At 37.8% G+C, this 144,179-nt stretch overlaps 6 protein-coding genes across 6 annotated transcripts; 1 reads left to right on the forward strand and 5 right to left on the reverse strand.

Moving 5' to 3' along the window:
* The first annotated feature begins 9,144 nt into the window (after nucleotides 1–9,144).
* Nucleotides 9,145–11,828, forward strand: LOC143532318 (protein LIFEGUARD 2-like). Its single transcript, XM_077027403.1, has 4 exons — nucleotides 9,145–9,497; nucleotides 9,586–9,699; nucleotides 11,015–11,172; nucleotides 11,251–11,828. The coding sequence occupies exons 1-4, from the start codon at nucleotides 9,242–9,244 to the stop codon at nucleotides 11,455–11,457; spliced, it is 735 nt and encodes a 244-aa protein (XP_076883518.1). The 5' UTR covers nucleotides 9,145–9,241; the 3' UTR covers nucleotides 11,458–11,828.
* Nucleotides 11,829–12,886: 1,058 nt separating this feature from the next.
* On the reverse strand, nucleotides 12,887–19,975 carry LOC143532337 (VAN3-binding protein-like). The gene is made up of 6 exons (XM_077027417.1): nucleotides 19,561–19,975; nucleotides 18,383–18,502; nucleotides 13,939–14,368; nucleotides 13,636–13,854; nucleotides 13,428–13,535; nucleotides 12,887–13,351 (listed from the first exon to the last, which is right to left on the reverse strand). The coding sequence occupies exons 1-6, from the start codon at nucleotides 19,930–19,932 to the stop codon at nucleotides 13,137–13,139; spliced, it is 1,464 nt and encodes a 487-aa protein (XP_076883532.1). The 5' UTR covers nucleotides 19,933–19,975; the 3' UTR covers nucleotides 12,887–13,136.
* Nucleotides 19,976–53,790: 33,815 nt separating this feature from the next.
* LOC143532298 (uncharacterized) lies at nucleotides 53,791–54,249 on the reverse strand. The gene has a single exon (XM_077027386.1). It carries the CDS (start codon nucleotides 54,247–54,249, stop codon nucleotides 53,791–53,793), a length of 459 nt encoding a protein of 152 aa, XP_076883501.1.
* A 1,221-nt stretch (nucleotides 54,250–55,470) lies between these two features.
* On the reverse strand, nucleotides 55,471–70,828 carry LOC143532299 (PKS-NRPS hybrid synthetase cheA-like). Its single transcript, XM_077027387.1, has 3 exons — nucleotides 70,784–70,828; nucleotides 55,802–56,275; nucleotides 55,471–55,725 (listed from the first exon to the last, which is right to left on the reverse strand). Exons 1-3 carry the CDS (start codon nucleotides 70,826–70,828, stop codon nucleotides 55,471–55,473), a joined length of 774 nt encoding a protein of 257 aa, XP_076883502.1.
* A 164-nt stretch (nucleotides 70,829–70,992) lies between these two features.
* On the reverse strand, nucleotides 70,993–72,859 carry LOC143532300 (uncharacterized). The gene is made up of 2 exons (XM_077027388.1): nucleotides 72,584–72,859; nucleotides 70,993–71,964 (listed from the first exon to the last, which is right to left on the reverse strand). Exons 1-2 carry the CDS (start codon nucleotides 72,857–72,859, stop codon nucleotides 70,993–70,995), a joined length of 1,248 nt encoding a protein of 415 aa, XP_076883503.1.
* Nucleotides 72,860–73,388: 529 nt separating this feature from the next.
* Nucleotides 73,389–77,346, reverse strand: LOC143532319 (serine/threonine-protein kinase Nek2-like). Its single transcript, XM_077027404.1, has 14 exons — nucleotides 76,932–77,346; nucleotides 76,726–76,792; nucleotides 76,473–76,538; nucleotides 76,198–76,244; nucleotides 76,077–76,122; nucleotides 75,795–75,875; nucleotides 75,634–75,676; nucleotides 75,506–75,555; nucleotides 75,342–75,423; nucleotides 75,208–75,257; nucleotides 74,884–74,957; nucleotides 74,743–74,794; nucleotides 74,093–74,539; nucleotides 73,389–74,014 (listed from the first exon to the last, which is right to left on the reverse strand). Exons 1-14 carry the CDS (start codon nucleotides 77,015–77,017, stop codon nucleotides 73,505–73,507), a joined length of 1,701 nt encoding a protein of 566 aa, XP_076883519.1. The 5' UTR covers nucleotides 77,018–77,346; the 3' UTR covers nucleotides 73,389–73,504.
* Nucleotides 77,347–144,179: the final 66,833 nt, after the last annotated feature.

Below are 144,179 nucleotides of genomic sequence, written 5' to 3' on the forward strand. Positions count from 1 at the left end.
TTTTCAAGGAATTACAATGCTTGTATGGTTTATGAATGAACCAAATGTGTAAAAATCATATTTAAGCATAGATCGACAACAAAACTTACGCTTTCATTTCAGATTTATCCCAATAAACCCAAATGCCTTGCTATATCATCAAATGGTTAAAACATCAATTAACCGTTCGAACTAAATTGTCAATATAAAAGCAAGATTCAATCAAACTGATCACCAATTAGCATAAACTGAACATCAATTAGCCGTTAGAACCAGAAACCCTAGCTTCTAGGCCTAGCCGTTCAAACCCTGATATGATAGAAACAAGAATACAGAGAGAAGAGAGTAACGATCAATCAAGCATGTCATTCCCTTCTGTTAATTCTGTTTACAGATATTAACGACCTAACAACTCTATTACAGTAAAGTCCACAACTTCCTAACTAATACATTTCTAGTCCCTGATCTAGTTATCTATCTCATTATTACACTTTCAGTCCCTGAGGTATTATATCAGTAACAATACTCCCCTGTTTGACTAAAATCTTGACCTCAAGATTTGAATTGAGGAAACCGCAGTTGAAACTCCTCAAGATCTTCCCAAGTGGCTTCAGTTATTGGAAGATCTTGCCAATGTACTAACACTTGAACACCAGCTCGATTACCTTTCTTGAGTAATTTGCGATCCAAAATTGCTCGTGGTTGCACAATAAGGTCTGCAACTTGGGGTAAAGGGGCAACCGTGGTAGCAGGACCAGGGGCAGCTTTTAAGAGGGAAACATGAAATGTTGGATGGATCTGAGAAGCTGTTGGCAAATCTAAACGGTACGCCACTGACCCAATCTTTTCCAAAATCAAATAAGGGCCATAGTATTTGGGACCCAATTTATGATGATTGTGTGTTTTAAGAGTAGATTGTACATAGGCATGTAACTTGACATATACCCAATCACCCACATGAAATTGTCCTTCAGATCTGTTTCTGTCAGCCATCTGCTTCATGCGGTTCCTTGCCTTAGCCAAATTAGCCTTTAAAGTGACTAACTTGATTTCCCTAAGTTTAAACCATTCCTCCACAGATTGTAACTTGGTGTCATTAGGTATATAAGGCAGGTGTATAGGCGGAGGGATTCCATATAAAGCCTCAAATGGAGACATACCAATGGCAGAGTGAGCGGTGGTATTATGCCACCATTCAGCCAAGGTAAGCCAATTGGGCCACATCTTAGGGTCATCCATGACCATACATCTCAAATATGTCTCCAAACATCTGTTAAGCACCTCTGTCTGACCATCTGATTGAGGATGGTACGCGGAGGAGAAAGCCAGCTGCACTCCTTGTAATTTCATAAAGTCTTTCCAAAAATGACTTAGAAAAATAGGATCACGATCTGATACGATTGTAGTTGGACACCCATGAAGCTTAAATACATTATCAAAGACCAGTTGGGCAATTTGAGCTGCAGTATAAGGATGGGATAAAGCAAAAAAATGACCGTACTTGGTAAATCTGTCAACGATCACCAAGATAGCATCTTTTCCTTTAACTCTAGGCAACCCAGTAATGAAGTCCATTGAAAGATCCGTAAAAATGGAATCAGGGGTAGGCAGTGGTTGTAATAGCCCTGGACTAGCAATTCTTTCATATTTAGCTTTATGACAAGTGTGACACTTTTTTACCCACTGTTTCACATCTCTGTCACACTTTTTCCAGTAAAACAACTGTTTGAGTCTTTGTAAAGTGGGATAATAGCCAAAGTGAGGAATGACAAAAGTGCAGAATGTCATTCCTTAATTGTGGGTCATCTCCTACAGCTATTTTGTTTTTTCTTTTTAAAGTGTGCCCATTCCATTCTTGACTTCAGAAGTATGTTGCAGCTTATACAATAAAGCTTGTAACTTGGCATCGGTATGCCAACTTTGTTGAATCCTTGGACACAAGCAAGGATCAATGGAACTAAGGCCCATCTCAAACAAAGCTAAGCCTTCTACTCTAGACAACGCATCTGCAGCCTTATTATCAACCCCTTCTTTGTACAAAATCTCATAGTCATAGCCGAGAAGTTTAGCCAACCATTTCTGTTGTAGAGGAGTGTTAACTTTTTGTTCCAGTAGGTATTTCAAACTTCTCTGATCAGTCTTAATGATAAAATGTTTCATTATCAAATAATGGTGCCAAGTTTTGACAGCCATTAAAATTGCCAATAACTCTTTTTCATAGACTGACATAGCCTGTTGTTTGACTGAAATACCCTTACTTATAAAAGCCAAAGGGTGGCTATCTTGCATAAGCACAACACCCAATCCTTTAGATGAAGCATCTGTTTCGATAACAAAAACTTTAGAGAAGTCAGGTAAAGCTAGAACAGGGGCAGTAGTAAGAGCAATCTTCAATTGTTCAAATTGTGTGTACACATACATATACTCTTATATAACGCATAACGAACTTTAAGTAATAAGCGGTTAGGATCACACCACAATTGTACTTATTTCTTAAACAGTGATACAAAATAAGTATATGTAACCGCATATACTGGTCATGTACAACTAAAAGTGTTTATGTGACTTTGATAGTTCTCTAAAGGTGTATTATGAAGAACGCTCCATTACACACACGCACACACACACTAGAGAAGTGCCAGTGTGATGTGGTGAGGAGCTTCATGCCGAGCTCGGCTCGGTTAAAAATCGTGCCGGTTCGCTCAACTTAATATGCCTCAACTTTACAACTTATTTTATCATAAATGCTAAACATACAACTTGATATTACCAACTTGATATAATATAAGTTACACGTACAATTTATTAATTCTTGAAAGAGTGAACTGTGGTTTTCGTCCTTGTGATTTGTCCAAATCTGCGGTTTTAGTCAAATAGTTTTAAACTTGTGATTTTCGTCCACATGGTTTATTTTTACTTGCAATTAAACCCGAATTCACTAATCCCGTTAAGTCTGGTCGTTAAACCCATCATTGTGCCCTTCACGTGAGGGACAGTTTTGCCCCCCCCCCCCCCCCCAATTACACCCCAACCCCTCACGTGAGGGGGCTTGCGAATTAGGACTAATGTTTATTTGGGGAGAAAAGAACAAAACTGCACCTCACGTGAGGAGCACATTGATAAGTTTAACGACTAGACTTAACGAGATTAATGAATTTGGGTTTAATTGCAAGTGAAATGAAACTACGGGGACGAAAATCGCGAATATAAAACTATTGGACTAAAACCGTATATTTAAACAAACCACAAAGACGAAAACCGTAGTTTACTCTTCCTGAAATAATGAAAGTGAAGCCATTGGAACACCCCTAAAATATTCTTAAACATAAAAAATAGATACTGGAAACACAAACGAGCTTCTTCCATGCCTACTCCTATTTTTGTTTGTCATTTATACACGTTCAGAACTCAGCCAATTAATTCCTTCATGGCCTCATTCATTATTCAAAATGTCGGATCAATCCTTATTGAAAACCGATACTGAGTCAGGGGTATCCAACGATGGAGGAAAGTTTTAAAATTCCACAAATGAGAATTGAACCTATAACTTTTGATTTGCATAGACCACCGCATTTCCTTCACACCAAGGATTCATTTTGTAAATATATATTTCAACACAAATTTATATTTTAAAACAAAGAAATATAAAATATATATAATTTTTTTAACAATTATGGGTCTCTCAAGTGAACGTGTCTGGGCCGGTCGTCGTCTGTCGCCCTCCTCGACCTCCCTTTGGCCAGCTTTAGGAAACTCTAACGCAAAAGGGTGTGGGTGTGCCATATATATGGAAGTTTTTATTTGACCGGAAAAAAAGATAATTTTTAACTAAAATAAACATGTTATTTTGACAGGCAGACCAATTAAAATGGCTATTTTAATGTTTTTTAAGGTCTATAAAAGAAGTACGTTGAATTAGATAACTAATTTATATTATGAAACAAAGATATCACATAAGCTTAATTATGTATGGTACGAGAGAGGAATGCATCCAACAATAACATGTAGAAAAAAAACAGAAGAAGACGGTTATTATATAAGGTTTATATAAGTATAACTAGGGTTGTTTATTATTTGAATAGAGCTAGAAGATACAAAAATTAAAAATGGATTAATTTTTGAACCGGTTTAGGATTCGAAGTGAATTTCGTTAGCTTTAGAATCAAAATACTTAGACCACCAAAGAATAATATAAAAGTTAGGGCCAGGTGTTTTTTTTCCAATTGATGCAGCAGTAGCTTCATGACTTTTTTATGAGAGGTCGTGGGTTGAAGTCTCGTCTGGAGCATTTTGTTCCGGGATGAGCCATGAGGTTTTCCTTACGGGTTTCCTCTTACATGAGTGGGGCTGGTGGGCCGGATCATCATGTATGGTATTCATAAAAAAAGGTCGTGGTCCATTTACCAGAACGATTTTCGGTGTCCAGGCCTTAGAAAATAATGCGTAATTTCTTATTCTTTTCAAATATTTAATAATATACCGCATGTTCTAATTGGAAGTAAATTAACTTACATCATATCATAATTCATATGGTTGGCGAGCATGGATGGAAGGCGTGTTGATGATAAATCATCATACTTGTCATTTTATAAGAACTACTTGTATTTAACTATTTATTATTAGTTAACGTTACTTATTTTCTAATTTATATACAATTTATTTATTTAATAAGAATATGTTATACGTGTTTACACCTTTTCTCTCACCATTTGCATATCTTTATCTGTCGAGGTGTCATTAACTCATTATAATAGACAATTGACAAAGAAATTGCTACGATATATTTGGAAACAATAGTTTCATAGACATGTGTTTAGAAGTTGCATTGTGTGGTTACTGTCCTCAGACACTAGTTCTTTTAATTAATACAAAATAATACAGTGAAAAGTAGTCCGTTCATGCAATAAGTGTTGAATTTGATCGGTTTAGGAAATTTTTAAAACTGTAGTAAAATGTATGGTTTATGGTTAGAATCAAAACCAAATAGAACAAACCTAACTGGACCTTTAAGTTTTTAGAATACATACTTTCGTAGAAACTTTTGATGCGTTTATGCGATATTTGAATTTACTGATTACTAATTATTGAGAAAGTATTATCAACTTGGTAATTTTTTAAATCTTTACAATCTGTTAGTCAAAAATGTTGTGTGTTATAAGAATGTGATACATCATACATGTTTATTCAAATTTGACATTATAGAGTTGTTTGGAATAGATTTAAAAGTGTTTACTATGGACTAGTGTTCATTTTAAAACACATCTGAGCAAGCAATAGTTGTTTTTGTTGACCAGCTCTTTTATATATACTGTGTTTCAAAACTATGTTTTTCATTATTTATATATTTTAATCAGCCATTTGGATTTTTACTTGTTAACATAATCCACTTGCTATAGTTATATTTTTTGAAATACATGCTTATAGTTCTAATAATTCAATAAACATATATATATATATATATATATATATATATATATATATTTAATATTATGTTTTGTTAAAGTGTTGTTTAAATATTTTTGTTGTTTAATTGCATATTTTGTGAGCGCTAGCCGCTAGATCAAAAGTGTTCATGGGCTTGGAGGCTTGGAGCTTAATGAAGCGTTTGGACATGTAGCAGTTCTCAAGTAACAGTTTGGGCCTCTCAAGGTCTGGCCCATGAGATTCAATTATATGACACAAGACTCTGGATTTTCGGCTATCACGTATATAGTAACAGATTGTAAAGATTTAAAAAATTACCAAGTTGATAATACTTTCTCAATAATTAGCAATCAGTAAATTCAAATATCGCATAAACGCATCAAAAGTTTCTACGAAAGTATGTATTCTAAAAACTTAAAGGTCCAGTTAGGTTTGTTCTATTTGGTTTTGATTCTAACCATAAACCATACCTTTTACTACAGTTTTAAAAATTTCCTAAACCGATCAAATTCAACACTTATTGCATGAACGGACTACTATCTGATTTAAGAATGTTCAAAAGATTCATCATTTTGAGATTTGTAGATCGTGTGTTATGGTGTTTATCGCAATAACATTTGAACAAATCTAGTTTCTTGACAATGTCTACATATATTTATATTCATACATGTATTTTAATGGTTCAATAAGTTTAAACTATGAAACCAAATCAAAACCTGACCGTTCATACGGACTAAATTGGTATGAATTATGCAATAGTTTGGTATCCATCTAAACCATAACCATCGCTTTGATTCACACTTAGATTTAAAAACCATCATAGTAGTTTGTGAACACCCCCAGCTCATGCCCGGCCCCCTTTTTTGCACGACATAATGTCGTTGCCCCCTTTGTTATTATCTGATAATTCTATCAGCCTTTGTCTCTATGCTTTGCCATGTGACTTCCTTCAAAATGTTGATTTTTATATTGTTCTTTTTTGTCCTTTTATTACCACATGATATCAACGTTTATTTCTTTTATCATTACCTTTTTTTTCTTTTCTTGTTTCTAGATTTTAGTCATCTTGTTTCTAACTTTATGACTAATAAGAACCGTGAACGCCACACTCTTGTGGTGTGGTGGTAAAGCATTACAACAAGCAAAATTGACGGAAATTAAAAATCAGCTGTAAAAAGAATAAATAAATAAGAAATTTTAGAGGGAGACATGGCTGGCTCAATGAAAGAAGAATTGGGATCTTTGTGATCTCCAGTTCAATCATGAGGGCGTCCGAGTCTTATTACCAGTGAGTCTTTGGACGGGAGGGTTGGGCCAGCTGGCAGTGCCACAGTAACCTTTTGCCATTTGGGCATCCCGCACGGAATAAATATGCATTCTATGTTTGTTAACCGTTAAAAAAATATTAAGGAGAAGAAGAACCTTGAACCTTCTTGTCTCTTCCATTACGGTTTTCAAATATGAAGAGTGATTTTTAGAAGAACCTACTTAAATTAAAATAATAAATCATCTATTTCCATGTTAAAATGACTTGCCATTTGAACTATAACTAAGAGATTAACGGATAAAACCTACCTATTAATTGTTTAGCATTAATCGACTAATCGTTAATCAGTCTAAGTCCCTTACTCAAATTACTAGACGTGTAGCCGATTATTATGTTTGTAAGACATTACCTTCTCAAATGCAGACATCAACTTTGTTACCTTTCTCTTATAAACACACTTTTACCCCAAACATTACCATACTTGCCAATTGTCATTCCACATGCAAATGAGACAATGAGTGCATTGGAGACAGTCCTATATACCCATCTCATGTAGACTGTATGCATCTATTCTCATGTCACACGAGTAATACATTTTTTAAAACATTAAATATTGAGTTTTTCACACAAAAGTTACTATTTGTTTACATGTAAGGTTAAAGCATTAAAAATTGAGTTTTTTCACACAAAAGTGAATATTTGTTTACATGTAAGGTTTATACTTTTTTTCCCTTACCTAACACTTAATTGTCAATGATATCTATCAAAAGCAGTTTAGGTAATATATCAAAGAGTCCTACTTTAATATAAAAAAAATGAGGTATTGGATTAAAGTCCAACGCATGACAAAAACATAAATAATGAATAAGATGTTTCAAATAGAGGTTATTTAGTTTCTCATCTATGACGAGTTTTTCTTTTATATAAAGGTGTTCAAAGACACCCGCATACAAATTATTGGATATAGATTTAGATAATATTCGAATTATTTTTTAAATAATAAATAATAAATATTACTTCACTTGTCTCTCTTTAGAAAATAGAGAGAAAATAGAAATGGAAATGGAATTGTAGAGAAAGAGAATTGGTATGGAGAATGAGAATCGTTTCTCTTGTTTGGTACACGAGAAAATAAACAGAGAACTCTACCATACCCAACCCCACCTCCACCCAACCTGACACCACTTACCACCGCAGCCCCACCACCACAGCACCACCACCACAGCCCCACCACCACCACCAGCCCCACCACCACAGCCCCACACCACCACCACAGCCCTTTCTTCAACCACAGCCCACCACCACCGGCTGCCGCCACCAAACCCCCTTCTTCAACCACAGTACACAAGAAATTAAAAAGATTCAAATTTTTGGAACATAAGATATAGAAAAAGGAGGCCCAGATCTGTCATCACTGCTTCTTTGGAGATTTTGTGGTGGTGGTGGTTGTGGTGGCGATGATGATGATGATAATCAGAAGCCACCTGCAACCACCGCCGATTTCCACCACCACTGTCACCCACCTGCGACCACAATCACCCGATCATCTGAAAACCCTAACCTACCACGAACCACCACTTGAAACCCTAATCTCCGTTCACCCGTACCACCTGCAACCTACAACGGGTTACCATCTCTGTGTTCACCACTACGAACGGCGGAGACGGGGTGGTGGTTGCAGACTTGGAGACGAGGTGGCGGTTGCAGACTTGGAGACGAGGTGGCGGCCGGAGACGGGGTGGTGGTCGGAGCCGAGGTGGTGGCCGGAGACGAGGTGGTGACATGCTATGAGGAGGCTGCTGAGAAATGGATTTCTCTTTGTTTTAAAGAGAAATGGAATTCTCTAGTTTTAGAGAAATAGAAAGAGAAATAGAAATGAAAAGTGGAAAACAAACAAAAGAAATATTTCTAATTCCATTTCTCCCCAATCAAATCCCTCTACCAAACACCCCCTAAGTGTAATGGTTTAAAAAAACAAAATGTTTATGGTAGATTGAATGATTAATTTTTTTCCCTACCATAATGTCATTTGAAATTAGGTTCATCAATATTATTTATTAATGCTAGTTGTGTGTGTTTAAGGGTAAACTTATAAATTGACTAATAAATTTGAAAGTAGACATTTATAATGAGACAAATAAAAAAAGAAATATAAACACTTTTGATAGGACGGGGAAAGTATTTATAAATTCAAGATAATTTTCAGATATTTCACGTAACTTTTGGATATTTCGAATAACCGAAATGTTCGGATCCAAAACTCTGGATATTCGGTTCTAAACACTTCTTAGTCCTACCTCATTTACTGAAGCAAAGATGATCAGATGCGTAAATGACTCGTCACTTATCCAAATCGTAAAAAAAAAAAAAAAAAAAAAAAAAAAAAACTTAACAGTTAAGTAAATTAGATTAGATTTCAAGTTTCAACAAGGCTGCCTAGAAACTTCCAGCGTCAATATTTTCTAATACCACTCATCTTCTCGTCTTCATCCTTATATATATATCAAATTCAAAACCCTAACTACCCAATTTCCGATCAATTCACATATCACACGCATTCATTCATTCAATATGTGGAATCGAACCTTCTCGAAGTCTACCGACGTAGAATATGGCACAGCCGAACCACTGTACCCAACGATGCTGGAGTCACCGGATCTCCGGTGGTCATTCATCCGTAAGATCTACTCCATCGTCGCAATACAGTTACTCTGCACAGTCGCCGTCGGCGCCTTCGTTGTTTCATATCATCCCGTTGTCACTTTCCTGACTACTACTAGCGGTGGACTCGCTGTTTATATTCTAATCATCATCACTCCGTTTATTAGTATGTAACTGTTTTTGGGATTTTGTTTAATTGTTTGTTTTTATGAGGATTGTGTGGTTATGAGATTGATATCTGTTTTGTGGTGCAGCGCTTTGTCCGTTATCGTGTTATTATCAGCGGCATCCGGTTAATTACTTGTTGCTTGGGATTTTTACTATCTCCCTGGCGTTTGCTGTTGGTTTGACTTGTGCCTTTACTAGCGGTAAGTTGAAGATATTGTTGAATTCGTTTAGTATTATTAGTTTATGAATTAACTAAAAGTTTAATTGATTTATGTTTCATTTCGGTTACTTGCCGTATGATTGAGCAAAATCTGTTGGGTGATTCTGATGTTAGAGATTTTATATTTGCATTGTTATTGCTAACCTAAATTCCTATCTCAAATAGGGATGAACATTTTCTTTACCAAATACTGGTACCCACCCGGTGCCCATATTTGATTTATCATGTTTCCAATACGGGCACCGATCAGTTCGGTCAGTGCCAAATTGAAAAAATCAATACTGTACTTGGTATATGGTTTTAATCATTTTTGGTATCGGTATTTTTCGGTATGGTACTGGTAGGTATTGATCTCATGTTTAATCTCAAATCATATTTCAGCATTGAATTATCAGATTGATTATGACATATAGTGCTCTAGTGGTCATTTAATAACTTTGTTTAGACATGGGTTTCACACTTGACCAATGCTTAGAGTATAGACGATTGAGAAACATGAAATACATAGATGGTGATGCAATAAGACAAGTCCCAAGTTATTGATTGCATCATATTGTTGTAGTTGTAGAAGTTAATATGATGATATACTATCAAGTACCGATATTATTGCTTGCCTTTTCTTATTAGTGTATCTTGCCTTTTTGGGTGTAAGCTCATAGTTAATTAGTTATATGTGGTAGAGAGTTGATTAAACATTTAAATAGTGAAATTGGTTATTTATTCCTTCTATGGTCAGACATATATTTAGTAATGTAGATTGCATATGCAATTATGAACTTTGCAGCAGCCAGAAAGTTGTACATTTTCTTATTTGATTCTATTGGTGATACAATATCCGTCATGGTCTAAGAACCGTTTATTTATTTCTATATGAACTTAACAGTTTATAGGGAAGTGATCAATACTTGTAGCTATTATAGAGGATGCTGAAGGAGATACCACACAGTGCCTCATTCACTTTTAGGAAGGATACTTATAAGTTGTAGGGTTAAATGCAAAGCATCTAATTTGTAGTTTTTCAATATGTTTCTTCAAAGGTTATATGTCCCAAACTGGTTCAGGACCATTGTTTTGCAGATATGAGAGCCAACTTGCGGCATAAAACCTTATTCTGTAAAGGTTATATGTCCAAAACTGGTTCAATTCGAAGTTTTTAAATCGTTTATTAGCAATATTCAAACTCCATTGTCCCTTAGAAATTGGGGAGGATTAAGCTGTTGTTTTCTGCAGTTAGTGAACACTTCAAACACAAGTAATTTAGAAATTAATTGCTCAACCATGTGAAACAATTGCAGGAAAGGTCATTTTGGAAGCTGTTATACTAACAGCAGCGGTGGTTGTGAGTCTCACTTTATTCACATTTTGGGCTGCAAGACGAGGTTATGACTTCAATTTCTTGGGTCCCTTCTTGTTTGGTGCCATTATCGTTCTTCTCGTATTCTCACTCATTCAGGTCCGTCTATCATCCTCTTCAGATTTTTTGTCTATGGGTTGTGAACTTGTCATTAACTCTTCTTAAATATTATTGCAGATATTCTTTCCTCTGGGGAAGATTTCGGTGATGATATATGCTGGTCTATCTGCTATAATCTTTTGTGGCTACATCGTATACGACACCGATAACCTGATCAAACGATACACGTATGATGAGTACATCTGGGCTGCTGTGGCTCTCTATCTGGATATCATTAATCTTTTCCTTTCTTTGTTGAGTATATTGAGAGAGCTTGACAGATAGGTTGATGACTGCTGTGATTTGTCATACGTGCATTAAGTGTATTATTTCAAGAGAAATTGGTGTGAAAGCGTCGAATTTATTTTAGTAAAGATTGTTGTAAACATTCGGAGATGGCATATTCTTTTGTAAGCCATCTTATTCTGGACTCTAGTTTATTTAGTTTATTGAAACGTGGTAGTTGTGAATACGACTTTTGTTTGTTTGGGCCAAGTAGGTATAGGTTGATATCGTTCATTCGTTCGTACCAAATACAACCGAAAACATGCTAACGAGTGACTGCTTTTGAAGATCTTGTAAACATAACTACGGTAGAGTTAAAAGCAGATTGTAGTTCGACAAGAATGCTTTTAATGCCTGAAGTTAGATACACCATGGACCACATGTTGTCCTTTGTTAAATTTAAAGTGAATTGTGGCCTTGTGGGTGATAGTAGAGGTGCACAAATTGGGTTTTTTAAATACCCAAGTTCGGGTATAGAACCGGGTTCGGGTATGACCGGGTATTGGTAATAATCGGTTTGGGTTGGGTATTGTCTCTAAAAACCATACCCTATGCATCGAGTTTGGGCCGGGTATAGAACCAGGTATTCTAAAACCGGGTATTTGAATACCCTATTACCGGGTATTGAAACAGCCCTGTTTACGAGTTTTTTTCGGGGTTTTTTTTCCGGGTTTTTTTCGGGTATAGATTGGATTTTTTTTAAAGTTTGCACTTTTTAGGGGTATTTTTCGGGTATTTTTAAGGTATTTTTCGGGTATACATAGGGTATTTGAAATACCTGGTTTCGGGGATTGGAAAAACCCGGTTCCGGGTATGGAACCGGTTCGGGTTTTCGGGTATTATCGGGTTTTCGAAAACATGCTAACGAGTGACTGCGATTTTAGTCCAATAGTTTCATATTTGCGATTTTCGTCCCTGTGGTTTCATTTCACTCGCAATTAAACCCGATCCCACCAACCCCATTAAGTCTGGTCGTTAAACCCATCAGCGTGCACCTCATATAAGGGGCAGTTTTGTCATTTTAATCCCCAAATAAACCCTAGGCCTAATTCACAAGCCCCCTCACGTCAGGGGTGGGGTGTATTTGGGAAAGAAAAAAACAAAATTGCACCTCATGTGAGAGGGGCATGCTGATGGTTTTAATGCCTAGACTTAACGGGGGATCGGGGCTTAATTGCAAGTAACTGAAACCACATGGACAAAAATCGCAAATTTTAAACTATTGGACTAAAATCGCAGTTTTGAACAAACCACGGGGATGGAAACCATAGTTTACTTTTATTAATTTTTAATATCATTTTGTACAAAGTGATTTGCTATATCATTTTAAGTATTTTAACACAATTAAGCCCTTGACAATATATTGATGTTTTAGCTTATTGTCGGCTCCAAACCCGAATAAAGGAACACTAATAATTAATAACAATAAAATTTAAAAATCTTCACTTCGCTTTGGCTTTCCAAAATGGTTGAGCCGTTAACAAGAGACGTTTAAAAGGGTAATTAACTAATTATCCTCAAAACTATAAATACATGATGAAATGCAACAGTTACCAACCAATAAACAAACTAATATCATTAAGTTCATTACACAACCCCTATAACCATATAATTATCAACTCCCTAAACCCGCGATACAACTAAACCAAAACACCGTAGTCCTTTACAATACTTAAACCTTATGCTTTCCGACTAAGTTTCTTTTCGGCCACAATTGACAAAAGCCTCGAAACCCCTTGAGTCCACATATCATATTCTCTTTGGTTCCTACACTCAAATTCTACCAATCCACGAATAGCCGTCCTCAGCCCAAAGTACCGCCTCTGCTCACCGCCATCAAACAGGTGTCGCCCTGGCCATGCTGGCATGTTTTTGCAAACCTCCAAAACCACATCTGAAACATCCAATTTGTTGGACGATAACACACGTGATCGGTTAAACATTAAACTTTAATATTCAAAATCACTTACTTTTGTTCTTTTTAGTGATTGTAGAGCCAACATGTTTGCTTTTCATCTTTAGCATCACTTCACCCGACCGATGGATATAAACAGACACAATTTTCCAGTGAAGATCACCTACATTAAGTTCACAAACATGCTAAGTTTATACGTGTCTTCTATTATATGTTAGTAAAAGATGCTGAAAAAGTGAAGTTGAATATTAATAATTATTTACCATTGCGGGTGCGTTTTAGAAGCTCGCTCCCTCGAGCTAGAAGTTCTTGATTACAAATACCGAGAAAGTTTTCTTCGGGTAGAAGCTCCTCACAGTAACCACTGCTGCTAGTTACATGGTTTTTGTTTACTTTGATTCCTCTGTCAACTGGTATCACTGCCGCTATATTCCATACTTCTTTCAATGCTCTCGCCTTCAAAGTAGCCGCCCCACGTAAAGCTATATAACAAACACAAGTTAACACAATAATCTGTAATCTTTGTTTTTAATATTTGGGACAAAAATGAATAATGAATAGTTTACCAGTAGCAGCAGCTGCAGTGAGAGTGAGTATATCTCCATGGGACTTAACATTAACTGCAGAATTAACAGCAGCAACAAGGTGTTCACGTTCAGCTCCCATTGCTTCTGCAGCCTCGACACATTGAGCCGCCACCAATGTGGCTGCAGAGGCGACAGCCATGTCTGTTTTGGCTGCTTGCTCGTCTTTTCTGGATGCGGACGCGGCTGCAGTGGCGGCTGCAATGGTGGCAACAGCTGCAGCCACACCAGCAACAGAAACCGCAGCGTGGAGTTGGGCGTTGTGGGCTCTAGTCTCTTCTTTTTTCTTTTCTCTCCTGTCTTTTAACCACCGTCCTACGGTTTTCCCGGCAGGTGTGCTGCTGCCACCTGTCCCGTAACCACCGCGTGTATTGGCAAACAGGGGTTGTAGCGTGTTGTTTGCTCGAAGATACTGCAATACGTTGCAAACCAATTATCTTGCATTTAAACTGATACGTTACTTTAAACGGATTTAAACTGATACGTTACTTTAATTGGGCGTTTTATGACGTAGTTTTGGACTCCAAGTCACAAGTCGCCAAGTCGGTCATAGGTGGTTATGTTTTCTAATTGTATTGTAATTAACTAATTTAAGTATGGAATGTCTTGATTAGCAAGTTGGATTAGTCTATATAAACCGAGTCATTGTTAAGACATTATAGAGAAAGTGTGAGATGCAACTGAGTTAGGGTTCATCTAGACACACACACGAGATGTAACCGAGTTAGGATTCATCTAGATGCAACCAAGCTAGGGTTCATCAACAGTTAAACTAAGTTAGGGTTTAAGAGTTGTAATCAGTTTTTTAAATTATATTTTTGATTAATATAAACGAGAGTTATTCGTTTCGTTCATGTTTGTTTATCGATCAGGACTTGAAAATGTTGTTATAGTATAGATTTTAGTTAATAAAAAAGTTTTTTTTTAATCCCAAGCTTCCAACAGTAAGCTCCCAACGGTAATTTTTTAATTTTTGTGCCAATTCAAGCGTTTTATGTATAACGCTTAAAAAAAATCCCAAAACGCCGGGGGGGGGGGGGGGGTACCCCCCGGCGTTATAGCCTAAAACGCCGCGAATTTGGGTGGACAACGGATGGTTTATGTCCCTCGCCTGAATTAAATACGTGGCAAACGTAGTATGCTACCAAATTACCACACGTATAATTCAGGCATACACCATTACACTAGTTTCACAAAACAAAAAAGAAAAAAAAGTTACATTATTTTGTTTTTTGAATGACAAACATTACACTATTAAATTGACAACATGGGCAAGGTTAACGTACAAATTAAATTATCGTGCTAAACAAGAGAATCAAGTAGAGTAATTATATATACAAGTAGAGTAATTATGTAATTACATCATAGAGTAATTATCATAGAGTAATTACATAATTACTCTACTTGTAAATATAATTACTCTACTTGATTCTCACGTTTAGCACGTTAATTTCATTTGTATTTGATTCAAACCCTTAACAACATAATCTTCTTGATTTAATAAGCTGGAAGTACGAGATACACCTTTGTCATGTTTCGATATTTTAAATGTTGATATAACTTAAACCACACATGTTTGACCAGTTTAATGTGAAAAATAATGCAATGAATAATTAAATGAGATGGATATAGTAAGCACTCTGAGTGGAGAAACCATAGTGTCCGAAAACAGAGATAAAAGTGTGTATAAGAAAAATGGCCAGAGACTGACATTGGGTAAATAAAACAAGACACCATCCCCCCAAAAAATACAGGTAACAGTTATGAAAAAGAGTCTTTATTATGTAAAAGAATTTACCAAATCCAAAACAGTAGAATTGGTAAAAAGTGTACAGTAAATAGCAGTTTCCATTCTTTTGGAAGAAATTATATTGACAAAACAACCAAGTTTATGTGGTTGGTGGGTAAAAAAAGTGGGGTTAAAAGATAAAAGTTTATAGAAGTAAAAAATATTTTTTTTAAACGGACTTTCCAAAACCGGTTGTAATGTAAGATTAGAAGCTGGACCGGTTAAACGTGACTAAACAAGCAGGTTGTATTTATAATAATAATTCTATCATAAAAAACTTAAATAGTATATTGTTAAACTTTTTATTTAAAAAGTTATCGTTCAAAAAAAAAAGTTCTATAAAGTTATATCCTTACATAATTTAAATAAAAATAGTAATACAATAGTAACCTATTTTCATGATTTCCCCTATATATAACCAAACATACTATTCCAATATAAGAATTTATTCTGGCATAGAAGTATCCATTGTAGAATCAGGCACGTGAAGACATAATGTAGAAGGGTACTTGCAATATTATTATCATTACAAAAAAGAAATGAAAGGAAACACCAAAAACACTCTACAGTCCAAAACTTGACCCTTACAGTTGTCTAAACACTACTTATGTCTTTTCCTGACTTTATTAACCAAGATTCGCAGATCTTCTCTATTTCTATTTTCATTTAATTTTTCTCTTCTATTGTGCATCAAAAGAAGTTATGCTATTTCTTTCCATTAAAGTCACAAATAGCTAATTCCACGTACAAGTTTTCATGCATGGTTTACAAGTATTACTAGTTGTGAACTTTATATTTTAAAAAAGATTAAATTTATATCCACAATAGGGATTGAGCTTCTTTTACCATATACCGGTGACGTTCTGAATCAGTAACCTACCGGTATTCATTTTTCATGTTTTTGGCATAAGTATCCTTGGTTTTGGTATATCAATGATACTGGTGCCGATCGACAGTCGACTGGTACCAAACGGAAAAATTGATACAATACACGGTAAATGTTTTCACTCTTTTTGATATAATTATTTTCTTAATAACAGTACGGTATCGATCTCATCCCTAATATACCTAATATCAAAGTTTTACGCTAATGTTGTCGTTTTACTAGGTAGAAACTAGCTACTTGGTTTCTAGAGGTCATCAATCATATATTTAACAGTAAAATTCTTATATAAATATGTAACCCTAAACCATTCGACAAAAGTTAAGTTAGTATTTAGAGCATTCTAAGCCCGTTCTCCGTCTCCATTTCTGTAATTACATTAAAACTATTATTTCTCTTTTGTCAATTAAATAATATATTTTTATAATTTTATCGTTACGGTTTCACTATTTTCTACTCACAGCCAATTTTAACAAATATAAATATTAAAAAATAAATAGATGGTTATAAGGTTGTGATTAAATAAAGAATACATAAAATAAAATTTTATTATTGTAAAAACAGCCTCCATAAATCCCATATGTCGAGATAAAAGAAAGTTTAAGTCATTGCCGGCAATCGGAGGTTCCTATACTATACATTCACAGAGAGTGTGGGCGCTCACGTCACTATACGCCTCCACTCCAAAGGAGCCATCAGATCACAATTATTACCTCGTCTTCCATTTCACTCTTTAATCCAGTTTCTCTCTCTGCCACACGTCATAATATTATTGGTTCTTGGCTCTGCTGGAGCCTCCACTAGAGCCCCCACACCCCTTAGTCTTACTAATATTATTATTATTATTATTTTATAACTTAATCGTTGATTTCAGGTCAAAAAGCTTTAAAGCTAACCAGACAACTATTCCATTGAAAAAGAGTAAAGCTAACGATTAATTCACTTGTATAAATATTATTTCATACTAGTACACACTTCTTATTTGATGTGGATGAACATTTAAGTTCGGTATGATATTCACTACCCATTTTTTTTAAAAATGGATACGGGTACGGGTACGGGTACGGGTACGGATTCCATACAATTCAAAGATGAATATTATTTGGTAACGAGTGTGGGTAAGTATCCATACAAATACGACATTTTAACTTTTACAAAAATTCGGTACACTGCCGGCTTTGAGGGTGCGGGGAGGGCGACCGATCACCCCAGTAGTCCCGATTTAGTAACGAGTGTGTGTACCGTACCGATACAAATACGGTACTTTTTACAGAAAATCGGCACACTTCCGGCTTTGAGGGGGAAGGGGAGGGCGACCCATCACCTCGGTAGGCCCGAACTTTTGAGAAAAGTTATAATTATTTTCGAAAAAATATGTATTTCTAATGTTTAAACTCAAGTGTGGGCCGATTAAGACAACATAGTTTAGCTAAAGTGAGACATCGAGACTCTTCAAATTTAAAGAGTGTGGTAGCCTAATTACAAAAAAAATTGTTGATTTAAAATATATATATATATATATACTACCCAGCTTATTTAAGCCTATTTTTATAAAAAAAAATTAAACAATCAAAATAATAACCCAATAAATCTATTTAAAAAAGTAATTGTTTAAAAACAATAAAAAAATTCATTACCTTCGGTCTGAAAATTTTTAACGATTATTGAAGACGACTCTGATTCAGTATCGATAGTTTCGGTTGTTTTTAATTTTATTTTAGTGATATGAAGGAAAATAGGGAGGAATAATATACCTTAACGACGTCGTCGTAGTCATCGGAAGGTGAGATCGGAGGACTGTCGGTTTCTTCAGTAAGAGCATTTAATGGTCCACTACTGTGTGACAGCCTCCCTGATGCTAACGGCGATATATCCTGTCATCCATACAGACCCCATTCATTTAATTAGTGTTCCAACAACTCATTAATAAATTAATAATATCAAAACTACACATATCATTATCAACTATTCCAATATCTATCATAATTAAAGTTTGTAAATAATTACTAATTAATATCAATTATATACAGTAAAGTCTAAGCAAGCTGATCTTAAACACCTTTCTATATCCTAATAGTTCCAAATTTTTAGTTTAATGCTACAAGCTTGCTCATTAAAAATCATTACAAAGTCACAAACTACAAAAATTTGATGAAATTTTTTTTAACAGCATCTACCATACTCGTACTTGTAAGTTACACCAATAATATATCTCATGTCAAGACTTGAACCTTGGTCTAGTTAAGAGGCTCTACCAGGGCCAACCTGGCTCTACCAGGGCCAACCTTAGAGGGTGGCAGGGTAGTCAACGGCTACAGGCTGGACACCCCGCTATGTCAGAATTTTTTTTTAATAAAATCATATGTATTTTTATGAAAAAAAAGTATGTATAGTCAATGTTTCAAAACAATTACATAATCACTAGTTTGGTCTAATGGCTATGGTATCACATATAACCAAAATGTTGTGGGTTCTATCTTTATTTAAGACATTTTTAAGCGTATTATTATACAAAAGATTTTTAAACAACTCAAATCATAATTAAGGTAATTTAAAATTAAATTGTTTAAACTCAATAAAATATTTATTTTATCTAAGAACCAAAAAAAATTCGCCTTTAACCCAAAAAAAATTTCGCATTCTTGGAGCCGGCCCTGGGCTCTACACCCAGCCAAGGCTGGAATAACGTAATATTCCGATCTTGGCTGGGTTTTTTTTGTGAATTCCGTGGAAAATAACAAGTTATTTACCCGAAAGTATGATAATCAACAAAGTTAATCCATAATTTTCCTTGGTAAATCACAAAGCATAAACTATTAAACAAAAAAGTATGATAATAACAAATCTAATATTATAAAAAAAAATACCATCATACTAGCAACAATGCACTTTTATTCAATTCAAAATAACAATTTCCAGTACACAAACTCACCGACTGTGACATGATTCGTTCAAGCACCAGCTGCGAAGTAGCAGAGGACGCAAACGAGAACGTAGTTCCCGAAAGCAATCCAGAAGCAGCCGCAGCAGGCGGCTCCTCCACCGTGTCAACACCAGAGAATTTATAATTATCCGTCGGTGCAACGAAACTAATCTCACCGGTATCACAACCACCGAAATCAGATCTCGGAATACCCGGAGACAACGGAGAATGCAGCGTCTTTGAAACCTGAAGAGCGGCTGCACTCCATGACCTGGATAAAAACTCCATCGGCTTCCTTGGACTCTCCGGTAGCTGGAAACTGCCGCCACCGTGATTCTGTTGCTGTTGTTGTTGTTCTTGTTCTTGCCAGATTGCTTCCATATTTATTTATTTTAAAGCAAAGTTGGTGAAGGTGTTTTTGTTTTTTTTTTTGTTAGTATCTGATTTTGGGCGTTTTTTGCGCTCTTGGTGTTTTAATATTTTATAGACGCGTGTGGGGTTAAACGGGTCGGGTCGGGTGATTTGTTACCCGGTCAATGTTTTGTTCAAATAGTCTATGGTTCGTTTTCATTAGTTAGGCTGAGGGGTGTGGGGCGCTAACCTGGGCGCGAGAGCCCCTCCGCTCGCGCCCCCAGGCGCTAACCCCATACCATCGGGGCGCGAACGGGGCGCGAGCGCGAGCCCCCAGGCAGGCGTGAGTGTGGTCGCGGGAGAAGAGAGAGAAAGAGCCGTTGAGCTCGCGAGAAAGAGCCGTTGAGCTCCGAATTTTTAAAAAAAAAAAACCTTAAAACCTCTATATAATACCCCAAATTACTCCCATTTCAACCATATCAAAACACAATTTCACCTTACAAACTCTTATATAATATCCCAAACTCCTATATAATACCCAAAAATGTCTGGAAATTGGTACCCAAACCTAGATTCAGATTATATTGACGACGATTTATGGTCGTCACCAGACCAACCGATGTTTTATTCGGGGCCGCAAGAAACATCCGGCTTTCAACCATCCAACATACAACCGTCTCCTAACTTTGTTGTTCCAGAGACACAAGAATCACACGGTGATGCTACGGGAGCAAGAAGACGCGTCCACCGGAAAAAACAACTTGCAACGGACGGGCCGGGACTGGCTTCGACTCCGAGGACGAAACGGAAAACCACTCCGTGGTCATCGGATGAGAAGGAAGCCTTGTGTCGGGCTTGGATAGTCATTTCTGAGGATCGGCGTTGCGGTAATTGTTTTAACGTTTTTAAAAATGATTTTTAATAAAAAAGTTAACTGGAAATCTAATTTAATTATTCAGTTTGCAGCCGACTACCAAAAAAGCAAGGTTTTTTGGACAAAGGTTAGGGAGACGTTCTATACGCTCGTTGGGAGTACAGAGCGAAACGCCGATATGATTTCGGGTCGGTGGTCCGAAATCAGAAAATTTGTCGGCTTGTTTACTAATCTTTTCAACAGGAACGCCGGTCGTATGAGACCAAGTGGCAATGATGATTTTGCGGTTTACAATTTCACTGTCGAAGAGTGGAGGCAGGAGTGTTTGCAGAGGTATGGGACGGTGAAGACGTGGGACGATTTAAAGTTGTGGGAGAGGTTGAAAAGGTGTTCCAAGTGGGTTGAGCTTGTGGCGCCGGACCATGATGCAGAAGTAGGGCCGAAACGGACTAAAACTAGTTCGTCTGGAGCGTATAGCACTTCCGCCGGGTCGGATTGCCGCGTTGGATTCGACCTAAACATTGCGGGGGAGGAAACGTCTTCACCGCCTAGCCGAGGAGGTGGCCATTGGGAAGGGACGCCAAGGGGAAAAAACCGGCTGAGGGGGGAGCCGTAAACATCGTCGATCTTGTTGAATCCCTCAATAAATTCAACAAAACCATGGAGGTGGTCTCTAATGACAAAAAGGAAAAAAGTCGAATGAGAGATTTGGACTTCCTTACAAGAGACTTCAGTAACCTAAATCCGGTCGATCAAATGCTGATGGAAAAGCAAAAGGAACGTATCCGAAAAAGGTTGATCGAAGAAGACCAAGCCGAAAAATAAGAATAATGTTTTTTTAGTACTTTAATTTTTATTTTATTTTTAGATATTAATGTGTTTTTTTTTTAATGTGTGTTTTTTTTAATAATTTATGAGTTTTTTTAATAATACGTTTTTTGAATATATTTATAAAAAAATTAAAAAAAAATCCGCTGGAGCCCCTGCTGGAGCCCCTCCACACCAGGGCCAGGGGCTCCAGCGGGGGCTCCAACACCCCCCCTTATCCAGTTTCTCTCTCTGCCACACGTCACAATATTATTGGCTGGAGCCCCCACTCGCGCCCCCATTAGAGCCCCCCACACCCCTCAGCCTTAATGGGATGGTCCTCCCATTTTCAATGTGGTTTATGAAGTAAATACACGTGTAATTCCTTATGATTATTATTTATTTTGTTGCATTTTCTTTTTTTTTGTTAGGCTGGTCGCAATGGAACTTCGTTGGGTGATGTGGCGGGCGTCGTTGGACGTGGAACACCATAGGGGGGCTCCGTTGGACCAGGGGCGTGAAAGATTTGACTATTGATATGGCTGGCGCGGTTAAGGAAAGTTGGTGGGGCCCCTCACTTTCCTCTCTCAACCTCTCTCACATATCTCACGCACATACATATATGTGTGTGTGTGTGTGTGTGTGTGTGTGTGTGTGTGTGTGTGTGTATATAGGCTCCAATGGGCATTAAACTACAACGGGGAATTATTGGTTGGGACTTCGAAGGCCCCGGTAATTACGTGGTGTTGACGTGGCATTGGGGAGGGGTTTCGAAGCCCCTCACCATAGAGAATAGCCTTAGTGTTTATTTGACTTAAGTCACTTTAGAGTTTAGATACATCTTTCTTGTTAGTGACCGTATCAACTAAAATTTCACCCTAGCAAAACGTGACATGTCCAAGAGAGTAATTAAGAGATTACGTACAGAGTAGAGAGATCATCGGCTTCAAAAGCAAATATGAATATAAAAAAGCATATTGGAGTTATAAAGCGTTTCTCATAAAGCTAAACAACATAAACTAAAACAAAAAAAACAGTATTAAAAAGATGGCAATAACATATATAAATGATGTAAAACTATATATAACGATAGCTATATATTATGTTAACAACAATATTAAAGACAATATGATAAAGAAAAGGTTAATACGTGTTTTGTAGTCGAACAGTCGACCATGCTAATAAGAATATTCCCACAGTTACTGTAGGGGTATGGTACTAAAACCCGGTTCTACGACCCTAAATCTATTATGTTTGGCTTATTTCATTACATGGACTAATACGATGTTATTGGGCCGAGGGGGTTTTGTGGAGGTAACCCTAACTGGGCTAGGCCCATTAGGGTACCATGATGGTGGCCATGAGACTCTATATAAGGAGGTCTCCACCTCCTTATCATAGGGCATGCTCAGTAAGAGCCACCACCACTTTTTGTGTCTGTGAACAAGAAATCCTCAGGATATCTTAGCAGTCGCCTCCACACCCCCGAAACCATTGCAGGTCTCGACATTGCAGGTCGCCGGCGCAGCCGCAGAAGAAGAAGAAGATCAAGACGTGGTTCGTTCATCTCAAAAATCCGTGGAAACATCGTCATGGATCAGGTAAGATTCATTTCGTGCTTCGACATTGGCGCCATCCGTGGGACGGCAACGAACTGCCCTTCGATCTTCATCTCGACTGTCAAATCTCTCCCAAGAAAAACGCAGATCTGGAAGTTTACAGAAAAAGGCTTCAAAGCTTGTTCTATTTAAAGCTCAAAAAGATCCATAGATCTAAAAAGAGGCTTCCAGATCTGGGCAAGAAGGAAAATCCGTGATTCGAATGATCAGATCTCCGAATCTGTGAATCTGTGATTCAGGATCTCCGAATCTGTGATGGTTTTAAATCTGCTCCGAATCTTCAGATCTGTCCAGATCTGATTTACAGATCTAGGTCTAGATTACAGACCTGGATTTTAGGTCTAAAGTTGCAGATCTGACTCTTAAATTGCAGATCCAGAAGTTACTAGACTTCCGCCGCCATGTACGCACGCCCGGGGGTTCTCACTCCGCAGCCGTGCATGTGCCGCCGCGGAAACCACCATCTGGGTTCTGCGCAAGAGACCTCCGCCATGCACACGCACTTGCGAGTCACCACTCTATCGCCATGCATGCGCGCATCAGGCTACGCGCCAAAACTTCAAGGTTGGGAATCCTCCTAATATCCCATATGGCTACGCACCAAACTTCAAGGTTGGGAATCCTCCTAATATCCCATATGGCTACGCGCCAAGGTTGGGAATCCTCCTAATATCCTATATGGCTACGCGCCAAACTTCAAGGTTGGGAATCCTCCTAATATCCCATATGGCTACGCGCCAAACTTCAAGGTTGGGAATCCTCCTAATATCCCATATGGCTACGCGCCAAACTTCAAGGTTGGGAATCCTCCTAATATCCCATATGGCTACGCGCCAAACTTCAAGGTTGGGAATCCCCCTAATATCCCATATGGCTACGCGCCAAACTGCAAGGTTAGGAATCCTCATAAGATCCCATATGGCTACACGCCAAACTTAGGGGTTGGGAATCCTCATACCATATGTTCACGCATCACATATGCTCACGCATATTACACATGCTTACGCATCACATGCTTACGCATCACATGCTCGCACATGTCACAGTCTACACGCACGCGCACGTAACATCTGCGCGTGGCGCATAACACAAAACCAAAGTTTACGCGCACGTGCATGCAACATCTGCACGTGGCGCGTGACATAAAGTAGCCCGTAAGTCGCCTCACGCGCAGGCTTTATTATTCACAGCTCATAAGACGCCTCGCGCGCAAGCTGTTATTATTCTTACAGCCCGTAAGTCGCCTCACGTGTGACATCTGCCCCGATCCGACCCGACCCAGGTACCCGTTTCTCCGATCCGATCTCTTTCTTTTATGATTTAATATTTATACTTATATTTTACTTTTAATAATAATAATATATTTTCCTTCCCGCCTCTTTCTCTCTCTTTCTTTCCGCCGTCCCGTCCCTCTTCTTCTCTCTTTCCGCCTTCTTTTCCCTCTTGTCGCCGTCCCGCCCTTACGCCTTGTTTCCCTCTTTTTCTTCTAACTCTTTGCTTGTCCTTTGTTCCTTCCCGCCTAAGGTTGTCTGCGCAGCTCCACGCGCCAGACCCCTTACAAGGAATCCTGCGTGAAGACCACCTGTTTCAGCGATATGCGAGACGAACTCTTCTCGCAGCGCGCTAAGAATTGTAATTCTTCTCGCAACGCGCTAAGAACGGTAGTTCTTCCCGCGACGCGCTAAGGATTTGTAGTTCTTCTCGCAGCGCGCTAAGAATCGTAGTTCATCCCTCGACGCGCGAAGAATTATAGTTCTTCCCGCGGCGCGCTAGGAATTTTAGTTCCTCCCGCGGCGCGCTAAGAAATGTGATTCTTCCCTCGGCGCGCTTAGAAATGTAGTTCTTTCCGCGACGCGTTAAGGTTGGTTCTGTCTGCCTTCGCGCTCGCGCTCTCTTGACCTTCTGTGTCTGCCTTCGCTCTCGCGCGTGCGCTCGAGCCTTCTCGCGCTGAACCCTTTGAGTTTTCTTCTGTTTAATCTAGCCGTTTGCTTTTGTGTTGTTTTATCTTTTGTGCTGTTGACCTAATCTGCTTTATGTCTGAAAAGCCACTTTCGGCGCAGCATGCGCACCAACCCCATTGGTTGGCAGAAAAAGTGACTGACATTATCTTTTGAGATCTGCTTTTTCCATGCTTGACCAGTACCTTTTTCTGAACTGCCCATGCCTTTTTTTACTGTTCCCTGTCAGCTTTTTCTCTTTTTCCCTGCTGCCATATCTTTTGATATCTTTTGCTTTTGGAATCTTTTGCTTTTTGAGATCTTTTCCCCTTTTTCTAGGGATTGTGTTCCCTAGGGTTTCTCTATAAATAATAGTATTATTTTTCCTAATACTACACACACAAAACACTTAATCTCTCTTATTCTCTCTTGCTCCTTGCTCTCTCTGCCGTCCTCCTCTCTGCCTCCGTCTTCCTCCCTGTTCTGCCCTGCTTTTCCGGTAATATATATATATATATAATAATTTACTTATGCTAACTTATAATCAAGACGTAAAACAAATCATTAAAACAATAATCTTATTTATAGGTTAACTTGTGCTTGTTTAAAGTTGGTTCTTGCTTTATCTTACACCGCATCGTTTATCAAGTGAGTAATCTCGTACCTAATCCCTTTTTATTTTTACTGTTTTGGGATGTTCATGTGTTCATACAAACTTAGAGTCTTAAACTTGTTTATGAACTTTAGTCGCGCAGTATCCCATGTGTTGAGGACGTTTACTTGGCTGTTATTTGTATGTGTGTATCATTAACCACTTTGTTCGGCCTATTCCGCAGTTTTCATGGATCCATTAGATGAACACGGGAGACCTATCGTTTACGGTTTTCTTTGTTTACACTTGCACAGATGTTTTCTCGTTTTTGTGCTCAATTGGGAGCACGGATTGAACTATGAACTATGAGCTATGATCTATTTAGGCTTGATCACAATCTGATTGCACCCTTGTTAAACACCAGACATACACGTGTTGCGCGCAGATTTATTGTTATCTATGTATTGTATTAAACTTGATTTCTCACCAACACGCAAGTGTTTGACGTTTATTTTAACACATGTTCAGGTTTGCAGTAGCTGTTTTGGAGCTTGTGGACACGTAGGAAGTTTTCATTATTTTGGACCTAGATTAAAATGTATCAAGACAAGTTTTTGCTGTTCGAATATTATGATTTATAATACATTGATTTATGATGATTTATGTTATCTTGTTTACTTTGCGCATGCGCGAATGAATGTATTTATTAAATATTGACACCCAATAGTGTCACGAGTAATGAAACAATATGTGGCGCCCCGATGTATAATCCGCCTTTGGTCGGGGTGTTACAGATTGGTATCAGAGCTCGTTGACTTTAGGATAGGTGGTTAGACGTAACGGCCTAGAATACCTAAGAGTCCCTTCTCGCGCATGAGAGAAATCTCATGTTTGCGCGCTTATTGTTAATTACTCGTTATTTATGAATATGCTCGCGCTTGCGCAGTATATGATTTTATGTTTTATTTCACGATATTTCGATTTTTGCTGAATTTCGATTTTTATTGATTTTACTTACATATTCGTTTGTTGGATTTGAAAATCCGAAAAGTCATGGTGATACATGAATAGTTGATTTTCAGTTTCCATTTACGATTATGTTCTGAGGTTGGAGACTTGAAAAGTCATGGTGATACATGAATCGTCAATCCCCAATACTCGTTTGCTCGTATATTTTAAATTGGGAATTCGGAAAGTCATGGTGATACATGAATTGTCGATTCTTGATTCGAATTTGTTACCTTTATTAAGTCTGCATTTAGGGTCATTTATTTTACTTTAACTTTTGACAGTAACTGACTCCGCGAAACCAAGCTTTATAAGATTAAAACTTTGCGCTATAACCAAGATATTAACTAAAATTAAAACTTTTATAGAATGCCTCCACTATCAGCTCGCCATCTCAAGAAGAGAGAAGCCGCGTGCAGACGTTCGCAGCAACGTTCCCAGGAAATGGCCGCCGCAATAGCCCAAGCTTTGAGCCAAAACAATACCAACACCTCTGGTTACAACATTAAATCCTTTAACGCGGGTAACCCACCAAAGTTCACAGGTCTTGAAGGAGCCACCGTGATGCTCCAATGGCTTGAGAAAATAGAAAACACTTTCCTCCACACCCAATGCCCCTCAGACAGACGAACCCTATATGCTTCCAGTGTCCTGGAATCTAGAGCGCTTACATGGTGGAATGGAGTAGCTCATGCGCGTGGCGCAGAAGCTGCTTCTAGCATGCTCTGGGAGGAATTCAAGGAAATTCTGACGCGAGAATTCTGCCCTCCCAACGAAGTTAAGCGCCTGGAGGAAGAATTTTGGAACTTGAAGCAATACAGCGGTGAAGCGCGCGAGTACGCGACGCGCTTCCATGAACTAAGCCTGCTTGTCCCTCACCTTGTTACCCCTTCCCGCCTAGCCATAGAGAAATTCCTTGGGGGTCTCCCCATGGAAATTCAAGATTCTGTATGGGCTAGAAACCCAGCAACCCTCTCTGACGCCATCGAGTTGGCCGCTGTGCTCAGCGACAACCATGTCAGAGCAGGAACCCTGTTCCTGCGGGGAACTGAGAAAATCAAACCCACCAAGACTGCCCCTGAACCAACAGAAACCAAACCAGAACCCTCAAATCGTAACAACCTCAAGCGCAGGCGCAAAGCCTATGCGCTTACCAACCCGCCCATTGTCCAGCAACCCATCTACCAACCTCCAGTTTACGCGCCTAACCCACTGTCAGCCTACCCAACACCTCCTGTAGCCCACAACTATGCCTTAACCAATCCCGCACTCCCTGCCCCGCCACTTAAGAAACCTTACACAGGAAACCAACCCTTTTGCCCAACCTGTAGACTTCACCACCCAACCCAAACCCCGTGTCGACAATGTAACCGATGTGGCCGTGTTGGTCACTCTGCCGAATACTGTAGAGTCCCTCTCGCCAACCCAATTGCGCCAACACCACCAGTCTACCCGCAGAACCCACAACCAACCTACCAAAACCCACGACCCAGATCGTGCTATAACTGCGGTGATCCCAGTCATTTCCGGAACGCGTGCCCAAGGCTACAAGTTCAGATTACGCAAGCGAATCCGGTGAACCAGATTTCAAACCAAGTGACGCGTGGACGAGCTTTTAACATAACCGCGCACCAAGCGCAAGCGAATAATGACGTAGTTAATGGTACATTTTTACTTAACGGATTTTATGCTTATGTACTTTTTGATACTGGCGCCGATCGAAGTTTTATCTCTCGCGCGTTTGAGCAGAAGCTTGCGCGACCGCGCATCGATTTAAAAGAAAATTTTTCAGTTGAATTGGCTAATGGCGAAACTGTTTTAATAAACTCTGTGATCAAGGATTGTACGCTTAACCTTAACGAAAACGATTTTCTGATCGACCTCATCCCCATGCCTCTTGGAAGCTTTGATGTTATCATTGGTATGGACTGGCTCTCGAAGAATCGCGCTGAAGTTATTTGCGCCAAGAAGTTGATTCGCATTCCTCGAGAAAATGGTGATCTTTATATCTACGGCGAAAAACCCTCCAGTGGTCTTAAGCTTATGTCTTGCGCCGAAGCCCAAAGACTCATGCGGAAGAAGTGTATTGCATTTTTAGCCCATGTGGTCAAACCTGCTGAAGAAAAGAAGCTTCGCGATATCCCTGTTGTGCGTGATTTTCCTGAAGTTTTTCCTGATGATCTTCCTGGTATCCCTCCCGCTCGTGAAGTCGAGTTCCGTATTGATCTTGTCCCTGGTGCTTCCCCCGTAGCTAAATCTCCTTACCGTCTTGCGCCCGCTGAGATGCAAGAATTGGCAAGCCAACTTCAAGAGTTGACTGCTAAAGGATTCATTCGCCCTAGCTCTTCGCCCTGGGGTGCTCCGGTGTTGTTCGTTAAAAAGAAAGATGGTTCGTTTCGCATGTGTATCGATTACCGCGAGTTGAACAAACTCACCATTAAAAACCGGTATCCCTTACCGCTTATTGACGACCTCTTTGATCAACTCCAAGGTGCCTCTTGTTTTTCGAAGATTGATCTCCGCTCTGGCTATCACCAGTTGCGCATCCGCGATGAAGATGTTCCGAAGACTGCTTTTCGAACTCGTTATGGCCATTTTGAATTCTTGGTCATGTCCTTCGGTTTAACCAACGCACCCGCCGTTTTCATGGATCTAATGAATCGGGTGTGTAGGCCTTTCTTGGATAAATTCGTGATTGTGTTTATCGATGATGTTCTGGTGTATTCTAAGACCAAGGCCGAGCATGAGCAACATCTTCGGTTGGTGTTGCAAAAGCTTAGAGCTGAGCAACTCTATGCTAAGCTTTCCAAGTGTGAATTTTGGTCGGATGAAGTACAGTTTCTTGGCCATGTTGTTAACAAGATGGGTATTCATGTCGACCCATCCAAAATTGAAGCAATCAAGAACTGGATTACGCCATCCTCTCCTTCTGAGATCCGTTCCTTTCTGGGCTTAGCTGGTTACTACCGGCGATTTATTTCGAACTTCTCAAAGATCCCTTTGCCTTTAACAGCTCTAACGCACAAAGGTAAACCATATATTTGGGGCTCGAAGCAAGAAGAAGCCTTTCTGACGCTCAAGCGTTTGTTGTGTGAAGCTCCTGTTCTTGCGCTACCTGAGGGTAATGATGATTTTGTCGTGTACTGCGATGCCTCCAACCAAGGTCTCGGTTGTGTTCTTATGCAACGAGGCAAGGTTATCGCTTACGCATCAAGGCAACTCAAGGTTCATGAAAAGAATTATACAACTCACGACCTCGAACTTGGTGCAGTTGTTTTTGCCTTGAAAATCTGGAGACACTACCTTTATGGTACTAAGTGTATCCTCTACACTGACCATAAAAGCCTTCAGCATATCTTTGATCAGAAGGAACTCAACATGAGGCAACGCCGATGGAACGAACTCATCAGCGATTACGATTGTGAGATCCGGTATCATCCTGCTAATGTGGTAGCCGACGCGCTCAGCCGAAAACCCTGCCAGCTTAACTGTATCTTGCCGCGCACGCAGCTTCACTTCGCGCCGATCCAAAGCAACCTTGAATCGCGCATTCGTGACGCGCAGCGCGCATCCATCAGTAATGGTAATCTTCGCGCCGAGTTAGCGTGTGGCGCGGAAGCGCACTTTGTCCCTAATCTGAGTGGAATTCTCTGCTATCTTAATCGCATCTGGATTCCCTTTGATGAGAATCTTCGCGCTGATATCCTGAGTGAAGCGCACAAATCTCGGTATTCTATTCATCCTGGCGCTGATAAGATGTACAAGGATTTGCGCATTACTTATTGGTGGCCCGGTATGAAGAAGGATATCGCTGTGTTCGTAGCTAAATGTCTGACTTGTTCTAAAGTGAAAGCTGAACACCAACGCCCATCTGGTTTGCTCGAACAACCAGAAATTCCTATGTGGAAATGGGAATGTGTAGCGATGGACTTTATTACCAAGTTACCTTTGACAGCAAGCAAACATGATAGCATTTGGGTAATAGTGGATCGTTTGACTAAGTCTGCTCACTTCCTGCCCATTCGTGAAAACTACCGTGTTGAGCAACTCGCGCAGCTTTATGTCAAGGAAATTGTCTGCCGCCATGGTACTCCTTTGAGCATCATATCCGATCGCGATGGCCGTTTTATATCTCGCTTTTGGAAATCTCTCCAATCTGCGCTAGGAACTCGCTTGGACATGAGTACGGCATATCATCCTCAGACTGACGGTCAGTCTGAGCGAACTATTCAAACTCTTGAGGATATGCTCCGATCTTGTGTTCTTGATTTTGGAGGTAATTGGGATTCACACCTGCCTTTGATTGAGTTCTCTTATAATAACAGCTATCATTCCAGTATTGGTATGGCCCCATTTGAAGCACTTTACGGTCGTAAGTGCCGCTCCCCGATTTGTTGGAGCGAAGTGGGAGAAGCTCAAATCACAGGACCCGAACTTGTTCAAGAGACAACCGATAAAATCGCCAAGATCCGTGATCATCTGCTGACTGCCAGAAGCCGACAGAAGAGTTACGCAGATCGTAGGCGGAAGCCTCTCGAATTTCAAGTTGGTGATCTGTTCTCCTCAAAGTGTCGCCCTGGAAAGGTGTTGTCCGCTTTGGGAAGAAAGGTAAGCTTGCTCCTCGTTATGTTGGTCCATTCAAGATTCTCGCGCGTGTAGGAAAAGTTGCCTACAGACTAGACCTGCCGCCCGCGCTCAGTAATGTGCATCCAACGTTCCATGTATCCAATCTCAAGAAGTGTTTAGCTGACGAGAACCTTCACATTCCACTTGATGAAGTTCAAGTTGACGAATCCATGCATTTCGTTGAGAAGCCTGTTGAGATTATGGATCGCGAGGTTAAGCAAACCAAGCGCAGTCGTATCCCTATCGTGAAAGTTCGCTGGGAGTCCAAGCGCGGAGCCGAGTTTACATGGGAAAGGGAAGATCAAATGAAGATCAAGTACCCGCACCTGTTCTCTGCGCAACCTACTTCAAGATAAATTTCGGGACGAAATTTCTTAAAGTAGGGGAGACTGTGACATCTGCCCCGATCCGACCCGAACCAGGTACCCGTTTCTCCGATCCGATCTCTTTCTTTTATGATTTAATATTTATACTTATATTTTACTTTTAATAATAATAATATATTTTCCTTCCCGCCTCTTTCTCTCTCTTTCTTTCCGCCGTCCCGTCCCTCTTCTTCTCTCTTTCCGCCTTCTTTTCCCTCTTGTCGCCGTCCCGCCCTTACGCCTTGTTTCCCTCTTTTTCTTCTAACTCTTTGCTTGTCCTTTGTTCCTTCCCGCCTAAGGTTTTCTGCGCAGCTCCACGCGCCAGACCCCTTACAAGGAATCCTGCGTGAAGACCACCTGTTTCAGCGATACGCGAGACGAACTCTTCTCGCAGCGCGCTAAGAATTGTAATTCTTCTCGCAGCGCGCTAAGAACGGTAGTTCTTCCCGCGACGCGCTAAGGATTTGTAGTTCTTCTCGCAGCGCGCTAAGAATCGTAGTTCATCCCTCGACGCGCGAAGAATTATAGTTCTTCCCGCGGCGCGCTAGGAATTTTAGTTCCTCCCGCGGCGCGCTAAGAAATGTGATTCTTCCCGCGGCGCGCTTAGAAATGTAGTTCTTTCCGCGACGCGTTAAGGTTGGTTCTGTCTGCCTTCGCGCTCGCGCTCTCTTGACCTTCTGTGTCTGCCTTCGCTCTCGCGCGTGCGCTCGAGCCTTCTCGCGCTGAACCCTTTGAGTTTTCTTCTGTTTAATCTAGCCGTTTGCTTTTGTGTTGTCTTATCTTTTGTGCTGTTGACCTAATCTGCTTTATGTCTGAAAAGCCACTTTCGGCGCAGCATGCGCACCAACCCCATTGGTTGGCAGAAAAAGTGACTGACATTATCTTTTGAGATCTGCTTTTTCCATGCTTGACCAGTACCTTTTTCTGAACTGCCCATGCCTTTTTTTACTGTTCCCTGTCAGCTTTTTCTCTTTTTCCCTGCTGCCATATCTTTTGATATCTTTTGCTTTTGGAATCTTTTGCTTTTTGAGATCTTTTCCCCTTTTTCTAGGGATTGTGTTCCCTAGGGTTTCTCTATAAATAATAGTATTATTTTTCCTAACACTACACACACAAAACACTTAATCTCTCTTATTCTCTCTTGCTCCTTGCTCTCTCTGCCGTCCTCCTCTCTGCCTCCGTCTTCCTCCCTGTTCTGCCCTGCTTTTCCGGTAATATATATATATATATATAATAATTTACTTATGCTAACTTATAATCAAGACTTAAAACAAATCATTAAAACAATAATCTTATTTATAGGTTAACTTGTGCTTGTTTAAAGTTGGTTCTTGCTTTATCTTACACCGCATCGTTTATCAAGTGAGTAATCTCGTACCTAATCCCTTTTTATTTTTACTGTTTTGGGATGTTCATGTGTTCATACAAACTTAGAGTCTTAAACTTGTTTATGAACTTTAGTCGCGCAGTATCCCATGTGTTGAGGACGTTTACTTGGCTGTTATTTGTATGTGTGTATCATTAACAGCTTTGTTCGGCCTATTCCGCAGTTTTCATGGATCCATTAGATGAACACGGGAGACCTATCGTTTACGGTTTTCTTTGTTTACACTTGCACAGATGTTTTCTCGTTTTTGTGCTCAATTGGGAGCACGGATTGAACTATGAACTATGAGCTATGATCTATTTAGGCTTGATCACAATCTGATTGCACCCTTGTTAAACACCAGACATACACGTGTTGCGCGCAGATTTATTGTTATCTATGTATTGTATTAAACTTGATTTCTCACCAACACGCAAGTATTTGACGTTTATTTTAACACATGTTCAGGTTTGCAGTAGCTGTTTTGGAGCTTGTGGACACGTAGGAAGTTTTCATTATTTTGGACCTAGATTAAAATGTATCAAGACAAGTTTTTGCTGTTCGAATATTATGATTTATAATACATTGATTTATGATGATTTATGTTATCTTGTTTACTTTGCGCATGCGCGAATGAATGTATTTATTAAATATTGACACCCAATAGTGTCACGAGTAATGAAACAATATGTGGCGCCCCGATGTATAATCCGCCATTGGTCGGGGTGTTACATCACGCGCTGGCTTTATTATTCACAGCTCATAAGACGCCTCGCGCGCAAGCTGTTATTATTCTTACAGCCCGTAAGTCGCCTCACGCGCTGGCTTTATTATTCACACAGCTCATAAGACGCCTCGCGCGCAAGCTGTTATTATTCTTACGGCCCGTAAGTCGCCTCACGCGCAGGCCTTTATTATTCACAGCTCATAAGACACCTCGCGCGCAAGCTGTTATTATTCTTACAGCCGTAAGTCGCCTCACGCGCAGGCCTTTATTATTCACAGCTCATAAGACGCCTCGCGCGCAAGCTGTATTCTTACAGCCCGTAAGTCGCCTCACGCGCAGGCCTTTATTATTCACAGCTCATAAGACGCCTCGCGCGCAGGCATTATTATTCTCAAAGCTCGTAAGACGCCTCTCGCGCGCAGGCTTTATTATTCTTAGCTCGTAAGTCGCCACTCGCGCAGGCTCTATTATTATAGCTCGTAAGTCGCCTTGCGCGCCAGCTTCATTATTCTACAAGCTCGTAAGTAGCCTCGCGCGCCAGCTTCTTTATTCTACAAGCTCGTAAGTCGCCTCGCGCGCCAGCTTCTTTATTATTTTACAGCTTGTAAGTCGCCTTGCGCGCCAGCTTCATTATTCTACAAGCTCGTAAGTCGCCTCGCGCGCCAGCTTCTTTATTATTTTACAGCTTGTAAGCCGCCTCACGCGCCAGCTTCATTATTCTACAAGCTCGTAAGTCGCCTCGCGCGCCAGCTTCTTTATTATTACAGCTCGTAAGTCGCCTCGAACGCCAGCTTCTTTATTATTACAGCTCGTAAGTCGCCATGCGCGCAGGCTCTCATTATTCTACTGGCTCGTAAGTCGCCGCACGCGCCAATTTTATTACTTTCACAGCTCGTAAGTCGCCTCACGCGCCAGCTCAATTATTATTCTTATAGCTCATAAGACGCCTCTCGCGCGCAAGCTTTATTACTTTCACAGCTCGTAAGTCGCCTCACACGCCAGCTCAATTATTATTTTCAAAGCTTATAAGACGCCTCTCGCGCGCAAGCTTTATTACTTTCACAGCTCGTAAGTCGCCTCACGCGCCAGCTCAATTATTATTCTTATAGCTCATAAGACGCCTCTCGCGCGCAAGCTTTATTACTTTCCCAGCTCGTAAGTCGCCTCACGCGCCAGCTCAATTATTATTTCAAAGCTCATAAGACGCCTCTCGCGCGCAAGCTTTATTACTTTCACAGCTCGTAAGTCGCCTCACGCGCCAGCTCAATTATTATTCTCAAAGCTCATAAGACGCCTCTCGCGCGCAGGCTTTTATTATTCTAAGCTCGTAAGACGCCTCTCGCGCGCAGGCATTATTATTATTTTAGCTCGTAAGTCGCTTCTCGCGCCAGCTCCATTATTATTTTAGCTCGTATGTCGCTTCTCGCGCCAGCTCCATTATTATTATAACTCATAAGTCGCTTCTCGCGCCAGCTCCATTATTATTATAGCTCGTAAGTCGCCTCACGCGCGAGCTTCATTATTATTATAGCTTGTAAGTCGCCTCGCGCGCAGGATTTTATTACAACATGTCACCATCATGAAGAAAGCCTCTCAAAACTCAGACAATAAAGACAAGGCCAAAGAAAAGGAAAAAAAAACCGCCTCACACCTTATAAAGTCCAGCGCTCCACCTAGACGCTTGCGCGCCTAGGAGCAACACTGGACTTGGGGGGGCTTGTAGGGGTATGGTACTAAAACCCGGTTCTACGACCCTAAATCTATTATGTTTGGCTTATTTCATTACATGGACTAATACGATGTTATTGGGCCGAGGGGGTTTTGTGGAGGTAACCCTAACTGGGCTAGGCCCATTAGGGTACCATGATGGTGGCCATGAGACTCTATATAAGGAGGTCTCCACCTCCTTATCATAGGGCATGCTCAGTAAGAGCCACCACCACTTTTTGTGTCTGTGAACAAGAAATCCTCAGGATATCTTAGCAGTCGCCTCCACACCCCCGAAACCATTGCAGGTCTCGACATTGCAGGTCGCCGGCGCAGCCGCAGAAAAAGAAGAAGATCAAGACGTGGTTCGTTCATCTCGAAAATCCGTGGAAACATCGTCATGGATCAGGTAAGATTCATTTCGTGCTTCGACAGTTACCAATGTCAGACTAAGTTATCCGACGTAATCCATATATCTCAATTTGGTCGTTCAAAAAAGTCATTTGGGATAGCTTCAAAAACTAAACTTATCAGTGGTTGTGGCTTGGAGGAGGTGGTGCGGCGGTGGGGGTATAGGAGAGGTGAATCTCCGGCGATGTGGGTGGAGGAGAGGAGGATGGTGACGAAAATGAGGAAGGATGAGAGGGCTGATGTTCTTATTACAAGGATTATGGTTTCAAACTTTGAAGAGGTTAGAAGACTATAGTTCAGGTCATCTATGAAACAAACACACTGTAAACCTAAACATTTGTATGTGGTTTGCGCGGCACATGCAAAAGAAATTAAGAAGACATTTTCTGAAGAAACATACACCACCTAAAATATTATAAATGTCGATTTGATGATGTCTTGATCAAAGTAGAGCGACAAAAATAATGAAATAACAAATATATCTTCTTGCGTAAATAATTTGGTCGTTGTCTATATTTATTGGGTGCCTAAATCACCGTTTGTAAACTGTTTTTTTTTCTTTTTATATTTATACATTTTTCTATATGAATCTATTCTTTAAAAGACGATTTCTCTATATTTTATTTTACTCGAATAATGTTATAAATGTTTGCTATAAAACCTTTTCGTGTTTTATGTATTATTTGAGCAAAACATGAAATCTCATTTTGGTGTAAACGTATGATGGGTGTGAACGAAACAAGACAAGTCGCTTGTGAATTACTCGAGATTGGCTTGTTAAAATAATGAATCAATCTGATGTGTTTCCAACAATCTGGCGGTTTGACCACCACAAATAACGTTTTCTCTTGAACCCCACAAGGGGTCAATCCCTTAACCATGTCAAGGCGTTGCCTCAGACTCACTAAAGGGTGGTCAATTCTCCTTGGAATCCCTTGTAACATATGGAGGTTCCTCATAATCGAAGTACTCCTCACGGCCTCATGACATGTATAGACGTATATTGTGAACATTTTGTTTGGTCTACAAGTAGTCTTAGTTACCCGAATGACCTGATGACATTAAAATCACCAATATGATTGACTACTCAAAACTCTCCTAATTATAATTTTGGAGTTGTGGCTTTATTGCTTGGATAAACTTCATACTCTTCATGAGATTAACTAAACACATCCACAATTTAATTAAAATGATAAAATTAAGATATTTATAAATAGTGACATGCCGACTTTAGTTTTTGTTTCTACGAACAACAAAACGCTGACAACAACAATTTTCTTTAAATGATGAAAATTCAAGTCTTAAACTGTCTTTAGTGCGCCCGAAATAATGATGCGCATAATGACTTGGAATACATCCTTCTTTTCAAGCACATTGGAGGATATATAGGAGGAATCTGAATGAGAAGCCCTTCTACAGGGGCTCCTATTTCTTTGGGTTTTTGTCACCTTTTGAGTTTTATTATTTCTTTATTGTTAATTTCTTCAGCGGTGGTGGATACTGGATGGTATCTCACACTTCACAAGTATTCATACCAACTTTTTAAATATAAGCGTGTTTCAAGGATAAACCTTATGTTTATCATAAACTAATAATTTAATATCAAAAATCCAATAAATGTGTTTACCAAGTTTACTTATTGTTTCTATTAATTATTATTATTATTATTATTATTATTATTATTATTATTATTTAATTACATGTTAATTATAGTTTGGCAATTTAACTTAAAGAAAAAAAATAGATGATGTGAAAATATAGGGATTTGTAAGAATTTTTGTATGGTTAGAAACTTGAAGGTAAAATTGAGATATTTAAAGATTTTTAAGGATTTGTGAAGAGATGCCATGGTAGCTGACTAGGCATTTAAGGGCGTCTAAAGGGGCCCTTAGCATTGAAGATAATTTTGGGGGGTTTTAAGGATTTATAAGAATGTGATGTGGCAGCTGACTTGACACTAAGATCGTTTAAGGGCTTCCTTAGCATTGGAGATGGTCTTATGATCGACATTATAAATGTAGATTTGCTGTTTTAGAAAAATGTTGGTCTCAAAAAGTTAATAACTTACCGATTCTTATTCCTCTTCATATCTTAAAAGTTTCACATCTAACTACAATATTGGTAACAACATATCTTGTTAAATTCTTTTATTATGCATACTATGTAATTTTAATGTGCCACAGTTATTGGCATCGGTGATCATCTATCTTTGTCTTAATAAATGACATGGCCCTTTGACGAGCAATCGCTTTCCAAAAGAGTACTGTTGTCTTTTCAGTAGGTAATAATAATAAACTATAATAAATCTTAAATAGATACTCCATACAGCTTTTATCAAGGGTTTTTCTAACCACACGGCGGTGTGGTTAGAAAACCGCACAACACGCGACGGTAAGGACTAACCGTCATGGTGTGGTCAATCAATCAAATCAACTATCATCTCACCGTTTCAAATCATCATATTATTATCATTAATATTAATATTACTAATATTAACCTAAGTTGATAATTATAAGAATTTGATTTAAATATAAATTTGTTTTAATTATATGATTATGATTATACATAATTAAATAAGTGATTTTAGTCTATAATATAAGGTGTTGGCTATTTGTTTAAAAAAATATTAAATGAAATATACATCTTCATTTTGATTTGATTTTTGGTGTTTTGGAATCAAAGTTCTCCTCGTTTTCTTTTCTGTTTGAAAAATACATCTTCTTTGAAGTCAATTTTCATAAGTTTATTATGTAGTTAAACTAATATTATGATCATGTTTATGTTACTAGTTGGTTGGATTTTAATAATTGTAACCTTTCAATATTAGAAAGCATAAAAAACATATAACCATGTGATACAAAATATAAAAGTTCATAACAAGTTCCATAAACAAGTTCATAACATACAAAATATTAAAGTTTGATAGAATATAACAAAGTAGTGTAAATCAATATTTACACTACCGTGTCCCCGTCTTCGTCCCCGTTGATTGAGGCGCCGGTGCCGGCCCTTGATGTGCTAGCCTCGTGATCAAAGCGTGGGGGAGGTAATGTGTAATCCTCACCGCGCTGTCGGCTGGCCTCCCTCTCCAACATCCAATCCATTTGACGTTGCATCCGTAGCACCGCGTCCTCTACTCTCCGTAAGCGTGCATCCGTGGCGTGGTCTAAACGCACAGCTCGATAGGTGCGCGGTGCGTGCTGCGGCACCCGTGGCTGACATTAAAATGGTAATTAAACGTTAATATTTAGACGAAACAAATAAATGTAAACGAGTTATAAAAGTAACATGAACCTGCTCAGTTCCATCCGCCGCCTCATCCTCCCCCTCCCCTCTGTCGTCGTCCCCCGATTGCTCTTCATGGTTGTCTTCGACTTGCACCTCCGGGGCAATCAATGGTGGAGGCTCGACTAATGGCACCGGTATGTACGGTGGTTTGTTGAAGTCCGTAACGAGACGGTCAAATCTTCTCCCGTCGGGGTCCTTAAACTTGAGAACAATACGCATGCCCTGGGCGCTACCACGGGAGAGCTCGCGGGGGGATATTGTCGGGTTCGTAAGGGTAGCTAGCTGTGTGTGAAGTCCCAAATGATGCGCGATGCGCGTCACGTAGGGGCCACCGAGCAATGATCCTCGCCCCTGCCTGTGCGGGTATGTGGCGATGTAATAGGCGAAGCCATGGGCGAGGTTGCAATGGATCCCCGTCAGAAGGCACCGCAGATAAAACAAGTCTGAGAGTTTGCAGTGGTCAGCACCCATATGTCGACCTTGTACTAAAGAGGCTATCAGCCTGTGTAGGTACCTGCACAACGAAATATAATATAAGGTAAATATAATATAATGTAACGTAATGTAAAGTAACAACGGTTCACGTACCTGTACAACGGGTCAATGATGCAAGAGGTTTTATCTTGGCTGCCGAATGGGAAAGGCTTGCTCGCAATCGCGCGCCACCAAACGCGCAGATAATCGTCCGCGGACCTGCGGACGTTCGCGGTGTAGATCGGCTGCCGGACCTCCTCCTCGGTGTAAAAGCCGATCGCCACGGCGAACTCCTCTAATGAAAAGTACCGGTCGACCCCAAACATCTTGAATGAAACCTCCCACGCCCGACCCTCCGGGTTCTGATCTCTCATCTGCACCTCTGGCCTCCCCGCCTCCCGTGGCGTGAAATAAAATAAACAATTTGTTTTGAATATATTAAAGTAATGTGTAGGCGGTAAACAAAGTTAAAGTAAGAAGAAAAAAAACTGAAACGGAATGTTGAATAAACCTCTAGCGTAAGCTCCCGGTGTGCGGGGTATTTCATCGTAAACATCCTCATCCACGGCGTGTCGTTGCTGACATACTCTAACATCCTTTTGTCCGCGCCAACTGACTCCATAAAACTGAGGCTTAAAATGTTATTCAGCATAGGGTTCATCAATCGGAGCTGGAGGTACCGGTCGTGCTCGAGTGTCCCGAGAACAAACTGCGTGTGTTGGTAACCAGCCAACACATCGTCCCCTTCGATAGGTTTTGGCGGCTGTTCTCTCCGCCGCCTCCGTCGTGGCCCCTGCTCAGCCTCCTCCTCCTCAACGTGCTGGTAGATGATGTCTTCCTCTACGATGCCCATCAGTTTATCATATATATATTAAAAGCCACATTTTAGTTTTCTCAATAAATACAACTGTTGTTGGATATTTTAAACAAATAAGATTACGGTTTCAAATATTCAAACCGACCGTATAAAACCGTACCGGACGAAAGATTTAATCGTATATATTAACTGTTTAATATTTCATAATATATAGTATTTCTTTAAGTTTATTAAAAAAAGGTGCATTGTATAAACCCCATGAAATCAAACCGGAACCAAACCGTTAATAACGGTTCGGTTTGTTTCGGTTTTAAATCTCAACGGTTCGGTTATTAGTTTTGGATGATGCCAAACCGTTTGGGTTCGGTTTGACCCGAAAACCGTCAAAACCGGGCCTTGAACACCCCGAGTTGAGTCGTCTAACTAGGTCAACACAGTCATTATTATCAAACCTATATAACCTTATTATCAAACCCTTAAATAACCCGCTCAAGTAAACCTATATAACTTGATTATCAAACCCTAACCCGATTAAATACTCTAATATATACTAGAGTGAACCCATACAAACTTCAACATAATCATTTAACAAACTTCAACATAATCATTCTTACAAATTGTAATTTTAGTAAACAAAAAAATAATAATTGAACCAAAACATTAAAACATACCTTATTGGTGAAGACTCGAGTGAAGGAGAGATGGATAATAGGGATGGAAAGGAACGCTACGGACGGTTTTGCTGAAAGAGAGATGGCCGGCGGTGGATTGTGGCGGTGGTGGGGGGTTAGGGTTTGACCTGCAGTTGTGGTGGGGAAGGGAAGTTGTGTGATGTTTTTGTTTGTTATCGCTGGGTAAAAATAAATAACCTAAGTTGCTGGGTAAAAAAAAGGAAAAAACTGGAAATAAAAAAATGAGGCGCTGGAGATGAGAGTCGAACCCGAGTTTACTGGATTAAAAGGAGGAGTATTACCACCAGACCAGAATTCCAGATTGTATATGGGTTCACTCTCAAAATATATATGGGTTCACTGTCACATATATGAAACAAATTTTGAGATGAACTTCCTTTGTATATTAATTATAGAAACCGATTCTGTATGCACGTCGCCTTATGGCCTGTTGGTTAACACTTGAAGCTTTGTGGGTAGAGGTCACGGGTTCGACCCCTGTACGCCACGTTTTTGTTGGAAAGTTATGTTTTTATTTCCTTTAAGCCACAATTAATCATATTAATAATAATAATGACTAAATGTGAATTATTTCACTAAAACCCGACTTTGTAAATACCGTTAACCTAACAAAATATAAATAATAATAACTAAATATGAATTATTTCACTAAAACCCGACTCTGTAAATACCGTTTAACCCGACTAAATATGAATAATGAGTAAATATAATTATATTATGTTTTTATTAATTAAATTATTATATTTATAATAACCATAATAAATCCCATCCGGGCCGATTGCATGCATAGTGAACTCCATTCAACCCTGGAGCAGGGAACACCGCGCACTGACCACTTCAAACTGTCTACTACTTAATGAGGGTGTACCGTGGCTCTTAATGAATTCGGTGCCACCTCAAAAATACAACTATGAAGCGATCTCACATGGAATGCTACCATCGCAGAGCCATAAATAGTGGGGATAAAAACGCTATAATAACGATTATAAAGTGGTGGCATTCACTTTGTAGAAGAACAACAATAGTTGTGTTATTTCTGAACATAAGATAACCTGATTATGATGTTTTTGGAGCAGTGGTCGTTGTATCCGACTTGTTTATATGCTATTTTTAAGTGTTACCGCAACGTCATCATATCATTATCATCATCATCATCATCATATCCACATCAGCATATAATCATATTGTCATCATATCATCATCATCATCATCATAGCATCATCATCATCATAATATTAGTTTCATAATATCATCATCATCATGATATCATTATCATATTGTCAACATATCATCATCATCATCATCATATCATCATCATCATAACATCATCATCATCATATCATCATCATATCATCATCATCAGCATCATCATAATATTAGTTTCATATCATCATCATCATAATATCATCATCATATCATCAACATCATCATATCATCCACCACAATTGAGAATGACCGACATTATTTATGCAACCTTTGTCATTATACCCCACGTTAAAGTTTATACGCGACGATGACAATTGTACCACATTATTATTAAATGAACTGGTGGCCGTATACTGTTTAGATGCTATTGTGAAGTTTTTTACACCAAAGTCTATGACCTGTCTCATCAGTTTTAAAATTTTTAGTACTATTGTAATTATTATAATTTGTTAGTATGTAATTAGTCATTCTGAAGTAATTGTTTATTGTAACACACTTTTATTATATTTTGTAATTTAAATATTAGATGTTAGCACTCTGACCTGTCTAATTTGTTTAAAAAATGTTAGCAGTGTTGTTTTTATTATAATTTCTTAGACTATTTTCATTCACAAACCAACCAAACCACAATTTTTATTTATAAAAACTAATATCTCTCTTTTCCACTAATTTAATCCAACAAAACCAAACTTAATTAATTTTTATTAAATAAATATAAGTTATAAATATTTTTATTAATAATTGTTGTGTTTTTTAAAAAAAAGTGTTTATACTAGGTTAAAATAATTTCTTTATATAAAAATAAACAATATATATTTAATATAAAAATAATTTAAAAAAATATTTGTATTCCTTAGAACAATTAAACGAACAGTTTCATCATCAACATCATCATCATCCTACGCCACGGTAAACGCTTACCGGGGCGGTGAACACGCTCCTCTTGCAGAGGTTGACAGCCTTTTACAGCTTTATTGGATTTCGAGTAACCTTCTCAAGCAACGTTAAGGTCGAACCGCAACGTTTAGAAGACCATAGAAACCACTATATAAACACGCGTTATCTATAGGCTCCATACAACAAAAAATTGTCAATCCCCCACCCATACATCACCGTAATACTTTGGAAAATAATAACAATGGAGCCCGAAAATAGCATCTACACAGCCATGAAAATTTCGGTCTGAAATAAACAAGAAAATTGTGACTGTGTGAATGCTATTTTGGGAGTCCATTATTATTAGTATAGAAAACGGTCTCATCGGTCTACGATTTAAGTCCGCTCATCAATATATTACCCTGGAAACTAATAACGATGGAGCCCGAAAATAGCATCTACACAGCCACGATAAATTCGGTCTAAAATTAAGAAGATAATTGTGGCTGTGTGAATGCTATTTTGGAGTCCATTATTATTAATATAGAATACAGTCTCATCGGTCAATTTAACGTGGTTGGTCGAGCGGATATTGGTGGCTGTGTAGATGCTATTTGGAGTCTTTATTAAAATTAATATAAAACGAGGGGGATGAACGTGCCTAGAGGCCCCCCTTCATGAATCCCAACAGTCCCAAAAATCCCAAAAGGTTTAAGGGATTTTGGAATTCGGTCAGCTAGGAGTAATAACTGGTGTGCGTCATTACTATTAATCGATGAACAAAAGGGTGCAGGCGGATTTTGACAATTGAAGCAATTGTCGTTAATGTTCTTGTTGTGTAGATGCTATTTTAAAAATCTTTGGACTAGTTTGTAATTACTCGCTCGTTCGTTCTAATGTAATCGTAAATTGTGTAACACTATTATTACATTTCACATTTTAAAGATTAAATTATCATTGTATACTACGTAAAAGACAAAACGTTTGAAACAAGGACATATTCATCGCCATTTAATATTAGTATACTTTGTAATAATATATTTTATATCGAAAATGAGACGATATTATAGTACTGGCTTAACTTTTGAAATTCTAATATAAATGTTACATTTAAAAAGAGCAAATACACAACACCAAATATATGTTAAAATAAATATAAAACGAGGGGATGAACTAGAATTACAAAATAACACATACACGACAACTATCTGGCACAGTGATATCATCTTATCAAATAATATTAGGTCATAACATTGCAATCCGTACGTCGCTGCGTGTTTTATAAAAGAAATCACCCAAAATATATCCCACTTGTAAGATGGTAGCATTCCATGTGAGATCACTTCATGCTTGTATTTTTGAGGTGGCACCGAATTCATTAAAAGCCTCGGTCCATCTTTCTGAAGTAGTAGGTAGTTTGAGCTAGTCCGTGCGTTGTGTTCCCCGCTCTAAGGTAGAATGGAGTTTAATGTGCCTGTAATCGGCACTGATGGGATATATGAAGGTGGACTAATTAAGAGTTCCACCTTTCCACGGCTACCCCTACGACTACATGTCACCACAAAATAGCGTCTACACAACCACTATATGATTTTAAGCATATTGGCTTGAATAATTTAAACAAGGTCGATGATTTTTGAATAATTTGTAGGTCGAGAAGGAAATATCGTTGGTAAGAAACATTTTTGAGGGGGATATGGTAGACTAAAGTATTTGTGTAAATGGTTGATGGTAGTCGTTTTTATAGTCAAAAGTTAGGCGCAGCGTTAAGGGCTTTAGGGGACGGTAAGTGTTACCGACGATATCATTCTACGCCACGGTTGTGACTTAACGCAACGGTTGTCACCGACATTATTTTTGAAGGCTTTGCAGACTCTTTGCAGTCGTTACAGGCTTTTCAGGCTTTTTAGGCCTTATACGGCCCGGTCATGCCTAAACGCAATGGTAAGACCGACTTTAATTTTGCATGCTTTGCAGAGAGGTTGAATACACTTCTAATGACTTTGTAGATTTCCATGTTACCCATATACGCCGAGGTGAGAGCTTAAGGCAGAGGTTAACACCCCTAGAAACCATCTATAAAACATTTAATAAACTACATGCTAGGAGCAAAACTAGTCAATCCCATAAATCACCACACCTATACAACACGATTTAATTCCTTATCCTATACATAATGCCATGCCAAAATAATATTGAATATGGTTACGTTGGTCAATCTAACTCGGTTGGTCCACCGGATATTGGTGGCTGTGTAGATGCTATTTTGGAGCATTTCTTCAAAACCGGGAATGATGAACATGTTTATTGGTCATTAATAGCCCCGAGAGTGAGATCGAAGGGATGTTTAAAAACTGTCTCGGTCAACGAGGAGAGACGATTGGTGTGTACCACATTACTATTAAAGGAAAAAATCTGGTACGCCGATTTCGATATTGTAGCAGTGGTCGTTTTCTTCGACTTTGTGTAGATGCTGTTTTGAAGTTGTTAATTATCATTTAGTTAGTTACTGTAACACTTTTATTGTATTTTGTAATTTAAAGATTAAATTATGATTATAACTCATTACATGATGATCGGTTTCGCTTACATAACTGTAAGTTTAAATTATTAATAACATCCTACTAATATTACATTAAAAAAATTTCTAAAATTGCTGTTGGCATCTACGAAAGGTTCTTCTATCCTTTCGGGTGGTTCTTTAGAATGTCGTGTGGAAACCATTTATTTGAACACTAGTAGATGATGACGGCTGGCACGACCGAGGAGGAGAAGTATGATAGACAGCTCTCCTCCGTTTACCCGTGTGTCGGAACACAAGTGGCTGACGGTTGGCACGACCGAGGAGGAGAAGTATGATAGACAGGTCTCCTCCGTTGGTAGCATTTCTAGTTGAGATCTATGATAACCACAATTTGGCTGCTACATCGGGCCACGACAACCCTCACCACCACATGTTACTCCAAAATAGCGTCTACACGGCCAACATGTGGCTTTAATAGTAACCGACTTCATGAGTAAAACAGGAAGGTGTTGTTAACAATAAGGGGGTGCTGAGATAAATGTTGTATACAGGAAACATGGAGGGGGGTTTTATGATAAACATCGAGTAGGGTGTGTTTTTATGTTCAAGTTTTGTATTAGAAAAATAGTGAATCGGAGGGTGTGTTTGTAGACAAAAATGTTTAGTGTTTGAAAAAATGGTGAATCCTAGTGGGGCTTTTGTAGACAAAAATTTTGGTTCACAAAACGGCGCGTTAACACCATAATGGTCCGTATATATACACCGCGGTAATGCCTCAACGCAGAGTAAGACCGACTTTAATTTTGCATGCTTTGCAGAGAGGTTGAATACACTTCACACACTTTGTAGATTTCCATGTTACCCATATACGCCGAGGTGAGATCTTAACGTAGAGGTTAACACCCCTAGAAACCATCTATAAAACATTTAATAAACTAGAAGCTAGGTGCAAAACTAGTCAATCCCATACATCACCACACCCATACAACACGATTTAATTCCTTATCCTAGACATAATACCATGCCAAAAATAATACAGAATATGGTTTCGTTGCTCAATATAGCTCGGTTGGTCCAGCGGATATTGGTGGCTGTGTAGATGTTATTTTGGAGCCTTTCTTCAAACACGGACATGATGAACATGTTTATGGGTCATTGATAGCCCCAAGAGTGAGATCAAAGGGATGTTTAAAAAATATCTCGGTCAACGAGGAGCGACGATTGGTGTGTACCACATTACTCTTAGCAGTGGTCGTAACACTTTTATTGTATTTGTAATTTAAAGATTAAATTATGATTATAATACATTACATGATGATCGGTTTCGAATAAGTAAATGTAATTGATAGTCCTGAGAGTGAGATTAAAGGCATGTTGATAACATTATTGGTCAACGAGGATCGAGGATTGGTGTGTACCACATTACTATTAATTTAAAGATTAAATTATGATTAAATTTACTTGTTTACTGTAACACATTTTCATTTAGTTGTTTACTGTAACACCTTTATTATATTTTGTAATTTAAAGATTAAATTATAATTATAACACATTACATGATGATCGGTTTCGAATACATAACTGTAAGTTTAAATTATAAATAACACCCTACCAATATTACATTAAAAAATTTTCTAAAATTGTTGTTGACATCTACGAAAGGTTCTTCTATCCTTTCGGGTGGTTCTTTAGAATGTCGTGTGGAAACCGTCTATTAGAACACTAGTAGATGATGACGCCTGGCACGACCTAGGAGGAGAAGTATGACAGACATGTCTCCTCCGTTGACCCGTCTGTCGGAACACAAGTAGCTGACGGCAAACAAGACCGAAGAGGAGAAGTACGATAGACAGGTCTCCTTCGTTGGTAGCATTACTACTTGAGATCTACGATGACCTCAACTTGGCTGCTACATCTGGCCTCGACAACCCTCACCACCACATGTTATCACAAAATAGCGTCTACACGGCTAACATGTGGCTTTAATAGTAACCGACTTCATGAGTAAAACAGGAAGGTGTTGTTAACAATTTGGGGGTGCTGAGATAAATGTTGTATATAGGAAACATGGAGGAGGGTTTTATGATAAACATGGAGTAGGGTGTGTTGTATGTTCAAGTTTTGTGTTAGAAAAAATAGTGAATAGGAGGGTGTGTTTGTAGTGAAAAATGTTTAGTGTTTGAAAAAATGGTGAATCCTAGTGGGGTTTTGTAGACAAAAATTTTGGTTCACAAAACGGTGCGTTAACAGCATAATGCTACGTATATATGCGCTGTAAGTTTGAATTAAGGGCTTTAGGGGACGGTAAGTGTTACCGACGTTATCATTCAATGCCGCGGTTATGCGTTAACGCAGCGGTTGTCGCCGACATTATTTTTTCAGGCTTTGCAGACTCTTTACAGTTGTTAGAGGCTTTTCAGGCCATATACGCCGCGGTAATGCCTAACCTCAGCGGTAAGACCGACTTTAATTTTGCATGCTTTGCAGAGAGGTTGAATACACTTCACACACTTTGTAGATTTCCATGTTACCCATATACGCCGAGGTGAGATCTTAACGTAGAGGTTAACACCCCTAGAAACCATCTATAAAACATTTAATAAACTAGAAGCTAGGTGCAAAACTAGTCAATCCCATACATCACCACACCCATACAACACGATTTAATTCCTTATCCTAGACATAATACCATGCCAAAAATAATACAGAATATGGTTTCGTTGCTCAATATAGCTCGGTTGGTCCAGCGGATATTGGTGGCTGTGTAGATGTTATTTTGGAGCCTTTCTTCAAACACGGACATGATGAACATGTTTATGGGTCATTGATAGCCCCAAGAGTGAGATCAAAGGGATGTTTAAAAAATATCTCGGTCAACGAGGAGCGACGATTGGTGTGTACCACATTACTCTTAGCAGTGGTCGTAACACTTTTATTGTATTTGTAATTTAAAGATTAAATTATGATTATAATACATTACATGATGATCGGTTTCGAATAAGTAAATGTAATTGATAGTCCTGAGAGTGAGATTAAAGGCATGTTGATAACATTATTGGTCAACGAGGATCGAGGATTGGTGTGTACCACATTACTATTAATTTAAAGATTAAATTATGATTAAATTTACTTGTTTACTGTAACACATTTTCATTTAGTTGTTTACTGTAACACCTTTATTATATTTTGTAATTTAAAGATTAAATTATAATTATAACACATTACATGATGATCGGTTTCGAATACATAACTGTAAGTTTAAATTATAAATAACACCCTACCAATATTACATTAAAAAATTTTCTAAAATTGTTGTTGACATCTACGAAAGGTTCTTCTATCCTTTCGGGTGGTTCTTTAGAATGTCGTGTGGAAACCGTCTATTAGAACACTAGTAGATGATGACGCCTGGCACGACCTAGGAGGAGAAGTATGACAGACATGTCTCCTCCGTTGACCCGTCTGTCGGAACACAAGTAGCTGACGGCAAACAAGACCGAAGAGGAGAAGTACGATAGACAGGTCTCCTTCGTTGGTAGCATTACTACTTGAGATCTACGATGACCTCAACTTGGCTGCTACATCTGGCCTCGACAACCCTCACCACCACATGTTATCACAAAATAGCGTCTACACGGCTAACATGTGGCTTTAATAGTAACCGACTTCATGAGTAAAACAGGAAGGTGTTGTTAACAATTTGGGGGTGCTGAGATAAATGTTGTATATAGGAAACATGGAGGAGGGTTTTATGATAAACATGGAGTAGGGTGTGTTGTATGTTCAAGTTTTGTGTTAGAAAAAATAGTGAATCGGAGGGTGTGTTTGTAGTGAAAAATGTTTAGTGTTTGAAAAAATGGTGAATCCTAGTGGGGTTTTGTAGACAAAAATTTTGGTTCACAAAACGGTGCGTTAACAGCATAATGCTACGTATATATGCGCTGTAAGTTTGAATTAAGGGCTTTAGGGGACGGTAAGTGTTACCGACGTTATCATTCAATGCCGCGGTTATGCGTTAACGCAGCGGTTGTCGCCGACATTATTTTTTCAGGCTTTGCAGACTCTTTACAGTTGTTAGAGGCTTTTCAGGCCATATACGCCGCGGTAATGCCTAACCTCAGCGGTAAGACCGACTTTAATTTTGCATGCTTTGCAGAGAGGTTGAATACACTTCACACACTTTGTAGATTTCCATGTTACCCATATACGCCGAGGTGAGATCTTAACGCAGAGGTTAACACCCCTAGAAACCATCTATAAAACATTTAATAAACTACAAGCTAGGTGCAAAACAAGTCAATCTCATACATCGCCGCACCCATACAACACGATTTAATTCCTTATCCTAGACATAATACCATGCCAAAAATAATACAGAATATGGTTTCGTTGCTCAATATAACTCGGTTGGTCTAGCGGATATTGGTGGCTGTGTAGATGTTATTTTGGAGCCTTTCTTCAAACACGGAAATGATGAACATGTTTATTCGTCATTGATAGACCTGAGGGTGAGATTGAAGGCATGTTGATAACATTCTCGGTCAACGAGGATGTCACACCCTCAAAATCCACTAACGGAGTTTTACCGTCAAAGGGTGTGAACTGGCAGGATCGGAATCATCAGTTATAATCAAACCATAAAATAAAGTTTCAAAACCATGAAAACGTTTACGAGTAATTAAATGCGGAAGCGTAAAAACCTTTAATCAAAAGTTGCGTCACGCAGGACGACTTAAAACTAAAGATAACCGTTAAAAATAAGTTTGCAGGACAAAAGCGTTTTCAATCAATGCATGTTCCTAAACCGCGCGCCCGCCTCGGCTACCTGAGAATAACATACTAAAAGTGTCAACACAAGGTTGGTGAGTTCACAAGTTATATCAAATAAATCGTTTAGCGTTTGCGTTCAGCGTTTTACGTTAAGCGTTTTGCGTAACCACGTTACGGCGTTTTGCGTTAAGCGTTTTGCGTAACCACGTTACGGCGTTTTGCGTTAAGCGTTTTGCGTAACCACGTTACGGCGTTTTGCGTTAAGCGTTTTGCGTTACCAGATAGTGTTATGTCAAATTATATATCGATAGGTAGCTAGTCTATACAACAAGTATTACTAAGTGTTCGACACCGAAGCTGACTCGTTTAGTAAGTGCCTTGTCACCAGGTCCTCCAGACCATGGTACGTGTTAGCCAAAATTACACCCGCTCGACCTCCAGTCGAGTTTAGCGTTGGGTGGGGTTTGTCAAACCCAGTAGTACTACTCAACAGTGACTCGCTATTCAAAATATTAACCGGTTCGATGTGTAGGATTTCAAATGTTTCGTTTGCCACTTAGCCTTTACAAGTGATATATAATTTATAACAAAATCTTAAATGCGTTGTGGAGTATGTTATCTCCCCCAAGTGAAAAACGTTTGAAAACAGTTTAAAGAGGGGAAAGTGAAACTCACTGTTTGCGAAGAATTTCCCAAAATAAATCACCAAGATGCGCGTCACCGAAAAACTCTCTCTAACGTTCTAAAACAACAAAGAGATTTTTCTAAGTGTCGGAATATTATCGAGTCTCTAGACCCGGCACATAATACCTATGCACATAACATGTTTCGTGTTTCGTTTGTAAATCATGTGTGACTTTAACAAGTGTTTTTGTGACACATCACATTTGTAAGCAATCATATACGTATCATGTATTCATAACGTACGTTACTAGCAATTTTTCCCCGTAAGGGCATTTTGGTCAACAAATAACAATTAACTAGCCATTATTCCCCATAAGGGCATTTTGGTCAAATTATGACAATCAATTAGCAGTTATTCCCCGCAAGGGCATTTTAGTCAAAACACGTTAATTATTTTGCAATCATTCCCCTCAAGGGCAATTTGGTCAAAACACGATAATAAATTAGCAAGTATCATATTTCATGCATTTTCACAAAACTCAGCAGCTAGTTTCACCGAGACAGAAATCCTACTAGAAAGATTGTACTATTTCACCGATCATAGCATCTCAATTAATTCACCAAAAATCATCACAGAAGCACATATGTCTTAGGTTTCCAGAACATATTTTATTACATTTTTATTCCTCATAGTTTTCTCACAATCATCAAATCATTACAGCAAACTCATAACAGTCAGATTCATGCACAACAGAATGTTATTTGCAATTCCCGTTAAACGAAAAATCCAATAAATGCAAGACCACTTGGGTTAGGTTCCTAACTCAATGAGTCAACTTCTAGAAGTGGAACCAACCCAATTGGTCTCTTAGTTCATGAGATATAACATTTACAACATAACCTAACAGCAGGTCTAACAGCTCAGCTTTGCACAACGTTTTTGTAAAATCATAAAAGTTAACTTCTACTTGTCCAAAAATTACAAATTTATACTTTATGGAAACTAGACTCAACCTAGTTTACTGAAGTACCAATAATCTCAACCAATTTTCACGTTTACACTTCGTTACAGTCACTTAAACATCATATACACATTCTGTCCAGAAACTGTTTGCATCCAAACTCAATATATTAACAACCTATGAACTATCATGCATTCATATGACCCTCTAGACTCCATAAACACCATGCATGCACATCAATTACATATTACATACTTGATTAGGGTTTGTGTTTGAACTCAATTCAAAGACACAACAATTTACATGCAACAAGATTCAATCTAGTTATCAAATCATCATCAATCAACAACAATCATGTTAACTTCATACATACATGAAATCGGCTTATCTAGGGTTTTCAATTAACCCATTAAACATCAAAATCAAGCAACAAGAATGTAAAGGATGATCAATTATACCTTCCTAGCACCTAGTTCTTCAATCAAACACTTGATTTGATGTTGTATGTGTATGTAGAGTGGACGGCAGCCAAGGAGAGGGGTAAGGAGGGTTTGCAATCGGAACTTTGTGGGAAAGAAGAATAATAGTTAGGGTTAAGGTTAAGGATCTATTTATAAACACACAAGTTACACTCAAGTCCCTCCACTTCTAAGTATTACTTTTCTAGCCTAACTAACTTGTTTTCATCTTGAGTTAACGTTTATAACCATGTTATCACATAACACATAAGTCTAACACATAATTATCACATAATTACTGTTTTGACGTTTTTCGTTTATTTATCAATCGTTTGCGTCAACTCGTTTGCGTTTCGGTGCAAATCCCGAAAGACTACACATGTAGTAAGTGTTAAGCGTCATTTAAACCCTAGTTTAAATGTAATGAAGTGTGCGTTATAGATTTAGTGATCTTAAGTTTGAATTGACGGAGTTGAGTTAACGGAGTTAACCTGAAATTGACGATTGTCACAGAGGATGTTATAGATTGGTGTGTACGCCGATCTCGAAATTGGAGCAGTGGCCGTTTGTCTTCAAAATTGTGTATATGCTGTTTTGAAGTCGTTGTTAATTCTCATTTAGTTGTTTACTGTAACACTTTTATTATAGTTTTCAAATAAACTAGGTGTGAATGTTACAAGAATATTGCACCCGTCAAACATTATAAAACGGGTGCGAAGACTACTAATGGTGGACGTGTGGATGCTATTTTGGACAACTGTGTCATCGTGTTCGATTGTTCTTCATATTTAATGATATTCGATTAGTACATAAAATTACATATTTTTATGTTAACTTAATCGCACAGTGCGTATAATATGTGGTTGTGATACATCGATTTAAATATTCAATCAAGCGGTTAAATCAACTATAACACATTCGACTCGCCAACTTGACATGATTCTAATGTAGTCGTTTATATGATTTTCATACAAGGACCTCCAGCCGTAAGCCTCTTCTTTTGCAAATCTCGCCCAAGTATGAACCGGCAAAGGCACCGGGAAATCCCATTCAAGTTGTATATATAGTCAATGAGTATCTGTAACATTAGCAATGGCCAGTACCGGATGACCACGAAACAGATCTGGTCCCTCTCTCATCGGGAAAAAGGTCTGGCTGCTATGCGGCTCTATGATAAATCAGAACGCAATTAAATGCTTGGGCAACGACGTATCCATAGGCGGGTAACTGAAACCAACGGTTGCGGGGCGCATCTTGAACCGTTTCAAAAAAATCTAACCGGCTACGGGTCGTATCAAAAAACTCCGGGTGCTCCGTATTTAATCTTGTCCTCCACCAATCTTGGTTCCTATCCATCTCATTCTTCATGGCAACCCTAACCTCCCTCCAACTATTTTGACCCATTCGTAAACCCTCCGCAATTGCCCGAAAACCGCAGTTACCGTCAGGCTTTACGTCTATGATCCTTGAGATGTAAGGGTAACTCCAGCTTGGAACAAGACCCTTATACCGATTTACAGCTGCAACATCTTCCGGATAAACAACTAAAGGAAAACCTATGGCAGCTCCAGTCTCCTTTTTTTTATACGACCGTTTTGAAGGTTTAGGAGGGGGCATCTTAAGCTGTGAATGGGACTGCGACCGCGAACGCTCCACGAATGAGGGGGTTTGGTCTGTGTTCTGTGAGGACGAAGTGGGGTACGAGGAAGGGATATACGAGTTGTGCCTGGCGGCCTCAACCTTTTTTATTTGCTGGTTTAGGTTTGGGCGCCCGCGAGGGTCCTCCCGTTTCTCTGGATCTTTTTTATTTGAGTTGCCGGGAAGAACAGACCAAATCTTCGATAAAAGACTTTTTTTCTATTTTCGATCTTTACGTATCAAAACCGTCTGTTTAAGCTCTTCCATTTCTGCCTCGAAGTCTTCTTCTTCTACCTGTGGGACCACTGGATCGAAGTCAAGCTTCCTCCAGAACGGGTCTATCAATTTTAGTGGAATAGGTACCAAAGTATCAAGGTGACGCTCCACCTCACAAGCACACGGCAACCCCATAGACGTTCGCAACTGGTGTCGGCACGTATGTCCCGACTCGATCATCTTGTCAAGCTTTCCGTACTCCTTTTCTAGTAGTGTAAGAGCCTTAATTGACACTTTATAATGTAGCCTGTAAAAAACCTGAAGGTTATGGTCTCTCTTCAACGTAATCCGGGATTTTTCAAATGTTGCTCTGATTTCAATCTTCTGGGCTTCTATAAGCTCAAGGGTATAAGCCGCAAGTGTGTGGAGGGTGTTTTTGGCCCCGTTAAGGTGCCTTTTCAAGTTCGCGTGCTGACTCTCGACTCGGTTTGTTGTACTCTCGCCGAAGTTTAACCAATCGGCCATCCAGCAAGATACAAACTTTTCCTTGTATCGTAACAGCCAGCTATCATGGATATAGTCCCATACCTCTGAAAACGAAACAAAAATAAACTTATGAAATGTACTACTAGATTAACACTTATTGTATATTAATAATCAGAACGACTTACTTTCTTTCCCAATTTTGAATAACATTTCTTGCAACTTTAAGCAGTTATATTCGTATTCATCGAACGTGGGAGACTCACACAAGACCGTCCATAATAGAGCGAAATCTTCTTTTGCCTCGCTGTCATAGATACCCTTCCACTTTTTCTTTATATTCTCACGTATGTGCCACCGGCATAGGTTTCTGGTAGCCTTCGGGAATACTTGTTTACAAGAATTCATCAGGGCCGAGTCTCTGTCGGTAACTACGACGCGCGACTCAATAGAATCCTCGAGCATACCTTTCAGGTGCTCGAGGGCCCATGTGAAATCCGTCTAGAGTTCCCTAAGTAGAACCGCGTGCGCGATACAGAACGACTTCGACGTCGACGTCACGCCAATAAACTGAACAAACGGCCACTTGTACATGTTTGTGTTGTACGTGGTGTCAATCAGCAGCAAATGGGGGAACGCACCCCACATTTTATGCGACGCGTCATGACAAAAGAATACGTCCTCTACGCGGTTTTTGGCAGGATTCTCCCGTGTGTGATAAACGAACCCGTTATTAATCAGGAAGCTTTCAAATACCTGCAACCGGTTTTATTTGACGTTAATATATTTTTTTGAACATCCATTGCAACAAATCAAATTCAAAAACGTGAACCTGCATTGGGGTATCGCCAACTGTATTTTCTCTTCTCCAGCTCTCTATAAGATTGTGTATGTCCTTGTCAATAATGCAGGCTTCGGGAAACTGTCTGCGTAACAGTGGACCTCTTTTTGATGTCTTCAAGCCATCCGCGTGTAACCTCGCAACCATATCAACCATCTCGTCGGTCATTCTCCTTAGATACGCGTGACCCTCCTTAAAGACGAACGGGTCGTGGTTGTGCGTCTCGTTTACGACCTCAAGCTTCCAAAAATTACCAAGACAGTTATGCCTTCCTTTTAGCTTAAACGGACAACCCTTCTTTATACTGCCTGTACGCCTGATTGTGGCGGTGAGTTTTGGTTCGCCGCCGCGATTGCATCCAAGATCCACAGCTCTTGGCCTAGACCGCTGGACAACAACAACACACCCATGCTCCCGACCTCTTTTCTTCGCCCACTCCTCCAGCTCCTCACGGGAAGAAAATAACTGAAACAGTATTAACGTCAAATTTAAAACAAGTTCAAGCCAACTACGAATTACAAAATATTTTTAATAAAAAAAACAAATTGGCTCGTACGAAATCCGTTTTATATGACACCCTAGCCTCACGAATGTAATTATCACCATCGTCGTCAAAATTATGTCTGCCGTAATCTTCATCAACATTCTCGTGGGGGGTTTCAAGAATATGGTCTGGTTCTGGCTGTGACCGATATGCATCACCTACTGGTAATGGGTACGAACGTTGACTACATGAATACGACTCCTCGGTATTAAAATGGTACGAAGGCTGGGCAACGTAATGCGGGTCTCCGATAAATGGTATGACGGCTGACCGTAATCATGTTCAGGCTGTGACAAGTACGAACTGCTGCTAGGCGCCAAATACCAATCCGGTTGGTCGTGCACAAAATATTCCTAACAAAATATATTGTTAACAAATCTAATTTTAGAAATTAATGACGACGGGTAACCCAAATAAACATGTGACGATACCTGGTTCAAATTTGGTAACCCCCCGGTCATAATCTACAAACCCCGGCGGCGCAAGATTCAAATCCGGAATACTTGCCTCGTCGTTTGTCCTCGGCGGGCTCGGAAAATAACCGTCAAACATCCAAGACATTTTCTTGAGTTGGGAATTTGGACACTTTGTATGTAATGTATCCAAAATTTATGTTTGCATGCTAATGTATACCACCACAAATCTGGGAATCAACCTAAATAATTGAGGGGTGTAAACGCAACGTTAAGGTCTAAACGCGGCGTATTTGTGGACAACGACAGACTTCGCCAATCAAATCATCCGTCAACGTCGTCAAATCAGTCACGTCGAATAAACCGCCACAGTAAGGGCTAAACGCGGCGTCTGGTGGGGTGTGAGGTGTGGTTAGGAGGACCCTTTATCAATTAAATAAAGTACTAAGTGGTTATAAAAGTGTACTTAGGATAAAAGCAGGATATAGAAAATGAATTTTGAAGCAATCGGGATACGCGTTACCTGAAAAGAGAGAAGACTATAAATATATTCAAAATTGAAAAGGGTCAGGCTAAACGTACCCCCCTCCCTTGCTCCATACACCCCCCCCCCCCCCCCCTGAACTTTCATTTCCCCTTAACATTTGTAATTGACATGTTAGTCCCTCTTATTTTATTTTATAATACTCTTATAATATCAAATAAAAAAACTATTAAATTTTTATTTTTGTTTTACAGTTTTTATATATTTTTGTTATTGATTTTATTATTTTATTTCTTTAAGATCTTATCAAATGTTTGTTTATATTTTTTTACATGTATTAAAAAGTACTGTATGTTTTCTCTAGCTAGTTTTTTTTTTATTTTTTTTTATTTTTTTATAAAATGTATTCAAAACAATTTGATTTTATTTGTTAGGTTTGGATACATGAGATTAATATTATCTGAGAAAATAGTCAATTTTTTTTATCAAGTTGTATGTTATTTAACCTTTTTATTTATAAAATATAATAATATTTTTTTAAAAAAATGTAATCTATCTCTTAATTTAAATAAAACGCCTCCAAAAAGATTAAAACAGGTATAGAAAAAAAATATTTTTTTAAAACAAGAAAAACAACGATTTTCATATAAGAAAAAAATATTTTTCTAAGTAAGAAAAATATGTTTTTATTAAAGGCTCTTAAATATACATAAAAGGGTAAATAGAAAAAAAATTGTTAAATAAAAATAGAAAAAAATGATTTTATAAAAATAATAACGATAATAAAAGATAACAAAATGACAAAAGAAACAACAAAAATGTCTAAATTGTATTAATGTAAAACTTAAAGGAGGGGGTATGTTTAGTAAAAATGGATTGGAGGGGGGTACGTTTAGCAGCACCCAATTGAAAAGGATTTATTTGAGGAGAAATTCCTAATATAGACATTATTTTTGTCCCTCGAACTTTAGTCGGACTCCTTATTTGTTGGCCATTCAAAAAAAAAAAGAAAAGAAATAGGTGTTGTGTTGCTCTCTCTTCTTCATGTCGGATCTGAGCCAAAAGTTCGCCACTCTCTCTCCTCTCCATGTCTACCTCGCATTTTTGTCCGATGACTTCCATCCACATCCGCATTTCCTCTCTTCTCATCACGTCCTTTGCACCTGTCTTCCTCTCCTCTCTCTCTCTATATATATATATATATAAACGAATCGCTATTCAATTTGTGTATATATATACATACTTTAGGGAATAGGATATAATGCAAAATATAATAAAATTCTAACTTTTCTTTAAATTATATCTACAAACTCTTTCTTAACTTTAAATGTGAATGCTCTTGCTTTCTTTGACTTGCAAAATTCTGTTCATTAGTGATCCCTTTTTAAATTCTGTTCATTAGTTATCCCCTTTTATTTTTTATATATCATGGTGCCCCATTTGATTACCCTAATCTAAAGTGAAACATGTAAAACACCACATTTACCACAGGACAAATATTTCATTCAAATTCCCAAACAACAAAGTGGTCCCTTCACAAATGACGTAACCTAGTTTTTAGTGATAAAAGTTAACACACCAATTAAATACTTTTAATATAACCTTGTTTTTTTTAATAAAAAATGACTTTATAATGGATCGGTTAGACTATCAGGTGTGGGCATCGTTATGCCGTTGAAGAGCTGAGGTGGCGGGCGGTGCCGGCGACAAACACCGTCCCGGTGTTATTGATGCCGCCCATCGGCAAAACTCTGGGAGAAATTTCACCGAAGAAATCACCGCTCAAATCCTCTCCCTCCTTTTAATTTCTTAATTATTAGGAAAATTGGATCTTAATAATCCAAACTATTAACCATTGGCCAATAATAATCCCAAGTATCACTTTGACCAATAGCAATCTCAACTTTCAGTTTTGTTACCATTAACAATCCCAGTCAGAAAAAATAGTTAACCCGTTAAATTTTGAAGAAAATTACAGAATTGCCCTTTATATTTAAAAAAAAAAAACCTAAACCATCCACCGGCTACCATACTCTCTCTCTCTCTCCATCTCTTTCTTAAAACACACCCACAACCAACACATCCATTAAATCCGACCACCACCATTGGCAACCGGCCACCTCCGCCATAGCCCTCCCAACTTATTCTTCTTTTGACAACACTTAGAAACACTACCATTTTGGGAGTACGTCGATTCGTCACTGGCACCGGTTGTCGCGAACGCCCCAAAGTCTCATATCCACGAATTTGTCAGACGTAAATCCAATTCAATTAAGAGATCTCAGCAATAACTACAACCATTGACGTCACCTCGCTGCCGGAATTTGTCACCGACGGCGATTGGTACCGGCGAATAATCCGTTGACGCCAATTAGCGGACATTTAGTCGGATTCGGTAGAGCTGTCAGATTAAGCATTAACAAGAAACTATTTATGATGTTATGGTAAAAACCTTTAAATAGATAATAACCAGTTCATTCAATTTTGGGTGAATTAAATTCAACTAGTTGTAAGTAATTTGGTAGGGTCTGGACGAAAAAACGATTGGGACATAGAACGTCACGATTTTTATGCGGGTTCTGTGGTGAGGAGATGGTCGTATTCTGTGGGGTCACCGGAAGTGGTGGTGGTCAGTAGCGAGAGATGGCCGGTGGTTGATAAATGGTGGTGGTTGTGGTTACGTAGGAGATGAAGTGACCGGATAATTCTAATTTTTAACTTTATTAGTATAAGTGTATTTTAGTAATTTTCTTTATAAATAATATCCAACTAAGCTGAAAAATTCTAAATGAGTGTCATGTCATACGCCACGTCATAAAAATTAACGGGGTTAACTATTTTTTTTGACTGGGATTGTTAATGGTAACAAAACTGGAAGTTAGGATTACCATTGGTCAAAGAGATAGTTAGGATTATTATTGGCCAATGGTTGATAGTTTGGATTATTAAGATCCAATTTTTCTAATTATTATCATCAACCCCAAGTTCAATTGACACAAATTCATCTTCAGTTGCCACAAAAACTATTGAACCTCCGATGACCTAAGGAAATGAAAGACGGTGGATTCTGGCAACGTAATTGAGGAATTAAACTGAGATGAGAAATTCCGGTAACTATTCAAGTGATAGTGTAAGACAAGTGGTGGCGAACTGATGGTGGCGGTGAGGCTATGGGGAAGATGGTGAGTAGGTGACGGTGGATGGGTTTGGGGAAAACGTTTGATACATTGAGGGGGTGTTTGGGATTCCTTATTTTTACCTCCTTATAACTTATCAACTTTTGTAAGTTAAAATGGTGTTTGGGTAATGTAATTTTTTTAAGTGTTTAAAGAAGGAAAAATGAGTTTTGATAAGTTAGAAAAGTGTAACTGATCAAAAACTCATTATTTTAGTCAAAAGAAGGTGTAAATAAGGAATCCCAAACATGGCCTGAATATATTCAATATTATGTTCTTTTATCTATATTATATTTTTAAATTTGATACTTAAAATCTAATCTATTTTTTTTAAAAGAAATTAATAAGCATTATTTTTTATATAGTTTTTTCTTTTCTTTTCAAAGAGAATGTATTATGTTTATTTGATATTATAAATGTAATTTAATGTTTTTTTAGATTTAATAAATATTATGTTTTTATTTGATATTTTAAATGTAATATTTTGTTATATTTTTATCTAATATTTAAACATACAAATTTTTTATTTTATTTGAAAAATTAGAGAAGAGGTGAATGGTGTCCATTTCCATGATATTGTAAAAGAGAGTGAGGTGAATTATAGTATGATATGACGTTTATGTGGCACTGTAAAGTGAGAAGTGAAATGGCATGTACACCCTTTAGTCTTAACGAACTAGGTATAGTATTATTACATTGATTGACATGTTTTCAAAACGAGATTATACAAAATAAAATATAAATTAATTTTTTTATATGTATTGACAATAGTAAATAACATTATGGGAAATGAAGTACAAATCCAGTCAACCTCCTATCATGTTCGTTGATTCAATTAATTGACACCATAACCAACCGATCTAAATGAAAGTGATATACTCAACCAGATTTGTGGTGTATGCAATTCTTGATATAACTAGCCAGTCTAATCAGGTTTTAAGAATAATGCTAATAAGACTGTAACCGATAACAACTACTTTTTCAGACATTTAGACCACTAGATACTACTCTAAGAACAACACCAATAAGACTTCAGCCTATAACGACTAATTTGTTAGACATTACCACTATGATACTAACATTGCTTATAAGGCGAGTGCAATCATGTTCATTTGATAGGTTACTTATTCGACGTAATGGATCAACAACTTTGATCAAAACATTATACCTTATAGTGTTACATTCAATACGGTGTAAATGCTTATGAATACTAGTTTGGTAATGTGTATTTAATGTGGTGCAACACAATTTCTTATTTTAAGGACATGTGCATATCTTTTTGGTATTCTTAAGAACTAAATTTAAAAATGTCATATATTTGAAGATTTAGATTTAAAAACTATAGATCTGTTTTGTATGATGCAGTGAAATGAATAATGAAATAAAATTGACAGATGATTGATTGCCAAGAGTATCTCTTTATTTATTTTATAATTAATTTTAACTCCTGTATAAATTTAAGACAATTTCATAAAGAATTATTTATTTTTGTCGTCCTTTTCTTCTTTTTTCTCGTCTCTACACACATTAAAATTTCACAAACTTCCCACTTTAATTAGTGTGCCTTTTATACAACTATATATTGTACGTGGAAACTTGCTAGAACCTAACATAAAATTGGGACCTATGTTATAAATCTTAATAAATGCAAACTCAAAACTTTGTATCTAACACTCCGATGTCACACCACTAAGCTTATTTATGTAAAACATCTTTTAGTTATTTGTACTTCCAATCATGATTGAAAATTAATTAATATAATATTAATGATACATTTCTATTATCATCCATTTCATTGCAACATGCATTTAAGACCGGGTGCAATGAGTTCGCGCCCTGCTACACGTCACCGCCTCATTACTTAAAACGCCAGTGAACCCATTTTGTAACGTTGTCACACTCTTAGCCCCCCCCCCCCCATTAACCTTTAGGCGCCAAAAGGATAATGAGCGGGAGGGTTTCTTGTGGGGGCCATGACCTTTCCAACCAATCAAACTACCACACACAATTGTTATATAAAAATAAAAGACTAATTAGTAACTATGTTATTAAGTTAAATCATTACGCGTTTTTGACATAAAAGTTAATGAGAGCCCATTTTTATGTGACATTAATGATGTAATAAGTCGTTTTTCATTTTTTTCGCTAAACCATCGCACATAGACTAACTAAATAACTTACTTTAATAATAACAAAATAAGGGGGTGTTTGGAATTCCTTATTTTACATATTTATAACTTTTCATTAAGTTAATAAGTTACAACATCGTAATTATGAAATTTTTTCTCTCACAATATAAGCAATCCTAAATACCTTATTACTTTTCAAAAAGCTAATAAGTTATAAGTTGTTAAAATAAGTAATCCCAAACACCCCCTAAGTAAAAATATTTACACATGATTATAAATTGTACAAGTAGATTCATGTAGTGGGTACAACTTTCTAAAGCATGCATGACAATTGGTAGCACGTAATACATATTACTATTAAGCAGTGTTTTAAAAACCGGTTTAAACCGGATTTCGCACAACAAACCGGTATTTTGAGCCCGGTGTTTTTGGCCGGTTTTCTAGAACATCATACCGGCGGTTTTTTCTAAAATACCGGTTTTTTCCTGCAAACCGGTTTTATGTATGAGAAATTTTTGATATTTGTGGCCCATTATTTTCAAAATTACTTTTAACCCAACAATTAATATTTAAACGTGTAAGCTTTAGAACTATTGTTTTAAAATTGAGTGCATTTGTATTATTTTTTTTAATACGAATTAACTTTTAGATTATTTTTTGTTATAAAATAATATGCTTTTGGGTTATTTTTGGAGTTGAAACTGCATCTATAGGAAACTTTAAGGTAAATTATTCAACTGGTTGAACCTACCGGTATAACCCGGTTCAACCGGTTGTATATTTTTTAGCTCAATCTGATACTGGTAAAAACCGGTTTTTAAAATATTGCTATTAAGTTACCCTCCATGTCTGCAAAAACCGGTCCCATGAATTCGTACATGAAAACGATGCAACAACAAACAATAGGATCGTGATCTACAACGGAGAACAAGATTCCCACCGTGGCAGAGTATTGGCAACATCAGTGGCCGACCAGTCAATCGACATTCTTCAAATGATCTAAACATGTCTCGTTGCAAATGTTGTTTAACTTGTACGTACGATGAAAAATCCAAAACTAGCTAGAATAATATATGAACTGTTGAGGCGTGCCTGTGGGTGTGTATCGTCGTTTAGTTAAGTGAAGTTGGATCGGATGACAAAAAGGAACATTCAAACAGCTTTCACGCCTTTCTATAAGGCTGAGGGGTGTGGGGGGCGCGAGAGGGGGCGCGAGTGGGGGCGCCAGCCAATAATATTGTGACGTGTGGCAGAGAGAGAAACTTGATAAGATGGGTGTTGGTTGTGGTGCTCGTGCCCCGGGACATGGTGTGGAGGGGCGCGAGAGGGGGCGCGAGCGGTATTTTTTTTATTTTTTTATAAATGTTTTAAAAAAACGTATTATTAAAAAAACTCATAAATTATTTAAAAAAACACACATTAATTAAAAAAAACACATTAATATCTAAAAAAAAATTAAAGTACTAAAAAAAACATTATTCTTATTCTTCGGCTTGGTCTTCTTCGATCAACCTCTTTCGGATACGTTCCTTTTATTTTTCCATCAGCATTTGGTCGACCGGATTTAGGTTACTGAAGTCTCTTGTAAGGAATTCCAAATCTCTCATTCTTTTTTTTTTCCTTTTTGTCACTAGAGACCACCTCCATGGTTTTGTTGAATTTATTGAGGGATTCAACAAGATCGTTGATGTTTACGGCTTCCCCCTCAGCCGGTTTTTTGCCTCTGGCGTCCTTTCCCAATGGCCGCCTCCTCGGCGGTGAAGACGTTTCCTCCCCCGCAACGTTTAGGTCGAATCCAACCCGGCAATCCGACCCGGCGGAAGTGCTATACGCTCCAGACGAACTAATTTTAGTCCGTTTCGGCCCTACTTCCGCATCAAGGTCCGGCGCCACCAGCTCAACCCACTTAGAACACCTTCTCAACCTCTCCCACACCTTTACACCGTCCCACGTCTTCACCGTCCCATACCTCCGCAGGCACTCCTGCTTCCACTCTTCGACAGTGAAATTATAAACCGCCAAATCGTCACTGCCACTTGGTCTCATACGACCGGCGTTCCTGTTGAACAGATTAGTAAACAAGCCGACAAATTTTCTGATTTCGGTCCACCGACCCGAAATCATATCGGCGTTCCGCTCTGTACTCCCAACGAGCGAATATAACGTCTCCCTAACCTTTGTCCAAAAGACCTTGCTCTTTTGGTAGTCCGCTGCAAAATGCATAAATAAATTTGTAAGTCATTTAACTTTTTTATTTAACTTTTTTATTAAAAATCATTTTTAAAAACGTTAAAACAATTACCGCAACGCCGATCATCAGAAATGACTATCCAAGCCCGACACAGGGCTTCCTTCTCATATGATGACCACGGAGTGGTTTTCCGTTTCGTCCTTCCAGTCGAAGCCGAACCCGACCCGTCCGTTGCAACTTGTTTTTTCCGGTGGACGCGTCTTCTTTGTCCCGCAGCTTCACCTTCTGGTTCTTGTGTCTCCGGAACTACAAAGTTAGGAGACGGTTGTATGTTGGATGGTTGAAAGCCGGATGATTGTTGCGACCCCGAATAAAACATCGCTTGGTCCGGTGCCGACCATAAATCGTCGTAACTGTAATCTGAATCTAGGTTTGGGTACCAATTTCAAGCCATGTTTTTAAAAAAAGGTTTGGAAGATGGGGTGATTTTGGGTTTTGGGTGTGGTATGTGATATTGGTATGTGATATTGGTGTTGGTTTGGGTTTGATATAGGTTTAATAGAGAGAAAAAATTGTATGTTATATTGTTGTTGGTTTGTGTTTGATATAGGTTATATAGAGAAAAAAAAATTTTTTTTTTATAAAAAACGAGCCCAACGGCTCTATTCACGCAACCCAAGAACCCTTCACGCCGCTAGCCCATCCGCGCCTGCCTCTTTTTCCGCGCTCGCGCCCCTCTCGCGCCTCGGTGGTGTGGTGCTCGCGCCGCGGAAGGGCTTTCGCGCCCCTTCTCGCGCTCCGCACCCCTCAGCCTAATTAATAATAAAAGTGATCGGCGGTGGGCCTTCACTTCCGGCCATCCAAAGAAAAAAAAAGATAGATATCATATATATGCTTTATCAACTTTATTCCGTTTGTGAGATAGATATCAAGTGTTTGGTCAAATTGGTGCCTAAGTTTTTCTTTCAGTGGTGAAACATGTTCCTTTTAGTTTAGTAAAATATATGTTGAAAAATAGTATTAAAATTGAAGTTATGTTTTAAATAATGTTATTACTTGAATATCTAAATGTTTTTATTTTTTACATTAAAAGCTTAATTGATATTTCATAAAATGAAAAACCTGTATGTTTCAGGTGTGGACTGTTTCAACTGTTTAGTTGGGATGCCACAATGACTCGTGAAATAGTGTGTCAGTTTGATACTTAAAACGGTTTATGGTTAATTTTGGTAAATGATTAGTTAACTCTTCTAGTTGATTTCATATGGTTAAATCTTAGAAAATGTGTGATAATAATGATGTAGAGTTTTTTAACCCGTTATTTTTTAGACGAACAAATTCATTTTTTTTTCATTAGTGGACTTGAACACTCTCGAACACCCTGATACCATTCTTGATACCATTCTGTCAATCGACTTTGGTTTTAACTTGGATAAGCTTGGTTATTGTTGGAACTTGGAAGTTAATCATAACACCTAGTTTTTGAGGACACCTCCCAATTAATCTCCCGTCATGATGCAATAGTTGTGCATACCATGTTTGTAGCATATATATCTTTAAAGTAAACGTAGGTTTCTTTGATAGGCATGAATCGACTTAATTGCATATTAATTAAAACCCTTTTTCTTATTCACGACTAAAAGCAATCGCTATAAACATTATTAGTAATTGATTTTAGCTATAATATAAAATTCATCCTAGAAACAGAAAGAATAATAGGTTCACTTGATAATCAAATATGGAGGAAATCTCTACATATTTTGTTTCATTTTCATGAAACAAGATTGAATTGTGCTCATTTGTTCATTTAACAAACAACTACTTGCTTTAAACTTGCACATTGTGAGTTTGTGACGGGGATAGGTGGGAACTCACTCGGTTGGTATCAGTTCATTATGGTATTGCGGCTTGTACCATATTAAAAACTTGTGGGGTTGTTTATGTAACTTAATGAAACTTGAGGGTTATCATATTAAAAACTTGTGGTGTTATTGTGTAATTAATGAAACTTATGGGTTATCATATTAAAAGTTGCGTGGTTAATTATATAATTAAATGAAAGTTTAAGGGTACTATATGTATGTCGGGGTTAATTGTGTAATTAATTAATTTTGATTATTGTATTGGTGTTTATAGCTTCTTGTCATTTTAAAAACAAATTATGTCAACTTTCGTACATATTTTATGAAACCATCCACGCTCAAACATCCATAGGCAGTCTTACCATGCCACAACATGAATAGAAAAACGACGAACGCCATAATTTTGCCATCACAAAGTCCATCTTCAAGGGCCTCATCGAAGAAATGATAAATGTGAGTGGGGACGAGAGCGAGCGCGTTCGAATGTGAAGACGAAACATGCCCGTGAGCCCCTCATTGTTAAGATTATGGATTATTTTGACATGATGGCCGGTGTGCTGGCTATTAGTCATGTGACGGTGCTGGATAAGACATTCTGGTTGGTCATTGTGGTGGGCACTAGTGGCCACTCCAGTAAATCGAAATTTTGGAATGTATGGAGTTAAAGTATACAAGGATACGTGTAGTTGGTAGTTGAAATGTCTTAACAAGAACATAAAAACAAAACGAGGCCATGATAGTAATTTCCAAGTTTCTTCATTAAACTCATATATGTCAAAAAAAAAAACCCCTATATCTCAAAGAGAGTTTATTTCAATAGTTGGAAATTAGAATATAAGGGTGTGGGTATGAGACGCTTGGATGATGTGGCAAGGTTGTCGACGGGAAACACCGCCCCCACGTGGACGGTGTCAGGAAGCTAGGGAGGGAGAGTTCACGAGAGAAACCCAAACTCCCGCAGAAGCTGAAGCTGAAGCTGAAGCTGAAGCTAAGATACTGTGAGTGAGTGGGAAATAGAAGTTTGCAGACAAGTGGTGACATGACAAATCTAACTGGTGGGGAACAATGCCCCATTCCACCAGCTAATTAGTGGTGGGAGAGGGACAACTCCATGCACCCTAATATCTTCTTATAAAGTTGTTAATAGAGAAAATTCTTAAAATAGTTATTTTTTATCATGATTTTCCACAAATAGCCCAAGAGCAAACAAAATACCCTAACTAGCCAAAAAATTCCGCCGGATCCGCCTAAAACCCATTCTGATCCAACAGGATTTTAATGTGTCCGACGGAATTCTTCATTTTCTAACTCTCAAACTCTAAACCTCCATAACCAACATCCATCTCCATCTTTCTTCACAAAATCTAACAAATCAATAGTGCAAGTCGCTTAGTTTTTCGAAGAGAACACAACCAAAGTGTTCAATTACACTCTATAACTCAAAATAACCCCCCCCCCTCGAATTGAAAAATCTAGGGATAAAATTAAACAGTCGGATCCGACGAAAGAATGAATTGAACCATCGGATCTGACTGTCTTTTCCTCCGACAGTTCGTCCGACTAATCGAGTGGCCAAAACCTTTAAACGTCGGATCCGACTGAACATTAGGCAACATGGCGTGTCGTGATAGGCTACAAATTCCGTCAGATCAGGTATTGTTTTGGTCGGATTCAATCCAACGAAATAATGTGGCTACTTTGAGAATTAGTTTGGTTCTTGAGCTAGAATTGGAAAAGTTTGATCAAAAATGGCTATTTTAGGAATTAACCCTGATTTAAATTCTAATTATCATATATAAATAGTTCTAGTGGCTTATTAGTATTAAAACATTTTACAAAATAATTACATAAAATTCATGAAAATCGTATTTAAATTTAGTTTAGTTTTTTTTTTCTTCTAACAAAAGTACATAAAGAGTTTCCAATATTGAATTATTATTTTAATTAAAAACGTCAAACACAAAAAGAAAATGTATTTTCCCAAAACATAAGACATTTCACAATTAAAACATAAAACAAAACAAAATTTAAGAAAGAATGTGGGTAGGGCCCAGGAAAAGCATCCATACGGACCATACCACCGGGTTTATCGGTCCTGTATCCCATGTACCCCTCTAAAGATGCGAGTATGCAACTTCCACACCCTTCATTTTAAGACCATTGGTTTCAAACAAACAAAATATTGAACGGAAACCTTTTGAAGCTCAATATTATTAGAGAGTTGGTTTTTGGTTTTGTAAATCTCAATTTGGTAAAATCCAAGAAACTTGAATTACATATATCGGCCTATGAATTTTCCTTGTTATGCAGCCTATTAAACATTTAACTCGTTACAAACCCGAGGAAACCGAATCATGAAACCAGAACACCCATCTTGTGATAACCCTGGTTATCTTGTTTGAACCCAAACCCTAAGTTTCACCAACTTTGAATTCTGTTTAATTTCGACTGAAAAATATTCCAAACTGAGACTGAACTGATGAACACTCCTATTTGCAACTTCTTTGATATTCGGTAACAAGCCGATTAAACCAAAAACCAAAATACATACTCGGTTTTGGTTCGATTACAAATCATTTCATGTATTTTTGGTTCGATTAAAGAAATATTCACTAGTTACACATGCTGATGTCGAGATTGATATGCGATATTGTAAACAATTACTCTCAGTGAAACAGAATACGGTTCGGTTTGATTTTCGGTCTGACCGAAAAACTTAAACCAATGAACCCAAAACCCGTACCGATGAACGCCTCCGCATCAGGTCATCAGCATAGGCCCACCCAATTTGATTTGTAATTGGAGAAAATAAATACACCCCATCATACTCATATTGATTTTTAATATTGGATTGACCGGCCTACAAGATGTGTGGATTTCCATTAGGTTTCCTCCACAATCACTGGTGTTGAAAGTGAAAATATCAAGTCTCAACCTCAATTGGGGGCTCACCAGCAATAACTCTGGTCCTTTTCAGATTAGGTTTCACTATTCATATCACATTAGCTAGCTGATAGTTACAATTAATAGGAATATGCTAAGCACTTATGTCTTATCATGGAATCAATTTAATACTCACATTGGTTAATGATCTTAAGCATATCCATAGGACCATCAAATCAATAACATTCAATTAGATTGAAAGCAACTGCAATTAATTGGGTGTTTGGAAGTGCTTTATTTATGACATATATTAGAATTATAGATGAAATCATAATGTGACAAAAACACTGTAATGAGTAATTACTCTAAAATGATTTATTCAATGAGATTAGTTATATTTAACAGCATAGTCTATATATCCAAACAAATTTGCTGGTAATTTTTTTTAAAAGTATAGGTTCTTTAGTTAATACGTAACATAATAATAAATATTTATAAAGCTAAAAATGACAACATATTGGTGGGACAAACTCATTTTGATCCATTATAGAATCCGCCCGACACACGGTTTAAATCCTCGATTCCAGTCCCTCACATGAACAACAATATATATAAATTACAAACTTTCTTTTAACTTTCAGAATCACCACAAAACATGCACTTCTATAATATTATCTTTGAAGAACTATATAGTTTTCAAAGTCACATTGACATAACTAGCTATCAGTAGGGGGTATAAATGACCTAAGTCACTCGCAAGTTGCTCGAGATTGGTTCACTAAAGGGTCGAATCAAGCCAAGCTTAAACGAGCTTGACCCAATATTTGAGCTCATATAATAAACGAGCTCAAGCCGGAGCTTCACTTATCGAGCTTGACTAGGCCTGCGAGCCTAAACGGGTCCATTATTTATATAAATATAACACATATGTAATTACATAATAAATATTATTATATATAAACTATGATAAAAATAACTAAATAACACTTATTTTATTATATATGAAATGATAAATATATGTAATGATCATATGAATTAAAAATTTAATAAATAATAAATAGGCCAGGCTCGATCTTGAATACTTATTCACGAACCAAGCTCGAGTTTTAGACAGAGCTCAAAACGAGACGAGCTAGAGCTTTCTTAAATGAAATGAGCTTGGCTCGTTTATACCCTAGTTATCATATGACAAGTATCAAATTTCATGACAAATAGATCATAAAAGTATTCCAAAAGCAGTTAAAATTTTCATAATAAATATTTTATAGATATCTACCAAAAGATCACTAACCTGGAAAAGAACTATGTAGAAGATTTCTGATTTCAGATACTCCATTGTTTAATCACACATGAAACTACCATATGTTGAGTATAAATAACCAAATCAAACCACTTTATCGCTTTAATCCATGATACTATTTCTTTGATGAGTAAAGAACATACATCTACTTGGATCATTCATCCAAATCGCCATTTTCAACAACATATAAGGTCGACATTTTATCTCTTTGACTGCAATCCACTGCTTCCATAATATTGCTTTGTTGTTTCTCTTGAGAATTCTGCAAATGTCATCCCGTTTTTCAAGCGATCACAAAGAGGTGGGACTAGTTTACCAATATCTGAACTTGGTTTTTGACATTGATTTTCCTCATTACATACTTTTGAATCTTCACCATTTGCACTTTTAACTGAAAAATCATAAGAATACAGTGTTTTGCTCCATGCAGGCTGCAAGAACACAACAAATGTTTCCCTGCTTAGATTTTCCAAACTTTTAGGTCTACAAACAGCGTGAAGAGTTGCACGAAGCTTTCCCTTTGATAATATGTCACCTGACTCCCCTACCTGAACAATAAAACTCTCAGAAGATGCCTTTACCATTACAACACTGTTCTTATTGGGATCAAATATTTGCAAATATGTATGTCCACTAGGGGAAGGACACTCTATTCCATCACATGATTGAGAAGAACCATTATTCTCAGGAGCAAACATGAACATTGGAGCTGTCAAAACAGTGAACACTCCATAATCATAATGCCACTGCTGCCATAAATCAGAGTGATTACTGCATGTTCTTTCAGTTTTCTTTGTTTTAGAACGAGTCTTATTAGAATCTTGCAGAATAATGTTATCTAGAACTGAATGGTAGTGTATAAGACGACCTTTAGCTGAGCATGATTCTAGCAAGCTTTGCTCTAGTTCATCCCCACCAATGATCTTGTCACACACCCTTGCCAGTCGAAGGCCTAACTCAATCATGCAATTCCCTAGGTCTTTGAACATGTTCCCAAGATTCTTGAATTCACATGGAATCTCCATATCTGAATTGAAACCTTCGGTCTCAGAATGATTTGTGTTGCAGACGTTAATAGCATCTGGATTCAGGTTGTATTTTAATTGCATTGCGAACGGGGAGACTGTTCTGTCGGTGTTCTTAAGTGGAACATCACTCCCTAACCCATGATCCTGCAAATGTGGCACCAAATGTTGTTACAAATTTTATTATTGGCACAGATCCTGATTCCTGATATACCATTTACAATCATCAATTATTATCATTTATGGGTGTAAGCGAGCCGAGCCGAGCCCGACTTGTTTCGAGCTCTTTTTTACAGCTTGAGCTTGGCTCGTGAGTCGTTTTTTGAAGCTCGGGCTGGGATCATTTATTATTTAATAGTTAATATATATACGTATTAATTATTTTTATATATTTTGAGAAAAACTTTAACAAGCTTAAACTCGGCTCGAGATCATGTAGTACCTTAATAAGCAAAAGCTCAGCTCGAGCACTAGTGTGCAGTGTGAAAGTAATACATAGAAGTTCAAAAAAGGTCAAATTTAAAAATACACAAGGATCGAGCTCAGGCTCGATAGTATAACTAAACGAGCTTTATTTGAGGCTGTGGCTCGGGTCAAACTTTAAAAAGCTCGGCTCGATTCGAGATGTATTCAAAATTAACTAGTTCAATTAATTAAACAAAAAGTTAAAACTCATAAGCTACTTCATTTGGTTCAGGCATTTCATCGAATACCTAATCTGCATCTCCAGAAACAAACATTCACTTCTCATTCACATATCCTTTACCTTGAGTACGCGTTTCCGATCATCGTTGTTAAGAAGCGCGAGTTTCCGAGCCATCGAAAGCAGTTGCCGCCGGAGATCGGAAGCATTAGGGACTCCGGTAATGGCGAGAAGACCTGGACCGGATGGACCTAGGTTTTTCATGATTGTGCTCATCACTGAGTCCAAATATTCGTTGTTTTCGTATGGTGTTGGTAGCTGATAACCTGAAGAAGTCAATGCCATGAGATCAGAGTATTGAAGATTGTAGAGTTCTAGGGTTTCAACTTCTTCCGCCATGGTAAGAAACTGGTATTGCTTTTGGCGCGCAAGTGATGTAACTTGTTTTTAAATGTTCTGATAACCGAAATGTTACCGAATCAGTTGTCATACTGGTTTAGTGGTCGAACCAATTTAGTTTACATAACAGGTGACGTCATAATTAATTTCAAAAATAGAAACTGCATATAACCAAATTAAAATAAAATATGGAACTACTCTTTATTTTGTAGTGGATTTGTATTGTTAACAAAATATGAAGTCTGAAATAAATAAATGTAATTTTAAAAGGATAAATATTGAAATATAATCCAACCACTTAATCCGATACGTTGGTTCAGATGGAGGCAGTGTAAATAGACTCAATTAGACTGGTTATGTAGCTACTTCCAATTTGTTACGTTTCGAGAACAATGGGTTTTCACACAAGTTTCACATGGTGAGCCGGCAAGGGGTGTACTGTGTACTAAATAAATTTAATTCATTTTATTATAACTTATAAGCTGTTAAAATTCACATGATAATTCCCAAATCATATAATGTGATTCACTAATCAAAATCATGTTAAAACTTGAAAACAAAACTTATATTTTCATCCTCCATGAGCAAGCACTTCACATAATCACATATACAGTTATGCACTTTACATATCAGACTTCAAATAGACTAAAAGTCCCCAGTAATTGCCTTAAAACTTTTTGACAACCAGATAGCAGTTTCTCTTGGAGACACTTTCTCAGGCCCGAATGGTTTCAGCAACACTGATAATTCTTCAATCCTTTTTTGCTGCATTAGTTGTGCACTAAACTCCAATAACCCTTCTAAAGCCTCTGCCCGTTGCTGGTATGATGACGTGTCAAACCTTCGGTGCAGGGCCCGTGAATCAAAATGCGGGTGGTTTGAAGAAACCTGAGCAGTTTCAGTGTGGGTTTGGTCAATGAATTTGACTCTGGTGCGATTGTCCAGTTTGATTGACTGGTTGGAACTACATTGAGGTGATACTGATGAAGTTTTAGAGACTGGTAGTATTAAGTGTTTTTCTGTAGAAGCTAAAGGGATTTCCGTCATTTTGTCAATAAGTGGATCGTTGACTGATACATCTGGCGACTCGATGCTAGAAAGAACCATACGGTTGACTCGTGAAGGTCTGCGAGCCGAAGTGTGTGATACTGGGAGCTGAGAAAAAGACACAAATGCACTTAGTGTATTTCTAACATGGAGAGCAAAATTGGGAACAGCATATTAAGAACATACAAAACCATGATTTAAGTCTACCTTAGGTGGACCGGTTTGTCTTTTGGGAGTTGATTTTTTTGCGTGATTGAATCTTTGCGTGCGGGTAGTAACAGATGTTTTAGCAGCCATTGATTTATCTCCATCCATACTATCAGTGGATAGCTTTCTAGTCAAGGTTCTTGATAGATCCTGTACTTTCTCTGACCACAAAGAAACTTGATCATGTTCAGATATACTAGGATTTAAGGCACGATCACTGCTAATTGATTGCTTCTGGTTTCTGTGAAAATGAACCCTTTGAAGTTCAGGTTCAGTTTCCGGTTCGGGCTCGATAAATGTTGTTTCCTTTTCATAGTTGTAATCAGACCACTGGACTGGATACGCATGGCGTTTTGGGTTGTTGACTTTTTGATGGAGATTATGTATGTACGGTTGAAGATGTGAATGTTTGAGCAAATCTGCAGCCTGGAATTAAGTGAAAAATAAAATCAGATTAATAAAATAAAAAATTGGAGAATGGTAAGAGGTGTCAATATTAATCCAACTCGTTTTGACCCGAGTTCATTTTAACCAGAGTCCATTTTGACTAATTGACAACCCGCACGTTACAAGCCAAGGCCCAAGAGTAGAAGGTAAAGAAAAAGGGTAGAAGGAACAAGTTTGCATACACTTGGTCTTGTTTCTGGGTTTTTCCGAAGCATGCTTTTAACAAGCCCTCGACTAGAAGGTGAAAAAAAGGAAAGATATATTGGTCAAATAAACCTATGAAAGATAAACTTATTAAAAGCTCAAAAGAAATAAACACTTACAATGCACCAGAATACATGGTTGGAAGTGGAGCGACTACAGATTTATTTATTTTGTTGATTAAAGCTTGCATATCCTGCTCGGAAATGAAATTTTAAAGTAAAAAATCAGTTCAAAACTAATATAGAAATAACATATTCTTTGATTTCACATTTCTTGCAGCACTATTGTATGTTTATGATTATAAATCTTAACAAAGGTTCTCATGTTTGTCATCACTAAAGAGTATTTGACACATTCGGTTAATACTTAATGGTCAATTTTTATGCCAGTCAAACAGTGAAATTTCATGGAATGAACTATAAAGGGAGTAGAAATAAACTCACAAAAGCTTTGAAGGCAGGCTTGAAAGCCATCATTTCATAAATACAGCATCCTGGACAAGTAGCATGTATGCATATTTTAGCCAGAAAAGCGACTAAAAACAAAATAAAGACTAATTATTAGACGCAGGAATTACCTAAAGACCAAATATCTGACTTAGAACCATATGGTATATCTGCAAGAAGCTCAGGGCACATGTAACTAGGAGTTCCCACAACCTACAATTGAAACGTGTGTGATCATAAAATTTGACTGTAGTCAAAACATCATTAAAACTGGTTTTTGAAGCAATATACTTACAGAGGATGCGAGATCATCAGAAGTCAACATTTTAGCAAGACCAAAATCACCTGAAAACAACAAAAGAAACTAATATTGAAGCATCTGCGTGATTTCATGTGCTTAATTACAAGGTAACTGAAAACTACCAAGTCGGATCTCTTGATCTCTTGTTAGGAATATATTTGAGCACTGAAGCGAAAACAGAATTATTAAGTAAAATAAATTTTTTCCAATTTTCGGATGGCTCAGAGAGACGTGACATTATTATGTGAAAATATCTACAGAAAAATATGGTCAAGAAGTCAACCTTAACATCTCGATGAAGAATATGATTAGCATGCAAGTAATCAAGAGCTGTCAGGAGTTGAACAAGCCATTGACACAGTTTCTGCACATTTAAACAAGATTGCATCAACTTTATATACGAGTTTGTAATAGACTATGATTAACATGCAAGTAATCCCATGTGTTTGATACTTTGACTTTTCGTTTCATGCTAAAATTATCATGTTTGTAATGTATGTATGAGAGAAAGTGAGATTGTTGATCCTAATAAACGTGAGGCCAAAATTAAAGAAATCAGATTAACCTCTTCTGAAAAATGAACTCCATTGGCTCTTTTGATTGCTTCAGCCCTGCATGAATAAATAGTTGAAAACATCACAACCACCATACAATAAAATATTTTATTAACAAAGAATATTGCTTACATATCTCCTCCTTCACAATGAGCAATAATAATACACACATAGCAACCCTGAAAGAAAGATATGCAAAAGTTGAGATTTCATTTTTGAACATATTTCATGTTATATGCATTTATAGTTTTAAACAATCATCATCCTTACAGAAATGGTCAGCGTATTTTATATATTTAAGAAATAATCAAATCAATTTCATCAAATCACATGTAGTAAAAGGTTGCACTATTTATGAAGCCTATATAATGCAACTGGCATCACTAGAACCAACAGTGCACACCGACCTTTTCTACCCACGAATCTTTGTATTCTACTATAAAAGGATTTTGCACTTTGGAAATAAGCTCCATCTGCACAATAAAGAACCAAATAAGTTTCCATACTTGATTTGAACTGAGATGTTAGATCTTCACATAATGCTACTTTACAAAAGGTCAATAATACACTTTTACACCTTCTAATCAATAATAAGACCAAGACATTGATTCTCTTCATGTTTGTTCAGTTATTCAATATAAAAGAGGGAATAAAAACAACCTCCTGTAGGGCAGATCTGCGGGTCCTATCAGACTGTCGGGCCAGCCGGATTTTCTTCAAAACATACCTGAAAGAGTATAGATTTCATCAATGAAATAAACCTAACACACCAAGCATCTTCCCATTCACAGTAAAAAAACACTCGAAACAAGTATTATAATCTATACGACAAAGATGAATAATATATTATATAAACAAACACTTACTTTTTCTTTTCGCGTTTATGCTTCACAAGTAGAGCAGAAGCAAAGGATCCTTTCCCAATCTGCTCCAACACTTCATAATTCTCCATTCGACGAAATCTTAATATCTCTCAACTTTCCGGTCTGCTAACAACCACTATAACAAAACCATAGTCATGTTATATAATGTTGCACATTACACAAAATACAAATACAAATTCAAATTGGTGACATTCTACTAGCAATAAATGAACACAACTTCTAACGGAAAACGACATGTGTTGTTACAAAATCTTAATCAGCACCAAACACACATCCAATCAAAGAGGTAAGTAAACAACACTTATCTTTCATCCATCATTCCTAACAGTTGCTTCTCAACAACACGCCAAACATTTCGAATATCACACCTTAAATTAATAACACGTTCATTCTTCACATTCCTCAATCTCACACTTCAATCAACAAAATAAAAAAACCTAAAAGCACAAAACCGAAGATACAGATACTTTACGTATCATATGCATGATCGGTAACGAACAAAACAGAGCATCAATTAATGAAAACCTAAAGCTCGATTGACATAAATCGACAAAATAGAAGAGGATATTCAATCAGTTAACCTACATTTAACACACGAAAGGTAAAATAAAAACGCAGAGAAGCTCTATTATTATACATGACAAACATTTCGAATATAACAGCTTAAATTAATAATAACACGTTTATTCTTCATATATCTAATCTCACACTTAAATCATCAACAAAATATAAAAAAACCTAACTGAATATACTTTACGTATCGAATGATTTTCATATACGCGATCGGTAACGAACAAAACAGAGCATCAATTAACAAAAACCTAAATCACGATTGACATAAATTGACAAAATAGAAGATGATACTCGATCAATTAACTTACATTTAACACACAAAAAGTATTAAATCACACAGAGAAGCTCGATTATCATACATGCCAAACAATTGGAATTTAACAGCTTAAATTAATAATAATAACACGATCATTCTTCATATTCTCAAATTAGCACTTTAATCAATAAAATAATAAACCAAAAAGTGAACGAAAGTGCGAGACCGAAGATACTTTACGTATGGAACGAATTTCAAATGTGCGATCGGTAACTAACAAAATTAAGCACCAATTAGTGAAAGCCTAAAGCTCAATCACAATAACATGAGACACATTCACAAAGTAGAAGAGAATATACGTGGAATTAACTTACATTGAAGAAGGAACGAAAAGTAATTGCAGAGAAGGTGTTTGATTATAATATATAATATCTGACGAAAGAGTCATGAGTAGCGTGGAATTTGTAAGGAAAGTGTGTGAATAATAAAGAAATAATATTTTGACAGAGAATGATGAAGATGAAGATGAAGGAAGAAGAAAGTCATTGACGGAGGAGACGAGACGGGGCGGCAAAAGAATTGAAAACTGAAAAGAAAGAAAAAATACGTGAATTTAAAAATATTGGATACGTGCCCACAATGTTTGGGTGAGGGGATGAACAACTTTTCTTTCTTCGTGACTGACGGCAGGGATTCAATAGATACGTAGCTTTTTATAAATTTCTATATTTTGTTTGTATGTTTTGAAGAAAGATTAATAGAACACGATTCTCTATTTAAAAAAATTGATTTGAAATATCAGTTGTTGAAAGTTTAATCGGATGATTTGAAAAAAAAAAAAGACATAAGAATGCATATAATTCTTTAATGAAAATAAACAAATAAAAAATAATGCATACACCAAATAGGAATAATCCGGCAAGTCTGGTATAAAAAATTGAAAATCTAATAGGCCTGACAAATTGGGCGGGTTACGTAGGTTCGGGTCACTAGGCGAATAGGTTTAATTCAACATAGGTTTTCTGAGTGAAATATGTTATGGTAAAACAACATCAATGTAATGTGGATATGGTCAAAATGAGTTATGGACAAAATTAAGGGAGTGTTTGGGATTCCTTATTTTACTTATAATTTTTTATTAAGTTAATAAGTTACAAAAGTGTAATTTATAGAACTTTTTCTCTCACAATATAAGCAATCTTAAACACCTTATTACTGCTCAAAAAGTTTATAAGTTATAAGTTGATAAAAATAAGCAATCCCAAACACCCCTTAAGTCATGTTGAAAATAAGTCTTTTATTAGAATAATATAGGTTAACGAGATATACGTCTAGTGACATCGATTGTGGTCACGATTCCATCGCAATCATTACATTTATTGCACTAATCGTCTTTCTTATAAACATAAAAAAAAACAAAGTGTTGGGCAGCAAAGAGCCATTCATCGCTAGTCAGGCACCGTTATAGACGGTCGCACCACGTCACAGTTAAATTTAGTTTTGCGTGTTATTTTGTCCAAGGCCCTTGAGTGCCTAGTGATGCCCGAAAAGACTTATGTGTCAAGATATGATTGGCTATGCCTATTTTTATAGGAGAAAATTTTCAAAGCCTATTTAGAAAAAGAAAAGAGTTAACATGACTATCTAGGTAATTATCACTTTAATAAATTATTAAATAGTGTAACCTAAATATTTTAGGGGAAGGTTAACGTACAAATGAAATTAACGTGCTAAACGTGAGAATCAAGTAGAGTAATTACATATACAAGTAGAATAATTATGTAATTACAGCATAGAGTAATTACATCATTACTCTACTTGGATCTCACATTTAGTACGTTAATTTCATTTGTATTTATTCCAACCCCAATATTTTAGTTTAAGTTAATGTATAAGAATCAATTAATTATTAATTAACAAAATGATTAAGGTTCAAAATCATGATTTTTGCTTTTTTTACACAAATTTCAGGCTCATGTTAACTTGAACATATCAACATGACAACATACATAAATTTCTCATGCAAGCTAATGTTTGCTTAGAAAGAAGGTTGAGCATTTACTCAATGATCATTATAATTAGATGGTAACCAGATATCTAAATCCTATCCAAAACACAAACATAACTCAAAACAACATATAGATGATAACCATAGTAAGACGATTACACTAAATTTCCCCAAAATTATCCTTTTCTCTCCCATTGATTCTTCTTTTCGAGGAACTTCTTTCTCTAACATTATGATTCTACGTTAATGACACAGCTACCAAAACCGCATCTTGGTCATAAGCCACATGCGCACTTCATCGAATCCAAATTTGGTATCTTTATTAGTAGTCTCCTTTGGGGACTCATTTTGTAGCTCATGAACCGGTGTTAAAAAACCTGTTATAAATGAACTTGAAGTGAAGCATGTTGGTGTTCGGCTAGCCGATATAAATCCACCTGGCTGCAGCACGGGGTGATCAATATGCTCTCTAAGCGAGCTCATATCTTGATATTTTCCCGATACATCTTCACTGCATAAAAAAGTAATATCATGAAAAAACATGGAGTTCAGATTGTGTGATAGTGTAGTTCACACGGATACTACAACTTACCATAAGACATTAACGATAAATTCGCGTTCATTAAAAAGATCCTGCAACTGTAACAATATAGAAAAAAAAGATAATAATGTTGATTAATTAATAACATTATACATATATACTGTTATATTAATACCTTAGAATTCTTCACTGCTTCTTGTCTTAATCTCTCTGACTCTTCTACCAGTTTCGACATTTGGCTTTCTTCAAAAGCAAGAACTTCAAGAGCCAATTTCTCTTTTTCTTGACTTTCTTTATCCGCTAACTCCTTTTCTGTTACTGCTATAATCAATCTCTTCTTCAATACCTTACACGTCTAATAAAAAAACTTGCTAGATATATTAGCTAGAACCCAAAACATCAAAGCATTTTTTAACAAATGGTTAACAGAGTTAAACCTCATCAAAATCTCCAAGATATCCATCTCCTTCACGCAACACACCGAACAAACGGAGTTGAAGCTCTTTTAATTCCTTAGCTAAAACCGCCTTTTGTGCATACACTTCTCTAGCATGCTACATAATAATAATAATAATAATAATAATAATAATAATAATAATAATAATAATAATAATAAAAGTAAATTCACCAGTACGTCTGAGAACAACATAGACAAATGTTGTGTTTTATATCCTTCTAAAAGCTCATAAAAACACTTTTGATAAACATTTACTGGTTTGTCACTAGAAGAAAACATTTCTTAACAAGCATAAAAATACTGAAGAAAATAATTTACAACCATGTCATTTGTTTCCTTTACGCGGTGCTGCTCCCGCTTAAGTGCCTCCGCCTTTGCAAGAATATCTAAACCACTCACAGCTGTATCCTCATATGCTTCTTTTGCAGATTTCTCTTTTAGTCTCACTTCTTCCATTAAACTAATAACCAGATTCAATGATGAATCCATGGACTTCTGCATAAATAACTCATATTATATAAAATATAATAATTGATAATTTTGATATTCAAACGGAAACATATCATGCTAATATGCATGGTGACTATTAATCATATACCATATTATTAGAACCATGTTGGATAGAAGTATCAAGAAGTTCAAATGCAGTGGTGATCGTATTGTTGATTGTAGAATCGTCATCATGATTTGGTGTTTCAACCTTGAATTCAATTGTATCAGTCATTGCGCATGCCCTACAGTGCTTCTGAAAATATACATCCACAAACACAGTCACTAAGTAAACCCTCTACTCAATGAAGATTAATTAGAAAAAAGAGCATAGTTATATTATTATTTAAACAATAGTACATTAAGAGCATCGACTTCAAAAAACACCAAAAAATATGCCTTCTAAGCACTCGTAAAAACTAAAGAACGAAGTAATATATAAGACACGAAACAAAAAAACACACAAAAGAAATTAATACCGAATTACTCTTAATATATTATAGAGGAAATATAACTCAAAAATCCCTATTACACATAACTATTGTCTTTTGTCTCTTGCTCTTATGAAACCAACCATAATTACTCGGTTCATCTATTTATAATGTTAACCCAACTTGCCTAACAAAAAATCCTAATAATTAAACCCTAACTTGGTCTTATGAAACATTTCTTAACAAGCATATAAATTTGCTCATGAAAAATTTTACTGAAGAGAAAAATTTACAACCATGTCATTTGTTTCCTTTACGCGCTGCTGCTCCCGCTTAAGCGCCTCCGCCTTTGCAAGAATATCTAAACCACTCACAGCTGCTTCCTCTTTTGCTTCTTCTACAGATTTCTCTTTTAGTCTCACTTCTTCCATTAAACTGATAACCAGACTCAATGATGAATCCATGTCTTTCTGCATAAACTCACATTTTATAAAATGTTACAATCAATAATTTTGGCATTCTAACATAAACATATCATGCTAATACGATGACTATTAAATATTAATCATGTAGTTGGAATAAATATTGCTTTACCATGTTATTTGAACCATGTTGGATAGAAGTATCAAGAAGTTCAAATGCAGTGGTGATCGTATTGTTGATTGTAGAATCTTCATCATGATTTGGCTTCTCAGCCTTGAACTCATTTGTATCAGTCACTGCCTTAGAGTGCTTACAGTAATAATTCATCTATTTAATGAAGATTAATCAGAAAAAAAAAACTAAAATAAATAGTTATAGAAAATTATTAGATTACTGGAAGCTGCATACCTGCAAAACTGAGCAACTAATGAAGCGAAGATGAACAAGCTGCAAACGATTAAGAAGTTGGAGAAAACGATTGAAGTCATTTAGTACAGGTGTGAGTAACAGTGAAAGATATACAGAAGTCATAACTTTAGTTCCCAAAAACTGAAAAATGAAAATGACCATGGGAAAAAAACAAAGAGTTAATTACAGGTGTGGTAATAATGAAAATAAAATAGAGGTGGCTACTGGCTAGAGTAGAGCCTAGATGGATGGGACGGGATGAGATGGGTTGTGTGTGTATTAGTCAATTTAAAAGAAAGTAATCATTTTTTTTAAACGACTAAGTGTCCAAACGCAGCACTCAGTAGCTAAAGGTAGTCCGAGTCGGTCGTAAGTCCGGACGGATGGAGCCCCTAGTGGTCGAGGGATGCCTTGGATAAAACCCGACTCTCACGCTCGTCAAACGACACGACAGCGAGGAGCCGGTAAAACCGTGTGTGATCAGGACTCGAACCCTGGCAAACCAGGGTCATCCCTCATATCTCCAATATAAATTGGTGATAATGAGGTTTGAACCTCTTACTACTCACTAGTAAAGTGAGTGCTCTACCATTGAGCCACATCCCATGGGCATTTACATTAAAGGAAAGAAAAAAAGCGACGGGTTATGAGCTAACATGGAGAGGAGACGGCGAGTTAAGAAACATGTCGTCTCGATTTTCTAACGTAAAGCCAAAGACAATTTACTAAAAGGACAAATGGGGGATTTGAATTTTGGATATTTTGAATATCTCTCTAAAAATGAAACATTTTAGTAACTTTCCCTTTTTTTAAGGAAAGTTTACAAAATGGCCCAACTATAGAATGCGGTTCCAAATTTATCTCTTTTAATTCAAGTTTCCAACTTTGTCTTTGGTATCTCGTTGCCGACGACATGTTAGGGAACACCGACGATGTGTTACTGAACGAAGTGGTAACGACACGTGGCCGGAATCTGGCTGGAATAAGCCGTCGACGATGTGTTCTTCGACCCATTTAATCGCAGACGATGTGTTCTTGTTAACGACGTCAACGATGAGCTGTCATACCTGACACCTGTGTTTACATTGCCAGCGACTTGTTGAGATAACATAGGGTAAAACGGAGATAGCGTCTTGTATTTGGTGGCCAGCGTGAGTTGTCCAGGGTATAAAGGTAAGATGGGTCTGGTGGAAGTTGAAAGGTTGGGCGGGAGTTTCAATTATAAACGGGCCGAAGAAATAAACTGCTGAAACGACATGTTAGGTTTGAACACGACGCCGGGACCAAATGCTATACATAAACACATCGCCTACCCTGCGTTAGCAACATAAACGCATCGTCAACAAGTCGTCGGCGGTGTGAACACGGATGTCAGGTATGGTAGCCCGTCATTGACATCGTTAACAAGAACTTATCGTCTCGATTAAATAGGCCGGAGCACATCGTCGACGACCTATTCCGGCCACGTGTCATTATCCGATTTGTTCAGTAATACATCGTCGGTGTTCCCTAACATGTCGCCAGCGACGAGATACCAAAGGGACAAAGTTGGAAACTTAAATTAAGGGGGATATAATTGGAACCACATTCTATAGTTGGGCCATTTTGGGAATTTTCCCTTTTTTTAATCGGGATTAACTCTGTAATATAAAAACGCTTATCGGTGTCTAGTTGCAGGTTATATATGTATTGGCATTGGGTTGAACATTTTTAAACACATTTTCACTAGTTTTTCTCTTAGTTTCATCATGACATTTCTAACTTTTCTCCCTTTTTTAGTTTAATGTATTTTGACTCGTTAATATTTTACCTAAATTCAAAACAACTCAACATGTTATTAATTAGACTTTCGGTTATGGTTTATGTGTACCGACGTCCTGTTACGCATTACCAACATTGGGTTGAACAATTTTCTACACATTTTCACCTGTTTTTCTTTTGGTCTCATCATGACACATTCTTATTAGCAAATATTATTTATTATATTTGTTATATTAGAATTGTATTTGATTTATAGTTCTAGATAGTTTTATATTAGGTTTGTATTTGGTTTCTTGTCGGTTATGTATTATTCACCCTATATAAAGGGGGTTTGATTAATGAGAAGGTCAAGGAATTATATCATAAAATACTTTTAATTCTAACTTTTCTCTCTTTTAGTTTGATCCATTTTGACTAAATGAGTTATATGCGCCTACGATTTTTTTAGTGAGGGGATGACGGCTTTTTGTGACGGAAAACATGCTCTTAATTAGATAATTTAAAAAGAAACCATAAGAAATAATACGAATGAAGTCAACTATGAAAATCTAAAAGGCCTACAAATTGGGCGAGTTAGATGGGTTTGGGTCACGAGGCAAACAGACTTAGGTTAACATGGGTTTTAAGTGAAATGTGTTAAGGTCATTAGGTCTAATCAGGTTGTTTAAAAAAGCCATTAATTTGATATGGTCAAAATGGGTTCTAGCCGGACAAAATTGAGTCAAGATGTGATTGGTCATGCCAATAAATTTTCAAAGCCTATTTTGAGAAAAAAAAATTGGGTTAATATGCTCATTTAGGTAATTATCCCTTTAATAAATAGTGTAACCTAAAAATTTAAATCCAAAACACCACATTAATCTTTAAATAATAAAATAATACAGGTCAAAATTTTTTATTTAGGCCAGTTTTTTTTGTAAAAAGAATTCAAGTCCAACAAGTAGAACAAAAAAACGAACTAAACTAAAAAACAAATGGTTTTCAAAAAACTACAAAACCTACCCATACACATCGCTAGCAATAGCAATTGCTAAGTAATAATACAAATTATCAATAAGAACCAAATAGCATCAAGTGGCTCCTGCTCCCAACAATAGAAACCGAGCAAAAGCGACCGCTCAATGGGAACCCGAGGAGTAGGAACTCCCTACAACTAACTGGTAACAACTTGTCAGTGAGTTCCCGTATCTTTAGTGGCAATTAGTATCTATTGATATCAAGTCAGCCTCAAAAACATAAATGCAACTCTCAAATTGTAAAGTGTGCTATCAAAACACCACATTTCGTCCAACGTAATGCGTGTACTTTAGGGGTGTTTATCGGATCGGATAACGGATTATTCGGATTTGAAAATTTTTAGACCCTATCCGAAATCCGATCCGATCCGAATTAGAAATATTTCTATCCGATCCGAATTCAATTTGGATCGGATTCGGATATTATCCGAATAATCCGAAATTATCCAAAATAAGCCTAATTTTTTTTTCCAGTTTTTTTGCTCCTAACATTTAATAGTTTAGAATCACAATAAACATACAAACCGGAAAATACAAATTACTCTTAACACAAATTTAAAGTTTAAACTTCAAATAATGGTCTAATGAATATAACAACCGGAAAATACCACTAAAAACATGTTTTTTATTCGGATTAAACCGATATCCGAATAATCCGTACAATCCGAATTTTTTCAAATTCCATATCCGAATCCAAATTAGTTATTCGGATACTCGGATTGATCCGATCCGAATAAGAATAAGAATTCAGATCAGTTTATAACTTGGGTTTCGGTTTCGTTTTGGATTTCAGATTTCTTGAACACCCCTGGTGTACTTGAAGGGGTGTTCCTTATTGCTAACGAAACGATATATTTAGAAGGATCCCACTTTTACACCACTATAAAATTCAAACTGTATTATAAACAAATGTTTTTTTGCATGCCAAACCATTAATTACTGTGAACACATACCATGCTCATGCAAGCTAATGTGTTTAAAGAAAAGGTTGAGCATTTACCCAGTAGTTATATTCTCTCCAAATTAAACACAAACAAAACTCAAAACAGTATATAGATGATAACCATACTAAGAAGATTACTAAATGATACCACTAGATTGCACCACAATTATCTTTTTTCTCCCTTTGATTCTTTTCCAAGTTCCTCTTTTTTTAACATCATGATCCTGAGTTAATGATGCAGCTACCAAACCCGCATCAGTTTGGCCAGAAGCCACTGGTACACTTTTGAAATTAAATGGCTCAAACTTAATTCCCTCCTGCTTCTCCGAAACCGAATTTGGAATCTTTATCAAGGGCTCATTTTGTGGAAGATTGGTCTTAGCATGTTCGGCATTAGTCTCCTTTGGGGGCTCATTTTCTAGCTTATGAAACGGTGATAAGAAACGTGTTAAAGACGAACTTGAAGAAGTGAAGCATGATGGTGTTTTGCTACCCGATATAAATTCACCTGGATGCAGCACATGTTGATCAATACGCTCTCTAAGCGAGCGGATATCTGGATATTTATCCGATACAACTCTGCATAAAAAGTAATATTGTGAAAAACATGGATCAGTTCAGATTGTGTGATAGCGTAGTTCATGCGTCATGCGGATACAACTTACCGTAAGATATTAACGACAAATTCACGCTCTTTGAAGAGATCCTGCAACTTTAACAAGATAGAGAGAAACATAATATTGTTGATTAAATTTGATAACATTACACATTTGTGTTGTTATATTGTCATTTCTTTTCTTTTCTTTTTGTCCGCCCTATCAATAATTTTGCGTTAGTTACTACAAAAAGATTACAATAAAGTGGCAGACAAACGGGCAAGTGCTTTCACATTAATTAACGATTACAATAATTTTGCAATGTTATATTAATACCTTGGAATTGTTTACTGCTTCTTGTTCTAGTCTCTCAGACTCTTCTACAAGTTTTAACATTTGGCTTTCTTCAAAAGCAAGTGTTTTCAAAGCCAATGCCTCTTTTTCTAGCTTTTCTTTATCTACTAACTCCATTTCTGTTACTGCTTTAGTCAATCTCACCTTCAATACCTTACACATCTTGTATATAAATAAAAAACAAAAAGACTTGTTAGACATTATAACCCAACACTTCAAAGCAAATCATAACAAAAACAGTCAACATTAAAGTTAAACCTCATCAAAACCTTCAAGACATTCATCTTCTACATCCAACACACCCGACAAACGGTATTGAAGTTCTTTTAATTCCTTAGCTAAAGCCGCCTTTTGTGCATACACTTCTCTAGCATTCTACATATATAATTAAAAAAAATAAGTAAATCTACCAACATAAGAAAGACAAATGCTGTGTTATATATCCTTGATCCTTCTAAGCACTACTCATAATAACTCAAGAACGAATTGATAAGGCACGGAACAAAAACACACAAAATTAATATTGACTAACTTTCAGTATATTAATTAAGGAGGATATATAACTCAAAAACCTCTATTACACATAACTCATGTCTTTCTTCTCTCACTCTTATGAAACCATAGCTCGGTTCATCCATTTATAATGTTAACCAAACTTGGCTAACAAGAAATCCTAATAAAGTACCCAAACTTGGTCTTATGAACATTCCTTAACACGCATATAAATTAGCCCATGAAAAAAATTATTAACCATGTCATTCGTTTTCTTTATGCGCTGCTGCTCCTGCTTAAGCGCCTCCGCCTTTGCAAGAATATCTAAACCACTCTTAGCTGCTTCCTCTTTTGCTTCTTCTACCAATTTCTCTTTTAGCCTCACTTCTTCTATTAAACTGATGACCATATTCAACGATGAATCCATGGCTTTCTGCAAATATTATAGAACAATCACGTAAACCAATTCCTCATATTCTATAAAAATATTAAAATCAATAATATATATAGTGAACATGGATAATGATGCATGCAGTTGGAATATATATATATATATATATATATATATATATATATATAGATAGATTAATTGTTTTACCATGTTATGTGAACCATATTGGATAGAAGTATCAAGAATTTCAAATGCAGTGGTGATGGTATTGTTGATTGTAGAATCTGCATCATGATTTGGTGTGTCAACCTCGGAAGCATGTTTATCCGTCATTGCCCTACAAAAAAACATAGTTAGATAAAAATATTCGATTAGTACGAGAAAACGATTGAAGTGATATAGTTCCGGTGTGAGTAACAATGAAAGAAATATAGAAGTTTCAAAAAAATTACAGGGTCCAACAAATGTTACGCAAAATCTTCTCGTCTAATCAGTAATTTTAAATTTTAAACAAGAGTAAGTTAGGTCATCTTTAATATATATACCAACGTGTTACTTTATCCGTATGAGTGAGTGCCATGTCACTATATGTCCATATACCAAAACGGAGGTGCCAAGGGCATCTCTACCAAGACCTTAATAGTTTAATTCAAAATTATTATTTTTAATGTTTAATTTAGTTATCAATGTTAAAATATTATGTATATAAATTGTATTAAATAAAAAGAAAATTAGAAATATGTGAATGGTGAAGAATGGTGGAGAGTGACCCATAACATAGGTTGAGTTGTGGGGTTGAAGAGTGGAGGAAAAATTAATGTAGCGACGGCATGACGAATGATAAAAAATGATGTTCAACGTTAGATAACCTTGGCCTAACAAACAAGACGACAATGAAATGGTAATTATTCATTTTATTCTCTTATTTATTTTATTCCATCATTCTTTCCAAGACTCCATACAAACTGTTTTTCCCACTATTAGGCTGAGGGGTGTGGGGCGCTAACCGGGGCGCTGGAGCCCCTCCGCTCGCGCCCCGGGCAGGCGTGAGGCTGGTCGCGGGAGAAGAGAGATAAAAGGTGTCTTGGAGTTCGAAAAAGAGCCGTTGAGGGGTGTGGAATTAATTAAAAAATATATATTAGCTGGAGCCCCTCCACACAAGGGCCAGGGGCTCCAACGGGGGCTCCAACACCCCCTTATCCCGTTTCTCTCTCTGCCACACGTCATAATATTATTGGCTGGAGCCCCCACTAGAGCCCCCATTAGAGCCCCCACACCCCTTAGCCTTAAAAAAGAAGTGTATTAACAAAATTTGTGCCCATCCATCGCCTTTTAGGCAGCATTATAGTATGATCACGACACATGTCATAATTAGGTTTTGTCAACTCACATGCTATTTCATGCCAGCCCCTTTTGTGCCTACTGCGGGTCAAGGGTCTTATGTGCCAAGTTTTGATTGACCATTATTTTGACAAGGAAAAATTTTAAAGCCTCTCTTTGAAAAAATTGGGTTTACATCATTACTCTTTTCATCCTATTAAAAATGTTTATATTTTATATTTTTTAATTTTTTTCATTATAAATGTCTACTTTTAAAATTTATTAACCAATTTACAAGTTTACCCTTAAACATTTTTAATAAACAACATTGATGGACTCAATTTCCAAAGACATTATTATCATTGATAAACAAAAAAAGTAATTATTCAATCTACATTGAACTTTGTGTTTTTCAAACCATAACACTTAGGCTAAGGGTAATGGAGCTTGGTTGAGCCCCAAGTGATCCAATCAAAACACGACACGTAGGGTATGACATGGCACTGGATCAAGCCCCTCAACCAAGCCCCAGAGGGTGTAGTGGTCCAGGTGATCCGGGGCTTGATCCAGTTTTTTATTTATGCACACAATTATAAATTAAAATACTTCATTAAAACATAAATAAAAAGGAAAATAAAAACATAAATTTAAAATACATAAAAATAGTGTTTTTATTTTTTTCCCGCCAATTTCTTCCGAATAAGATTCTTTTCTTCCTCCATTATCGCTTGGTCGGATAGTGGTAGGTGGCTAAAGTCTTTAGCTAGAAATGCCAAACTCTTTAACCGATTTTTTGTATGTCGAGCTTCGCTAATCGAGAGGAGGGTACTTGACAATTCGTTAAATTTTATCTCGAGCTTCACCAATCCCGCTTCTCCGGTTTTCTTCTCCTTACCTTTTTGGGATTGTTCTGCGGGTTTAGCCGGCTCCGGTTGTGTGTTGATATTACCGTAACCCGAGCCCGATATGGTTTTAAATTTGAGAAACTTAGAGAGGTTTTTAAATTATTAGAGATAAATGTAGTGAGAATGGTGTGTTATTGTTATAAAATGGGGTAGTTATTTAAATGTAGTGAGAATGGTCCCAGCCACGGGGGCCAACCGCACCCCGGCTCACCTGAGGGGTGTAGCGGTGTTCGCGAGCCACGTAGGCGGTCACGCCCCCCGTTCACCCCCCATTACCCTCAGCCTTAAAGAAATATGGAGAGAGTAAATTAAGATTGATTTGGATCCAATTATATAATAATCAATCAACTATTACTCTCTTCGTCCTATTACAAGTGTCCATATTTTCTTTTTTGTTTTTCTCTTTATAAATGTCAACTTTTAAAAGTTATTAGCCAATTTTCAAATTGACCCTTGAAAACACACAACTAACATTAATAAACAATATTGATGGACCCACTTTTCAAGGCATTATTGTCATTTAGTTGGAAAAAAAAGTAATCATTCAATCCACCTAAAACTTTGTGTTTTTCAAACTATGACACTTGTAATGGAACGGAGAGAGTAATTAATAAGAAAGTTTATGTCCAAATTTCATTATTTGGGCCAACTTTTTATCACACAAAAATTTCAAGCCCAACAAGTAAAACTAAATAAACAAACAAAACTGGACCCAAACTAAAAACTGAAAAAACCAAAATCTAACGGCTTTCAAAACTCTTAAATGGGATTTTCGATTTTAGTTCAATTTGGTCACGAAATCAACCCATGCACACCCGAGCAATAACGATTGTCCAGTGGTAACACATATCAACAATATGAACCAAACAATAGCAACTGGCCACTGCTCCCCAGTAATAGGAATGTGAGCAACAAGTCAACAACCGCTCAATGGGAACCTAAAGTAGAAACTCCCTATTAGTCAGTGTCGACTTGCACCCTATAGGTTGCAACTACCTCGCAACAAGTTGCAAGTGAGTTCCACTTCTTTCATGGCAAGTAGCTATTGATGTCAAGTCAGCCTTAATTAGAAACATAAATGCGACTCGAAAAGTTAAAAGTACGTGTGTTATCAAAACATCACATTTCACTCATTGTCATGTGCGCGTGAGGGTGTGTTCTTTATGGCTAAGGAAACAATATCCTTAGAAGGCTTTCACTTATATCCACAAAATTAAAACCTTATGGAAAACAAATGTATATTTGCTTGCCAAATTATTAATTAATGCTCGTACAAGCTAACGTTTGTTAAGAAATTGTTAAGCATTGACCCAACTATCATCTTCATTAGTGCTTAAGGGTATGTATGTGTTTATACATAGAGAATTGTAATTCTTGTAAAACTGACCATTTCTAGATCTCCTCTCCAAAGCACAAACAAACTCAAAATTAACAATATAAAGATGATAGCAAAGATTATCAAATCTCATTCAAATTATCCTCTCCCTCTGTAATGTGATTCTTTTCTATTTTATCTTTGATTTATTTTTCTTAACTTCCTGCATCTTAACTTCTCACTTCGTGGAAGAATAATCTTAGCATGTTCACCAGTGGTCTCCTTTGGGGCTACAACTGATTCAACTCTCTTGAGTTGTTGCTCATGAAATGGTTTTGATAAACCTGTTAAAGGTGATTCAGGTATCGGCAGGACCGGTTAAACAATATCATGCTTCTTGGTTAATAATTCAGCTAACTGCTCATATTGTGGAGAAACTGTCTTAGCATGTTTATCAGTGGTATCCATTGGGGTCCAACCTGATTCAACTGTCTTGCCTTGTAGGTAATGAAATGGTTTTAATAAACCATTTAAAGATGAACTTGAAGAAGTGAAGCACGATGGTGTTTGGCTGAAAGATTTAAATCCACATATCTGCAGGACCGGTTGATCAATACGCTCTCTAAGCGAGCTGATATCTGGATATTTATCCAATATATCTCCACTGCCTAAACAAAAGTAATTATGTGTAAAACATGAAGTTCAGATTCTATAATATACAGTGTAGTTTATGTGGATACTACAACTTACTGTAAGAGATTAGTAGCAAATTCTCGTTCTTCAAATAGATCTTGCAACTGTAACAAAAAACAAAACAAAAAAAAAGATAACAATGCTAACTAAAATTGATAAAAACTAATACAAATTTATGTTGTTATATTAATACCTTGGAATTCTTCACTTCTTCATGTTTCAGTCTCTCTGACTCTTCTACCAGTTTTGACATTTGGCTTTCTTCAAAGGCAAGTGCTTCACGAGCCAACGCCGCTTTTTCTAGCTTTTCTTTATCTGCTAACTCCTTTGCATTTACTGCTTTCGCCAATCTCATCTTCAGAACCTTACACATCTAACGAAAAAATAAATTTGCTAGATATTAGAACACAATGTACAATTTAGAGCACGTCCTAACGAATAATAAATAAAATAGTTAAACCTCATCAACATCTCCAAGATATCCATCTCCTTCATGCAACACACCGGATAAACGGAGTTGAAGTTCTTTTAAACCCTGAGCTAAAACAGCCTTTTGTGCATACACTTCCCTAGCATGCTACATAATTTAGAGAAAAGTAAACTCACTAACGTAAAATAAAATTTACTCTTTTGCCACGACAAGAAAATATTTAACAAGCGTATAATAATTAGGCGAGCAAAAGCAGAGCTGTCTCTAGGGGAGAGTAACCTAATCCTAGGGCTTTCGGCTTCCACTTGGATAGGGCCTCCAATTTAAACCAAAGTTAGACCAATTTACAACCATGAAAAAATAAATCATGAAAAAAATATTGAAGAGAACAATTTACAACTATGTCGTTTGTTTCCTTTAAGCGCTGTTGCTCCCGCTTAAGCGCCTCCGCCTTAGCAAGAATATCTAAACCACTCTTAGCTGCTTCCTCTTTTGCTTCTTCTGCTGATTTCTCTTTTAGTCTCACTTCTTCCATTAAATTTAGGACCAGATTCAATGATGAATCCATGGCTTTCTGCATAAATAACTCATATTATATAGAATATTACAATTAAAAATTTTGATATTCTAACAGAAACATGTCATGCTAATATAAATGGTGACTCTTAATCATATAAGTACCATGTTATGTGAACCACGTTGGATAGAAGCATCAAGAAGTTGAAATGCGGTGGTGATCATTGTAGAATCTTCCTCATGATTTGGCTTATCAACGTCGAATGCATTTTTTTCGGTCATTGCGCATTCCCTAGAGTGCTTCTGAAAATATCCACAAATACAGTCACTAAGTAATTATCCGTTTCTATGACTGCTATAATCAGGGCCAGCTCAACGAATGTGGAGGCCTAAATCAAAACAAGATTTGGGGCCTTTTCTTGAAAATTGTTAAGAATTTCTTTTTTTTTTGCTTATTACAAGTTTTGAACAAAAAAGTTTTTGCTTATTACAAGTTTGAACTCATAACCTATACTATAGTAACAACCAAGCCTACTACCACACCAATACATTACTTTGAGTTTATTTTACCCATTATAATGTATCTATATATAACATTTTCTTTTTAATTTGAAGGCCTTAATTAAGATGTAGGCCTAAAGCCCTAACTTATTTTCACTGTCCCACGAGCCACCCCTGGCTATAATCAATCTCTTCTTCAATACCTTACACATCTAATAAAAAAACTTGCTAGATATATTAGCTAGAACCCACAACATCAAAGCATTTTTTTAACAAATAATGGTTAACAGAGTTAAACCTCATCAAAATGTCCAAGATATCCATTTCCTTCACGCAACACACCGGAAAAACGGAGTTGAAGTTCTTTTAATTTCTTAGATATAACCGCCTTTTGTGCATACATTGCTCTAGCATGCTACATAATTAAAAAAAATAGTAAAATCCTAGTATGTCTGAGAACAACAGAGACAAATGTTGTGTTTTATATCCTTCTAAAAGCTCATAAAAACACTTTTTGATAAACATTTATTGTTTTGTCACTAGAAAAAACATTTGTTAACAAGCATAAAAAATATTGAAGAAAAATAACTTACAACCATGTCAACTGTTTCCTTTACGCGCTGCTGCTCCCGCTTAAGTGCCTCCGCCTTATTGTTGATTGTAGAATCTTCCTCATGATTTGGCGTTTCGACGTCGAATGCATTTTTATTAGTCATTGCCTGCCTTCGGGTTCTTACGGAAATAATCCCTCTATTCAATAAATATTAATTAGAAAGACAACATAGTTAATAAGAAGAAGCCGCATATATATATATATATATATATATACCTGCAAAACTGGTCTCAACAACAGATCAAACGATTAAAACCGTCAAGAAAATGATTGAATTTCCTTAACACAAGAGATTGAAGTGCTTTAGTACCTGCGCGAGTAACAAAGAAATATATACACAAGTTGAAAAAATTGAAAAAATTGTATAAAAAAATATATACAAAGAAACCCTTCAAAAGTTAAGTTTCCAACAAACGTTCTGCATTCCACATGAGTGACCAAAATGCCCATTTTACAATTTTGGTCAGTTATGAAAATAAATTTCATTTTTGTATCTCTAACTTTAAAAATGTTCACTCTAACTTATCTTTGATCATGTGATCGTCAACGACGTGTTAAATTTTCTAACACATAGTCAAGATGAGTTAAGCCGTCATACGCATGGTTCACGACATGTTAACATCCAAACACATAGTTAAAGGCGTGGTAGTTTCTTGTATATTTTTAGTATTATATTGCTATAACTAATTTTATTTATATTTGGTTATTTTTTATTATAACTTATAATATATAGAACTTTATATTATTTTAAATATATCGATGAGACATGCTTATTTTTATCTAAGGACTGACATAAATTTGCTCAAACCTGTGCCGTGTCAAATTAATATGAAAATGTTCAATAAAATTTGACCTCGCGCGGTTTTAAATAAAACTTGTGTCATCATGTAGATAAAAATAAGCATGTCTTATTGATATATTCTAAATAATATAAAGCTTTATATATTATTGGTTATAAAAGAAAATCTAAATATAAGCAAAATTAATTATACTAATATTAAGAAACAAACAAAAGGATAACACACCTTTAACTATGTGTTTGGATGTCGGCCAACACGTCATTGACCATGTGTATGGAGGCCTAACTTATCTTTGACTATGTGTTAGGACGTCTAGCTTGTCATTCCCAACACATAGTCAAAGAGAGACATTTTGAAATTTTAAAGTTTGGGGGGTAGAAATGAAATCTTTTTCGAAGTACATCTATTTTGAGAAAAATTTCTTTTTTAGCCTTAAAAATGAAATAGAATTTTGTCTTATGTCAAAATAAATTTCTTTGAAACATCTAAACCTGAATTTTCGTAGCTTTACACTGATTTGGGTTGTTTGTGAAAATCATATAAAAAAGGTGTCTTTTAGGATGATTATTATATGTTTGAAAACCTTGTGAACTATAGTTTTTCCAAAAAATTAGAATAGGAGAAAATATGGTTGTTGGGTGGGTAAAAAATGTGAAATACTACATGCTATACATGCTGTGTAAAATGTTGAGTTCAAGTAACGAATCTATAAAACTATTAATTTATTAATTGATCGAAGTAGAACTTGGACAATTAGTTCCAATAGACCAAAAATGTGATTTAATTTATAGTAATCAAAAAGTGTGGTAAAAGAATGAAGTATGCAAGCTGAACTGTTTAAAAGGGTCAAATGTAAGGCAAAAGGGTTTATATTCTTTTATATTGTTGAGATCTTGTGATTCTCAACACTTATGTATACATCATTTATAGAATTTGGTATTCAATCTTGGTTTTTCATATCATAACAAGAGGTTAAATACAAAATAAGATCCTAAGATCAAGGAGAACAAAAAGGAAACAGATAAACTAAACAGGCAACTAAATATGACAGCTAATATATCATAATAATTTCCTTTACTCCCCCTCAAGCTGGAGTGTGGAGATCTCGAACACCTAGCTTGCCAAGAAGATCACATAAAGGCTGAGTTCCCAAGGGCTTGGTAAAAAGATCTGCAATCTGTTGTTTGCTGGACACGTGAAGGGGCAAGATCTCACAGGATTCAACACGTTCTCGGACAAAAAAACAGTCCATTTCCACGTGTTTGGTGCGCTCGTGAAAAACTGGATTGTTTGCAATATGTTTGGCAGCTAGATTATCACAATGAAGAGGTGTAGCATCATGTATGTCAACTGTAAGATCCTTAAGCAGCGAACGAATCCAAAGAATTTCACTAACTGTAGTAGCCATAGCACGGTATTCAGCTTCCGCCGAGGAACGGGAAACTACTGACTGTTTCTTTGTTTTCCAGGATACCGGAGCACCACCCAAAAGCAGCAAATAACCCGTCCGCGAGCGTCTGGTGAAAGGACAACCCAACCAATCGGCATCACAATAACCGACAAGTTGGATTCCACCATCCTTTGGTATAAATATACCTTGACCAAGACTAGATTTTATGTAACGAAGCACGCGAAGAGCTGCATTCATGTGGTTATCTCTGGGATCGGAGACAAATTGGCTTAGTACATTGACCGCATAGGCAATGTCAGGACGCGTGGCCTGAAGATATAACAGTCTCCCGATAAGACGCCTATAAAGAGAGGCATCGACCTTGTGACTTTCAAGACATTTATCAAGCTTTAGATTTTGCTCCATGGGAAAACCACTGGGTCGACATCCAAGCTGCCCACAATCAATTAGTATATCCATGGCATATTTATGCTGACTTAGAACAATCCCATCTTCAGTCCGAGCAACCTCAATACCCAAGAAATACTTCAATGGGCCAAGATCCCTAATGCTGAAATTCGTATCCAAATGAGCTTTGGTTCTTTGAATCATATCTTCGTCATTACCGGTAATAACGACATCATCAACATAAATTAAAATTGCCACAAACTTGCTTTCATTTTGATAGGTAAAAAGGGAATGATCAGCATGAGATTGTTTATAACCAATATTTAGAAGCGAGACTGTGAACTTTTGATACCAAGTACGCGAGGCTTGCTTCAATCCGTATAGGGACTTTCTGAGACGACAAACTCTAGATTCTTCTGGATTGGAAAAACCTTGCGGTATCTTCATGTATACTTCTTCCTTTAAATCACCATGAAGAAAAGCGTTATTTACGTCCAATTGGTGTAGTGACCATCCTTTCTTGACAGCAACCGTGATCAGAGTTCGAATAGTAACCAGTTTTGCAACTGGGGCAAAAGTGTCATGGTAATCAATTCCCTCTATCTGAGTAAATCCTCTTGCCACTAGACGGGCCTTATATCTCTCGATCTCGCCATTGGGTTTGTATTTTATTTTGTAAACCCACTTCGAATCGATGGCGTGTTTCCCTTCTGGCAATTGTTCTAACGTCCATGTTTCGTTTTGTTCAAGAGCTTTAATCTCTTGCTGCATGGCATCACGCCAATCTTTATCCTGCATAGCTTCTTTGAAGGATTTTGGCTCATTTGAAACAGTAATGGCCGCTAAAAAAGCTTTGTGAGATTCCGAAAATTTGTTATAAGAAACATAATTGGAAAGAGGATGTACCGTAGAAGAAGTTCGATTGTGCACGGGTTTGGCGTGGTCTATGGATGGTGGTAGTGACACGTTGTAATCTTGTAGTCGGGATGGAGGCACCTTGATCCTTGTGTCCCGTGGAGCCAGAGGGTCAACATGAAATTCTTCAATGGCAATGTTATCCTCGATTTGTGTCTCTTCAATCGGTTCAGTAGTCTCAATGGGTTCGGTTTCCTGATAGAAATCGGACATGGCATTTTCTTCACCATTGTCGTCTTCCATATGCTTGGCATAAACATCTTCATGCCACATGGGGAGCTCAAAAATATCAGAAGTTGGATCCTTGGATTTGAGATAAGCAAATGGAAAATTATTCTCAACAAACTTGACATCACGTGAGACTATCATTTTTCCGTGCTCAAGATCAAAAATTTTGACACCTTTCGTTCCCTGTGGGTAACCCATAAACACTCCCGGTCTTCCCTTGAATTCGAATTTGTCACCTCCTGTCTCTATGCTGCTATAATAGGCTAAACACCCTAAAGTCCGCATGTGTTCATAGTCGGGTTTTTGTCCGAAAATGATCTCATAAGGGGTTTGGTTGTTAATAACCTTAGACGGAAGGCGATTAATGATGTAGACAGCCGCCTCTATGCATTCTCCCCAAAATCTCTTTGGAATGCCCCCGTTGAACATGAGAGCCCGAGCCGTTTCGAGGAGATGTCGATGTTTTCGTTCAACCACTCCGTTTTGTTGGGGTGTATGAGGACAAGTAGTTTCTGACAAAATACCCTCACGCGCATAAAATTCTTTCATGCGGTTGGAAGTGAACTCACCTCCATTGTCACTTCTTATCCGTTTGATGGTTTTTGAAAACTGGGTTTTAACCATTTGGTGAAAGTTTATCAAACAATCACTAGCTTCGCTCTTGTGCCTGATTAAAAAAATCCAAAGAGCCCTACTAAAATCATCCACAATAGTTAAGAAAAAACTTGCATGGGTTGTGGATGGTTTACGATATTTACCCCAAATGTCACAATGAATCAACTCAAAACATTCGGTAGTTTTAATAAAACTCTTAGGAAAAGGAGACCGTGTGTGTTTTGCTTTAGTACACGAATCACAAACATTGTTCTTAAAATTGAAAGAAAATTCTCTTAAAAAAGAAATATGCGATAACTTGGATTCAGATGCATGGCCCAGTCTTGAATGCCAAGTTTTTGCATCAACCTTCGTTGCCATAGCCTTCCTTTCTTGAGCCACCATCCCCATCCGATATAGACCTTCAACGCATTTACCCGTGCCAATCAACTTCCTCGAGTGTAAGTCCTGCATCACGCAAAAATCCGGAAAAAAACTTACAATACATTGTAATTCCTTTGATAGTCTACTAACAGAAAGCAAATTGCAATTGAAGTTAGGAATGTGTAAAACATCTTTGATTTTAATTCCACCAATTAGGGTGCAGTTCCCTTTAGCTTCTACCGGTATACTGTCGCCATTCGGTATCATAACAGGCGCCTCTCGTATGGCTCGAGTGCCATTTTCAAGAGACTCCTGTTTATGTACAATATGTTCGGTCGAACCCGAATCCCAGATCCAATAATCAGGTTCATTACGCTTACCAGCCATGTTTGCTTTACGAGTAGGTTCACCTTCTGTATGCTGCCCACTGCCACCAAGATGTTTCATGAGAGTTTGGTATTGTGCTTCTGTTAGGCCCGCTAGACTGGATTCGGTCTCAACGTGTGCAGCCTTCGGCTTCCCTTTGTCCATCTTACCTTTACTGGACCACCATTCGGGATAGCCTATCAATTTGAAACAGCCTTCCCGTTTATGACCATCTCTCCCGCAGTGAGAACAATGATCAACTTGTTTGCTTCGTTGAAAGCTGGAAGAACCTTCCCGTTGTCCTTGAGTTCTAAACGCAGCCGGCTCCACCTGTGTTTTTCTCATCATGGTGATTTGTTTCTGCTGTTCCTCTTCAGAAGCTAGACGATAGGCCTCTCCAAGTGTGGGAGTGGGCTTGATGGAAAGAACATGAGTTCTTATTGTTGAAAAATCCCTATCGAGACCCATCAAAAACTCATACAATCGTTCTTTGTCCTTGAATTCAGTGAGTCTTTTCCCAATGTTGCAAGTGCAATTTCCACAAGTGCATCGCGGGATGGGAAAGACAGATTGTATCTCATCCCATATCCCACGGAGCTTGGTATAATACGCCGAAACGGACGAATCATCTTGGTGGGTTATTGAGAGAGATTGTTTTAACTCATAGGCTCGAGGCGCACTCTCCTTCCCGAACCTTTCCTTCAAGTCATTCCATATTTCAGAGGAGGCGTTAGCATACTTCACACTCCCCCTGATGTCTTTATCCATCGCTGTCGTGAGCCATCCAATGATCATGGCGTCACAACGCATCCACAGCATGTAGTTGGCTGCCGCCTTTTCTGGTTTAGGGATCGTACCGTCCACGAATCCCATCTTGTTCTTTGCAAACAGAAAGTTTGTCATCTCCTTCGCCCAGTCACTATAGTTTCCGTCGGTTAAGGTTTCATTGACGTGCATCTGTTTGGGTAAGTCAGAAGGGGATAAATAATAGGGTGAGTTGGCGTCGATGGCTTCATTCTTGCCACTGCCGCTGGATTTATCTCCGGCCATCTTAGGTTACGAGCGGTGGTTCTTGAGAACCCGCTCTGATACCATATAGAATTTGGTATTCAATCTTGGTTTTTCATATCATAACAAGAGGTTAAATACAAAATAAGATCCTAAGATCAAGGAGAACAAAAAGGAAACAGATAAACTAAACAGGCAACTAAATATGACAGCTAATATATCATAATAATTTCCTGAATATGTGTGTTTTGCCTCCTTTCATTCTTATTGGCTAGCTTGAATTTAGGAGGTTAACTAATAGCCAACAAGGAGCGGCAAGGTGAATGCTTTGGACAATCAAGTTAATATGAGTATATAGTTCTATAGCTTTATGAACAAGATTGTGTATAGTAAGATCATACGCTTGTATATCCGAAATACCAAACTGTTATAATATTAAGGTTAATTGAGAAGACTGAGGTCCAACACCTCGATCTCCAAGGAGATAATTTGTTATGAAAAGTTTTACAACTTTAAAAGGAGTTGATAATCTAAGGAGTTGTGTCGTATATGTATTTAATCTATCATGAGTGTTTCAAGCATGTTTGGGTTGGCTTATTCAATGGGTTTAAGCATATATAGAGAGAGAGATAGTGCATTTTGAGAATATGTAATTTTGTTCGAATATGCAGGTTTACCAACTCAAGTAGGTTGTTTTGTTTTGAATTATTGTGACAATTAAAGAGATGCATTTTCAAGTGTTAATTGTAAACTAAGGTAGGAAGAAATGTATGATACCATGATTTGGGGATGTTTCATATACCCTTTTAAGTGTGTGCGGGACTCCTGGTTGTTATGCAGAACCATGTGTAGCCATAATGCCCCTCCTTTAGGCATTATGCATCACGTGGCGCCCAGTCAGAGTTATGGTTTTTGTAAAAAAGAGAGTGTAGTCATAACTTTCCACCCCTAGGCGTTATGCGCCACGTGGCGCCCAGTCACTCTTACTTTTTTTTGTTTTTTTTTATTTTTATTGCTTCACCTATTTTAGTAATATATTATTATTATTATTATTATTATTATTATTTTTACAATAGATATTTGATATAGGTATTATATTAGTAACATAAACCGAGTTTTTTTACCAAAATGGAGTTTGTGTAAAAACTATTTACCAATATAGGGATTTTAAAACTTATTTACCAAAGTAAAAAATTACAATAAAAAATATAAAATCTATTTCCCTTTGCTCAAATGTCATCTAATACATAAAAAATACAATAAAACGGCCCTACACCCACCCTCATCAACTCCTCATCTCATCTTCTTCGATTCGCCGGCCACCTAATTCCGCGACTGGCATTTTAACCGGCGATCCCGTTCTCCTAAACCACCCACCACCACCACCATTTTTATGCTTCTCCTTCTTCTCCGATCTGTAACTCGCCCACCACCACCATAACAATAACATAAACATAAACCTACTCTCAAACGGTAATGTAGAAAACGGTCAGATTTGTTTGATATGCGTGGCTTTTTAAGCGTTTTGTAGAAAACGCTGTTCAAAAACGCCGACCCAAAACGCCGAGGGGGGCGGTGTTCCCCGGCGTTATAGGGCAAAACGCCGGCGTAACGCGGCGACTACGCATGGTCTTAGGCTCGTCGGTTTACTTTTCTTTGTATTTTTGTCATGTATTTTGACTTTGGCTTAAATGTTGTTATTTGATTATTTTAATACTCATATTGTTTAGTAGTGTGTAGGCGTAAGGCTCCCTTGTAGTGAAGCTCATTGTGCAAACTAACTTATAAAGTTGTAAATTTTTTTGCATACGGTTTCCATAATAATTTTGGTTGTATTAAAACATGTATGACTAAATTTTAGACTATTGTGCACCTATATTATAACGTAGGATTATAGAAACAATTATTAGTGTAATTTTCTAAATAAGCCATTACCAACCAACATGTAATTATCAATTCAAAACATTGAAGTGTGCAAAAATGTCAAATGAATTAAAAAAAACCTAAATCATAATGATATTTTCCTTAATCCGCAACTAATTAATGTCTTCATGATCCGCAACAAATCAATCCCTTAGTCCATTTCTAATTTCATCTAGATAGTCGGTCTTCAATATCCTCTTTTAGCATGTTCACATTACCATGCCGGCCTCGAATATATTATCTTCGGTAACCAATTTAGCAATTTCATCTAGATAATCTTCAATCGGATTCGTGTCTTTAAATATATAAAATGTGTCTTCCCTGCAAAACAACAAGTGTCATAGTTTGTAAAAAAAGATTATATATCAACTTTAAGTATACAAAAGGTTGTAGATACTACAACGTACTCTGGCAGGTTGACAATACGGGCAACAATATTGTTTGCTCCCTTCTCCTCACTACCAGCAACAATTCTTCCATTACCTTCCTTGTTACATTCAGAATCATGCATTGGCATTATTGGTTTCAAATAATCTTCATGAACCAGTTTTCCGATTTCATTTTGATAATCTTCAATCTCCTCTTTCATAAGTAGCAACTCCTGCAACTGTGAAAATGAAAATGATTATCAGATTGTTGTGATAATTTTAAATAGTAGATAATTAGAAATCGTGTTGTTCAATGGCTATACCTTTATATCCTCCATTGCTTTTCGTTTCAGTTTCTTTAACTCTTCTTCCAACTTTGTCATCTTGCTTATGTTATATGCATATTTTGAGTCGCGCCTATTCCTGTTCCGTTTATTTTTGTCCATTTGATCAATATGCAAATCTTTTGGCTCTTGTGTGAGCTCCGAATCCTTTTTCCACCACTCACAATCTTGCATTCGTGCCATTTCCTGCATAACCGGCCTCAAATAATCTTCAGCTGTTTCGTTTTCATCTTGAGGAATGTCAAGCTCCATTTTTAGCATGTGCACATCTTGACAATTATTAGTAATCTCGTCTCTATAAAATATAAATAGATGGTTTGTAAAATAAGATTTCAACTTTCACGTATAGAAAGTGTTGCGAAAACGATGACTTACAGTAACATGTTAACTACACGACCACGATCTACTAGGAACTCCTGCAACTGTAAACAAAGACAAATCATAATGTGGATTAATTTGCTTTTAGTTAGGAGTGTAAAAGATTGCACCTGCAAACTTATTATAACATTAATTTAAATATTTTAAATTACACATAATCGATTGTGATTTTTGAATTCCAAACACCCTCTTTACGATAATGAAAATCATTGTCAGAATGAAATTAATTTAATGAATAACTACCTTTAAATTCTTCCTTACTTGTTGTTCTAGTTTCTTGGATTCTTGTGCCAACTTCTCCATCTGGCTTTTTTGATATACAAGTGCGGCTTCTATTTTTAACCTCTCTTTATCTGCTACTTCCTTTTCAACTATAGCTGAACTTAATCTTTTCTCCAATAACTCACGCATCTAATTAATAAAAGACGGAAAAATAAATTAACAACCTCAAGACACACGCAATTCATGGATGTAAAAACAGTACCTCATTAATGGATGCAACACGTCCATCTCCTCCTTTCAGCACATCTGATACACGAAGCTGAACCTCACTCATTTCCGTAGCTATATAAATCTTCTGTGCGTACACTTCTCTAGAGCGCTGCAGATTTTAAAAAGTAAAAACATATTATCAGCCAACAAACACTAGATAAATATAACATAAATTAAGAAAAGTGGAATAAAGGTACAACCTTATCATTTGCTTCTTTTACTTGTTGTTGTGCTAATATAAGTTCATCAATCTCTTCAAGAATTGCCAAGTTACAATTATCAAATTCTTGTTTTGCTTTTTCGGCGGCTTTCTCCTTCAATTCGACGTCACTCATAAGATTCATCAAGTAATTCATTTCAGAAGCTATTGTTTGCTGCAAAATATCCAATATTAAAACTATCATGTCTTTTACAAATTATTGTAATTTAACTTATATTACTACGAAAAACAACTTCATATTATTTAAACTTGATGTACCTTCTTATTTCTAACATCCTGGATAGCAGTGTCAAGAACTTCGGTACTGATCAAGAAATCCATGCGGTTGAGTGGCTGTTTTAATCTGCATAAATCCGGAAACACAATCGCTAAATAATCCCTAAAAATATTGTCATGAACATATGCATCATGCTATGAACATAAATTAATGAATCCTCTGTCATCATAGATATATTTAAAACAATAATATTGAATGTTAAGAGACTATATAAACAGTAGTTTTCCGAGCAGACTTCACAATATATCATGTAGTTAATTTACTTTGACAAAAAGATTATTTGATGAAAAAAATTCTTACGTACTCCATACCTTAAATTAATTTAATAATATCATAAAACTTGCATCTTTAATTTATAAACAAACCTTGAAAATAGGAATCTTGTATCATAGAAACATTAAAACATTAAAATAAATCTTAAAAGATTATACAAAAATATATTTCGAAGAAGAATTCATTATGTTAAAAGAAGACTAGATTAGTTTAATATCATAAAATATTCATTATTCAGAATTATATCATATCAAGTTTTGGGCCAAGAAGGTAATTGGGCAGATAAAAGTTGCAAACAAATAACTAAATAAACGAAAAATTAGTTGTAAGCCAACGGCTCGATTTGGCTATTAAAATATACAAAACTTATATCTTCCTCAATCTCTGGAATGCTAATAATGGTTTTCCAGATTTTTGTTGTTAATAAATATATGTGTAAGTCCACATAATAATAATAGTAGCAGTAGCAGTATTGGTAATAGTAGCGGTAAATAATGTATAAGATCAGAAGGACGGAGAATGGATTGGTTACCTGACTAGTAGATGAGATTCGGTGATGGCCGGACAAGGTCACGGCGGGAGGGGGTTGTTTGTGGTGGCCGGAGTCAGCTTGTTACAAACTTAAAGCTAATAAAAAAACGTAGTGAGGGAGGGTTTGATCAATGCATGGTATTATATATATATATATATATATATATATATATATATATATATATTATATATATATAGGCATTGTTGTTACGTGGAGAAGAGGATTTGTAACTGAATTTATTTTAGGATACCTATCTCATCTCAATTTTAATATGTCAAGTTTAATAAAAAAGTGAGTTCAAATTAATAAGCCACGGATTCACCTAATCTTGATTCATTAAAAATATTTCAAATTAATCTTTCAACTTTTTTGTTAATAGCATTGTTATTTAAGTTTAAAAAAGGAAGGTTATAGTTGTGATTGAATAAAATCGATGCATCGATGCTCCGTCTGGTCATCATGATGGTTATAATTGCAATCGAAATAAATCAATTGAAAGACTCGATGGTTAGTCTAGTCTTCGTGATGCTTACAAGCGTGTATAGATGAAAAATCGCTATGGAAATTCCCATTTGAGCCTAAATACCAGCTTACTACAATAAATTCAATTAACGGATTCACCTATTATTTATATTTTCCTAAAAAAACCATATTGGTTTATTAAAAATTTATTAGACCTTAAAAACTATAACATAGAATGTGAAAAGGTAAGATTATAACATAGAATGTGATATTCCTTTCAACATGTTAATGTATTGGGATAAGATTTCAACGGTCTAAAATTGCCCTCTTTTAAGTTTTTTACTAAAGAAAAAAAAATTTAACAGTTACAAGCCTAAAGGTCAATCTTATGTTGTCCTTTTTTAAATATAGTGAAGATTTAGAGTAGCCTCTAAGTGATTTCATTATGAATATGCATATGAATTAATCAACACCAAAGTGTGTTTTGTTTATTAAAAATAAACATTTTAATTAAATAAAATGATTTATAAACATGTTGAATGAAGCCTTTGAATCAGTTAACCCTCTTAATAGCTCATGTTATGGATTCCAAACAACTCCTAACTCCTAAGTGTTTCTTAAACAAGTATCATATCAAGTATTTCAAATATCCGGTTAGAAGCGGACCTAATGCATGAGGTCAAGTAATCCTAGAGTTTTTTCATATGCAATTTGTAGTACTAAAAGTTGAGTGACTGTGTAAATTTCCAGATGATATATAACCCCAGATCTCCCGATTGACTATGTAAATGCTAATGACACGTGAATATAAATATACATCTATACACACACTATCATGAACCAAATAACGAACCACCGTCACCTGACACAGAACCATCATCCTAAACGGTCACCACACCCGGTTCAAACTTCCTTCTGAAGAGCTATCGTGTGATAGTTTGAAATTAAACACCCAAGAGACTATACTACCACCAAATTTTTATGTCAAAGATTGTAATTTATCTACATCACCATCATTAAATCTTCACACCACGCCTACTCCCTCATCTTGAGAGACCAAATTCCCATCCCCCTACCACGTTAATTTTTTTATTTACAATACCGAAACACACATACTCCTTTACTTGGTGTATTTTGTGAAGAAAAAAAATTAAACAAAAATATAATTATAGTGTTTTTACATGAATAAAGAGTCATATTTAAAATATGTCCTTTAAAATAAATGCATACGTACATATATTTATTTCTTCATTTATGAAGACAAATTATGTTCCGATTTAACAATAATTATTTATAAAATGACGTAGTATTTTGAAGCAAAACAATACTAAAATATTTATGTAACTCATATAAATAAGAATCCTAAAACTTATCACCAACGGGTCGTCGAATCACATTTAAGTTGACACTTTACTGAAACACTTTTAATTAGTTGGATGAAACGTTTAAGTGTTGAAAATGAAACATTAGACCTAAATTGTTCTTACACGTTATAGGGCACATGTAGGTCGACTTGGACTTTTATATCATCTAGTGCACGTTTGAGAATCAGGTGAGTCTCATGACCCATTTTTAATTTAACTGTTTTGAAACTTTTGAGGGAGAATGCGTGGGGAAACACATGTTTTGAAACGAGTAGAAACATAGTCTCATTTTGTTACATGGGTTGGAAACAATAATGCCCAAAGTCCCTTCAAATCTATGATCCTTAACTATTGTGCACGTTACCGACGTGAATAGTACTACTCGGGATTAAAACACCACACCCGTGGTTAGTCGCGCTAACTTAGATTGGAGGTCTAGCAGGTGATATTTGCCCAACAATTCACTTCGATATTTTCACATTAAAACATCAACAGGGGCGTACATAGAAACGTTGTTATGTCTTGATCATATAGAGTTCATGGTAATTACTAGAGGAATCGTCTACTTTAGACAATGTCGGTTGACTCGTTATTTTTATATGTCAAATAAACATGTGAAACTCACCAACAATTTTTGTTAACGTTTTTAGCCATGCATTCTTAGATAACTGAAGCACTGGAAACACATATGGAGTCACAAGCATTAGGAATATGCAATTGGGAGTTTTCTTTTTATAGCCTATAAGAACAATGTGATGCGATCTTTTTGGGACAAGATTTGCAATTCTTATTTAAATTTTTAATAAACAAACAATTAGAGTTGTTCAATGTAAACAATGATTTATAACGATCCATGACGTCATCACGCCCCCGAGTTTCCGTTGTCGTTGGCTTTTTGACAATGTGCGATTATAGTCTCCCAAATTGTTAACTTAGCAAACGGCCTTCCATGAACTCGTGCATATTCAACACAAGATTCTTCAGCAACAGTCTCATCGTCTTGATCATCTTCTAACTCGTCCATCCGTCTAGAGAAGATTTTGTTAAATCTTCGAAGCACTAATGAAGAGGTAGGTCCCAGCAGAGCCCAGTTGGTCCCGCAAGACTCACCTTGAACAGGGACGTCTGCGCAAAGGCCATCTGCTTCCGCAGGACCCACCATGCTCAGAGAACCTTACGCGCAGTACGCAAGCTGTACACGCAGGGAAAGCCTCCCAATGGTGAAGTACCCCGCCTGTTCCCGCAGTTGCGGATACAAGCCATCAGGGAAGGCTACCCGCAAACAGCAGGGCTACACGCACAAGACAATAGATACTTCAGTAGTCACATGAAGGAATGAGCAAGACGGGAACAATCCCGCCAAAATGAGCCAGTCCGTATGATTCTGAAAGATCTTCTGTACTATACCTACCAAGGTATGGATAGGACAGACAATCTGACCAGAACAGCCCATGAGCCAATCACAGGGTGACAGCTCACCGACAACAGTACGAGGAGGAGCACCCTCTAGTACTGTTTGTCACTATTAGCCGCTGCCTACTCACCAACCCTTACTGCAGGGCATGCGCAGCCTACAGTTGGTGAAATAGTGTTACTGTTGGCCGTAACCTATTCACCAACCAGCATGGCCTGCGTATAATCCACAGTAGGTAGGACGTGCATAATCTACAGTTGGAGGAATAGTGCAGCCGACATAGTTACTGTTGGCCGTAACCTATCCACCAACCAGTATGGCCTGTGCATAGTCCACTGTTGGTAGAACAGGAATACTATTCAGCCGGCTATACCTTCTAACCTACCTTCGGCTATAAATACTCCAACATCTTGGAATGGTAAGATCATCTGATATCAAGTTATCTAGCAATCTCTTAATATACACTTATATTCAGAGCAATCTAGTCTGATTCTCACGCCGGAGGGTGGTCACAAGGAGGAACCCCCCCCCCCCTTCTCAGTGACGAGCTTACGGTGTTTGTTTTGCAGGTCTCCTGAAGAACAGCCTTCTCAGTTAGATCTCATCCGTGGGAAACATTACTTAACCCCCAGATTATCTATAATCTGTCCAGATTATCTATAATCTGTCCAGGGTTCACTTAGTGTTTCTTCATTGGCGCCATCCGTGCATAAAAGCTAGAACTATTTTAGTTTTTTCACAATTTCTGAAGAAATGGTTAACGTTACTCCGGTCCAAAGGCCAGTAACCGACCAAGAAACCCCGGTAACAACCCCAGCAACTGGGGGGAACACCGGCGGTTATACAATCCTTACGAACACTACTCCGACCACCAAGGCCGGAGCAAGTGCAGTAAATATTCCACTGGGGTTCACCGACACCCAGTTGGAAAAACGAACAAGGGCCCCTCGCCAAACACTAGATCAAGTGAAGGCGTGGGCCGAAGCACGGCAAAGAGAATTCCAAGCCGAATTGGATGAACGCTTGCGTTCAGCTCAACAGGCTGACGAATTCGGCAGTACTCGCCAACACCTCAATATGAGCAGTGACTGCGAGTACTCAGATGAGTTGGAGTCCGATACCGACGCGAACCCTCGCCATAAGGCGAAAGGGAAGCGTAAGGAAACGGACGTCCAACCAAAAAGGAATTTTGGGGAAGCTTTTCAACCAATCGCGGAGAGAAACCCGCGTGACTTCTCCAAAACCTTTAGACCAACTGCTACAAATGCAGGAAAATCAAAATTCGCAAGGGACATTGCGGAAGCAATCGCCCCGAGAAGTGCCAAACAGATGTCCAACATTGGCACTTATGATGGTCTATCCGACCCAGACGACCATTTGAACAGGTTCATTGCGGGGGCTACCGTCAGCAACTGGACGGAACCCACGTGGTGCTACATGTTCCAGATGACTCTGGTCGGAGCGGCCAGGGCATGGTTCGATCGTTTACCGATCCACCACATATATGACTGGGCGGACTTTCAGAACAAGTTCAGCCAGCACTTTAGCCAACAGATGAAGTACACTGAAGAGCAGTGGACGATCCTCAACTGCGTGAGAGAGGAGGATGAATCTTTACTAGACTTCATCACCCGCTTCAACTCCAAGAAACTGAGTCTGGGCAACGTAAGTGAAGATCTCGTTCGCGCCGCTTTCATCCAGGGCGCCGAGTACCCAGAGCTTATCCGCACATTAACGGGTAAGGACGGCATGCCATCCACATGGGATGCCATCATGACGGCAGCCAAGCGCTTTGCCGAGACAGAGAAGCAGCTGGGAAGAGATCTTCCCCAGAGTACTCACCTCTACACGCAGAGGACAAGGGAGAACAACGTTAGGACCGCCCGGCAGAACAAAAAGAGGCGGCTAGGTATTTGGCAGTCAAGGGTAAACTTTGACACCTCATCCAGCTCTCGCCCTCTTGTTGGCGGAAGGGACAACACACACCCTTCAAACCGAAAACACCGGTGGACGCCACTCACCAAGAGCGTCACGGAGATATTTGCCACGGAAAAATTGCCATGGCCAAAAGCCCCATTGATCCGGCAGAAACCTAATGCGGATCAAAGCAAATCCTGTGATTTCCACGGGACAAAGGGTCATGGTACTGAAGAGTGCACATCCCTGAAGGATATTGTTGAGACATTTGTGAAGGATGGAAGACTTGCACATCTCGTGGCATCAATCAGGAAGGGAGGAAGAAATGACAACCGGTACAGAGGTAACGGACGAAAGCCCGTCGACATCAGCATCAACATGGTCCATGGCAAAGTCGCAGGAAGAAAAAGACGAGCGACAGAACCATGCGCGTGGAAGGAAGCTGAGGTGCGCTTCCCGCGAGTGCCAGGAGGCCCCAGCAAAGAAGGCCCCATCGTCATCAAAAGCCAGCTGGGGCATTACATCACTTCCCGCACTCTTGTTGACAACGGCGCTTCGTCAACAGTGATGTACAGGCAGTTCTTTGACAAGCTGGATGATGAAGACAAAGAACGCCTGGAAACGGTCTACGCTTCAATGGAAGGGTTTGACGGCAGTACAGAAACCCCCCTGGGTATCCTATCTTTCCCCGTCACTCTTACAGATGGAAAACACTCCCGCACAGAGGATGTGGACTTCGTCGTGATGAGGAAGCCACACCACACATACGACATCCTCTTCGGGAGAGACGGGATGGCAAGATTCAACGCCGTGGTATCTTCAGTCCACGGCATGATGGGATGGCCAACAGCTGAGGGTGTGGCGATGATCACTGGCATTCCCCAGGTATGCATCGCATCTGTCTCATCTAAACCCAAACCAAAGATGGCTAAACCAACCATCACCGAACCGGAAAAATGGGCCTTCAATGGCAAATACCCCGACCAGGCCGTTACCATTGGACCAACAATCGTTGATCCCACCCGCACCTTACTCAAACGCCTACTGCAGAAAAACGCTGACATCTTTGCGTGGACACCAGCTGATATGACTGGTGTACCCCGAAGTAAGGCGGAGCATAAGCTCAAGTGCGATCAGGCTGTTACGCCAGTCGTACAAAAGCGCAGAGTAATGGGGCCTGAACAAACTAACGCGTGTAGAACCCAAGTCAAGGAACTCCTTGACGCAGGCATCATACGCGTTAGTAGATATCAAACATGGGTTGCAAATCCCGTAATGGTACCGAAGAATGACAAACAATGGCGCATGTGCATAGATTTCAAAGATTTGAACAAAGCATGCCCCAAAGATTGTTATCCGTTACCAGAAATTGATCTTAAGGTGGATTCGTTGGCACCATTTCGCCTTAAATGCTTCTTGGATGCGTATAAGGGGTACCATCAAATCCACATGGTCGTAGATGACCAGGACAAAACCGCGTTTCGGACGCCCGATGGTACATTTTGTTATAAAATGATGCCCTTCGGACTTAAGAATGCAGGGTCCACGTACCAACGCCTGATGGACAAAGAGTTTCATGCCCAAATCGGGAGAAACTTGGAAGTCTATATGGATGATTTGGTCATCAAAAGCCCCGAGCCAGAAGCGATGTTGAAAGACATTGAAGAAACCTTCAACACGCTCAGAAAGATAAACATGAAGCTCAACCCGAGCAAGTGTTCATTTGGGATGGAAGAAGGGAAGTTCTTGGGAGTCATTGTTACTAAAGATGGCTTCAGAGCGAACCCTGAAAAGGTCGAAGCCATTGTTAAAATGGAATCACCTACCACCATCAAACAGGCTCAGACACTGAATGGACGACTAGTCGCACTTAATCGCTTCTTGGCAAACCATGCAGATAAGTCGTTTCCTTTCGTGTCAACATTAAGAAACTGCTTAAAGAAAACGCACTTCCGCTGGACACCAGAAGCGGAAGCAGCTTTTCAGGAGATTCGGTCACGCCTGATCGAACTCCCAACACTTACAGCACCACAAGCGGGAGAGGAGTTAATCCTATACCTTTCCGCAACAGATAGAGCAACCGGGGCAGTACTGCTAACAGAACGAAAAGGCATCCAGATGCCAATCTATTATGTTAGCCGTGTACTAACAGACGTAGAAACCCGGTACTCTACCCTCGAAAAATTAGTCTTGGCACTTATACACGCTTCACGCAGGTTAAGACGATATTTCCAGGGCCACCCAATCACCATTCTCACCAACTTCAAACTCTCAAACGTTCTAGGCAAACCCGAATTATCGGGACGTCTAGCCAAATGGGCAATTGAATTGGGAGAATATGCAATTAAGTACAAGCCAAGACCAGCCATAAAAGGCCAGGTCCTGGCCGATTTTATTGCAGAAGTCCCCGCTACGCGGGAGAAAGAGTGCCAGGAGGAGGCTCAACCCTCCCCAGCACAGGACATCAACGATATCTGGCGACTCTATACTGATGGAGCAGCCAATAACGAGGGTTCAGGCGCAGGGTTAAAATTAACCAACCCAGCGGGCCAAGAATATACTTACGCTATTCGGTTGGATTTCCCAAGTACAAATAACGAAGCCGAATACGAAGCATTCTTGGCCGGATTGAGAATTGCGCGTAAAATGGGAGTGAAAAACTTGGAAGCCCACGTGGATTCCATGCTGGTGGCCAACCAAATAAATGGGACGTACACGGCTGTGAATGACATAATGGCCCTGTACCTCGCCCAGGCAAAAACCCTTATGCGTGATTTTAATGATTGTAAAGTCATACACGTTAAGCGCAGAGAAAACAAATCTGCGGATGCGTTAAGCAAGCTTGCATCACTGGCCTTCACCCACTTGGGAAAGGACATCCGCATTGAACTCCTCGAAGCACCATCAGTCCCGCACAAGGAAATTTGTGTCATCCAAACCGGTACAGAAACGTGGATGACACCAATAATAAATTACCTTGCAGCAGGAACACTACCAGAATCAAAAACACAGGCAAGAAAACTACGCTGTAAAGCACTAAATTATCAACTCATCAATGACAACCTTTACAGACGTAACTTTCTTGGCCCACTTTTAAGATGCGTGGACAACCAAGATGCTGACTACCTCTTAAGGGAAGTACACGAGGGCATCTGTGGAGTTCACGCAGGTCCCCGCGCTGTTGTGGCTAAGCTGAACAATGCGGGATACTTTTGGCCGGGGATGCATATGGATGCACTGGCATACACTAGAAAATGCAGGTCTTGCCAGCTTTACGCACCCAACACGCATCGCCCGAAGAACGAACTTGTTCCAGTCACTTCTTCGTGGCCATTTCAGAAGTGGGCCATCGATGTGACAGGCCCATTTCCCACAGCAGCAGGAAATGTTCAAATCCTAGTGGTAGCCATCGATTACTTCACCAAGTGGATAGAAGCAAAACCTTTAGCCCAAACAACCGCAAAACATATTAAAAAATTTATTTGGGAATTTATTATCTGTCGTTTTGGACTTCCACAGAATCTGGTGAGCGATAACGGCACCAACTTTGCTGACAAGAGGCTACAGCAGTGGCTGAAAGAACTTCAAATCACCCACACCTTTACCTTAGTGGCACACCCGCAAGGTAATGGTGAGGTGGAAAGAGCAAACAAGAGCATCGTCGATGGCATAAAGAAAAGACTCTTGAAACACAGATCCGGCTGGGTGGACGAGCTCCCGCACGTCCTTTGGGCAAACAGAACGCTGAAAAAGGCCAGTACGGGGGAAACTCCGTTCAGTCTCACTTATGGCACTGAAGCCATGATCCCAGTCGAAATTGGTTTACCCTCACCAAGGGTCTTGATCCAGCCAGAAGACAATGATGCGGAAAGACGGTTAGACCTTATGCTAACCGAGGAACGCAGAGACTTAGCCGCAGTGCGTGAAGAAAATTACAAACGACAAATGCAAAAGTACTACAACACGCGGGTAAAACTCTGCAACTTCAATGAAGGAGACTACATACTGCGTAACAACGAGGCTTCAAACCAAGAGCGCCCAGGAAAGCTGGCCCCGGTCTGAAGGTCCAGCCCCGCGAGAAGCCCCGCGCGTACCTGAAGGTCCAGCCGTCGAGGCCGATGGCGGAGGCGGCATGGTTTCCGCCGCAGTCGATGGCGGAGGCATGGTGTCCGCCACGGACGCCGCCGAGGAATCAGCAGCAACAGTAACCGCCGGCTCGGTGAACGATGCTGTAAAAATTGCACTCACCGCCGGCGGTGACGTCATCTCGGCTGGAACAGTTGGCTCAAAGGATTGAGCAACTGGACCAGCGGAAGCAGGCGAAGGTGCCTGGGTCGACGCCTCAGGTAGGCTGACCGAGCCTACCGTCATTGGCGGAGAGGTACTCCCCTGCGCTCCACCCTGGAATGCGTCAACATCCACGCCTGCAGAAAGAAGACAAGTGTTAATAAATTTATGAAGTATGATAAATCTACAAAAAGAATGTTTATACTTACGGGTTTTCTTGAGCCTGAACGTACGGACGGGCGGGGATGAACCCGATGGAGCCGGTCTCTTGATGCCGGTCACCGTCGTCGTCGGTTCTCCGGAGGTAACAGGCGTAGCCTCCGGAGCAGTGGTCTTCTCACCACCGGGGTTCCCCGCCACCTCTTCATTATCTGACTCGGTGTCAGATAGAAGCACCGGATCAGCTGTGGAGGCCACCTTCTCCTTCCCTTTCCCGCCGGCAGCCTTCCTCTTCCGCACTAGCGGAGGACCATCTGCGGATTCCTCAGAAGAAGACAGGATGTAAGGAATTCCAGCAGCGGGTACAGCATTGAGGGGTTGAGGATAGAATATCGCCTTACCTGGCCGCCGGTGGCTCAGGATCTCTTGGCCCGGCGGATAGACCTCCACAAACCGATCCGCCATTTGTTCCAGGATGGGCAACTCGTTCTCGTCTAGAGCACGAGTACCCATCCGCGCGGGACCGTCAGCTTCCCGCGGGTACAGGAGCGACTCCAAGTTGTTCCCCTCTGAAAGAAAATAAACAGTTAGAAGATAAACTCGTATAAGCAAAGAGAAACGGAGCATACCGTAAGGGATAGAGTTCGAACCGTATTCGAGGACGATTGGAACCTTTTGCGCGTCAGCCTCTTTCCACACTCGGCTCATCCCCAACATCACCATCCCGGACTCCGGAAACCGGAGATTGGACCAGGGATATCTTTGCAAACCATTCCGCCTCCTGGTAGTTTGTGGCGTGGTGGCTCGGAATGGCTTGGCCATTTTTAAACTTCATGGCAATGGGGACGGCGCGAGCAGAAATGTAGAAGAACTCCCGCTTCCACGATCGGAGACTGCGCTCTGTCGCGCAAATCTTCAAACCCTTGATTCGGGTTGTCAGGGTGTACCACCCCTGGATGCACCTCCAAGTATAGAAGGTCATCAGGCGGTCCACGTAGGGCTCAACACCCAATATCCGGCACACCCACTCGAAGTGGCGAATCTTCGCGATCGCCATTGGGTGCAGCTCGGTCAGATGAACACCGTGCCTTTCGAGGACACGGTAAACAAACTTTGTCAATGGGAACCTAAGGTTCCCATAAACAAAGAATGCAGCATATACCCCGATCTTGCCACTGGGGGCATCGTACACGGTCTGATGGGGTTCAGGAAACTCAGGCTCGAGAGGATCGAGCATGAACTTCCTAACAACATACCGGTACTGATCGCCGGGCAGAGCACACTGGCACTCACCAGCAGTACTCTTGTCATCGGCCGAAGACTCAAGATCACGAGAAGACATTGTGCAGAAAAAAGAAAGCGATTTCGGGAAAATGCTAGCCTGAAAAGGGGAGTATTTGCCGGAAATCGCTAAAGAAGAAGAAGAGAAGGGTGAAAGTGTGGATTGCAAACAGCCCTCTCCCCCTTTATATACTAATCGCAATTAATGCGATGAATTTAATGCGGAGGAGAGAGAAATCGAAGGTGCAATGAAACTATGACACGTGGCATAAAGCAGGCTGGAAACAGCTGTTGACAGGACGTGTGCCAGCAATTTCGCGGCCACGCGCCAGAAAAATCGCGCCCACGCGCCTGAAAAAGGGACTGGAATGACCATATAATGTCACGTCACTATAACTTCCTGCACGTCCTGACACAGTCAGAAGAAACCGTCGCACGACGTTTCAGACATTTGGACTGTTCCTATCTTTCTACCAACTCTTCGAATTTTGAAATTCAAAATTCAAAAAAGATTCAAAAGTAAGCGGGAAAACACCCCTTACCTTGGCAAACAAGTAACCATAAGACGGATGCGGGTACAGTGTTAAGGCAAAACCCTTCACATACCTAGCACCCGCAGGGAATTGAAGCCAAGAATACCTTGGCAACCAAGTAACTATAAGACAGGTGCGGGTACAGTGTTAAGGCAAAACCCTTCACATACCTAGCACCCGCAGGGAATTGAAGCCAAGAATACCTTGGCAACCAAGTAACTATAAGACAGGTGCGGGTACAGTGTTAAGGCAAAACCCTTCACATACCTAGCACCCGCAGGGAATTGAAGCCAAGAATACCTTGGCAACCAAGTAACTATAAGACAGGTGCGGGTACAGTGTTAAGGCAAAACCCTTCACATACCTAGCACCCGCAGGGAATTGAAGCCAAGAATACCTTGGCAACCAAGTAACTATAAGACAGGTGCGGGTACAGTGTTAAGGCAAAACCCTTCACATACCTAGCACCCGCAGAGAATTGAAACCAAGAAGGATCTTCTAGGCAATGCTTGCGGATAGAGGAATAACATCCCCGCATAATGGGAACGTCGAGAATTATATTGTTTGAAACTCCGTAATGGAATTGGTGGTCTTAGCATAATTGATCACTATGTTGAAAACCACCAGAACCTCATGGAGACTATATACAAGTAAGACTCAACGCTCCTGCCTTGCGAGAAGGTTACATACCTACCCGCATCATACCCAAAGATCAAGCAAAAAAATCGGGAATTTTTGCAAGTGACACTAGGAAACCCGCGGGAAGAATCACCACGGAGAACCTTAAAACTAAAAAGCCTTTTCAAAACCCCTTGCTCAAAGTCCAAAAGTTCACCTCACTTTATTAAACATTCATGAGAAGAACATTGGACTGGGGGGACTTGAAGAGGTAGGTCCCAGCAGAGCCCAGTTGGTCCCGCAAGACTCACCTTGAACAGGGACGTCTGCGCAAAGGCCATCTGCTTCCGCAGGACCCACCATGCTCAGAGAACCTTACGCGCAGTACGCAAGCTGTACACGCAGGGAAAGCCTCCCAATGGTGAAGTACCCCGCCTGTTCCCGCAGTTGCGGATACAAGCCATCAGGGAAGGCTACCCGCAGACAGCAGGGCTACACGCACAAGACAATAGATACTTCAGTAGTCACATGAAGGAATGAGCAAGACGGGAACAATCCCGCCAAAATGAGCCAGTCCGTATGATTCTGAAAGATCTTCTGTACTATACCTACCAAGGTATGGATAGGACAGACAATCTGACCAGAACAGCCCATGAGCCAATCACAGGGTGACAGCTCACCGACAACAGTACGAGGAGGAGCACCCTCTAGTACTGTTTGTCACTATTAGCCGCTGCCTACTCACCAACCCTTACTGCAGGGCATGCGCAGCCTACAGTTGGTGAAATAGTGTTACTGTTGGCCGTAACCTATTCACCAACCAGCATGGCCTGCGTATAATCCACAGTAGGTAGGACGTGCATAATCTACAGTTGGAGGAATAGTGCAGCCGACATAGTTACTGTTGGCCGTAACCTATCCACCAACCAGTATGGCCTGTGCATAGTCCACTGTTGGTAGAACAGGAATACTATTCAGCCGGCTATACCTTCTAATCTACATTCGGCTATAAATACTCCAACATCTTGGAATGGTAAGATCATCTGCTATCCAGTTATCTAGCAATCTCTTGATATACACTTATATTCAGAGCAATCTAGTCTGATTCTCACGCCGGAGGGTGGTCACAAGGAGGAACCCCCCCCCCCCTTCTCAGTGACGAGCTTACGGTGTTTGTTTTGCAGGTCTCCTGAAGAACAGCCTTCTCAGTTAGATCTCATCCGTGGGAAACATTACTTAACCCCCAGATTATCTATAATCTGTCCAGATTATCTATAATCTGTCCAGGGTTCACTTAGTGTTTCTTCAACTAACAAAATACGCTTGCACTTTGACCTTATTTGATCACTTGTATGCTCGTTTGGGAAACCCATTTCCTCGTCAAATCTCTTTGTAATGCGATCCCAATAATTTTGAGCTAATAATTGACCACTTATTAATTCGTCCTTGACGTGTATTATAGTAAGGATCAAGGCGCGCTCCTCTTCTTCGGTCCATGCGTTCATCTTCAATTCAATCGCTGGAATAACTAAATAAACAAGTAGTAAGCCAACGGCTTGATGTTGTTAGCTAATAATAATAATAATGTATAAGATCAGAAGGACCGAGAGATGAAGTGACAAACCGGTGGTGGCTCGTGGCGGAAGGGGACTGTATGTGGTGGCCGGAGTCTTGTTACAAACTTAACGCTAATAAAAACTTAGTGAGGGAGGGTGTTGTAGTTACGTGGAGAAGAAGATTTCTAAGTTTAATATTATTTTATGATACCCATCTCATCTCAATTTCAATATGTCAAGTTTAAGTGAGTTCAAATTAGTAAGTGGATTCACCTAAATCTTGATCCAATAAAAAAACAAATTTAACTTGAAAAAGGAAAAGTTACTACGTGTAATAAGTTATGCATTCGTGCTTTTAGGGCCATTTAGTTTATGAAATTCATTAAAAGAAATTGTAAATGTAATTTGAGTGCAATCCTTTGGAGTCACCATTTGGTTAAACTTTTCATAATGGAAACAAATACCAGCGGCTTTCTTGGCTTGCATTTCAGCTTGAGTTAGGCGCTAGCTAGCTTCAGGGAAGGGGAAGCGGGCTGCACATGGGTTTGAGTGGAACTTGGTAGCACGGTTGGAGCAATGATCCCGGCATTAAGTTTGTCTTCGATCAAAGAAGCGAGCCCATATAGGCTTAAGGATGGCCATCTTGGTTTAAATGTCATGTTTAAGACCAGAAACAAAGCAATTTTTAAGGCCTCTTGAGATAACCCGATTACTAATCCTCTTAACACGATTGATAACCCGATAACACGACTTTTGGGAACGTGGCTCTCGTATGTAGAGGGTCCGAAACGGAGTTCCAGTGCACGGGAAAATTCCGGCCATGTTCCCAAAAGTCGGTTGGCAGACAAGTGTTTGTAACAACTAAGCGCCTCACCGGTGAAGTAGAAGGCGGAAAGGGAGAGACGTTGGTTCTTTGGAATGTTATAGTAGGTGAAGTAGTTGCCGGCTTGAAAGAGCCAATCTAACGGGTTAGACCCATCAAAGGTAAAAGCAAAATTTTAGGAGTGTGAGGCTGGTTGTTACCGGGCGGTTGGGGGGGGGGTGGCGAATAGGCGAACCGATTATTAATTTTAGCAGATGAGAAAGAAATTTACATAAGATGATTAAAAGGGAATTGTTGGACTTAAAAAGGACTCAATGGCGTTCGAGTTTATAATATTTACTCCCTTCGTCCCATTATAAGTGTCATATTTGGACTTTTCAAGTCTTTTTTTTGCAACTTTGACCGTGAATATTTTTGTTCGTGTCATATAATACTTGATGAAAATTATATCAATGTAAAATACATTTAAAACACGATCCATTCATATATTTTACATCAAGTATTATATAACACAAACAAAAATATTGCCGGTCAAAGTTAAACAAGAAAGACTTGAAAAATCAAACTATGACACTTATAATAGGACGGATGGAGTCGTTCTTTCTTGATTTTATCATAGTAAGCTTGTATGAGGTTGTAATAAACTTTAACACATATATGTTACGAGTATTTATTTATTATTTTTTTTTATAGAAAAATAGGCGAACCGATTATTAATATGAAGCTTTAAACTCCTTTTTTCTTGATTTTATTGTAATAAGCTAGTAACTTTAAACTTAAAAAGGAGGTTTTAAACTTTAATTTCAATTATGATCCCAACACATTAAAAGGTCCAAGGAATACCACATTCTATGCAATAATCTTATCTTTTAAAGGTTAATAATAACTAATACGGAGTACTAAATAAAGTTTAAAAGGTTAAATTATTTGTTAATAAACCAATATGGTGTTAGGTAAATCCATTTTATCGATTTGAACTCCCTTTTTCATCATTTTACTGCAGAAGTAAAATTTAGTTTTTGAGACTTTAAAAGAAACTTTTATTCTTAAATCCAAAATCTCATCTACACAACAATAAAAGGTCGAAGGAATATTAATATTTATTTAGATGCATGGTAAATGATTTAATACAGTAATCTCTTATTCTACATCGCGTACGTGATATTTTAGAGCGTTGGTTTCAAAAAACGCAATAACCCTAAAATCACAACTACGTGATCTGCCCGTTGGCTTACTCTTGATTTTCCGTTTATTTAGTTATTATTGGTTTGGGTTCCTTTTTTGGCCCACCTGCAACTTTCTTGGCCCAAACCAAATACAATTCTGAATATAGAGAAAAGGGTTCTTGGGCCGGATAGAATCATAGAGGTGCAGAAAAACGATTCTTGGGCAGTCCGGGAACCGGACCGGGTACAAGGCGTATGGTTCGATACCCACCAGAACCGGTTTGGGTATAGAACCGGGTACAAACCGTATTTTTTTAGATATATAAATAAATTCGATCGTTGGCAACAACTATGAATGCAACGGATATGGACTTTATAAGATTACACAAATAAATAAATACAAACATTATCAGTACAATTCAATATCAATTATTTCTTACACTAAACAATTTTCATTCTTTCTTCACAGGAACTCACACTACATATATTCTACTCCAACAACCAAAATGCAGAGCTCTATACTCTGGAAAATGAACGTTTGGTCCGAAGACAAGGAGTACGCCTTGGCCCTTAGTTTTGTACACGTTAGGGCCGAAAGTACGACTGTTCATTTTTTGGTTCCTGACTTTTGGGACTGCGTTAAGGATAGATTTGACGGGGAAATAGTTTTTGTTGCTGAGCGTACAAAGGATCAAATATTGTTAAAGTGGGGAAAGATGGCGTCGGTGCTTGAGAAATTTCGGAGAGTCTACAGCAGACTGATGGGAACGGGCTGTTTGGTAGATGTTCGAATTGATGAGGCTGTCGTTGCAGAGGCTTGTGCTGAATATGCACGAGTTTATGGAAGGCCGTTTGCTAAGTTAGAAATTTGGAGGCTTTTAACCGTCAATTAATTTTAGGTTCTATGATAGAAATTGTTTACTTTTTAGTTTGAAATTTGTACAAAATATTACTCAAGTTTGCATATACCAAAAATTCGTATGTTGTGGCAATAAATGTAGCCAGAAAGTTAAAAAGTAAACATAAGTTGCAGAGTTGGAGTTACAAACTGAAAATATACATTTTTCATCGTTAAACTAAACGATAAGCTCACGTCTTAAAACAAAAAATCATAAACAATCAAAGAAACTACAATATACGAGCAAATCAAGAGCACCACATGAAGGTACGTACCGTTTGTGACCCCATTTAGTCGTAAGTTAAACAATAAAAAGGATGATAAAAACTTATTGAAAACCATGAAGATTATTGTTTGTCTTTAGCGTCACGAGCTAGGTTTTCAAAGGGAAGAAAGAGAGACAAGTGATACAAAGGAAACCCGACAAAAAATCTTCCACCAAAAACATCCAAAGCTCAACAACTTATACAATAAAACGCAATAAAAACACAAGTATACATATGGAATCGTTCGAAAACTTGAGTCACTGATCAACTTTCAGTACTACAAATTAGTAAATTACAAATCAGGTGACATTTCATAAAGCAAACGAATTAACAGGTGGCTACAAATTACGCATAACGACAGTAGGCTAATCAAACATAAAACTACTCTGCTGCACCTCGTCCAACATCGTATCATAATTTAACTGTTTCGTGATTTTATTGTAGTAAGCTGGCTGTTTTAAACCTGAGAAGGGAATTTTTGGACTTCAATTTGAAATCTAATCCAAATACATTAAAGGCCGAATAAGTACCACATTCTATTTAACAACCATATCTTTTTACTCAAATAATGTAAAACTTAACAGGTTGAATTAATTTTTAATACCAATATGGTTTCTTAGACCGGGTGTTGTGGAGCCGTCATAGGGGCGCCTTCCTCCACACCAGTCATCACGCGTTAAGCCATCACCCTACAACAACACATGGAGTCACAAAATTAGGAATATGCAATTGCGAGTTTTCTTTTTATAGCCTATAGAAACAATGTGATGTGATCTTTTTGGAGACAAGATTTACAATGCATATTAAAATTTTTATTAAACAAACTATTAGAGTTGTTCGATCTAAACAGTGACTAGTTACTACAATCCATGACGTCATCACGCCCTCGCGTTTCCGCCATCGTCGACGGGTGGACTATGTGCAATTAAAATCTCCCAAATTGCTAACTTAGCAAACGGCCTTCCATAAACTCGTGCATATTCAACACAACATTCTTCAACAAGAGTCTCATCGTCTTGCTCATTTACCAACTCGTGCATATGCAAACGGCCTTCGAAGATTTTGTGAAATCTTCGAACCACTAACCACATACTCTTACACTTTGACATTATTTGATCACTTGTATGCTCGTTTGGGAAACCCACCTCCTCGTCAAATCTCTCGGTAATGCGATCCCAATAATTTTGAGCTAATAATTGACCACTTATAAGTTCCTCCTTGACGTGCATCACAGTAACGATCAAGGCGCGCTCCTCTTCTTCGGTCCACACGTTCATCTTCTTCAATCGCTGGAATAACTAAATAAACGAGTAGTAAGCCAACGGCTTGATGTTGCTTAGCTAATAATAATAATAATGTATAATAACTAAATAAACGGAAAATCAATAGTAAGCCAACGGCTCTATTTTGTTTAGCTTCTTTCTGGGTATTAAAATTTACAAAACTTATTATTATCTTCTTTAATCCTTAGCCAATTTTAATGGTTTTCCAGATATTTATCGAATAATCATATGTATAAGTCCGTAAAATAATAATAACAAAAATAATAATGATAATGTACAAGAGTAGAAGGACCGAGAGATGAATAAAGTAGTTACCTGTTTCGTAGATGAGAAGTAAGCGATGGCGGTACTACGGAGTCGCGGTGGAAGGTGGTTGAATGTGGTGGCCGGAGTGTTGTTAAAATTTACGAACGTACGCTAAAAGACTGTTTGAGAGAAGTAGTGAGGGTTTAGTATTATATAGGTGTTGTGGTTGCTTGGAGAAGAAGATTTCAACCCCAGTGATTTTCGTTGGGTTTATTTTAGGACACCGACCTTAGGGGGGAGGGGTGGTGGATGTGGTGGCATCACTCATCACACATCCCACCCAATCTAATGGTGCCACATCATCAACCCCAAATCCATCACATTTTGATGGAATTTGACAGGGGTGGTGGTGTGGTTTGGTGTGATGGACAGCTCATTCGACCACCTTCACCGGACCTTTTTCCGGCCAATTTTCCAGCCAGCTTCATCCCAAACACCAACCAACCCAATTCCCCCAAATTCTCACAAACCCTAATCTCACCACCACCAATGGCCGGATCCGAATCTGAGATCCAACCCGCCAATTCATCCTCCGGCGACGAAGCCGAACACTCATCCGACGGATCCGAATCCGACCCACCACCACCACCACCACCTTCCGATCAACCCGACCCGACTCCCACCAAACCCAGATCCAAAACCCCAATTCAATCCACCAACAAACGCCCCACACCCACCTTTTCGGCAACGACTCCGACATCGATTCCTTTGATCCATCACTTCCGGTGACCCACTCCTTCTTCCTGTTATATTTCCGGTGACCCATCACTTCCGGCGATCCATCATTTCCGGCGATGGCTCCCTCCAACGGTCATAACCACCCCCCCCCCCCCAACGGCTCCCAACGGTCATTTTTTTCCTCGAGAACCCCACCATCACCCTTCATCACTCGTGACACCCATCACGCAAAATCCATTTTTTCCGCGTGACAAAGGGGCGGCCGCGTTGTGGAGAGGCTCACCACGCGTGATGGGAGCTCCATCACGCACCGCCCTGTCCCCCCTTAATGTTAGTATGTAAAGCTTAAAGAGTGAGTTCAAATTAATAAGCGATTATTATATAAGTTTATAAAAGGTCCGCGAGATGCAATGGGGTATGCACGCAAACATGATATTGGATGCGTAACCGGTGTTACCGTTTCTGTATGTGTGAGACTTCACAATAGTACGTGCGTAACCCGAAGATAGTATGCTCATATTGCGGCATTGGAATCTTAACCGGTGTTAGTAAGCACATCACACAACGACTGCACACGCACAATCGGGTGTAGGTTGGCACGTAACGCTACATTGAACTTGTCTTGACCCGCAACCCATACCGCTTGACACTGTTTAAACCCGAAATTCGTTATGAATTGACCCCTTTCAACCCAAACTTGTCCCGACCCAAACCAAATTAACTTTTTTTGTATCGACCCATTCCAACCTTAACCTTTTTAGAACCATGACCCGAACGGCCGAACCCGCGTGGCTCGTATGCTGGTCTTTAATGGTAATCACATAACACGTTAAATTTTTAAAATGAAAAAAGTATAGCAATGTCATGCTCAAATTAAAGAGAAAAAATACTCGTTTTTATGGTATAATGTTTTTCAAAAAACTATTAGCATGTGAAAAAATTATAAACGTTTAAACTTCATCAGGGTAGTTGGTTTAAATTTGGAGGGAATATGTAACTATTATATAAATTAACAAAATGTTATTAAAGTTAAATGACCAACCTTGTATTATTTTTTTCAATAAATTAAAAATCAACCGTATTTTATTTTGTTTTTGCTAAAAGACAAAATTGTTAAAAGTCAAAATTGCTATTAAAATGTCTTAATCTTATGCATTATAGTTTGTACTAAAAGCAATAAATTTGGTACTCTTATAAATTAAGAGATCTCTCACTCATGCTTTATATATAATACAGATATAGATGGATGAGATAACAGATTTTGAATTTAAGTATAAAAAAATCAAGTCTCAAAATCTGAATTTAACTTCTACAATATAATGAAGAAAATGGGAGTTCATAACTTCAAATCGATAAATGGATTTACCTAAAACCATATTGGTTTATTAAAAAAATAATAATTCAGCCTTTTAAACTTTATTTAGTATTAGTTGATTATTGCATACAATGTGGTTTTACTTGGACCTTTTAATGTGTTAGAGATAAGATTTGAAAAGTCTAAAAATTCCTTTCTAAGTTTAAAGTAACTAGCTTACTAGTTACTACAATAAAATCAAGAAAAAAAGGGAGTTCAAAGCTTCAAATTGATAATCGATTCGCCAATTTTTTCTATAAAAAATAATTAATAAATAGCATATTGGTAATAAAGTTTAATTCAGTCTTATAAGTTTGAAATTACTAGCTTACTATGATAAAATCAATAAACAATTAAATTATAACAAACCCAAACGTCAGCGAGTTCTTAAAGTGTTCTCCATTTGCAAAAAAAGCCTGAGGGGGTTCAACCCCGTCGATAAGGTCATTGATTATCGGTGATTGATCGATAACATTGAGGTCATTATTTGACCCGACAACCCCAAAGAACGCATGTCAAAACCAAAGATCCTGTGACGTCACCGCCTCAAGTACAATAGTAGGGTCAGAGTGATCACCTCGATGGAATTGACCACGACAAGCAGTAGGACACATAGCCCAACCAACATGCATACAATCGAGGCTACTGCGCATCCGGGGGAAACCATTCCTTTCACCATGCACCTCGTATATGCGTTGGATATCATACGTTGTTGGTTTATGTAAGTATCTCCGCTTGTATAGCGATATGACCCCTAAATATAATTATTAAAATTATAAAAGTTATCTAAATTTTTAAAATTATATAAATAAATGTAAATAATAAAATTATAATAAAACTATATACCTCTACAAAAGTGGTTAAGTGAATCGCGTCCGATCTTTTAAGCCATTTGTAGATACCCGTCCAACATGTCCGAGCCAACACCATACGCTAGTTGCCGAAAAGCGGCGGTAATTTTTTACGTAGCCGTGAACCCGGGATTACCTCTAGCGTCATCTCTTTGTTGAAAATACTCAAAGTGCTCCGGCAAGTTATTTGCTAATTGCATGAGCAATCCTCTTAATGGCTCAAGTGATGTGTTCCAAACAACCCCTTAATGTTCTAAGATGTTAATACAGTTTTCTTTGTATCAACTTTTTTAAAGATACGGTTAGAAGCGGACCTAATGCATTGGGTCAAGTAATCCTAAATCTTTATATTTGTAGTTTGTAGGATTGAAGGTTGAGTGACTCTGTAGATTGCCAGACAAGAGCCCCAATTGATAATATGTGAAATAAAAATAAGAAAGACATATATTGGATTGCTAAGCATGTAATCCCTTCATTGAATCAACTTCGTTTGAACCGTATACTCGTGTTTTATTAATTTATTTATTTTTATGTATAATTTGTTGAGCTCTGGAGTTTGGACTTTTTAGTAGAAGACTTTTTTGTCAGGTTTCCTGTGGATCAGCAACCGTTTGTCTTTCTTCCCTTTGAAAACATAGTTCGTGAAGCTAAAAACGATAATCTTCATGTTTTTCGATAAGTTCTTACCATCCTTATTTTTTTTAGCTTACTACTTATTGGGATCACAATACCTTCATGTGGTGCTCTTGATTTGCTTTTATATTGTTATTTCCTTGACTGTTTATGATTATTTGTTTTAAAACGTGAGATTTTGGCTTAACTTGACAGTGATAAAAGTATATTTGTCGTGACAATGATCTATTTTGCTCGTGGTTATTGGAATCACGTATTTTCTTTCCAAGTGTTTCTATGGAAAAATGCAAGTTATGTATCCTTTTCGGCTACTACATACCGATTTTGAGATATTCATACTTGCTTGAGTAAATTAGATTGAAGGTTCATACAGATTGTGTCCATATTTTACTTTTCTTCCTAGGTTTGAGATTTTGGCAAAAACCGATCGTGTAACCTGGTCAAGAAATCGGTTTTAACCCAAACTGATCATACATCGTTTTTGACTTTTGTTGACCAAATCGAACCGTTTTTAATGCATGCTGGATTATTTTTAGGAAAAAAAAGTGAAACAAACTAGGATTCAACGGGCCACCAAGTTAACAAATTGTAAATGGGCCTTGAGCTAGATAGAATTATCTGGGGCGTCTTTATGAATTATGAATTGGGTTCGTATTTAATTTTGTGATGTTGGGTTATGATGGATTATTCAATTGTTAAGTTCATTTATTTAACAATCACCAAGATCTTATCATAACTTCGAAATTCTAGTTCCTTTTTAATTTCTAAATTGCTAGCTTACTACGATAAAATCATGAAAAAAAGGGTGTTCAAAGCTTCAAATTAATAAACGGATTCACCTACTTTTTTTCCTATGGTTGTGCGTTGTGTTTTAACTAGCAAAGGCTAGTGAAAGTGTCCCCATCAACATCGTCGTGTCACTACCGTGTAGACAATGTGCTTTAACTAGCTCATCCTTTAACTATATTAAAAAAAGGTAATTGGTTGTTAGTGGGGTAGGATCCCACGTTTTTCAGCCTTTTGGGCGCCGTCAGTAATAGTATAACTGGGAGAGGGGAAAAGGGATCACGGTGCTAGAAGTGTTATCGTAGGACAATGGTTTAATGCGTGATGACTGGTGTTGAGGAAGGCGCCCCTATAGCGACTCACAACACCCAATCTAAGAAACCATATTGGCATTAAAAATTAATTCAACTTGTTAAGTTTATATTATTTGAGTTTAAAAAGATAAGGTTGTTAAATAGGGGGAAGGTTCATGTACATTTTAATTTTAACATGAAAACGTAGGAAATAGTAACAATTTATAAAAAAATGAGAACGTATGAAGCAATACCAACTACAATACCAATTTACATAAACAATGATTTATAGTAACAAAGAAAGGAACCTAAAAATTACAAAATCAAGAATAAATAAATAACAACAAATACCAACAAATACTTATAACAGCAAAATAAAACATCTAATAATAACAACATATAAATCAGCAAATACTTATATTGTCTCATAATCGAAAATTAGCAAATTCGACAAAAAATAACAGCAAACACCTATAAAAATAAACCTAATAATAACAACAAATTGGTTCTCACCGTTTTCATGTTAAGAATAAAATGTATTTGATCATGTTTCTGTTAAATAGATCTTATTTGGCCTTTTAATGTATTGCGATTAAATTTCAAATTGAAGTCCAAATATTCCCTTATGTTTAAAACTACCAGCTTACTACAATAAAATCACGAAACAATTAAATTAAGATACGATGTTGGATGAAGCGCGGTGGAGTAGTTTTATGCTTGATTAGCATGTTGTCGTTTGTTGTATTATGATGTTTTCGGGTCTTGTTTGTGGTTGTTGTACGATCTAAAGCGTTTGTAGCCACTTGTTAGATCGTTTGTTTTATGAAATGTCACCTTTTAATAAATAGAGAGAAATAATCAAATTATAACAAACCTGAACATCAATGAGTCCTTTTTATGTTCAACAATTCTTTTTAGTCATCTCATCTTGCCCTTTGTTTTTTAATTATAGTGAAAGTTGGTAATATAAACTCTCAAAACATGTATTCTCGTATCAACTTTTCCAATGATCTAGTTTCATTTGTAATTTGTAGTACTAAAAGTTGAGTGACTCTAGGTTTTCAAAAGATAAACTCGGTTTATACTTGTGTTTTTTATTGCGTTTTCTTGTATAAGTTGTGAGCTTTGGATGTTTCTGGTGGGATACTTTTTTTGGGTTTCCTCTGTATCGGTTCTCTCTCTTTCATTCCTTTAAAAACCTAGCTCGTGACGCTAAAGACGATAATCTTCATGTTTTTAGGTAAGGTCTTATCATCCTTTTTATTGTTTTAACTTACGGCTAATTGGGGTCACAAACGGTACCTTCATGTGATGCTCTTGATTTGCTCGTATATTTTTTAGGCTTTTTTTGTTTCGCGACGTGAGCTCATCGTTTAATTTGATGATCAAAAAATAAATAAATATTTTTAGTTTGTAACTCCAACTCTGCAAGTTATGTTTTCTATTTTTTTCCTTTCTGGCTACAACATACCAATTTTTGGTATATGCAAACTTGAGTAAAAATTACATGGAAGATTCTTATAGTTTGTACATATTATCTTCTGTCCCTAGTAAAAATTTCAAACTAAACAAAAAGTAAACAATTTCTAACATACAACCTCAAACTAATTGACGGTTAAAAGCCTCCAAATTGCTAACTTAGCAAACGGCCTTCCATAAACTCGTGCATATTCGGCGCAAGCCTCTGCAACAGCAGCCTCATCAATTCGAACATCTACCAAACAGCCCGTGCCCATTAGTCTGCTGTAGATTCTCTGAAACTTCTCAAGCACCGACGCCATCTTTCCCCACTTTAACAATATTTGATCCTTTGTACGCTCAGCAACAAAAATAATTTCCCCGTCAAATCTATCCTTAACGCGGTCCCAAAAGTCAGGAACCAAAAAATAAACAATCGTACTTTCTGCCCTAACGTGTACAAAACTAAGGGCCAAGGCGTACTCCTCGTCTTCGGACCAAACGTTCATTTTCCAGAGTATAGAGCGCCGCATTTTGGTTGTTGGAGTAGAATATGTGTAGTGTGAGTTCCTGTGGAAAAAGAATGAAAATTGTTTAGTCTAAGAAATAATTGATATTGATTTTTTTTAAAGTTCATAACAGTTGCATTCATATTCGTTGCCAACGGTCGAATTTATTTATATATCTAAGAAAAAAATACGGTTTGTACCCGGTTCCATACCCAAACCGGTTCTTGTGGGTATCGAACAATGCGCCTTGTACCCGGTTCGGTTCCTACCCAATAGGCCTATACCCTGTTCCTGGACGGCCCAAGAACCGTTTTATGCACCTCTATCCGGCCCAAGAACCCTTTTCTCTATATTGAGAGGTTTGGGCCAAGAAAGTTGTTGGTAGGCCGAAAAAAGGAAACCAAACCATAATAACTAAATAAACGGAAAATTAATAGTAAACCAACGGCTCTATTAATATTACAAAACTTATTAACTTCTTGGCCAATTTTAATGGTTTTCCAGATTTTTATCGAATAATCATATATATAATGTGTGTAAGTCCGCATAATAATAATAATAATGTACAAGAGTGGAAGGACCGAGAGATGTTAAGTATTTACCTGTTTTGTAGATGAGAGGTAAGCGATGGCGGTACTACGGAGTCGCGGCTGAAGGTGGTTGAATGTGGTGGCTGGAGTGTTGTTAAAATTTACGAACGTACGCTAAAAGACTGTTTGAGAGAAGTAGTGAGGGTTTGATGAGGGACGTTTAGTATTATATAGGTGTTGTGGTTGCTTGGAGAAGAGGATTTCGACCCCGTGATTTTCGTTGGGTTTATTTTAGGACACCGACCTTAATGTTAATATGTAGAGCTTAAAGAGTGAGTTCAAATTAAAAAGTGGATATTATTTTTCTATTTGTTTTATTGTTATTATTTAAGTTTATAAAAGGAAGGATGTTACTGCCTTAGAATGCTTACAGTAATAATTCATCTATTTAATGAAGATTAATCAGAAAAAAAAAACTAAAATAAATAGTTATAGAAAATTATTAGATTACTGGAAGCTGCATACCTGCAAAACTGAGCAACTGATGAAGCGAAGATGAACAAGCTGCAAACGATTAAGAAGTTGGAGAAAACGATTGAAGTCATTTAGTACAGGTGTGAGTAACAGTGAAAGATATACAGAAGTCATAACTTTAGTTCCCAAAAACTGAAAAATGAAAATGACCATGGGAAAAAAACAAAGAGTTAATTACAGGTGTGGTAATAATGAAAATAAAATAGAGGTGGCTACTGGCTAGAGTAGAGCCTAGATGGATGGGACGGGATGAGATGGGTTGTGTGTGTATTAGTCAATTTAAAAGAAAGTAATCATTTTTTTTAAACGACTAAGTGTCCAAACCCAGCACTCAGTAGCTAAAGGTAGTCCGAGTCGGTCGTAAGTCCGGACGGATGGAGCCCCTAGTGGTCGAGGGATGCCTTGGATAAAACCCGACTCTCACGCTCGTCAAACGACACGACAGCGAGGAGCCGGTAAAACCGGGTGTGATCAGGACTCGAACCCTGGCAAACCAGGGTCATCCCTCATATCTCCAATATAAATTGGTGATAATGAGGTTTGAACCTCTTACTACTCACTAGTAAAGTGAGTGCTCTACCATTGAGCCACATCCCATGGGCATTTACATTAAAGGAAAGAAAAAAAGCGACGGGTTATGAGCTAACATGGAGAGGAGACGGCGAGTTAAGAAACATGTCGTCTCGATTTTCTAACGTAAAGCCAAAGACAATTTACTAAAAGGACAAATGGGGGATTTGAATTTTGGATATTTTGAATATCTCTCTAAAAATGAAACATTTTAGTAACTTTCCCTTTTTTTAAGGAAAGTTTACAAAATGGCCCAACTATAGAATGCGGTTCCAAATTTATCTCTTTTAATTCAAGTTTCCAACTTTGTCTTTGGTATCTCGTTGCCGACGACATGTTAGGGAACACCGACGATGTGTTACTGAATGAAGTGGTAACGACACGTGGCCGGAATCTGGCTGGAATAAGCCGTCGACGATGTGTTCTTCGACCCATTTAATCGCAGACGATGTGTTCTTGTTAACGACGTCAACGATGAGCTGTCATACCTGACACCTGTGTTTACATTGCCAGCGACTTGTTGAGATAACATAGGGTAAAACGGAGATAGCGTCTTGTATTTGGTGGCCAGCGTGAGTTGTCCAGGGTATAAAGGTAAGATGGGTCTGGTGGAAGTTGAAAGGTTGGGCGGGAGTTTCAATTATAAACGGGCCGAAGAAATAAACTGCTGAAACGACATGTTAGGTTAGAACACGACGCCGGGACCAAATGCTATACATAAACACATCGCCTACCCTGCGTTAGCAACATAAACGCATCGTCAACAAGTCGTCGGCGGTGTGAACACGGATGTCAGGTATGGTAGCCCGTCATTGACATCGTTAACAAGAACTTATCGTCTCGATTAAATAGGCCGGAGCACATCGTCGACGACCTATTCCGGCCACGTGTCATTATCCGATTTGTTCAGTAATACATCGTCGGTGTTCCCTAACATGTCGCCAGCGACGAGATACCAAAGGGACAAAGTTGGAAACTTAAATTAAGGGGGATATAATTGGAACCACATTCTATAGTTGGGCCATTTTGGGAATTTTCCCTTTTTTTAATCGGGATTAACTCTGTAATATAAAAACGCTTATCGGTGTCTAGTTGCAGGTTATATATGTATTGGCATTGGGTTGAACATTTTTAAACACATTTTCACTAGTTTTTCTCTTAGTTTCATCATGACATTTCTAACTTTTCTCCCTTTTTTAGTTTAATGTATTTTGACTCGTTAATATTTTACCTAAATTCAAAACAACTCAACATGTTATTAATTAGACTTTCGGTTATGGTTTATGTGTACCGACGTCCTGTTACGCATTACCAACATTGGGTTGAACAATTTTCTACACATTTTCACCTGTTTTTCTTTTGGTCTCATCATGACACATTCTTATTAGCAAATATTATTTATTATATTTGTTATATTAGAATTGTATTTGATTTATAGTTCTAGATAGTTTTATATTAGGTTTGTATTTGGTTTCTTGTCGGTTATGTATTATTCACCCTATATAAAGGGGGTTTGATTAATGAGAAGGTCAAGGAATTATATCATAAAATACTTTTAATTCTAACTTTTCTCTCTTTTAGTTTGATCCATTTTGACTAAATGAGTTATATGCGCCTACGATTTTTTTAGTGAGGGGATGACGGCTTTTTGTGACGGAAAACATGCTCTTAATTAGATAATTTAAAAAGAAACCATAAGAAATAATACGAATGAAGTCAACTATGAAAATCTAAAAGGCCTACAAATTGGGCGAGTTAGATGGGTTTGGGTCACGAGGCAAACAGACTTAGGTTAACATGGGTTTTAAGTGAAATGTGTTAAGGTCATTAGGTCTAATCAGGTTGTTTAAAAAAGCCATTAATTTGATATGGTCAAAATGGGTTCTAGCCGGACAAAATTGAGTCAAGATGTGATTGGTCATGCCAATAAATTTTCAAAGCCTATTTTGAGAAAAAAAAATTGGGTTAATATGCTCATTTAGGTAATTATCCCTTTAATAAATAGTGTAACCTAAAAATTTAAATCCAAAACACCACATTAATCTTTAAATAATAAAATAATACAGGTCAAAATTTTTTATTTAGGCCAGTTTTTTTTGTAAAAAGAATTCAAGTCCAACAAGTAGAACAAAAAAACGAACTAAACTAAAAAACAAATGGTTTTCAAAAAACTACAAAACCTACCCATACACATCGCTAGCAATAGCAATTGCTAAGTAATAATACAAATTATCAATAAGAACCAAATAGCATCAAGTGGCTCCTGCTCCCAACAATAGAAACCGAGCAAAAGCGACCGCTCAATGGGAACCCGAGGAGTAGGAACTCCCTACAACTAACTGGTAACAACTTGTCAGTGAGTTCCCGTATCTTTAGTGGCAATTAGTATCTATTGATATCAAGTCAGCCTCAAAAACATAAATGCAACTCTCAAATTGTAAAGTGTGCTATCAAAACACCACATTTCGTCCAACGTAATGCGTGTACTTTAGGGGTGTTTATCGGATCGGATAACGGATTATTCGGATTTGAAAATTTTTAGACCCTATCCGAAATCCGATCCGATCCGAATTAGAAATATTTCTATCCGATCCGAATTCAATTTGGATCGGATTCGGATATTATCCGAATAATCCGAAATTATCCAAAATAAGCCTAATTTTTTTTTCCAGTTTTTTTGCTCCTAACATTTAATAGTTTAGAATCACAATAAACATACAAACCGGAAAATACAAATTACTCTTAACACAAATTTAAAGTTTAAACTTCAAATAATGGTCTAATGAATATAACAACCGGAAAATACCACTAAAAACATGTTTTTTATTCGGATTAAACCGATATCCGAATAATCCGTACAATCCGAATTTTTTCAAATTCCATATCCGAATCCAAATTAGTTATTCGGATACTCGGATTGATCCGATCCGAATAAGAATAAGAATTCGGATCAGTTTATAACTTGGGTTTCGGTTTCGTTTTGGATTTCAGATTTCTTGAACACCCCTGGTGTACTTGATGGGGTGTTCCTTATTGCTAACGAAACGATATATTTAGAAGGATCCCACTTTTACACCACTATAAAATTCAAACTGTATTATAAACAAATGTTTTTTTGCATGCCAAACCATTAATTACTGTGAACACATACCATGCTCATGCAAGCTAATGTGTTTAAAGAAAAGGTTGAGCATTTACCCAGTAGTTATATTCTCTCCAAATTAAACACAAACAAAACTCAAAACAGTATATAGATGATAACCATACTAAGAAGATTACTAAATGATACCACTAGATTGCACCACAATTATCTTTTTTCTCCCTTTGATTCTTTTCCAAGTTCCTCTTTTTTTAACATCATGATCCTGAGTTAATGATGCAGCTACCAAACCCGCATCAGTTTGGCCAGAAGCCACTGGTACACTTTTGAAATTAAATGGCTCAAACTTAATTCCCTCCTGCTTCTCCGAAACCGAATTTGGAATCTTTATCAAGGGCTCATTTTGTGGAAGATTGGTCTTAGCATGTTCGGCATTAGTCTCCTTTGGGGGCTCATTTTCTAGCTTATGAAACGGTGATAAGAAACGTGTTAAAGACGAACTTGAAGAAGTGAAGCATGATGGTGTTTTGCTACCCGATATAAATTCACCTGGATGCAGCACATGTTGATCAATACGCTCTCTAAGCGAGCGGATATCTGGATATTTATCCGATACAACTCTGCATAAAAAGTAATATTGTGAAAAACATGGATCAGTTCAGATTGTGTGATAGCGTAGTTCATGCATCATGCGGATACAACTTACCGTAAGATATTAACGACAAATTCACGCTCTTTGAAGAGATCCTGCAACTTTAACAAGATAGAGAGAAACATAATATTGTTGATTAAATTTGATAACATTACACATTTGTGTTGTTATATTGTCATTTCTTTTCTTTTCTTTTTGTCCGCCCTATCAATAATTTTGCGTTAGTTACTACAAAAAGATTACAATAAAGTGGCAGACAAACGGGCAAGTGCTTTCACATTAATTAACGATTACAATAATTTTGCAATGTTATATTAATACCTTGGAATTGTTTACTGCTTCTTGTTCTAGTCTCTCAGACTCTTCTACAAGTTTTAACATTTGGCTTTCTTCAAAAGCAAGTGTTTTCAAAGCCAATGCCTCTTTTTCTAGCTTTTCTTTATCTACTAACTCCATTTCTGTTACTGCTTTAGTCAATCTCACCTTCAATACCTTACACATCTAGTATATAAATAAAAAACAAAAAGGCTTGTTAGACATTATAACCCAACACTTCAAAGCAAATCATAACAAAAACAGTCAACATTAAAGTTAAACCTCATCAAAACCTTCAAGACATTCATCTCCTACATCCAACACACCCGACAAAAGGTATTGAAGTTCTTTTAATTCCTTAGCTAAAGCCGCCTTTTGTGCATACACTTCTCTAGCATTCTACATATATAATTAAAAAAAATAAGTAAATCTACCAACATAAGAAAGACAAATGCTGTGTTATATATCCTTGATCCTTCTAAGCACTACTCATAATAACTCAAGAACGAATTGATAAGGCACGGAACAAAAACACACAAAATTAATATTGACTAACTATCAGTATATTAATTAAGGAGGATATATAACTCAAAAACCTCTATTACACATAACTCATGTCTTTCTTCTCTCACTCTTATGAAACCATAGCTCGGTTCATCCATTTATAATGTTAACCAAACTTGGCTAACAAGAAATCCTAATAAAGTACCCAAACTTGGTCTTATGAAACATTCCTTAACACGCATATAAATTAGCCCATGAAAAAAATTATTAACCATGTCATTCGTTTTCTTTATGCGCTGCTGCTCCTGCTTAAGCGCCTCCGCCTTTGCAAGAATATCTAAACCACTCTTAGCTGCTTCCTCTTTTGCTTCTTCTACCAATTTCTCTTTTAGCCTCACTTCTTCTATTGACTAACTATCAGTATATTAATTAAGGAGGATATATAACTCAAAAACCTCTATTACACATAACTCATGTCTTTCTTCTCTCACTCTTATGAAACCATAGCTCGGTTCATCCATTTATAATGTTAACCAAACTTGGCTAACAAGAAATCCTAATAAAGTACCCAAACTTGGTCTTATGAAACATTCCTTAACACGCATATAAATTAGCCCATGAAAAAAATTATTAACCATGTCATTCGTTTTCTTTATGCGCTGCTGCTCCTGCTTAAGCGCCTCCGCCTTTGCAAGAATATCTAAACCACTCTTAGCTGCTTCCTCTTTTGCTTCTTCTACCAATTTCTCTTTTAGCCTCACTTCTTCTATTAAACTGATGACCATATTCAACGATGAATCCATGGCTTTCTGCAAATATTATAGAACAATCACGTAAACCAATTCCTCATATTCTATAAAAATATTAAAATCAATAATATATATAGTGAACATGGATAATGATGCATGCAGTTGGAATATATATATATATATATATATATATATATATATATATATATATATATATATATATATATATATATATAGATAGATTAATTGTTTTACCATGTTATGTGAACCATATTGGATAGAAGTATCAAGAATTTCAAATGCAGTGGTGATGGTATTGTTGATTGTAGAATCTGCATCATGATTTGGTGTGTCAACCTCGGAAGCATGTTTATCCGTCATTGCCCTACAAAAAAACATAGTTAGATAAAAATATTCGATTAGTACGAGAAAACGATTGAAGTGATATAGTTCCGGTGTGAGTAACAATGAAAGAAATATAGAAGTTTCAAAAAAATTACAGGGTCCAACAAATGTTACGCAAAATCTTCTCGTCTAATCAGTAATTTTAAATTTTAAACAAGAGTAAGTTAGGTCATCTTTAATATATATACCAACGTGTTACTTTATCCGTATGAGTGAGTGCCATGTCACTATATGTCCATATACCAAAACGGAGGTGCCAAGGGCATCTCTACCAAGACCTTAATAGTTTAATTCAAAATTATTATTTTTAATGTTTAATTTAGTTATCAATGTTAAAATATTATGTATATAAATTGTATTAAATAAAAAGAAAATTAGAAATATGTGAATGGTGAAGAATGGTGGAGAGTGACCCATAACATAGGTTGAGTTGTGGGGTTGAAGAGTGGAGGAAAAATTAATGTAGCGACGGCATGACGAATGATAAAAAATGATGTTCAACGTTAGATAACCTTGGCCTAACAAACAAGACGACAATGAAATGGTAATTATTCATTTTATTCTCTTATTTATTTTATTCCATCATTCTTTCCAAGACTCCATACAAACTGTTTTTCCCACTATTAGGCTGAGGGGTGTGGGGCGCTAACCGGGGCGCTGGAGCCCCTCCGCTCGCGCCCCGGGCAGGCGTGAGGCTGGTCGCGGGAGAAGAGAGATAAAAGGTGTCTTGGAGTTCGAAAAAGAGCCGTTGAGGGGTGTGGAATTAATTAAAAAATATATATTAGCTGGAGCCCCTCCACACAAGGGCCAGGGGCTCCAACGGGGGCTCCAACACCCCCCTTATCCCGTTTCTCTCTCTGCCACACGTCATAATATTATTGGCTAGAGCCCCCACTAGAGCCCCCATTAGAGCCCTCACACCCCTTAGCCTTAAAAAAGAAGTGTATTAACAAAATTTGTGCCCATTCATCGCCTTTTAGGCAGCATTATAGTATGATCACGACACATGTCATAATTAGGTTTTGTCAACTCACATGCTATTTCATGCCAGCCCCTTTTGTGCCTACTGCGGGTCAAGGGTCTTATGTGCCAAGTTTTGATTGACCATTATTTTGACAAGGAAAAATTTTAAAGCCTCTCTTTGAAAAAATTGGGTTTACATCATTACTCTTTTCATCCTATTAAAAATGTTTATATTTTATATTTTTTAATTTTTTTCATTATAAATGTCTACTTTTAAAATTTATTAATCAATTTACAAGTTTACCCTTAAACATTTTTAATAAACAACATTGATGGACTCAATTTCCAAAGACATTATTATCATTGATAAACAAAAAAAGTAATTATTCAATCTACATTGAACTTTGTGTTTTTCAAACCATAACACTTAGGCTAAGGGTAATGGAGCTTGGTTGAGCCCCAAGTGATCCAATCAAAACACGACACGTAGGGTATGACATGGCACTGGATCAAGCCCCTCAACCAAGCCCCAGAGGGTGTAGTGGTCCAGGTGATCCGGGGCTTGATCCAGTTTTTTATTTATGCACACAATTATAAATTAAAATACTTCATTAAAACATAAATAAAAAGGAAAATAAAAACATAAATTTAAAATACATAAAAATAGTGTTTTTATTTTTTTCCCGCCAATTTCTTCCGAATAAGATCCTTTTCTTCCTCCATTATCGCTTGGTCGGATAGTGGTAGGTGGCTAAAGTCTTTAGCTAGAAATGCCAAACTCTTTAACCGATTTTTTGTATGTCGAGCTTCGCTAATCGAGAGGAGGGTACTTGACAATTCGTTAAATTTTATCTCGAGCTTCACCAATCCCGCTTATCCGGTTTTCTTCTCCTTACCTTTTTGGGATTGTTCTGCGGGTTTAGCCGGCTCCGGTTGTGTGTTGATATTACCGTAACCCGAGCCCGATATGGTTTTAAATTTGAGAAACTTAGAGAGGTTTTTAAATTATTAGAGATAAATGCAGTGAGAATGGTGTGTTATTGTTATAAAATGGGGTAGTTATTTAAATGTAGTGAGAATGGTCCCAGCCACGGGGGCCAATCGCACCCCGGCTCACCTGAGGGGTGTAGCGGTGTTCGCGAGCCACGTAGGTGGTCACGCCCCCCGTTCACCCCCCATTACCCTCAGCCTTAAAGAAATATGGAGAGAGTAAATTAAGATTGATTTGGATCCAATTATATAATAATCAATCAACTATTACTCTCTTCGTCCTATTACAAGTGTCCATATTTTCTTTTTTGTTTTTCTCATTATAAATGTCAACTTTTAAAAGTTATTAGCCAATTTTCAAATTGATCATTGAAAACACACAACTAACATTAATAAACAATATTGATGGACCCACTTTTCAAGGCATTATTGTCATTTAGTTGGAAAAAAAAGTAATCATTCAATTCACCTAAAACTTTGTGTTTTTCAAACTATGACACTTGTAATGGGACGGATAGAGTAATTAATAAGAAAGTTTATGTCCAAATTTCATTATTTGGGCCAACTTTTTATCACACAAAAATTTCAAGCCCAACAAGTAAAACTAAATAAACAAACAAAACTGGACCCAAACTAAAAACTGAAAAAACCAAAATCTAACGGCTTTCAAAAACTCTTAAATGGGATTTTCGATTTTAGTTCAATTTGGTCACGAAATCAACCCATGCACACCCGAGCAATAACGATTGTCCAGTGGTAACACATATCAACAATATGAACCAAACAATAGCAACTGGTCACTGCTCCCCAGTAATAGGAACGTGAGCAACAAGTCAAGTAGAAACTCCCTATTAGTCAGTGTCGACTTGCACCCTATAGGTTGCAACTACCTCGCAACAAGTTGCAAGTGAGTTCCACTTCTTTCATGGCAAGTAGCTATTGATGTCAAGTCAGCCTTAATTAGAAACATAAATGCGACTCGAAAAGCTAAAAGTACGTGTGTTATCAAAACATCACATTTCACTCATTGTCATGTGCGCGTGAGGGTGTGTTCTTTATGGCTAAGGAAACAATATCCTTAGAAGGCTTTCACTTATATCCACAAAATTAAAACCTTATGGAAAACAAATGTATATTTGCTTGCCAAATTATTAATTAATGCTCGTACAAGCTAACGTTTGTTAAGAAATTGTTAAGCATTGACCCAACTATCATCTTCATTAGTGCTTAAGGGTATGTATGTGTTTATACATAGAGAATTGTAATTCTTGTAAAACTGACCATTTCTAGATCTCCTCTCCAAAGCACAAACAAACTCAAAATTAACAATATAAAGATGATAGCAAAGATTATCAAATCTCATTCAAATTATCCTCTCCCTCTGTAATGTGATTCTTTTCTATTTTATCTTTGATTTATTTTTCTTAACTTCCTGCATCTTAACTTCTCACTTCGTGGAAGAATAATCTTAGCATGTTCACCAGTGGTCTCCTTTGGGGCTACAACTGATTCAACTCTCTTGAGTTGTTGCTCATGAAATGGTTTTGATAAACCTGTTAAAGGTGATTCAGGTATCGGCAGGACCGGTTAAACAATATCATGCTTCTTGGTTAATGATTCAGCTAACTGCTCATATTGTGGAGAAACTGTCTTAGCATGTTTATCAGTGGTATCCATTGGGGTCCAACCTGATTCAACTGTCTTGCATTGTAGGTAATGAAATGGTTTTAATAAACCATTTAAAGATGAACTTGAAGAAGTGAAGCACGATGGTGTTTGGCTGAAAGATTTAAATCCACATATCTGCAGGACCGGTTGATCAATACGCTCTCTAAGCGAGCTGATATCTGGATATTTATCTAAACAAAAGTAATTATGTGTAAAACATGAAGTTCAGATTCAATAATATACAGTGTAGTTTATGTGGATACTACAACTTACTGTAAGAGATTAGTAGCAAATTCTCGTTCTTCAAATAGATCTTGCAACTGTAACAAAAAACAAAAAAAAAAGATAACAATGCTAACTAAAATTGATAAAAACTAATACAAATTTATGTTGTTATATTAATACCTTGGAATTCTTCACTTCTTCATGTTTCAGTCTCTCTGACTCTTCTACCAGTTTTGACATTTGGCTTTCTTCAAAGGCAAGTGCTTCACGAGCCAACGCCGCTTTTTCTAGCTTTTCTTTATCTGCTAACTCCTTTGCATTTACTGCTTTCGCCAATCTCATCTTCAGAACCTTACACATCTAACGAAAAAATAAATTTGCTAGATATTAGAACACAATGTACAATTTAGAGCACGTCCTAACGAATAATAAATAAAATAGTTAAACCTCATCAACATCTCCAAGATATCCATCTCCTTCATGCAACACACCGGATAAACGGAGTTGAAGTTCTTTTAAACCCTGAGCTAAAACAGCCTTTTGTGCATACACTTCCCTAGCATGCTACATAATTTAGAGAAAAGTAAACTCACTAACGTAAAATAAAATTTACTCTTTTGCCACGACAAGAAAATATTTAACAAGTGTATAATAATTAGGCGAGCAAAAGCAGAGCTGTCTCTAGGGGAGAGTAACCTAATCCTAGGGCTTTCGGCTTCCACTTGGATAGGGCCTCCAATTTAAACCAAAGTTAGACCAATTTACAACCATGAAAAAATAAATCATGAAAAAAATATTGAAGAGAACAATTTACAACTATGTCGTTTGTTTCCTTTAAGCGCTGTTGCTCCTGCTTAAGCGCCTCCGCCTTAGCAAGAATATCTAAACCACTCTTAGCTGCTTCCTCTTTTGCTTCTTCTGCTGATTTCTCTTTTAGTCTCACTTCTTCCATTAAATTTAGGACCAGATTCAATGATGAATCCATGGCTTTCTGCATAAATAACTCATATTATATAGAATATTACAATTAAAAATTTTGATATTCTAACAGAAACATGTCATGCTAATATAAATGGTGACTCTTAATCATATAAGTACCATGTTATGTGAACCACGTTGGATAGAAGCATCAAGAAGTTGAAATGCGGTGGTGATCATTGTAGAATCTTCCTCATGATTTGGCTTATCAACGTCAAATGCATTTTTTTCGGTCATTGCGCATTCCCTAGAGTGCTTCTGAAAATATCCACAAATACAGTCACTAAGTAATTATCTGTTTCTATGACTGCTATAATCAGGGCCAGCTCAACGAATGTGGAGGCCTAAATCAAAACAAGATTTGGGGCCTTTTCTTGAAAATTGTTAAGAATTTCTTTTTTTTGCTTATTACAAGTTTTGAACAAAAAAGTTTTTGCTTATTACAAGTTTGAACTCATAACCTATACTATAGTAACAACCAAGCCTACTACCACACCAATACATTACTTTGAGTTTATTTTACCCATTATAATGTATCTATATATAACATTTTCTTTTTAATTTGAAGGCCATAATTAAGATGTAGGCCTAAAGCCCTAACTTATTTTCACTGTCCCACGAGCCACCCCTGGCTATAGTCAATCTCTTCTTCAATACCTTACACATCTAATAAAAAAACTTGCTAGATATATTAGCTAGAACCCACAACATCAAAGCATTTTTTTAACAAATAATGGTTAACAGAGTTAAACCTCATCAAAATGTCCAAGATATCCATTTCCTTCACGCAACACACCGGAAAAACGGAGTTGAAGTTCTTTTAATTTCTTAGATATAACCGCCTTTTGTGCATACATTGCTCTAGCATGCTACATAATTAAAAAAAATAGTAAAATCCTAGTATGTCTGAGAACAACAGAGACAAATGTTGTGTTTTATATCCTTCTAAAAGCTCATAAAAACACTTTTTGATAAACATTTATTGTTTTGTCACTAGAAAAAACATTTGTTAACAAGCATAAAAAATATTGAAGAAAAATAACTTACAACCATGTCAACTGTTTCCTTTACGCGCTGCTGCTCCCGCTTAAGTGCCTCCGCCTTATTGTTGATTGTAGAATCTTCCTCATGATTTGGCGTTTCGACGTCGAATGCATTTTTATTAGTCATTGCCTGCCTTCGGGTTCTTACGGAAATAATCCCTCTATTCAATAAATATTAATTAGAAAGACAACATAGTTAATAAGAAGAAGCCGCATATATATATATATATATATATATACCTGCAAAACTGGTCTCAACAACAGATCAAACGATTAAAACCGTCAAGAAAATGATTGAATTTCCTTAACACAAGAGATTGAAGTGCTTTAGTACCTGCGCGAGTAACAAAGAAATATATACACAAGTTGAAAAAATTGAAAAAATTGTATAAAAAAATATATACAAAGAAACCCTTCAAAAGTTAAGTTTCCAACAAACGTTCTGCATTCCACATGAGTGACCAAAATGCCCATTTTACAATTTTGGTCAGTTTTGAAAATAAATTTCATTTTTGTACTCTAACTTTAAAAATGTTCACTCTAACTTATCTTTGATCATGTGATCGTCAACGACGTGTTAAATTTTCTAACACATAGTCAAGATGAGTTAAGCCGTCATACGCATGGTTCACGACATGTTAACATCCAAACACATAGTTAAAGGCGTGGTAGTTTATTGTATATTTTTAGTATTATATTGCTATAACTAATTTTATTTATATTTGGTTATTTTTTATTATAACTTATAATATATAGAACTTTATATTATTTTGAATA

This window comes from Bidens hawaiensis, unplaced genomic scaffold (assembly GCF_021521415.1).
Source record: "Bidens hawaiensis isolate Kalapana, Puna unplaced genomic scaffold, B.hawaiensis_p1.1 tig00009443_1, whole genome shotgun sequence".
NCBI lineage: Eukaryota > Viridiplantae > Streptophyta > Magnoliopsida > Asterales > Asteraceae > Bidens > Bidens hawaiensis.

Coding starts and splice junctions, on each gene's coding strand:
- LOC143532319 (XM_077027404.1), bottom strand. CDS start 77,017: ATGGAGAATTATGAAGTGTTGGAGCAGATTGGGAAAGGATCCTTTGCT. Junction 76,539..76,725: donor GCAGATCTGCCCTACAGGAG/GTTGTTTTTATT, acceptor TTTATTGTGCAG/ATGGAGCTTATTTCCAAAGT. Junction 75,258..75,341: donor GTCAGATATTTGGTCTTTAG/GTAATTCCTGCG, acceptor CTACTTGTCCAG/GATGCTGTATTTATGAAATG.
- LOC143532299 (XM_077027387.1), bottom strand. CDS start 70,828: ATGGAGTATCTGAAATCAGAAATCTTCTACATAGTTCTTTTCCAG. Junction 56,276..70,783: donor TCTACATAGTTCTTTTCCAG/GTTAGTGATCTT, acceptor ATACTGTTTCAG/TTATTTTCTTCCCGTGAGGA. Junction 55,726..55,801: donor TTGGCGATACCCCAATGCAG/GTTCACGTTTTT, acceptor AACCGGTTGCAG/GTATTTGAAAGCTTCCTGAT.
- LOC143532337 (XM_077027417.1), bottom strand. CDS start 19,932: ATGGAAGCAATCTGGCAAGAACAAGAACAACAACAACAGCAACAGAAT. Junction 18,503..19,560: donor AACGAATCATGTCACAGTCG/GTGAGTTTGTGT, acceptor TATGGATGACAG/GATATATCGCCGTTAGCATC. Junction 13,352..13,427: donor AATCACTAAAAAGAACAAAA/GTAAGTGATTTT, acceptor TGGATGTTTCAG/ATGTGGTTTTGGAGGTTTGC.
- LOC143532318 (XM_077027403.1), top strand. CDS start 9,242: ATGTGGAATCGAACCTTCTCGAAGTCTACCGACGTAGAATATGGCACA. Junction 9,498..9,585: donor CATCATCACTCCGTTTATTA/GTATGTAACTGT, acceptor TTTGTGGTGCAG/CGCTTTGTCCGTTATCGTGT. Junction 9,700..11,014: donor GACTTGTGCCTTTACTAGCG/GTAAGTTGAAGA, acceptor AAACAATTGCAG/GAAAGGTCATTTTGGAAGCT.
- LOC143532300 (XM_077027388.1), bottom strand. CDS start 72,859: ATGGCGGAAGAAGTTGAAACCCTAGAACTCTACAATCTTCAATACTCT. Junction 71,965..72,583: donor ATCGGAAACGCGTACTCAAG/GTAAAGGATATG, acceptor CCACATTTGCAG/GATCATGGGTTAGGGAGTGA.
- LOC143532298 (XM_077027386.1), bottom strand. CDS start 54,249: ATGCCCCCTCCTAAACCTTCAAAACGGTCGTATAAAAAAAAGGAGACT.